Source organism: Candoia aspera, chromosome 8, assembly GCF_035149785.1.
Source record: "Candoia aspera isolate rCanAsp1 chromosome 8, rCanAsp1.hap2, whole genome shotgun sequence".
Taxonomy (NCBI): Eukaryota; Metazoa; Chordata; class Lepidosauria; order Squamata; family Boidae; genus Candoia; species Candoia aspera.
Genome location: NC_086160.1, coordinates 74,369,691 through 74,483,735, shown reverse-complemented (window position 1 = coordinate 74,483,735; position 114,045 = coordinate 74,369,691). Strand labels below are relative to the sequence as shown.

The following is a 114,045-nucleotide window of genomic DNA, read 5'->3' as shown; positions in this document are numbered from 1 at the left end:
TCCCATTCAAGGACTAAGTCTGTTGAGCTGGGAACCCCACTGGAGAGAACCATTATGCAAACTTCCCTCTTCATCCCAGAGCTGTTAAGCAGCCTGCCCACAATCTGTTCATTTGGAAGAGCGAGAGGAAGAAGTCTAGAGAATGACGATTGGAGTTTCTCACTGCAGTTGGCAACCCCCACTTGGGTCAAAGCCTTCCTTCCTTCCTGTCTGCAATTCATGTTGTAATCGAGTCAAGGACATCGGTTGGGGGGTCTTTGGCCATGTCTTGCCAAGGGCTGAGCTAAGGGTCAAGAGTCTAGACCAGTGTTTCTCAACCTTGGCGACTTCAAGCTGTGTGGACCTCAGCTCCCAGAATTCCCCGCAGCTTGAAGTCACCAAGGTTGAGAAACACTGGTCTAGACTGCCAAGCCTGGGGACGGCCTTCTAACGGTCCATGGTCCCAAATCCTGCCAGTAGAAACACGCAGCCATCAAGGAGGTTCAGGTCCCGTCCTGTGGCTGGTAAAACCCAACCTTCTGAGTCACCTTGGAGGGCAATCAAGCTTGCACTCGAACGGATGCGCAGATTGTATGAGGTCTATTTGGCACCTTCTGCAGATGTACAGAAAGATTAACTGGGCTCAAGGAAGGCAGGGCTTTCTGGCATGGAGATAGATCTCTCTTCTTACAAGGTTGATTTCTCTCTCTCTCTCTCTCTCTCTCTGATTAGTTCTAGAAGTCGACCTTGCTAAGATGACACTGTAAATTACCGGAAGCTGCCCAGATTTAGGGAAACTCATTTTAGGGGTTATCTGGTTTTGTACGTTTGCTTCTGTCCCTGCTTGGTCTTTGGAAGCATCTCTCCTATTACCCATCTGTGTGAGCAGAAAAAAAGAATCAGTTAAATGTTGGTGTGCCCGTGACAGTGATTAGTCCAACATTTCCCCAGACTGATGTCTTTTGTCCCTGTTGGACTATTGCTTCCATCGTCCTCAGCCTGCAGTCCTACCTCATTTATAGGAAGCAGACAGGATATGACCTGTGGCAGATCTGCTTTCCTTATGAAAACTGATTTATCAGTCCTTTCTTTTTCCCAGGAAAACCTGGATATGTCGCCTTTTTGAAATGAAGGTTGGGGAGCTTTCTAGTCCATTCCTGGCACTCTGGACCTGGCAGGATTCTTTGGCGCCTGCCGCCACCGTTGCACAGAGCCCGCCCCATAGCGTCCTCACATGGTCTGTGTTTGCAGGCACCCTTAATCAAATCAGATCAAGACCTGGTGTCTGCATTTGCATGCGACGCTAAGCCTAGGGCTCCCATCCATGCAGTTTACAGTTCGGGGTATTGTGCACTGTGCAGCCCGTGACAATGGGTGAATTGTCCAGTTAAGTGTGCGCACAGTGAATGGATATCTCAGAGGACGTACGTAGAGCGCTGCACATTTCAGGCACAAGAAGATCTCGATCTGGGCCAACAGATCAAGACGGCAATAGATGGGGCCTGTCCCCAGCTTGATGCCAATCCAGATGCTCTGCTACAAGAGGCTGCTTCTCTGAGCCTGACTGGAGTGCCCTGGGCAGAAGCCAGACTGGGGACTGGCACAGCCCACAAAGAGGCAGTCTTCCAAATGGTGCTTGGGACAGATAACTTGAACAGAAGGTTGTAACAGGTTCAGCTCGCTTTGCCATATGTCTTCTTTGAGAGCAGGCATCTCAAATGCTGAAGCAAGTTTGAGGTATTAGATGCCACTGGCAGCGTTTATGCATCACACTGCTTAATGTCGGCTTAGCATGTGGTGTGAACCCAGGCAATTATGCCTTGCTCAACAGACCATGGACAAGGAAGGCATGGCTTAGCACAAGGGGGCAACCCCCTTTTCTATGAAGTTTGGGCACCCCAGGACCTGCAGGGCATCTGGCATTAACAAAGGGGCATCCCTAGAAAGGGGAAGGGCCAAAAGTGTTGACCCTTTTTAGAATAAGTTGAGGGTTTAATGACAACTTCACAGGTAGTCCTCGACTTACAACCACAATTGGGAGCAGAATTTCCATTGCTAAGCTAGGCATTTGTTAAGTGAGTCACACATGATTTTACAACCATTCTGCTGTGGTCATTAAGCAAATCCAGCTTCCCCCATTGACTTTGCTTGTCAGAAGCCGGCTGGGAAGGTCACAAATGGCAATCACGTGATCCCGGGACACTGCAATTGTTGTAGGTACATACTGTTTGCCAAGTGCCTGAATTTTGATCACTTGACCACAGGGATGCTACGACGGTCATAAGCACGAGGACCAGTCGTAAGTCACTTTTTTCAGTGCCGTCATAACTTCAAACGGTCACTAAACAAATGGCTGTAAGTCAAGGACTACCTGTATTCCTTTTTTATATTTTAATTTCCTGTTTAGTCCTTATTTTTGGAGAGGAAAAAAAGGCAAAACATCACAAAGCTGAACATCAGTAATTTGCTATTCAAAATCAGGAGCAGCATCCTGGACAGCTGCCAGGACTACAAAACAGGACAGGGAGACCACGTGCTACACACAGCTGGCCCACATCTGGTGTAGGATCATATATGAAACCACCAATGGAAATGCTAGAACTGGAGGGGACATATTGCCATGTACCCTAACCCTAATTGGAGGCTGTAAGACCTCCAATTATGGCAGAGCTAACGGATGGCTGCTCCATAAGTCTGCAAGATCTGGTTCTACCCTTTGGGGTGTCAAGAACAGGGCTTCCAGCTGATGTCTCTTCTGGGATTTGCAGGGGTCAATCACTCTCCTTCCTTCTTCTCCTTCTCATACTCGATTCCTTCAGCTTTTCCCTCCCAAACCTTCTTTTCTATTGCTTTACTGAGGTCTCCACCTCAACAGCTTGAAACATTACGTCTTCAAACAAAGGTGGACGGGGGAACGCGGACCATGGTAAATGCTCGAGTGCGCTGCTTCCTTGGTACACTTTGCAAATAGTGTAATGGGGGTGGGGGGAATGTCCTTGGGTCTCTGCTTCAGGAGGAATGCAGGCTTGTGCACACATCTCCCAGCCTTACTTTTCCTCAGGAGGCTGCTTCACCACCAACTTCCCTGCTTCCTAGCTCATGAATCAGAAACTGCACAGATAAAATTGATATATCCGATTAACGGCAGTGGCTTGCAAGTCCAAAGGCTTGAGTGGTGGGATTCACTGTCTTCCTTGTCCTCTTCTGAGCCCTTCTGCTTCATTTAGGTCCTTCTGAAGTGGGCAGCCATTTTCTTGAAGTATTGGAAGTGACATTTTCCCACTCCTGACAAGGCGAACCTTTGAACACCCTGAGCATTTTGTCAGTTCCAATTGAAATCTGCTGCTGCTGAGCCCCCTCCTCCCCTTTTCCTCCCATTTATGAAAATCTTTTAGTACCTTCGAACTAGGAAGCTCAAAGAGAGCTTGCTCTGAAAGGAGGCATTTCACTGCAGGGGGAACAGGGAGACGACCCCCTCCTTAAATGTTGGGAAGGGCCAGTGCCGGAAGACATGGAGAGGGATCAAGCTGCCAACCCTCCCAGGTGGAAATCCTTTAGCCCTCCCTAGCCCCGGGGAACAGGCCCTTCTCCATCCCAGCTTAGACACCCCCCCCCAGCTGCCGCCTCAGTCCCACTCCAGCCTCCTTCAGACTGCGGAAGGCCACCGGGCTGGCAATGGGAGGGCAGCTTGGGGAGAGGCCCACCACCCTCTGGCCCCCGGGAATGCTGCAGGGTGGGGGGAGGGGGTCAGCTCTTCTCGGGGTGCTCCGGAGGCTCTGCAGCCCCCTGGCCCGGAGGCCAACTCAGGCGGGCTCTGCTGCAGGCCTTTGGGCTGGGGGGCAGGCTGCTTGTGGCCCCTGTGCAGAGGAGAGCCCAGGCATCCACCCATCAGGGCCGTCGTCGGGACAGGGGGGGGCGCTCACCCGGAAGGCCCTCTCAACCAAGGTTTTCCTTCTACCGTCCTTAAGCTGGGGGCTTATATGCAGACTGCAGAAAACCCCTGAAAGAAAAATAAGCAGACCTGATGATCTAACCTGGATATCTCAAACAAGGAAACTTAATTGGCAAATATTGCTTTTCCATCACTGAGAACATTCATATTTGCAAGTCACTTGCCCTGTTCAGCTCGTATGATTTTTGCATTAGATATTATTGCTGGGCTTGTAGGTCATACTTTCGTAGCAACCCAAGCTTTTTCAGATCAAGTAAAGGTCAAAAATGTGGGATGACTTCAAATCGCCATAAACGCAACTGGCAGAAAGAAGAATTTGAACAAAGCCATTATGCTGGCGGTTTGCAGAAAGGAAGCAAGCCGTAACTCACCAACAGCGCACCTGGTTTGCATGTAAATGGTGTCAGATCTATCCCTTAACCTTTTGGGATTAACAGGTATTGTTGGATTGGAAGATTAAAACTGACCTTTCTGCTAACTGGGAAGAAAATAGTCAGAGAACACACTAATATTGGCTTTGATGGAGCCACAAGCTTGGACTGTCAATGAAGCCTGAGGGGGATGTCACAACCGACCGGGCTAAAGTGGGTTTGGCTACTTTGTGGCTGGGTGTTAGGAGCAAAGATAAACAGAATAAAGGAGGCAGGCTTAGGCCATTTTACAATCATCCCAACTAACTATGCTGAAGTTTACCAAGTAGAACCGACTATATTTGCTCACATTTATCCCTGGTTCCCTTCACCACTGCTGGCTCTCTGTATCTCTGTCACCAATGATCATTGCCTTCCACTTTTCATCTCAACTACCTAATTATTTAGACTGTCATCACCGTGCAGGCAGATACTTATTGTTTAATCTCATGCTATCACCAATTGTTTACAATGTCAATATAGATTCAGGCTACATAACTAGGTTGCAAAAATCCAATTCACCAAGATGGCAGCAGAGCTAAAGGTTTCTTTGTCTCTCTGTTGCCACCTAGTGGTCGTACAGTTTATTGCAGGCCAGCTATAGCAGCCCTAATATAGATTGCACAATTGCAAGGTTCTTTATCCAGGTACTCCTTAAGACAGCAGAACTAGCAGGCTAGTGCTAAGCTGTAGGCATGAGGTCAAGGGTTACTGGCAAGGCTACCCACCCTGTCTGCCAGGAGCACCATCCTGGGAAGTGGAGGGGGGAAGCCATCCTGGCACTATTCATCAGTTGATGCAGTCGCTGTAGGGCAATGTTTCCCAACCTTGGCAACTTTCAGATGCGTGGACTTCAACTCCCAGAATTCCCTGGGGGATTCTGGAAGTTGAAGTCCACGCAGCTAAAACTTGCTAAGGTTGAGAAACGCTGCTCTGGGGTCTGTTTTTCCCTCTTCCCTCTTTGTTCCTTTTGCATCACGTTTACCAGGCAATGTGCCTTGCCTTTTAATACTTCCGTAGTGCTTGGAAACAAACCTTGCGCAAAGCTGTAACTTCAAACGATAAACATTTCTCTTGATAATTATCCGCAACGCTATTTAATTGCTACATTTAATAGTTCACCTGAATGAACTTACTCGCAAGCCATTCTTTCCCCAAGCTGGCGCCCTGGCCTGACATGTTGGAATGGCTCTCCCAGAATCCCTGCACCTGGTTGCAAATTCTGGGATTTGTAGCTTAATACCCTGGAGGGCACGAATTTGAGGAATATGGAGCTAAGCTTGGACCAAAATGAGAACTGTCCACTTTGGGGGTGCTACAGCTTCACCGTAATTCTATACCCCAGAATGTATGAAAAACAACCCCCAATATCAGATGCTGCGTTTATAAGGTCATGATTTGCTCAGCTATGTGGGCTGAATAAGCTATACGTACCTGGGCTCACCCAAGACCATAAACCAAGACACGGGTTCATATGAAATATTGTCAGCCCTGTGCGGCAGAGCAGACCAAGAACTGGATTCCGCAGAAGACTAATAACTACATTACTTACACGGAGTCCTTGCTTAACAACCATTCATTCAATGACCATTTGAAGTTACAACGGCATTGAACGAATGGTAGTTACGACCATTCCTCGAAGTTATGGCCGCTGCAGTGCCCCTGCGGTCGTATGATCAATTTTCCGGCACTTGGCAGCCTGCTCACATTTATGACCGCAGCATGTGCTTCGATTCCCACCGCCCACTTATCTCCCCCCATCTCTGCCCTTTTGGCTGCCCTGCGCTCTGCTGCCGCCTATCCCTGCTGCCCCCAGCTGAACACAACCAGGAGTCCAGGACTGCCATTGCTAAGCAATGCGGTCACATGATGTTTCGCCTAATGAACACTTCACTTAGCGACATAAATTCCAGTCCCAATTAGGGTCATTAAGTGAGGACTATCTGAGGTGGAGGAGTAAAACAAATAGCTGAGCTCAAACCTCCCAACTACCAAGGCCCCTGAACTCAAGTAAGCCTCAATAGCTTGCGTAGACATTTGCAGGTGCTGGCTCACCAGTTACCTTAAATCAGCACTTGTATTTCTAAATGGGAACCAGGAAGTAACTAACCACAAAAACTGACTAATGCCAACCTCCACTTTATGGTTTTGCTCATCTCTATAAGCAGAAAATCTAACCCATGTCACGATTGGCATTTCACATCATGACCGGTCAGCGTTTATTATACGACCATGGACAGGCTGCGTGTCCCCTCCTTCGGTGGGCAGAGCCACGTGGCCTGTCCCCAGCACCGTTCAGATAAACTGGGCCCAGGCAGATTGTGAGGTCGCCACTCAAGTGGGTCCTGGGGAATTTTTCTCCTTCATTAGCTTGGCTATAGTAATAAAATCTTGCAAGTCTGACGGTGCTTCCCCTTCCTTCCTCTTTCATATCCATGTGAATTAAGGGGGTTTCTTTCTGAGACTTTTTCATAATCCTCCCCCATCCTTTGGACTTAAGCAACGTTTCCCTTTTTGTTGCTTTTGGTCATGGATCTTCCCTATCTCTGTCAAAGTCATCCTCTTTATTCTCTACACATAGGAAGCCCAAATTAAACAAAATGAAGCACAGCTTCTTCAGCACCTCAGGATTCAAAAATTCTGCTTTAGCACGATGAATAAGCCCAGTTCCTGACTTTGGCTCAGGGCAGGGAAATTTGCAGATAATGCCTCCCTTGGGGAAACCAATGTTCGTGATTCTTTCAGTCAGGCAAATGGACTGGTGGTTTCTTCTGCCTTTAAACACATTTTCAGATCACCCATGCCCCAGATAGATCCTCCCACCACTGCAGAAAACAAGGGCGTCATGGAATATGTACACAGGTTCAAAGGATTTGACTGACAGGCAGCAGTATAGCATTTCCCCATCCTAGTTGGGATAAAGCTTTTTCTTGAGTTGGAGAGCAGAGTTCGAAGAAAGTTCTTTGAAGGGACTTTTGGAAGGGAAACTTCTAAACTTCCAAACTTTGGAAGGGAAACTTCCAAACTTCAACACGTAGTATTTCAGGTTTTTTCCCTTACTCTACTTAACTTAAAAGACAGTAAAAAACAGATTCATTTCCCAACCCTTCAGCTGTGAAGGTGATTTACAGACCCCGCTTGCTTTTCGTCTCCCCTTTTGGCCCCGCAAAAGCACAAAAAAGGTCGTGTTTGTCCTCTGCACTCTTCCTTTTAGCTCACAGCCATGCTAAGCAAGGACATCTTAGTGTGTTAGGATATGGATTTAAGATAGGTGTGTAACAGCATGTATATACCTTTCTAGGTTGCTAATTACTAAAACTATTCCTAACTAGAGTTAAGGAAGGGGCCCAGAGAACCAATTGGCAATTTTTCATCTCCCTCTGGTAGGTGAGATGGCAGCTGGCCAGGATCCAGTTGGTGATCCGCCAGCAGGTAAACCTTTGATCTTCTTGTCTTCCAGTTATCATCTGCTAACCCACCACGTCATCCACACTGGCCGCTAAATAGTCCACGGCACAGCGCTCTTCTTTTCCGTGGGTCTTCTTCAAGTGTCGTCCTCAGATATTTCATGGTCTTGGGACCACTCACCAGGTAAGGAGCTTTCAGCAAGACAACCACCAACCCATTGGCTGGGATCACTAGCCTTTCTCCAGGTTAAAGCCAACAGTCCATCTTCAAACTGTCCATGTTCCAGCCTCCAGCCTCCCTCTCTAACTTTCTACTTCCCACCAGCCTCCTGGGGGTTTTAAGACTCTCCCCATTGCCAGCTCCCTATCCGATGCGCCCGCTCCCCCTCTTCTCCTATGCGCATCATGCCCTATGGGAGTCTAACCAGGGGGTCTTAACTTTTGATTGTCATGGACCCCTCTGAGAGTCTGGTGAAACCTCCAACCCCTTTCTTGGAAAAATGTATTTAAATGCAGAAAATGAAATACATAGCTACTGTACAGAACGTATCACAAAGGAAACCATTTATGCTCAAATACAGTTGTCAAAATATTTAAAAATAACCAATATGTAATGTATTACTTATATGTACTTCTTTATTAATCCGTTAGATCAATAACAAGACAGTACCCATTTTTAGGATATAATAAATTTAGAAAGTGAGATTTATTGAAGTGAACAAACCTTTTTGGGGCCTGGAGGCCATAAATCACTCTATTTTCTCCCTTCCTTATTGAATGAAAAGCTGAACTGCAGCTAGAGGTACTGAAAATAAAGTTGTAGGTTTTCTTCCATTCAGGTTCATGGACCCTCTGAAATTGATCCATGGACCCCCAGAGGACCCCAGCTTAAGAGCCCCAGATCAAAATTATCTTGTATTCCCAGCTCCTTATCAGCAAAACCTAGCACGCCAGTAATACAGAGAGTGCATGGAGGATTGGACACTTGGTGAGCTGGCAAGACACGATGGTTGGCCTGTGGCTATGTTGAAATTTATTTCAGAAAGTTCAGATCTGACTGGAGGAAAGATCTTAACTTCTTGCCTTGCCAATTTTCTCCCACTTCAGTGCAGTGCCTCCCTGTCATTCATTCTCCTGTGCCCACCGGGTGACGGGTGGTGCCGTCGAAGGCATCTCAGCTTAAAAGGAAGTCCTGCTGAATTCAGTAAGCCTTGTGCCAAGGTGAACATGTTCCAGGGCTCCTGGGTGGTTCCCAAGCCCATTCCACATTATAACAGCGCAGATCTGTGCTGCCTCTGGGCCAGACATTAAGCCAAATAAGAAGGTGAAGGTGAAGCCTCTGGCGGGCCTTACCCAACACTCCAATATTTTTTGTAAAAACCACCCCAGAGGAAAACATGTGAGCAAAACATTCCGGCTCGCGCCACTCCAGAGATATTGCGATGTCATTATCCTCTACATGGCAACTGTTTGCCACCAGGTGGATAGATAAAAATGAAAATGTGTGCTCCCCTGAGGCTGCAAAAGCTAGCTCACTCCAGGATTGGGGAATGCCTTCAAAGTGGGCAGGATCATAAAACGGTCAGTGCAAAACATCCCTGTTCCTGATCTTCTTTCTCCCAGGGAATCATCGCTGCTCCTTGGGCTGAAGCCAGATGCAACTTAAAAAGAACAGGTCCTCCAATTGCCAGACTTTGCTGCTCCCATCCCCGGCATTTCACAGATTCCATGCAACAGTTTCTCAAGGCACAAAATCAGAAGGAATCGGGTCGCACCTTTTCTGAAGAACACATTTTATGAAAGGCATCAGCTTTCTCAAATAAAATGTGTTCGTCAGAAAAGGTGTGACCAGATTCCTTCTGATTTTGTGCTACCATAGATGGTCAGCCCTGTTACATAGACCACACCAAGAAATCAACTCCACAAGAAGGCTAAAATTACTTCTAATAATATGGGTTATAGTAATCTTGTAAGTCTGACTGTGCTTTAGTTCCCCTCCTCAACTCTTAATGCTCATGTGAATTAGGGAGGTGTCTGCCTGAGTCACTTCTTCTTGCTTTGGACTTAAATCATGTTTTTCCCCTTGTCACTTTGGTAACAGTCTGACTATCTCTGTCAAGGTCATCTTCCTTACTCTCTACACCAGTGTTTCTCAACCTTGGCAACTTTGAGATGTGTGGACTTCAACTCCCAGAATTCCCCAGCCAGCATGCTGGCTGGGGAATTCTGGGAGTTGAAGTCCACACATCTCAAAGTTGCTAAGGTTGAGAAACACTGCGCTACGCTAACATGGCTCTCCTACAGCATCAAGGCTCAAAGTATTTTAGTTTCTACAACTCTCCCCCCTACATGATTCATTTGCCATGTTTTTTCCTGTCTGAATGTTTTCTTTCCACTCCATGCCATTCTGGGCTTCATGCCTTCATGGATATTTATTTAATTAATTAATTTCTATAGCTGCCCAGCTCAACAAGTGACTCTGGGTGGCTTACAATCATAAAAACTATAAAACAGTTAAAATAATTAAAACAATTAAAGTACAAAATAAATATATATGGTTGCCAAGTAAACAATGCGTGGCTGTTAATATAGCCAAGAAACGGGGCCATTAACACATCTGCTTTGGATATCCAAAGCAGATCCACCCTAAACACACATACACGCTTGATACGATGTAAAATGCAACCCTGGATCTGACATTGGAAACACGTCCCCTTTCGGCTGTCCTTGAGGACTGGTTGTTGAAGACAAGGAAGAAAACAAATCATTTAACACATGTGCTGTCACTAAATTATTAAAGTTTTTAGGAATATAAGCTATGCCTGTATTTGCCCACCTGCCCTTGGGCAATTTCTGTTTCTCTCGGTTCCTCCAAAGAATTAACGGGTGTGATTTTTCTCCCTGCATCCTAAGCTGATTTTACTACTCCAGCTATAATCAGAAGAGGCAAAAAGGAAACATAAGCCACATTTTTGGGCAAATTGGCACGGGGGCTGAGGCAGGGTGGGGAGCACTCAGCTGGCATCTTCCATCTGCTTTGAGTTTCCCTTCCAAAAACGCCTCCAAAGAACTTTCTTCAAACTCTGCTCTCCAACTCAAGAAAAAGCTTTACCCCAACTAAGATGGGGAAACCAAGTCTACTGCTCCCTTTAATCGGCTTTCTTTAACTGATGGTCTCCAGCGGTGGGCTGGTCTTTAACTTCCGTAATTCCCAGCCAGGCTGAGGAGGACTCACTCTGGTTCAGGGTGTGAATGATGAACCATACTCTGCACTATATGAATGACCACTGAATGGCAACTTGAAATAGCTGCCAGCCTTTCAAGGTAGGCCCATTTAAGGAACAGATGCAGCAGGGATTCCAAGAATGTTCTTTGTTGTAGAGAGAGAGACTAAGAGCATCTTGAACGCCCATTCAGGTTTCTCTCTGCCCCATCTTATACTAAACAAAATCAAGGCAGGATTATTTTGAGTTTCTTTCTCACCCTTTCCTCCTCCTCAGGACAATGTAATGATCTCTTCTGCAATTCTCCCCTTAATGGTTCACTCCTTCCTTCCCCAAGGTCAGTTCTACATTCCTTTATACCATCTGCCACTGTAGATAACCATGTTTCCCCTCACTTATGACTGGCCCAACCCAAGTATTGGCTACTGGGCTGTTCTGGGAAGTCCAAACAGTATTCAAAGCCTCATGCTTTGGACTGGCTTGGATAAGCCCTTCCTGAGCTTTGCTCTGGTGCTCTCCTTTCTATTCTTCAGGCCTGCCACACATTTTTATTCAGAAAATTTCTGTCATGCAGCCAGTCTCAAGGTCACTTGCCACAACACAGCCCTACCATTAATTTGATTCAGAAGAAGAACATGAAAATACACATCAATAAACAAGGGATAAGGCTGAACTGCAGTATCCAGATTTAGACTGCATTCACTAGATGGCAACAAAGAGTTAGAATTTTCTGCATCTCTTTGCTGCCATCTAATGGCCACTCATATTTCTGCAGTCCAGTTCTGGTAGCCCTGGTAAAATGGGGAGACTGAAGGCCATTTATGTCGTCAAGAACCCGAGAGCACGCAATGGGCATGTTTCTTTGCTGCTCAATCAGGCAAATGTACCTGGAGAAAAGAGAGAACATAAAAAGTGCAGTTGGCCTTTTTTTGCTGTTGAAGGGGTTCTGTTGAAGTCTCTGCAGGACTTTTTTTCCCCATTAGAATCGGGCCACCCTTTTGACTGACCTCTCATTTCCCAAGCTGAGAGCCAGCCCCTGAACAATGGCTGTGCCAGATCACCCCTGATTTCTTAATAGCAAGGGTGACACAGGAAGCTAAGCCAAAATGGACTTACTGGTCCCGTTTTATAGCCATCGTAGCTATGAATGTCCCCTGGCAGAGAAGTGGCTGGTCTGGAGGCGAGCGGAGCCAAAAAAAGCAAGAAGCCGAGAGACAGGAAAGCAAAGCAGCCTGCCAGAAGCACTGCAGGTCTGCGGCTGGGTCCCGTCCGGATATGCAGGGCTGCGGTTAAGCCCGAGGGACAGGCAAGAAGGCGTTGGAAGGAGGTCCAAACGCTCGTGCCTCGTGGGTCAGGAAGCACAGTGTGGAGATTCAAGAGGCCACAGAGGAGGCAAGGGGTTCAATTGCAAACAACAGACAAAGCAAGTAGGAAACCTCTTGAATACATTGGGCAGTGCAAGGTTGGTCAGCCAGACCAATCCTGGGTCCAGCAGCTCTTAGCTGCAGGAGGAGACACAGGTTCTCACTCTTGGAAGTTCTGGCAAATCCAGCATACCTCATTTGCATGTGAATTAGCACGCAAATTGAGTTGTCCCACAATGCAACTCTGAGGAAGCTGTTTGTTGCCACTCCCACTTCCTCTCTCTCTCTTCCTCCTTCTCCACCAGAAGCAAGCACATGGATGTGTGCTGCTCTCCTCCATTCTGGGCACCGTGTGGTGGGCCTGGAATTCCCCTTTCTTCCACGCAGCTCCAGGCAGCTGTAGGGCCAAGAGTTTAGGACAAAACTAAGAATTTAGAAAGAAAAGAAGAACAAAGGAACTTCATCTTTTCCACCAACATGGATGTAACACAAGCAACAATAAAGTCAGTAAGAAATTCTTTTTCTTATCTCAATCTCATGTGTCTACGCGTGTGATTCTTTATGCTTGGGAGGGCTGAGTGTGTAAGATCCATAACCTGTGTTCCTCTGGCATGCTCACTGAAGCTTTCTAAGATAATTTTCTTTTTCTGTGCCAGCTTCTCAGCTGTGCTATAAGCTCTGCTCCATTTCAGTGGTTCTAGCAGGCCACTGAACTGGCTTCACTCACAGCTCCTGACCTCCAGATGTTCCTGCTTCTGGGGAAGCGTTTGCCGCCGCCTCCTCCTCTTCCTCCTCCAAAGGAGGACCTGACCTTGGAGAAGGTATGAGCGAGCTGCTAAGGAGAGACTTGGATAAGAGATTATACAGTCCTGAGGTAGAAGAAAGGGTGAGAAAGAAACTCAAAATAAACCTCTCGATTTTGTTTAGTACAAGGTATGTCGGAAAGATTCTACCCTACAAGAAGAAGGTTGCATTCTTGGAGTCCCTGCAGTGTCTGTTTCTTGACCTGGTGCATCTCAAAAGGCTGGCGGTAGGGGCATCAGCCCCTCCCTCTCATCAGAAGACGGTTTGGACGCAGTCCTGACACTCCCTTGGTTCTAGCTTAGCAAGTTCTGCAGAATGAAGCTGTCATGGTCGCCGTTGCAATGTTCAATGTCCATCGTAACGTTTCGCATGCCATGGTGCTGACGCGCGTTCCGGGTGGGAGGGAGCTGCTGGGAGACCTTGTGCCAGGCTGTCTGTCTGTTTTCATGGGGATGGAATGTGTTTGGGTTATCGTTTGTGTTCAAGGTCCTTTTTGCCCGTTGATTAGCAGAACTCGTTAGGGGCACCTGGGATGGGGAATTTGAAACGCTTGAACGAAGGGGGAGGGATCACATTCGCACCGAGGGTTTTTAGTTCGTATTTGGTGCGCTTTTGCTCATTCTCAGCTTTCTTTGTACCTGCATGCTATTCTTAAACAAACCAGATTTTATTCAAGCTCCTGCTTGTGAGTCTGAGAGTACTTTGGGATAGGCAACCGTTACAGAAGCCATGGCTTACGGGGGACTATTCCAAACCGTTGTACTCCATTTTGAGAATTCTAGGAGAGGCAATGCTAACCCCTTTGGAGGACACCAGCCTGGCGAGTATTGTATGGTTTAGGATACAGTCACAGCATGAACCCAGACGCTTAGGTCCATTCAGTAAACCCTAGTTAAGCAGACGGTGGCTTAGCAGGCAACGTGAACAGAGCTATTGAAATGCAGGGGTGCTGTGTGCATGTTTCTCCTCCCTCCCGCTCTCAGCATCTGCAACATCTCACACCCTGAGAAGACTCTTAGAAGAGGTGAGCTTCTCCAGAAAGTTTGCCAGGCTCATCCCGAAGGGAAGCAAAAGGAAACCCAGCAGTCTAGTAAATGGAAATTGGGATACTGGCTTGAATGGTGGAGTCAGACATGATCTAGTGGGAGATGTGGATCGAGTGGAAAATGTTGTCACAAACCAATGTTTCTCAGCCTTGGCAACTTTAAGATGTGTGGACTTCAACTGGGGAATTCTGGGAATTGAAGCCCACACTTGCTGGCTGGGGTATTCTGGGAGTTGAAGTCCACACATGCTGCATCTTATAGAACTGCCACCAGGCATCTGGAGGGCTCCTGGTGGGGGAAGCCTTTGCTAAGAGGTAAACGTTGGCTCACCCTGTTCAGCTGCATTCTGTACTGTACAATTCCTTCTCCTTCCTTTGTGCCAAACGCGAGCCGCCAGACTTTTCAAATTTTCAAATTACCTTTTGGCAAACCTTGAGTCCGGACACAAGATGGGCGAGCGTGATTTCATTCTGGAGAAGCCGGGGCACTCCTTCGCTGAGGTAGTTCAGCGTAAATGAGTCAGATCCTTGTATTTCTGCCAAAAATGGCACTCCGCAGGGCTAGCAGTATCAAAAACAGCGTAATTGTAATAAAACAAATAAATAAAGGCAAAAATGCAATTAGCTGCAGATTTCTGCGCAGAGAACCATCTGCCCGTAAGTGCCTTCAAAGCTCACTTTATCAGGTAATAACGTAATAAATCATATTCTATTATACACTCAATTCTGCAGCCCAAAGCTTCATTTTTATTATTCCATCTTGATCGAGCGTTGGTCCATTACTATTAAATCTACCATTACATGTATTTATTGTTCCTTCTTAATCTCAGTTATACGAGGGACATTGTCTCCCATGTGAATATGGATCTGACACTCATTATCTGGATTCTGAATCAAAGAATAAAGGAACCAATTTTTCACTGTCAAGAAAAGGGGAAAGGGTGTGTGGGGGCTCAAACCTGAACTTGAAAGCTCTGGTTCTTCATTTTTACTCCCAGGTTATGTTCGCATGACACATGAAGCGCAGAAGTTTGGTTTAACGAGCCGTTTTATCCCCCATCATGTACAGCCCCAGGAGTCAGCCTGCCCCATTACTGAACATGAAATGGCCAGGATTTAGGGTCAGCAGTTGGGAAACTGAGTTTTGTTCCCAAGGTTGACTGCAGATAGCAAGCCCAGAATCCCCAAAGAGCCCTACAGCTTGCTTAGTTTAGCTTCGTTTCACATACTGCATGTACATGACCGCTGTTAAGCAGAAGGAGCGGCCACGAAAAAGTCCCAAGGCTAGAAATACTTGCAACAAGCCGTTTGTTTCATAAAAGGTTACTCTGCAACTGCACAGGCCAAGATGGTCCTGATGAAGCAACTGCTCCTTTGCCTGTTGCTTCCCAGCGATCACATCTTCATCGGTATCGGTATCGGCAGACAGGAGCTGCAATCAACAATCCTTTGAAAGCTCACTTGGTCATCCCCGTGCCATCCCTGTGTGCTGCCAAGCGGGAGGTGGGGCAGCTGTGCCCTCCTGGGAAGAAAGGCAGAACCTTCGTTCCCCTTGCTGTTTCAGAGCTCTGGACCAGGATTCCACATCGAACTACCTGTGATTGGCACCTGGCCCTGTTTTATCCGGGGGTGTGAATACGTTGCGTTAGCTGCTCCGGCCTGTCCAGAAAGAATCGGAGAAAACAAGCTCGCAGACGAAAGCAATGCGTTCTGATTTGGTCTGTGTCCGACAGCAGTCTTAATCGGCTATCTTTCTGGCTTAATAAGCCTGGGGAGGAAAACCGGCAGTCTGGCTTCACCCACTCACCCCTCGACAGGAAAGCTCATAAGGAACCCAAAAACTTCTAATAAGTAATATTTATTGAAGGATGTTAGTGTCTGTCACTTCTGCTGCATTTCAGGAAAAGCCCTATACAGGTAGTCCTCACTTAACAACACAATTGGGACCGGAATTTTGGCTGCTAAGTGAAGTGGTCATTAAGCAAATCCAACCCAATTTTACGACCGTTTTGTGGTGGTTGTTAAGCAAATCGCCACTGGTGTTAAGCAAACCACATGGGTTGTTAAGTGACTTGCATGGTTCCCCATTGATTTTGCTTGCCGGAAGCTGGCCAGGAAGGTCGAAAATGGCAATCATGTGACCACGGGATGCTGCGATGGTCATAAATGCGAACCGGTTGCCAAGCGTCCAAATCATGATCACTTGACAGCGGGGATGTTGCAGCAGTCATAAGTGTGAGAACTGGTTGTAAGTCATTTTTTTCAACACCGTTGTAAGTCTGAACAGTCATTAAGTGGACGGTTGTTAAGTGAGGATTACCTGTACACAGAAATGGTATTCAAAACCTCTGACATACCTTTCTCCCCTGCCCCCTCCATCCAGGCTATTTGGTTTCCATCTGTTTCTGCAATAATTGGTTCCTGTGTTGTTTTTCACTGGCTGCATCAGAACAAGCTCTCACAAGCATGTTCAAGCCATAGAATGCAAACCTGGATCACTGGAAGAGAACAGTTCGTTTTACATCTCTTGTTTCGGACATTCACACAAGCTACTAAGCACGGAAATCTGGAAAACCAGGGTACAATATGCACATCAGAGTCTTAACCTCCTTCCACTGTACGCTGCCCTTTTCCAAATCAAATATCCTTACGGTATCATGGGAAGAACCTGCAGAAGCCAGCATTTTCCATATCCGGATTTTGTAACCAACGGTAAACCTTGTTTGCAGATTCCAATTCCGGGAAACCAGAATGTCAGCTTTTCTTTCCAATAAAAATGGGATGCCTGTTTGTTAACTAGGCCAGGGTTCCTCAACCTTGGCAATTCTAAGCTGTGTGAATTCTGGGAGTTCATGTCCGCACAGCTTAGAGTTGCCAAGGTTGAGGAACCCTGAACTAGAGATTTTGATTTATGGAGCTGTGCAAATGCAGCCAGGGCTGGACCGCAACCTTGCTAATCACGTTTAGGCCGCCCTTGTGATTGCTAAGCTGAGAGTGGGCATTTCCCAGGGCAACGAGAACGTTTTTGTCAACAAACAAGAACTCTCCGCTTCAAAGCCACAAAGCACAAGGCGGGAAGTCCATAGAAACCTGGGCAAAGCAAGAATTAAAGCAAACAGGTTTAAGCATCTGTGGGTGTAAGAGGGAATTACGCCCTGCCTCCGACACAGGGCAATTCTGCGGCTTCCCTCTAGTTTCCCAGACAGATACTTCTGCAGATGGCCCCGGCTGAGTGCCTGAGCAACTCCTGCCCGTTTAAGGCTGGCTGCCAAGATCAGCCATGCAAAGTTGGGGGGCTGTGATTGGCCGGGGAGTCCTGGCCAGGCAGCCTGACAGCCACGTTGTGTGAACTCACCCCGCTGTTGTGGTTCAGGGTGCAGAGCCAGGAAACTGGGTAGGCTTGTCAGACACAGGCAAACCAGGTCTGAGTCATGTACCTTCTCATCCACTAACTGGGGAAGGTGCTAAGGCAGAGGGCACAGATCCTCCTCCTGGCCCTGGACCCCTGCCCACTCGCTTTCTAAGCATTCTCAAGAGACGCTCATATGCTGTATGTTGAGCACCTTTGCTTCATTGCCGGAATCGCTGCAAGCTGTTATCACTGTCTCTTGCGTCTGGACCCAAGACATTCTCTCTGGATTGCTCAGACATCAGGCTTCATGCTGGCTGGGGAATTCTGGGAGTTGAAGTCCGCACCTCTTAAAGTGGCCAAGGTTGAGAAACGCTGGCTGAGACCTTTGGCATGTTTTGGCCAGGGACTATCCCAACTGTCTCTGCGGCTGAGAGTTTCTTGTGCTTCTACTGCCTCCTTGTGCTTAGAGAACAAGCTGCACCTTGTGTGGAGGCCCTGGCTGGGAACGATTCGGCCAAGCAAAGCACCAAAATGCAACCTTAAGGGAACTCCTGTGCTGAAAGGGTTTTTGCACAGACAAATCACTGTGCAGAGTCCAACCATACAGGCAACCATCCCTTTTCTGCTCTCCTTTGTTAAAAGCAGAGCCTAAGCCTTAGCTTAGCATTTATCAACAAAATGAAGCTTTCACCTCACACCTAACTCCCAGAGAACATTTTATCAGCTAAGCATCCATCTTGTTTGTTGGTCCTTGAGCCTAGATTTAGTTAGACTGTCTTTTCCTTTCCTCTGAATTCTGCCTCCAATTTCTTCCTGTTTCCTGCTTTTCCCCCCATCCTTTCTATACAGGTAGTCCGTGCTTAACCACCACAATTGGGACCGGAATTTTGGTTGCTAAGCAAAGTGGTCATTAAGCAAATCCGACCTGATTTTATGACCTTTTTTGCAGCAGGTGTTAAGGAAATCACATGGTTATTAAGCGAATCATGCGATTCCCCATTGATTTTGCTTGCTGGAAGCTGGCTGGGATGGTCAAAAATGGCGATCATGTGACCGGAGGATGCTGTCAACCAGTCGCCAAGCACCCAAATTGTGATCACGTGACCATGGGGATGCTGTGACAGTCGTAAGTGCGAGGACTGGTCACAAGTCAGTTTTTTCAGCTCTGTCGTAAGTCTGAACATCACTAAATGAATGGTCCTTAAGCGAGGACTACCTGTAAAGCTGCTTACACTGCAAGTGTAAGTGCGGGGTCTGGCTTGCTCTTCAGTAAGAGAGTTGACCCTCCTTGCAAACATCAGAGCTGAAGAAAAAGTTGGCCAGACTGCAAGCTGAGACACTTCCAGGGAACCTTCAGGAAAACGTAATCGTGTCTCACCTTGGGTCTGCAACAGGAGGACTGGACAGCAGGTTAGATGCCCAAACAAGGACACTGAGAGTTTTGCAACCATTTGATCCTTCATTTGTGACCTGTTTTAAAGGACAAATGGCAATGAATAAAGTTCAGTTTGGAGGTGGAGAAGCGAGGATGGTTGTAAAGATACCAAAGTAGGGACAGGTGCAAGGATAGACATCGGTGGAAATCAGAGTTAGCTATATTTCCTTCTTCTTATATCACGCTTTAATTTCTTTGGCTTTCTACCTCTTCCTTCTTTTCCGCCCTCTGCATAATGTTGCTTATATCAAAGAGGAATAAGGCAACGTCCGTATGCGTCTCTATTTTCCATAAAGGAATTCCAGGCAGCTTCCTGGGAGAATCAGAAAATCCTGGAATCTTTTCTGCCGATCTGATTGCACCAGTATTCACTTTCCATGAACGTAGCTGTCTGTATTTCCTCCCTAGCTTTTTCACCAAGACAGTTTTGTTTCCCCGAGATTCTATATAACATGTCCCACCTTTGCTGCCTTGTCCGGCTATCCCGAAAACGTTTGTTTACAATTATCCCCAGACCTTTCGCACAAATTATCTCAGACACCGAAGGCCCAGGTGACAAATGATGTATTAGTTCTCCCTCCAGGCACAATATTTCTTATTTCTGGGGGACAAGGCAGCTACGTTTCATCCATTATCTTAGCCCAGTTCCTGGCCAAGCCTTCTCTGGAAGGGAAGATAATAGTTTTGTTTGACCTTCTGCTTTGAGTGCTCTATTTTTTTGCACAGGAAAGCACATTTCTCTGCCTGCCTTCCTTTTTTTTTTTTTTTGGTTAAGCTTTGTCTCTTGGAGAACAATGCATTTTGAATAGGTTATTTAAACCAAAAGGATAATATTCTGCCTTGGAAAAACAGCATTCAACCCCCTTTAAAGAGGAGCTATTGTGCTGTTCTGAACAAGGCCTGGTTTTTATTTTTATTTTTTTAGAAGCACCATTGATGGCGCAGCTGAAGAAATGATCCTGCCTGAGCAAGGAAGACAAAAGTTGTGGCTTAAAAGAGATGAGGTGAAGTGATAGTATTTACATTGGGCTCTGGCATAAACTGCTTAAAGTAAAAAGCCCTTGGGGTGTTTAAAAAAATAGCCAAGTAAAAAATAGTAAAGTAAAAATGCTGTTGGGGAGGATTTTTTAAGACTCTCCCTCAAACGATCCACAGTCCATGCAAGCTGCTGTCTGTACTGAGGAGGCAAAATAATTTCCAATTCCATTTTAAATCTTCTTAATTCACAAGTTTACGTACAGACATTCTGCCACAACGCAGATCACCCTTGGATGCAGCATGGAGCGTGTACAATGGAAATATTTCTTACATTTCAGAATAGGACACCTGGATTCACATATTACATACTGCTGAACCAAAGTTTGAGGAACAAGCCACCGTTCTGGGTTCAAATACTGGACTAAGTCATAACTCATGGATATCGCTCTCCAGGCATCCTTGATGATGCCGTGATTATGTCACACCCATTATGACGTCATCTCACAAATAAGTTACATAATTTGCATGCCACCAACTGATGCAAATTACACCGTTCACATCATTTGCACAATGAAATCACAAAGTGCGATGTCATTGTGGCGCATACACTATTTTTTACCCCCAGCCCTACGTCTCTGTCCATCATGAGGACACCCATGAACCACTCTGAATGTGCAGACAGAAATATTTCATAGCATAGCACGGTCCTATGTGACGTCCACGCTCCACTTCCACCTCCATTTTCTGACCTTCTTGCATCTCTATCTCGTGGTCTTGGTGGGCTTGCTGAAGTTGATTACTGGGGTTGTCCATGGGTTATGGTTAAAGGAGTAAAGATGGTGGCCCCAACACCACAATCAAAGCTCCACCTGTTTTTTAAGTGGGTTGCATGTGCGACCCACGTAAAAAATGGGTGGAGCTTCAGTGGTACTGCTGTGGTGGCCATCTTGACTTTTTTGACCACATGTTGCAGACCCTCTCGTGGGTTACGGATGCCTGCGCCCGAAAAGGGCTGTTCTTGTTGGCACAGCTGCCTTTCTGGAACTGCAAAGAACTAGGAGAAGAGGTTTATTTGTTCTTTTATAATTAAGCTTCCACCCTGTCTCAACCAAACAACCCTCAGGCCAGGTAAAAGTCCATGGTGAGGTCCACACCAATCAACATGATAACAGCGATAAGGATAAGCATACCAGCCCCCCCCCCACCCCCAGAAAGACAAGGACACCAGGGCAGCACAAATGAAAGGGAAAGGGAAAGGGAAAGTTCAGTTGCATCGCGGGAAGGCCCTCGGAAACTGCTCCGTTTTAAGCGTTTCCAGAAGACCGACAAAGGGGGACCAGACTGGAAGGCATGGTCCTTCACCTCAGCTTCAGAAAGGGCTGCATTACCTGCCATCACCTCTCCCCCTCTCCCCTTTCAGATGGTAAGAGGGGATCTCAAGGCAGCCCCCTTCTTGACCCGGAGGGGACTCCCCACCCCCCGGGGCTGAGCCAACCACAGCAGAAACAGACTATTATGGACCCTTTGCACTGTGGGGGTCCCCTCCCTTCCCCTGCTTGTTTTTCTTCCTTTCTCTCCCCCTTCCTTCCTCCTTCCCTTCTCTTGTTGTCTGTCTTCCTTCCTTCGTTCCTTCATTCCTTCTCCCTTCCTCTCCATTTCCTCCCTCCCTCCCTTTCTTTCCTCTCCCTCCCTTTCCTCCTCCCTCCCTCCCTTCCTTTCTCCTCCCTCCCTTTCCTCCTTCCTCCCTTCCTCCCTCCCTTCTTTTCTCCTTCCTCCCTCCCTCCCTTCCTCCCTGACTTCAGCTTGGAGAAGATAGGGAACGGCAGTTCCTTCATTAACATTTTCATTACTTCAATATCACACCAACGTTTAAACAAAGAATCAGGGTTACCCACAGAAAGGCTCCAAAACGTCAAGATGGCGGCTGCTAATGGTATGACTGAAGCCTCACCCCTCCCATAAGTTAATTTGCTTCCTTGCAGGGAAACCATGAGGGGGGGGGGTCCAGAAAGTCAAGATGGTGACTTTGACCACACAATCAAAGGTTGTCCCTTTGACATGCTTTGCATGTGTGGTCATACCTGCCATCTTGACTATTTGGATCCCCTTCTCCATGGATCCCCTGCAAGGGAGTGAATGAACTTACTAACTTCAGATGGGTTGAAAAGAGGTCCCATTCAGCCCTTTAATCAGTCATCTGCACCCAAAAAGGTTACCATTCAGGGCTGAGTACCAGTTACAAGTTCTGGATTCCATAAACCCCAACTAAAGAGATTTTTTTTTAATTTAGTAGATTCTGCAAAAGCAGCTTCCAACAACCACATTTTCCACTATATGCAGTCATTGGTTCTGTTCCCACGGCACATAAGCCATGGCTAATGAGCGTAGATACATTCACATCCATCATGCCTTTTCTTTTATGGGAAAGCAACCCTGTGCAAAGTGTACTGAATAAACCCCATTTTTTGAGTTTGTGAGACTCACTGAACCATCTGGCTTGGATTTGCACAACATTTTGAGCCTCAAAAAGGGTGGTCCAGTTTATGCCTTAATATGTCATATGAATATGGCCATTCTGTGCTCCCTCTGATCTTTGCAATGTGATTTCCAGGGGTTTTTGCTGCAGGAGACAGTTGAGTTACGTGGCTGTTGCTGATTTCATCGAACAATTTCCATCTTGCAGAAAATAGGAGGTGGTTTGCTGCCCACACCTTCCCTGGCAGGAAATTACAGCCTGACCTCTGTGTCACCCTTGGAAATGGATCTTGGGTGAAGATGCCTGCTCATTTTTCAAGACTTAAATGGTTTATTAAGATTCAGCCCCAGAAAATTACAAGGTTTGTTTCTTCGTTTGAGGGGGGACTGGGAGCAAACCTTCATAGAATGTGGTTAATCCTGTCAGATTAAGATTTAGGGTGTATTTACATGTCTGTGAGAGCCTCCATGTGTTTAAAGAAAATAGGAAAAAGCATTAAATGCGCTTTGGTGTATCGCGGGCAAAATTTTAGAAGTTGTAACTAAAAGGGGAAAAAAAGGAGAAAGAGGGAAAGAAAATGGTTTAGGTAACCGCCCAACTTGCATACATGACTCTGGGTGGCTCGCAAGTTAGAACAATGAAAAACAAAACTCACATAAATAAAAATTAAAACAATTAAACAATTAAAAATAAATTAACCAGAAACGTGAAACACAGGAAAATAAAACCAGATTATGCTTTGAAGCAGTGTTTCTCAACCTTGGCCACTTTAAGTTGGGTGGACTTCAACTCCCAGAATTCCCCAGCCAGCAGCTGGCTGGGGGATTCTGGGAGTTGAAGTCCACCCAACTTAAAGTGGCCAAGGTTGAGAAACACTGGCCTAGCCTTATTGTGACAGCAAGCCCAGCCCTGGAAGGACCCCTGGGGGTCCCTGCGGCCAGAAGAGAGGCCCTGCATCGGGATGGGATGGGGATGCTGGAGGCTTCCATGGCTGGTCAGAGGATGGAAAGCAACCGACAGCAAAAAAGGAGCGCTGCCCTCCAAAGGGAAGAACTGAAATCCAAATGGAAATCCAGCAGAAGCCGATGCCCCCTTCAAACGCTGGCAGCAGAAAGGCTAATTGGCTGCTTAGAGCAATGCACGTGGCCCTGGCGGAGCACCAGGGACCTCCTTAGACGTCCTGGGCTTCCTGGGGCTCAAGGGTCGCCCTCCTGGCTGGGAATCCTGGAAGGTGTAGTCTGGGAAGGCTGGCCCGAGCTGGAAAGGGGGCTGGGGGGCTGGGCGTGGCAGTCCCCAAGGGCTGGAGGGCGCAGCTTGGGGAACAGAGGCGTTGCTAAGGTCCGCCTGCTTCCTCCGCGTCCGCGGGGCGGTTGCTAGGGGCGGGGCGCGGCCCGCTCCGCTGCGGTTGCCAGGGCAACTGTGGCCGTCTCTCTCTCTCTCTCTTTCTCTCTCTCATTCCCCCTGCGAACAGCTGGTCCTGGGGCCGTACTATCGCGGCGGCGGGTGGGGGTGACTAAGCAAGGGGAGAGGGTCGGGCCGGGCCGGAGGCGGGGCAGCTACTGGACTGCAGGCGGGCCCGCCTTTTGGGGGCGGCGCCGGCGGCGGCTTTCTGCGCGCCGTCCCTCCAGCTGCTGGGCGGTTGGTTCGGCCCGCCCCGCCCCTCCCCTCCCGTCAGAGGGCGGCGGCGCGGCGAGCGAGCGGGGCCGGCGGGCCTGGCGGAGCCGACGGGACAATGGCGCTACTCCCCTCGCGGAGCCCGCTGGTGCTGCTGCCGCCCCCGGCCCGGAGGGGGCGCCCGAAGGCCCGAGGGGGCGCCCACCCCGCCATCAGGTGAGGGAATGGGGCGGCCGCGTTCACACGACTCTCTCGACCCCAGTTAGACGCCTCCGGACGCTGCGCGCGCACTCGGGACGGCCCTCGCGGACAAGAGCGTCCCCGCGAAGCCGGATCCACACAGCCCCTGGCCGGGGAGCCTCCCAAATGCGGGCGCGGGTGGGGCAGGCGGAGGGGCATCGGGGGGGCGTGCCGGGGAAGAGTGGGCCACATGCGCAGGGAGGGTGGGCCTGGTTGGTGCTTGGATGGGAGACCACCAGGAGCTCCAGATCGGTGGGGCTGCGTTGGGAAACCAGAAATCCCAAAGAAGGCAGTGGTAACACTGCAGAGATGCATCCCTGGGGGTCCCTCCCGACAGAGAAGAGAGTTCCCCGTTGCCCAGCGAGGGCACAGCCTTTAGCGGACCTTGAAGAAACGGGGTCAGACGTGGATGGGGCACCACCAGGAAATCGTGTCTGTTGGCAAGACTGGAAAGTTGTTAAAACGTTACCAAACAAGAGAATCAAGATCTGTGCCAGTAATAGTTAACCAAACTGCTTGGTTAGCACCCCTTAGAGTTGTGTTCAGGTCTTCAATTTGACGTTTTGGGCAAAGATGTGGCTGGGTTCCCACAAAATGCCGTTCAAGATGGAGTTGGAGCACCTGCACAAAGTTCAAAACTTGGAAAGGGTTTTTGGGGGGGGGGGGGTTGCAGCACGTCCTGTCGTCCAAACTCATTATGTTGGTATATGATGCAAACCTGGAAAGTAGGCTAGCTCAGCAATCAGGCTAGGCATGTTGTGTGGATGCAGTTGAAATGCCAGGACTCAGGAGGACAGCTGTAGATCCCTTGCAGATCCCTTGAGGCCAGTTGCTTGCCTTGGCACCCTAAACTACTCTGCAAAAAGAAAAAATGAGGAAGGGGGGGGGAAGCAAATAAAGTAAAGATTATTGATCAGGGCTGCTTGTGAGAATCCGGCCTTTTTCCTGCATCTCTCTATAGAAGTAAGATCATGCCTAAGGATGGCTGAAATAGCTCCCTCTCCTAAGCCCTTGTAAGGAAAGGGCCTTTCCACTTTCAAGTAGTTTAGAAGTAGAAGAGAATCGTTATTTGCATTTCTGAAGCCTGTCTGCCTGCTCATGGCCCAGCTCCTTTCCAGAGGGGAGCATCATCCAGTGGCTGAAGGTCTGTCTGGAGCAGTGTCTCTCAACCTTGGCCACTTGAAGATGTGTGGACTTCAACTCCCAGAATTCCCCAGCCAGCCATGCTGGGAGTTGAAGTCCACACATCTTCAAGCTTCCAAGGTTGAGAAACACTGGTCTGGAGGACTATGCAAAGAGGCTCAAGCTATTGCAGGGAGCTAGACAAATAAGTGAGAAGTCAGTGTATTTTTCAGACAAAGGTGCTTTGTGGTGGTTGGGTGCTTTTCTGCTGATGGCCTAAGGAGAAACAGCAGTGGAAAATACAAGCTTGAGAATGGCTTGGCGCCTACGGCTTAATTGTGGGCTACTTCGGAAAAACAGTTTGGCGGCAAGAACACGGAAGGCGGGTCAGTCCAGCCGTTATGCCGGCTTCAGTTTCCATAACAGCTGGCTGAGATCACCCAACATGCTAAGCCAGCCCCAACGCATGTAACGTTTCTGTGCTTCCCCTGAGCCCAGTTTTCGTCTTTAGAAAGGGAGTGGGGCTGTCTCCCATCAGGGAGTGATTCCCCATTGTTCTGATGGGGGCTGAGATGAACAAGACAGGGAGAAAATTGCTTTTTCCTTGAAGGGGACATTGCGGGAAAGAGGAGTGGCTTCGGAGAAAGGCGTAGGTTTAGCCCCTTGAGGGGAATCTCCTTGCGGTACTGGTGACACCAGAGGAAAAAAATAAGGTGCGGAGAGACCTATGGCCTCAGCCGTCGGCTGCTGCTCCTCTTCCTATGCCAAGTTGCACGTAGAGCAGATTGTGGGGCGCCAAGGTTACAGGTAACTTAATATGCTTGCAGCTACCTGGTTAATGCATACCAGTCCTCAGAAGGGAAGAAAGGAATGCAGCATAAATCTGAGGAACAGGTGAAACTAAATCCAGCCATTTAAGGATCTGGGGTTTTCAGTGGACCTTCTTGTCACAAATGCACAAAGAAGGGCCAATAGGCTCATGTTTCACTGGGTGTGGGTGGTGCACGTGTGTCTGTGTGTGTGTGTGCGCTCGCACATCTCCCCAAGTCCTCCAAGACGGGGGGGGGCGAAGAACAGCGGCTTTTCAGATAGCAGGGGCTTTCCAAGGCTGCTTGCTTGAAGGCCAAATTCCTTTTCCTTGTGCAGTGGGAAAGTGAAGTAGTGAAGTGGGAGGGAGGACGAGAAGGAATTGCTACAGGACTCGGTTGCTGCTTTTGGGGTAGAAAAGCAGCTTTTCCCAGGAATGGAATTCGGTTGGGAGGGAACAGTCCCCCAGAGCATTTGGGCTGCGATATTTGCTAGTGTTCTTTTAAATTTTGAAAATAAAACCAGTGGCTTCTAGGAACTTACTTATACTCACTTCTAAGAATGAATAATTTTAGGAAACCAGTCGCCATTTCAGAGCTACCCTGAAGATTTTAGTCTTGGGAAACATCTCTTGTTACCAAGTCGCTTTCCTCCATATCTGTAGGTTTCTGTTGACATTTTCTGCCCCTGTTCTCTGTGTTTTTCTTCTTCTTTATTTAATTTGATGGCACTTTTCCACTTAAATGGAGCAGGGTGAAGGGAAGCAGACAACAGTTACCTTCCTGCAGAAAATGTAATTCCTGGCTTGCTAAGTGTTGTTTCTATGCTGCGTGGGAGGTATAATAAGTTTGCACTGATTTGGTGATGGCGGCGGGGTGGGTGGGGGGATCTGGGGAATGTGCTTCTGTTTAAAGAAGAGGGCCCCCCTAGACAATTTTCCCTGACTTTGCCTGGTGCCTGGAGGTTGGCATGCAAACTACAAAAAGCCTTGCTGTGTGTCAGAGAGAACAGAAATAACGGTTTCAGCGTTCACAGTAAACCTACTAAACGTGCTGGACCTGTGGAATTCTGAATTTTGCATATCTGGGACACTAAAGGGCTTCCCATCAAGGACCACCAGGCTGTTTGGAGCCTCAGGGAGTATTAAAGTGGTGTATCTGAGATGGGTCTGCTCTGGTGACCCCTTACCTTTCCTGTTTCTTGCTTGTAATTTCCCCCAGTTAGCCCAGCAGAGCCCACTCTGGAATACCCGCCTTCCAAGCTTCCTTTCTTCGCCTTGTAGCCTGAGGATGGAGATAGGAGATTCTCCCTCAGATACCCAATCTTGAAGTTTACAAGTGTGCTCCCTTTTCCTGGGCCACCCCTGTAGCGAGTAACCTCACAGAAACTAAAACCAGATAAGGACCTATCCTAAATCCGTGACTGACGCAAACTCACACACTCAGTCCAAATTGGGCACCTTTTAAAGGATGCTATCTGTGAAGTCTGAGAACATCCATCACTGTTTCTCTTTGTCACTTCTTTCTCTTCACAGCTCCTTGTGTTCTGCTTTCCACAATCCCTCCTATTGCTTAGATGACTCCTCCTCCTCCTCCTCCTCCTCCTCCTCCTCCTCCTCCTCCTCCTCCTCCTCCTCCTCCTTCTCCTTCTCCTTCTCCTTCTCCTTCATCATTATTTTTGGCCAGGTCAGACATGGCCTCCTTGCACTTCCTGCCATTGGCACATGATCTGGGAGCCTGTTGGCAGCCTGTTGACTATTCAGATCTCACGAAGGCTTGGCATGATTGTAAGAAATTGCTCATGATCTCCAGCAATGGCTTGTGTGAAGAGCTGCCTAGTCCAAACAGAAAAAAGGGGGCTGAGGAGTAGTCCAAATGGAATGGGTTTAGGCTGTGAAGAGGGCAGCTGGAAAGCCCATTTATGGCCGTGTTTGGAAATGGAGCTCCAAAGCCAGAGCTGTTTGATCATCCCAACTACTTTCAGGAAATGGAATGGCACAGTGGCATTGAGAAGCCACCAAATCGGCCCCACGCTGTGTTTGTCTGGAAGAGGGTGAACCTGCCCTTCTTCCCAATCATTTGTACCTGGGATTCTTCAGACATGCAGGAAAAGTCAAAGATCTGCTCTGCCTTGCTTTGCATCGCCTCGAAAGGCCTTCAGCTTTGCAATGTTTAGCCACGGTTGTCGTCCTGGGTCTGACGAGGTCATTGGCTCCCTTGGCTTTTGTTGTTAGGTGTTTTGGGCGCAGCTTGGTGTGTTTGTGGTTTCTCCTCTCTTCCATCCCCAAATAATGTGCCGTCCACCGACAAAACCTGCTGAAGGTTTCTTCATCCCAGTCCCTGCAGAATCCAGTTCCTCCTTGCCTCTGACCACCAGGGTTCACATACTGCTGAGTCAGCAGTCCCCACAAGCCATCCTTCCCTAATGGGATGTGTTTTTTTGTATAAACAGGAAGCAGCCCGCCATTGGCTTCCCACACCTTCCCACGGGTCCTAGTTCATCTCGTGGAACAACTGGACGTGGCAGTCAAGCAGGAACTAACAGTCAGCCCCGCTCTTCGGATCTGGGTTTAAAGCTTGTTGGAGCTTTTATCTTTTTGTGTGTTTTTATCTGTTTAAAGCTTTTTCTCTTTGCACTAGTGGTTAGGGCCGCAAAATGCTTCGGATTTATTTCCAGAAAGGGGCTTCTGCACGTGCAGGGATGCAAGCGTCGTGTTCGTTATGGCTCTTTAAAGCAGCCATTTAAAGCCTTTGTGCTTTTTCAGCAAAAGACTAGCTGTTTTAGGCAGGTGTTATGTTTGGGCCTCTGTAGACCCTTTTCCAAGTTATTTCCAAAGCACTGCACGGTTCAAATGGCCCAGGCAGTGAGATTTCTGAATCTCATGGGTATCCCATAGCAGCAGATGGAATAGTTAAATGAAAAGAAGCCGCACCCATTTTGTTCCTTAACTTCCCACTGGAAAGAAGTCAGCATGATGGTTCGAATCTTTTATTTACTCTTTGGGGCATTTTGCAGGTCTATAGGAGTGAACTGAGCCTGTGTTTCCTTTCCCCAGTTGAGTATTCTGGGTGAAGGCGACTAATTATGGTGGAGTCAGTTAATTACGATTCAACCACATTTTAACACAATGAACGGACTCAGCCATTGCCTGAGTAGTAAGTGGACAAGTGTTGCCTCTATTCTCTAATGTTCCCACTAAACTGAAAACAGGGATTTCTCCACAGAGGAGGGGGGCACTCTGGACAAGGTTTGATGGGTGCTGGTTCAGTAGAGCAGTGTTTCTCAATGCTGGCAGCTTGAAGATGTGTGGACTTCAACTCCCAGAACATGGCTGGCTGGGGAATTCTGGGAGTTGAAGTCCACATCTTAAAGTTGCTAAGGTTGAGAAACACTAGTAGAGCTTTGCTAGCACAATAAGTGCCCTAGCTGGGTAATGCCTTGCTGTGGACCAAGCTCAGGGGCCTCTTGACCTTAAAGCGGACATCCCACCTACTACTTGGAATTCTATGGGCAGAAGCGAATATTTCACACTGTAACCACTAGCAGGTGCAACAACTGTGGAAAGAGAGGCAAGGAATGTAGAATCCTGGCGTTGGAAGGGATCTTGGGGGTCTTCAGGTCCAACCCTCTGCCCAGGGAAGGGATCCTCATATCGTACCAGACAAGTGGCTGTCCAATCTTGGCTTGAAAGCTCCAGTGATGGAGCCCCCATCCGCTGTGATTCGCAGCAATTCCAGTCAAGAAATTCCTCCTTATGTTGAGTTTGGATCTCCCTCTAAAGCTTCCACTTGCTGGCACTTGTCTTACTCTCGGGAGCTTTGAAGAATAAATCCACACTGTTTGCCCTGTGACATCCCTTCGTGTCTTGGAAGACTGCAGTCAGGGCTCCCCACGGCCTCCTCTTTTTTAGGCTATACAGACCCAATTCTTTTAATTGTTCTTCATAGGATTTCCCCCCCCCAAGCCCCTCCCCATCTTTTGGCTCTTCTCTGCACCCTTGGAACCCCCCTGCCTTTCCAGATGAAGTCAGGCCTAAGGGAAAATTCATCTTTAAAAATGTAGTATCTGGCACGTCTGATTCGATAAGCACTCGGGCGGCCGATTCAAAAGCACCTCCCGGAGCATCCCGTTAAAAGGAATTTTCCAAGGCTGTGGCTGGCTTCCACGTTTGGGCATCTGGTCCCGTCTCCTGTGTGCCTGGCGCCTTGCCACTCTTCTTGCATCCAGCCTGGTTCACCTGCCTAACCTGCTACGGCTGTTTAGGCATGATGTGGGTCAAGAATCACTGCAAAGCCTCTGGCTGCAGCTCTCCCCGGATGCCTCTTGGGACTGCTCCACGTGCAAAACAGGGACTCTGTGGTGTTTGCTCCGAAGAGGCCACGCTCTGCTGCCCTGTGCATCAGACTCTATAACATAACAGCGGGATAGGTGCCTGCTGATTGAACCCTTAAGATTTTCTGAACATGCCTGGAGGATTTCCATCTAATTTTCCTTCCTGCAGCACATTGGAAAGGTGGGGCAGTAAGTGTGTCATTGTTCAAAGAATCTAGCATGGTGAGAATCCTGGAATAAGGTCCCTTGCCTGCCCCTTCCATGGAGGACACCCCAGGATCTGAGAAATGTGGTGCTAAGGAATGTAGTCAAGGAATGCAACTTGACTCGCTTCTATAATGCAAACTTGTTCTCTTATGTGCTTAAGCCAGTTATTTGCATATATAAGTCATATGTGTTTGAAAGTATTAGGAAAGGCAATTGAATTACAAAGATTTCCCCCCTGTTAAAACACAATGATACACAATAGGGCTGTGCCTCTCAACCTCAGCAACTTTAAGCTGTGTGGACTTCAGCTCCCAGAATTCCCCAGCCAGCCATGCTGGCTGGGGAATTCTGGGAGTTGAAGTTCACACAGCTTAAAGCTGCTGAGGTTGAGAAGCACTGCCATAGGGGGAAAACATTTTTTTAAAATAGAAAGATGCTCTGTGCAAGGCTTTCAGGTTCAGAACAAAGGCTTGCTCTCCCATATGCAGAGGTTCTTGCTTGTTTACTTGGCATGTTTTAAGTCCAGAACACATGCTGGGTTTCTCGGCCAGATTAGCCTGCTTTATATTCTGCCTGGAAGGAATGTGTGGCCGATCGGGCTTGAAATGAAGCTCCACTCGGTGGCTTCCGAGCCAGGAACAGTTCTCAGGACTCCAGCTGCCAGCCAAAGAGCTGCCTGGCTTGGGATGGGAGCCATTGCTGGAAAGGCCAAATGGTGCTTTCGGGGTAGTTGCACGGGGCTCGGTGTACGCGAAGTTCTCACAGCCACATCCAACGGAAAGGAAACGGGTTGCGTTTCTAGCACGAGCTGCAGGAAAAGATCGGTTTCCCCAGTTAGATGCGTGTGCCGAAAGAGTTGACAGAATGTAACTGTAGTGCCGAGGCGGCAAGAGAAATGTGGCTGGGGAGAGCGCAGAGTTCAGAAAGAGGTAGCCTTTTGCAAAAGCTGCAGAAAGCCAAGCCCCACTTCGGCTAAAGCAGCATCGAAACAATTCCTCCCGCATTGGACCCCGAAGATGTGGCTCCACCTGTCATGAGTAAGGATGGCGAGCAGGGGGCTCCCATCCAGGCTGTAAAGCGCATGCGTAGCACTGAGGAATTAGGTAGCCATTCCAAGAGACACAGATCGGGACCGCCTTAACCTTTGGGGTTTATATGGCTGGGTTTTTCCCACGCTGCTTCAGTTTGTTAGGATTTCTGTTATGTAGCAGTAATAAAACACTAGAGACCTGTTCCTTGTCTCAGCGTGGTTCCTGGCTGTTAGGACACCACCGGTCCTTTTCCAGCAACGGCCCCTAACTCGTTGCCTATTTCTCTTCCCAGTTGCAGCCGACTTCGACAAATTCAGAACATTCTGACCGAGAGCAACAAATCCCAGCCCGATGGTATCCTGTGCATCTTGGGTAAATTTATTTATTCATTTATCTATCAAATTTTATTACCGCCCATCTCCCTCCCAGTGGGGGACGCTTTTCCTTGATAACGTGCGTTGACGGGTTTCACAAAAGGGGCGAACCGGGCCCAGCGGCCTGCGTGAGAAATACGCAGCCAGTGCCAGGCTTCTTCTGAGGAAACCAGAATGCTTCTCAGTACCAGGCTCCGCTTTTTATAGGATTTCCTCTCCTGAGAAGAGGCAAACCGATGAAAAGAGGCTCTTAAGAAATCTTTCTGTGCCCTTGGAGATTTCAGGCTCCACCTCCAGCTTTTCCTGCTGTAAGAACAAGATAGTCAGCGCAGGGTGAGAAGGTCTGCCTATGCCTGAAGCTCTGAAGCAGTGTTTCTCAACCTTGGCCGCTTGAAGCTGTGTGGACTTCGACTCCCAGAAATCCCCAGCCAGCAGAGTCTGGGAGTCGAAGTCCACACAGCTTCAAGCGGCCAAGGTTGAGAAACACTGGTCTGGAGGGTGTCAGAGACTTGGTGAGATGGACAAGATAGGATGGCTGGAAAAGGCTGCTGCTAATCTTCCTTGATGCAAGGTGGGATTTTCGCTAAGAAGAGGCAGCAGAGTTGCTGCTCATTTTTCAGCATCGATTTACCTTTTTTTACCTCTGCTTTTATTGTTGCTGGGCTGGAAAGAGGTTTTTCCTCCCTAGGATAATCCCAAGGGCCAAGTACAAACAAGGAGCTTGCTCTTCCACTGTGCTGCAGTGTTTATTTAGACCTAAAACACTCCCTCCCGGCTGGTCCCTCGCACTTTCAAGGGGTCTGCAGCCGAACCACTTCACAACGCCCCTTTCATAGCCTTGAGACGGTAGCCATGCCTACCGCTCAGCCCTACCCCACATACAGATGTTTTGTGGAGGGGGGGGGACACAATCCTTGGCGCTGGCAGCTAGGCCACGCGCTTTCGCCCGGCTCCAAATCCCGTCCTCTCGGTTGCTAAGAGACTGTTTTTTGCACCAGAGGAAAGAGGATTTTTTTCTAACATTGGAGGTGGAATTGTGCAGCTGTTCTATCTCCTTCACTGTCCCTGGGAGCTTTCTCTCTAAATATGGAGGCTGCTCAGAGGAACCTTTAAACAAACCAGCCGTTCTTCCCAACGGCTATGAGTAAGGCTGGTGGTGAAGTGCAATGTGATATGAGCCAGACTCACATTTCCATCTCCCTCTCTGCTTTCCCCGCTGCACCGTCTTAATGGAAGGCTTGCTTGCTGCTGGTTCCCTTTTTGCTGCCCCGTTGTGACGCACCTCAGCGTTTTTATGTTTCATTTTATCACAAATAGTTGGTGAGGATGGGTCACGTTAAAAGACAAGAAAGCTAAAGATGAAGTGAATTGCCCCTCGGGAAGAAATACCTGTTTTTCAGAATAGCTTGCAGTTAACATGTTGGGGGAAGGATATTATCCCTTCCTGCTGGAAACCTCTATGGCAGAAAGGCTGAATAGATCACAGGTATTGAAGACAAGATTTAGAAAAAGCAATGAGGAAAAACCGATCATCAGATTTATAGCAGCCTACCCCACTGACTTAAGGTTGTTGAGATCTGGAGCATGCCAAGTTGTCCCACCCAGGTGTTCTCCAGATGTTCTGGGAAACAGTTCACGCAATTCCAGGTAGCATGCCCAGGGGACCACATGTTCAAGGTTGATAGCTCAGAACTATACCCCAAGATCCCCCCAAGGTTTTTTTGCTGGGGTCGAGGGGGAGTGCAGCAGAACCTGGGCGTCTTCTTGGGACTTCACACATGCTAAGCTGAAATCTCCCCAGGTCTTAAGATGATGTGTTTCCTTGGTTATATTTCTGGAAACGAGGCCTTGAATGTTTGAGGAACTGCAGGATCATCACGTTGGGAATAGTTGATCCCTCTTTGGAGTCAGTGGAAATAAAACGAAGGCAGAGCTGGGCTGGCCACATTGGAGAAGAATGGTTGGCAGATGGATGTGGGAGGGTTTTACTGATAGCATTTAATGCTGTTATGACTTAGGAATTTTGTATCCCAAATAAAAAGTGGCTGGGGGGTGAGTGCAAAATAAAACCATTCTGCGCACTATTTAACTTCGAAAGTGAGCGGCATGGCCTAATTTTCTTGCCCCAGTTTCCACAGACTTTCCTCTGGCCCTGGCTTGGATTTCTTGGCAGCCCCGGGACGCTATCCCTGCATAACCTCATGTAAAAGCTTGCCAAGAGCCGTTACACCGGATGCCTGCAGTTTTATTCTCAGCCAGCCCCAGTCGGAAAAGAACCATCCCAGATGTTAATGGAGACTGAACCCCTTCTTAAGAGGCTTTGCCTTGCCATGGCCCAGCGAAACGGCTGTAGTAGACAGCATCCTGGTTCTCAGGTTTCAGAACGGCTGGCCCCATCTGAAACTAATTTGGGAGCCTTTAAAACCTCCCTTCCTGTTGGTAAAGGACCCTCAGCACTGGACCCGTACAGCTTTGCTTAGCTTTTTAAGAAAGAGTGACTGTGTTAAACCAAGGTAGAAAGGTTCTGCCTTGTTCCTCATGGCCGTTCTAGCATTCTTTCTCCCTTCGTTAATTCCCCCAAAGCTTGGTTTCTGTTTATCCCCTTTTTCCTCCCATGGGGAGAATTCAGTACTGGCTAACTGTATGTATTGCACTCAGCACTTTTGTAAATATATGTAAAACATGGTTGACACTGCATGAAGCAAAGTATACTGTGGTTTGGCACAAGATGTAACCCAGTTATTACTTTATGTGGGTTCAGTTTTGAGTCTAGGCTTTGCTGTGATTGGGATTGGAAATTATTGGCAATCCCCTTCAGAGCGCTTGGATATTTTTCAGGCAACCAAATGCCTGGGACTTTCCCATCTGCCATCATGAAAATTATAGGTACGTTCCAAACTTCTTGTTAGCTACTTGCTCTAGTTAAAATCTCTTCCAGATGAACGAACAAGAACTTTTTCAGATGGAGAGCGATTCTTCAGTTCCTCTGGACAACAGATTTATGCACTTCAGTAATATAGAGACCAAACAGGACCATTTTCCAAGGTGCCATAACTGATGGTGAAGCAGGGAACCTGGCCTTTATTGTGACATCTGTCAAAGTTAGCACAGCATCTCTGGTTCAGCTGGTTTGTTGAATCATGTTGGGCCGAAGTATTTCTTGTCACAGTGATGCAACTTCTGGGTGGGAGTTACTCTGAATTCATGGAAGCAAATTAATGCTCTGGGATCACGGGTGGGGTTGAAACACTTCAAGCTGACGTAGGCTACCTTTCTAAGGTGTAAATTCCATGCAAAACTGCACCTTCAATTAATTCACACCCTTAATGGAAAAACTGCCCGGCTGCCCCAATCAGCGTAACCTACAAGTTTTCCTAAGGGACAGGTGTCCTGAAACCACCTTTTTAATTGCTAAGCTTTGTGACTTAGCCAGTCCAGAGTTGTTAATCCATGACATAGACTATCCAGAGTTGTTAACACCCTATACTGCTAAGAATTTTGGACATAACATATTGTTGGAACAGTGGGAAAACATGTGGTTGGAAGGATTAAGATTCACATGTTAAAATTTAAAAGAGAATTTCTACAGAATGATGTACTGTTGGTATGTGATTCCAGAAAAATTATCTAGAATGTGTAAGGGTACTTCAAGTTTATGTTGGAAATGTGGGCAACACTAGGGTCATTTTATCATCCCTGGTGGGCTTGTAAAAAAGCCAGAATTTTTTTTAGTTCAAATACATACCCTGATGCAAAGGATTTTAAAGACAAAGATTCAACTGAAACCAGAACTTTTCTGGTTGGGGTTAATGGACAGACAGCAAATAAAGAGCCATGGAAGACTGTTTTTATATATGCTCACTGCTGCAGGACTGCTATATGCGCAAGATGGAAAGACTCTGAAATACCCACAATGGAGGGAGGGTTGGCGAAGATGAGGGAACTAGCAGAGAAGGCTACGTTTGCTTGTTTGCTTAGAGAAAGATCAACTGTTATATTTATTAGTGACTGGAAATCTCTTTTGGACTTTTTGCTGAGGAAAGAAAAAAATGAATTTGTGATTTATGGGTTTGATGATTAGAAAGGGTAGTTTATGGAAGAAGGAAAGTATCATGTAACATTGGAGAGACTGGGTAAAGTATAAGTGCATTTATAGCTGCTGCCAAAAAGATCGGAGGCCGCTCCTTTACAATCTTTTCTTTCTTTTCCTTTTCCTTTTCTATTTCTTTTTCTGTTTTCTCTCTTACTTACTCACTGTTCTTCTTTACTTGCTTTGTTTCTTTTCTAATATTTGTATTGCTTTTATCTTGTTAAATTTTTAAAATAAAAATTATATATAGATATATAGATATATATAAGAGAGATGTGAAAGAGAGATTCATCTGTTTAATCAGGTCCAGTTCTCGGCAGCTGCGTAGACAAGTCCCTGCAGTTTTCTTGGCAAGGTTTTTCGGAAGTGCTTTGCCATTGCCTCCTTCCTAGGGCTGAGAGGGAGTGACTGGCCCCAGGTCCCCCAGCTGGCTTTGTGCCTCAGGTGGGACTAGAACTCACGACCTCCCAGTTCCTAGCCTGGTGCCTGAACCACCACACCAAACTGGCTCTCACACTCTGTATTAAACTGCTGTAATACTATTATATTTCTGGATTTATTTTAATTTATGTTCTACTGGTCTTGGACTGTAATAAAGAAAGATGAAAGAGGTGAAACAAGGGTGGTAACTCTTTGGCCTGATTTTTTTTTTTTTAATTAAATTGGGGGAGAGACCTCTGAGCACCACGGGAGGGGTTGGATGATGTTCTGATGTTATCGGAGGGATCAGGGCTGAAATATTTGGCCCTTTTTTAAAGTGGGAGGAGGGAGAGACGATTGAAGGAAATCGGTGCATCCGAACCTTGCAGAGCCGAAACAACAGTCTCCCCCCCCATTTTGAATTTTAAAAATGCAGAATTGCCCTGCCAACTTTTCTTACTGTAGTGAACTTAATGACTGAAGCCCACACCTCTGAAAGTGGCCAAGGTTATGAAATATGAAATGCAGCTCCTTTGCGTTCCCTCCCTGGTATGCATCTGTGCTCTCAGTTCATAAACCGGATGTGAAGGTTGATGGTCAATGTCGGGGAGAACGGCAAGGCTGAGACTTTTGGGTCTCCCTCCTGCGTTTGTGCTTTTTCACTTTGCCTTGCCCCTCAGCTCCCCCTCAATAGGGTCCTTCCCCTCTGATAAGAGTTGTGTTTGCCTAGCCGGAGGTGATTTGGCGGAGGCCTGAAACTCTCTTCTGTCACGACTTAGGGATTTGCTCCATCTTCCATATCAGCCCATGGTTTAATCACAAAGCTTGCAGAGCACAGATTGGGTCACCCCATTAGCTCCCCAGGAAGCTGCAGTCAGGACGCTAGCAGCAGGAAATGGATTTGTGGAGGCAGATGGGTGCAACGTAGTTACCAAGAATGTCTCCCCGAATTTGGGGTTTTCCTGTGGTCTGGGCAACCTGTATTATCTTAGGTTTCTCTCTCTCCCCCCCCCACCCCAAATAATCTGAGGAAGTAGATCAGCAATTCTTCAATTACACATTGAAGTCGCAATTAATCTTTGAAGTTATTTAGTTGAGGCAGTGGTAAGATTATCTAAGCCCAGTAGGGAAGGAAGGGGATGTGGGAAGAGAAAGAGAAGGACACTGGAGTGTCCCCTTTAATTCCCTGCAGCTGGGGCCATGGAGGAACTTCCCCTTTGGCCACAGCCAGCGTAGATACCTAGGAGCCAAGTCCTTCACATCTTCCTTGGCCTGCCTACCAAGACATGGCAGTAAATCCCAGCTCTCTTGAGTTAAGCAGGTGGCTTAACTTGACAAAAGGCTCTGAGATCCAACTGAACTAGGTTAGTCTTTATGACAGAATGAATGTTACCAGATTGCTCTGGACTTGAAAAAAAAAAAGTCAGCTCCTTTTGCCCAGGCAATGATTCCTGCATGTCTCCATCAAGGTCATCATCCTTACTCTCTGCCCTTAAATAGCCGTCTACTGCACATCCCATCTCTTGTGCGTTAGATGGGCTGAGCAAATAGCTTAGTCCAAGGAAGGCTGAAAGCCAATAATTCTCCTAGGTCTAAGATATAAAAACTAGCTACTTTGGCAGTCTGTAACAAGCAAAACTAACCCATTTTTGTCACCTTGCCTGGACACAGTTTCTAATTCACTGGTTTTTTAGCTCACGTGCTGGGGAAGGGAATGCCCTAGGTACGTGTTCGCTGGGTTTGGAAGATGGCTCGGATGGATGGACCAGCAAGCTAGCTAACCCAGCCAGGCCGGATAGGATGGCTGTTTCAATCCCTTTAACAACAACAACAACAGAGATACTCTCCTTTTTCCTCAGCCATGCAGCAAACGTGCTTTCTGGCTTTAATCTCTGCTTGCTATGGTTGTGGGTAATCAGGGGCACAAGTGTTTCCCCACCCATCGTTCTAGCAAATGCTGCCTTGAAACGTCCGGTGCGTTTTCTTCAAGTCAAGTTTCCTTTGCGTTGAGTTTGATCCGGGCTGCTTCCTTGGGCCCCTTTGCGCAGTCATCTTGGCAACAAGAGGGGCATGGTTTGCTTCGGGGTTAGGCAGCCTCCTTACTGGGAGGCTGAGGCTTTTTCCTTGCTTTTTGGAGTATGGTCAAGTTGAACCCAGTCCTAGGACTGCCGCTGCAATGTTTCTGGGGTCAAAAAGGTGAGAGATGATGTCACCAGTTTCCAGCAGGGCTGATCAGATAAGACTCCAGGGGCCCCAAATTGCTCATCGTGGATTTAGGATGTGGGAAATCACTGTGTGCTGATACTCTATAAAAGATTTGGGAAGGGGCAGCAAACTCTGATACCTCAATCACTTCCTGAGTCATCAGCCATCCTGAATCAAAGCAGCAAGTAACATTCCCTAGGAACTTACTCCCTGAATGTCCTGTTTTTTTGCAGGAATTGATAGCCGATACAATGAAGGATGCAGGGAGCTAGCCAACTATCTTCTCTTTGGCTTGTACAGCCAGAACAACAATGAGTTCGAAAGATCAGGATTTCCTGAAGAAGTCCTTGATGGTAAGAGAGGGCTGTTGCCACGGGCTGTTATGAACACCCATTCAAGGGAGCAGGTGATGCCGGTGCCTCTCCGTTTTTAATAAGTCCTCTTCTTATGACTTCTTGTTTCCATAGATGTGATCCTGCTAATTAAACCAGACAGCGTCCATCTGTACTGCAACCCTGTCAACTACAACTACCTTTTGCCATACGTAGCATTTTGGAGGAATCTGCATTTCCACTGCCTGACTGAAAATGAGGTGAGCAAACGAGCCACAAATTGGGGAAGAACAAGGCGTGTCTGAGACAATCTCTCGTGGGCACTGGAGTGTGGAAGTTTGGACTTCCTATACAGGATTTCAGATTAACAGCATTTTTCTGTTCCCTGGGAGCCTGCCCCCCATCTCTTTTAGAAAAAAATGAGAGCAGGGGTTGGGAGAAATTAAACACAACTAAAAATGAAGCTCTGCTTAACATCAGCTTGATCCTCTCCAGATTTACATGGAATGTCATTGTGCTCCACGTAAGTAGGCTTACGTTGCATTTTTAATCCCTCATTCCAATCCTTATATCAAGGGGCTGCCTAAAACCAAGGCACGTAGAGTCCTTATGTAGCCACTGTGCTTGCCATTTAGGTCACTCTGAGATGAAGACAAAAATGAAAAGAGCAAGGTCAAATATAAGTATTTAACTCTTGAGCTTACGTTGCAATTCTGAAGACAGGAGGGCAAGCATTGTTGGAGTACCTGTGGTCTCCAAGACAGACATCTCCTAAATTACTGAGTGGAGCATTCTGTGACCTTGGGGTCAGCACTAACATTTGCCATCCAGTATATTGAAATGACCTTGATTCAGAATCTCCTGGTCTGCCCAAAACGGATTCGCTGTCAGTTAAGCAAAGGCTTTTGGCTTGTCTCCCGGGCCATACTAAAAACATTCAGCCCCTGCGGACCCCAGTAACCTGAAGAACAACTTCCAATCTGTCGTTAGAGCTTGGTGAAAGAAGCATTCGGGATGAAGGCTGTCTGCACAGGGCCTGTGCACATGTCAGTGTCTCTGTTGCACATGAATTGCAAATTTTTATTCATCTGTAGACACTTCTTAATTGAAACATTAGTCCTCCTCCTCCTTATTTTGAAGGGAGGTGTTAGAGGTTGGCTGCCATGATTTAAAAAAACTGGAAACACTTCTGCCTTCAAGGCCTGGTGGTTCTGGCCAATCCTGATTTATTGGAAATAAAGCTCGTTAAACTTGGACTGTTCAATTAAGTCAGGAGCGTCAGTGACTAAACCATCCAGAGATAACCTGGAGAGCTGGAATGCTGTCCTGCTGATTCTGCCTCTCTCTGGGAGTTGAAGTCCACGCATCTTGAAGTTGCCAGCGTTGAGAAACACTGGGTTAGGCTGTGCAGTGCTTTGGGCAAAAAGGCACTTCAGAGCAGGCAAAAGACAGGATGCACCTCTTCTCAGCTGCTGGGAAATATTTTAGTATTTTTAAAATCCAAAGAAAATGACTTTTTTGGGAAGAGCTGTAAGTCCCCACAGTCACCTGCTTGGAATAGCTTGTAGTTATTCACTTGTTTCCTTTTCCCGTTTCTAGTGGAACTTTTACAGACATGAAAATCCGGTGGCTGTGGTCTTCCATCACAGTGCTATAACTCCATGGTGTCCTATCAATCCAGCATCAGCTCTTGGTTTCCAGGGCCCCCGAGCTGGTGCTTTCCAAATTCTCCCCAGCTGGCCTCCTGTCTGCCGTTTGGGTCTTTGTTTTACAGACATTTTAGAAATTCATAGGGGGGTTGGAGTTCAAACTGGGCTTTTAAAATTTTGATTTTGTCCAAAGAATGTTTCTGCTGTCCCTTTGTTCTCTCTTTTCCCACCCTCACCCCACCAGCACGATGTTTCAAGTGGGATAATGAAAAGCACGAATGCAATAAAATGAGTTCGTTCGAGGGGTCTTTGGCATCCATGAAAAAGATACCCAGAGCACAATAGGCATGGATTTTAAATGGAGAGCGCTTATAGAAAGCCTTCCAGCATGACTCGGAAAATCACGAATAGGCTCTTCATCACGATACTGTTCAAGAGTGCCAAGGCTCTTTTCTGTTCATGCCACCCTATTAACAGGTTCCGTAAAATGCCTTTTTTATCGAGCTTGGCAGTGTTCACAATACAGCGTTTGGGCTTTGGAGATGCACAGGGCTGTGAGGCCGGATTTTAGATTTTGTTTTGTTTTTGTTTTGTTTTTTTAAAGATGGCTTGGTCTGAGCAGTGAATTTGAGATGTCAAGGGGGCACAAGCTGCATCTCTTGCAGCCACTTGCTGATTTCAAAGCAGAGGCATGGAGCAATCAGAGAGCTGCGTGTACACAGACATCCTTTCTGTAACTCAGAATGGACCGGCTTTTGCACACTTGCAAAACCACCCTTTCTTTGATGCAGAAAATGCCTTGCTTACCATGCTCCATGCAGTATAAAGGCATACACCTGATCGTATCCCACTGAGAGCCAGCATGGGATAGTGGTGAAGGTGTTGGACTAGGGGTAGGGAAAGCCAATTTTGAACCTCTTTTTAGCCATGGAAAGGCACAGCAGGATATAAATCCAAGAAACAATATGAAGGCAAGGTCCCAATTTTACTTGCAAGCCTGATTCATACATTAAACAAACCAAAATATTTCTTTTAAACTCAGCATGTTCTACAAATTTAGCCCATGCTCCAATTGAGCAGTTGCACTTACAGCTTACAAACTGTGTTCCCTGACACAGTTCTGGTTTATTTGGTCTATATGGTTAACCATGGCTTGGCCCGGCTTGACATGAACCCATCCCCTCGGAGCGCAGTATTCCAGTGCAGATGAGCAAATGGCAGCCAGTGGGAGAAGTTGGGCCTAGTGCCTTGCAAAGTTTTTGAAACACGATTCTTTGGCTTTTTTGCTTGAAAGTTTGATGGGCACAGATTTGACTTGTCAAATGAAAAAGCGAGTCTTGCTAAGCAATAATATTTAGTGTAGAAATTGATGTTATAGGCGTTTCCCTGGATTACTGGGGAAACATATAATCTACACAATCTATTTCAACCAAGCTTGGTTGAAATAGATTATGTAGATTATGAGGATCCTAAAATGCAGGCTTTTTATATCAGCAGGAAGTGGTGATTAAGTAGACTTTGCTTTTCTTAGAAGTGATGATTGAGTAGACTCTGCTTTTCTTAGAGTCAAAAGTCATAGTAATCATGCAGGAGGAAACTCCCCCAAATACTGGTGTTACATTCTTCATTTTCAGAAGGTCCCCCCCCCATTGTTTGTTTCATTAGTATGAAGATGAAGAGGCTGCTGAAGAATTTAAAATTTCCAGCTTTGTAGATATGGTTCGAGACTGTAGTCGGATCGGCATTCCCTTCAGTTCACAAGGTAGGTTTAAGAGAAACCCAGCGCAGCAGCAGTTTTTTCAAACCAGGCTCTGACAACATGGTGCTCTGAGGGTGTTGGGATCCCCAAAACTCCAAGCAAAGATACTTGTCTCTAGGATCACCTCCACTGTCTAGATCTCGGTGGATACAGACCAGTTCATGTCAGTGGTGGACTCAGGTTCAGCCATGAAGTTCGCTGGATAACTGAATCCAGTTACACCATGCACCCTTCCTCTAAGATTTGTTAAAATAAAATGGTGACGGTGCGTATTTCCCTCAACATCTTGGCAGAATAGGCCCAAAGTGTGGTTGAAGAAGGGGCCAAGGTTTGCTAAACTAACGCTGGAGAAGTCCGGGAATTGTATTTTGCAAAAAGATGCATTCTTTGGGCCAGAAACATGGCAGGCAGAAAGAGGTAGTTAGGCAGGTTGGGTGGTGACTGCTTGGTGAGAAGAACCCCTGGAAATTTGGGGGACATCCCTTTGAAATCTATGGAAAAAACGTTGTGGAGGCCTGTGCAGTAGAGAAGACTAACCCAAGACCAGAGACAATTCAGGCCATGGGGGCGTTGGGGTGGAGAGTCCACATCATCATGATACAACTGCCAAAATGGACTTTGGCCAAAAACAGGACTTCTTCCTTCCTCCTTCCCTCCCTCCCTCCCTCATCCCCTTTCAATAGCAGCTACTTAATAGCTGCAGTTCAAAGAAGTGGCACCAGTCAGACATTTCTCTGGACATCAGAACCCTGTTTTATAGGTGCAGCAGAGAGGATGGTGCAAAAGGGTGACTGAGAAATACCACTGGCTTGTCCGCTTTTCTCCCCATACGGATAATGCCCATTGGGAACCAGAGCCTTGATGCCAACCATCCAGCATTCAGACACCCCTGTTTGTTGGGATTACGTGGCAGGCTCCCATTATGCAACTTTTTCCAATCCATCTTAAATATATACAAGAAAACAGAGCCTGTTTGGCGTCCAGTGCACTGCAGGCAACCTGAACACAAATGATTTAGAGTGGTAACGTTTTAGTATATAGCTTTTTTCCCATCTCAGTTTTGGTGTTCATTTCAGTGGTATTTCAAGGAAAACCACGTCTGCCTTCTCTCCAAAGTGAGTAATTGGAGGTCCAGCATAATTTGTGTTAATCGCACTCCGTAAAATTAAAACACAAAAGCTCCTCTGTGCTCTACATGAGAGCATTCTTCATATAAATCCTCTTTTATGCGAGGAAATAACTGATTCTTTTTTTATTATGTAGCTTTCCTTTTTTAGAAGAGAAAAGACTGAGCTCTTGATTTCCTGTTAACGATGTGATGCCAGGATATTAAGCAGAACAGCCTTCCCAGGGATTGTGAAAGGGGAGGGGGCGGTTACTGAGAATAGCCGAGGTGAGCTGATGCAAGGAAGTGGCAAGCCGCTTCGCTGTAATTTACTTTTTTTTAAATGAACATTAAACAAGAAAGCAGAAATCTGTAGGTTTCTGAGCAGCCCATCTAGGAAACATCCTAGAGAGGTTGGGAAGAGATGTCTTTTAATAACAATCTCTTATTTTTGGTTTGTCCAAAAAAAAAAAAAAACCAACCCTCACCAGTGTTTTTGCTGATCTCAAAAGCCTTTATGTCTTCCGGAGTGCAAGAACGGCTCTAACAGAGTCTTTGCACTGCTGTAATTTCACTGTTTTCAACTCACATTGCTGAGTTGTCTGCAGTAGCACTAACTAAATGCTAACTGTATCACTTCTGCCAAGGCCTGGCTTGGCCTCCAAGACAGATTGCAAAACATCAACTTCAGATTAGATCATCTTTTCATTCAACTGCTATTAGGCCCCGGATCTTGGTGTTCAAGGATTCAGTGAATGATGAAACGGAGAGGAAGATGCGCCGTGCCTTTCCAGGTCAAAGAGATTGGGTTTTTCATATTGTGTTCCCTGGAACCCCAGGGATCCACAGGACTCCCTGGGGTTCCATCAGAGATTAAGGGAGGGAAAAATACAACGTTAACTTGAACATAGCCAATTTTGTATCACTATATATTTGCCTCTTGATCAGGGATTCTGGCAAGGGTCTATCTGCAGAGAGAGGGTCAAAAAAGTCAAGATGGTGTCACTTTGATGGTTTGTGCCCCCATCTTGATTATTTTTTACCCACCCCTCCCCCTTGTGGACACCCTTGAGTTTTAGGGGGAAAAAATTGTCACAAAAAGGTTCCACGGCCTGAAAAAGTTTGAAAACCTCTGAAAAAGGTTAATGTATAAAAATGTACTTTTTAAATTGTACTTGTGACTCCAATGGAATAAATCTTGTTCTATTTATATGGCCCATCTGTCTTGCCAAAGCAATTCTGGGTGGCTCACCCCTTGGAAAAGAATAAATAACAATGTCCAGAAGTAACTATACATCAGGAAGAAGAAGAAAAAAGATAAAATCAGGAAAAAAGAATGCCAAAAGAAAAATAATAACCACTGATACAGCAAGTCACAAAACCTCAAGCTCAACTGATCTCATGATTGCCTTGCCTTGGAGTTGCATGTGGATGCCTGACAAGGATCTGTGGGCACAAACGTCCCACCGTGTTGTAACGTTGCTCTTTCCCTGGACTTCCCCGCCTTCAGGACACCTGCATCAGAAAGTAGACCAAACTGTGATCTTTCAGGGGACTGCAGCATGGCAACCACACAGTAAAGACTCAGAGTTGCTCACAGAGCAACAAACCAGGATGATGTCCCAAAATGGTTTCCAACATAATTTTTCTTTGCTCAAAGAAGCATTGGCTGGGTTCAGGCATTGTGCCAAGCCCTAGTTTATTTTAATCATTGTTAGGCCATAGTGGCTTGGTTCACTCATAATGCTAGGCCTCGGCTGTGCTTTGCAAGCCACAAGGAGTGCAGGTATGTAACCAGGTTTTCTGGCAAATGGATGAAACCAGATTTTCCAGGTGTAGAAATCGCCCTTTTAATCCAGTGCCCTAAAACCAGAGTTTGTTTGCAAGCAAAATTACATTTGTGCAAAACAGGATTTTCTTCCCCACCCTTTTCCAGTTTGTTTATTTCCCCCAAACAGATTTCAAGGCAGAAGGCAGTATTCAAGGCTACCGGTAGCAGCCAGTCCCAGCTGCACTCGCCCTCCCCCCCATGCCAAAAGACCATTTAGTTTGAAGGAGGGATGAGGAACTCCATTGCTTGCACTTTTATTACTCTCAAAATACTGCAGGGACCAACCTGTCTAGGCAGAAGAAGGTTTTCTGCCCTCCTCGGAGCAATCCATCATGGCGCCACTGCTTTATTTAAAACTGAAAATGGAGAAGGTGCAAATCAGCATTTGGCTTCTTTCAGGTCACCTGCAGATATTCGACATGTTTGTGGTGGAAAAGTGGCCAATTGTGCAAGCCTTTGCTCTAGAGGGAATTGGCGGGGACGGTTTCTTCACCATGAAATACGAGGTAAGAAGGGAAGGGCCGGCTCAGTTACCACAGCCTTTCCTCCCCTGGGCTTTTCCAGGGAGCTGATCAGAGGGATGGATCAGGAGTTGGGGGCCCCACTTTTCCAGAGCCCCAGGGAACGCCCCTTGCATTTCCAGAGCATTGATCGCACGGGCCTCTGGGGTTAGGGCGTTGGGGAGAAAAGTCAAGATGGCAACTGCGTGTAGAAATAGAAGCGGGGCTTCACTCAGATGGCTGTAACTGCCATCTTGACTTTTTTTTACCTCTCCCGGCTGCAGACGCCCCAACTGAACCGGTGGCCCTTTCTGTGAAACCTCATTTGTTCTTAAAAGGGTCCCTGAGATCTTGGGCCACTTTCCTTGGTTTCTAAAAACAACCTTTCTTGTCTGTCCTTCCTCCCTCCCCTTTCCCCTCCCTCCCTCCCTCCTTCCTTCCTTCCTTCCTTCCTTCCTTCCTTCCTTCCTTCCTTCCTTCCTTCTAAATTAGAAAGAAGCAAAGACAAGGAATTCTTCCGTAGGATTGTTTCAGTTGCGTGGGGCCCCTTTGTTTTAACCGGGATCAGCCACGGGGTCTTCGGTTGCCCCCCAAGCTGGGAAAATGGCTGGGTTCCAGACTGGCTCCCGGGTGCTGGGAAGCAACAGTGCCCCGTGCCCGTGATGCTGTCCTCCAGCCATAACGGGTGCCTGTGAGCAGGTGTGGCTGAAAAGGGCTAGGCTGAAGGGCACTGGACCCAGCCAGAGCCACCCCTCCTTTCAGCCAGCCAGAGCTGCAGGCGGCTCCTCGGGGGCTGTCGGGTTGCGCTCTTGCATGCCCCAGTGCGCATTTCTGCTGCTTACAGTGTCCTCTTGTTCAGACCACGGCACTCCCTGGCCTGACAGGGCCCATTCATGAGACTTCCTAGCCCTGCCTGGGCGCCCCCCTGCCTCCTGCCCGCTTCTGACTCAGTCTCCCTCTTTGCAGCTGATGGATGTCAGTCTGGACCTCTGGAAAGCCTACAGTAAAGTGGACCCGGTTTCTCTGGAGAGTTTATTTGATGAGGTAACGTGGCCAGAGCCTTTTTCTTGCAAGTTCTTTCAAGAAAGCAGATTTTTTCAGCAGTGGTTTGCCCTTGCTGCCTTCCTAGTGCTGACAGAGGGACTGGCCCAAGGTCACCCAGCTGGCTTTGTGCCTAAGGCAGGACCAGGACTCACCATCTCCTGGTTTTTAGTCTGATGCCTTAACCTCTACACCAGTGTTTCTCAACCTTGGCCACTTTAGGACGTGTGGGCTTCAACTCCCAGAATTCCCCAGCCAGCGATGCTGGCTGGGGAATTCTGGGAGTTGAAGTCCACACATCTTAAAGTGGCCAAGGTTGAGAAACGCTGCTGTACATCAAACTGGCTCTCTATGGCTGAACCTAAACTGTGCTTAATATTAATCAAACATGCTACACACCTTTTTAAGTTCAATATGTGGGGAATGCTGAGCTCAGATCTCCGTTACCTGCCGTGCTGCAGTTTCTTTCATTTTTTAGTTTTGTGTTTGCTCATGTGCTTTCGTTGTGGTTCCAGGAAGCTGTTAAACCTTTAGTCCTATCTTTTAATACTCTGGAAAGTTTTGTTTGAGAAAATGGGAAAACTGGGCCTCTGCTGACACACAGTGGCCATTGCTTGAGCTGTTCGGACAACTGCTTCTCTTTGGGTTTTGAAAACAATAGAGCAGGTTGTCTTCCGAGAGGGCAGGAAGCCTGCGCGGACCTCATCTCATTCCTCAGCCCACCAGCAGCACTAAATGGCACAACAAATGTGGTGATCGGTTTTAGATTTCAGCCGCACATTTTCATATCCGTTAACTCAATAAGTAGGAACTTAAATTGCCTGATTTTACTCCTGCGGTGGGCACCTTAGCTGAAAAAATCCAGAGGTGTCCTGCAAAATGTTATTAAGTAAAATCCCAGGTAAGTTTTGAAGGTAGCTCCAGAACTGATAACTGTTTGCATAATTCCCATTGTACCTAAACTGGTTAAAAAAAACCAAAAGAATAATTTTTGAAGGCGCTGTGACTTGCCATGTTCTAAATCAGTATTTCTCAAACTTGGCAACTTTAAGACCTCTGGACTTTAGTTCCCAGAATTCCCCAGCCAGCATGTTCTAAATCTTTGCTTTTTAGAGAGAAGGGGGGGCGGGGGTTCCACTTTCACAAAAAACAGTACAGGCTCCCAGCTCTTCATGGTTTCTGGAAAGGGGCTGTCTGAATGATTACAGGTAGTCCTTGCTTAACAACCATTTGTTTAGCGATGGACTTAGGACAATGCTGAAAAAATGTTTTGTGACCGTCACAGCATCCTTCAACTTCTGGAGTCTATGGAAACCCTATCGTAAGGACGAAAAGGATGGAAATTTTGCTCAATCGAGAGAAATGGTGCTTTCTTCTTCAACCATTTTTGAACCATTGCGTTTAAATGACTTACATCTGTGGCACTTGTGATGCCTGTTATAGTCTGCTGCAAAATATGTGTTTTGTTGTAATCCTGTATTGATTTGATTTATGTGGATTTTATATTCTATCTGCAGGTTCATTCTGTTTTGCCCTGAAAGCTATTAACCATCAGCCAGCTGTGTAATGTTAAAAATAGATCTCATGTAGATATTTCTGCTCTGAAGCATCCTTCAGTGTGTTCAGGCCTGTTAGCAGAATCTCTCCAACAGGAGGGAGGGGAAACGGCATATGAAATTGTCAGTTGTGTAGGCAAGATTGTGGAGCCGTTCTAGGGGCACACGTAAAGCAGACAAGGGGTTTTTTTTCCAAACCCAAAACAAACCATCGCATTCTGGAAGTCCCACTAAACCATTTTGGATTGGCTGTGGTTCAGTAGGAGAAGCACAGCCCAAAACATTTCAGTTGACCCTCAACCAAAATCAAATCTGGAGGGATGCAGAGTGATTTTTCCAGCTGGGCAGGGCATGGCTGGTGAACACTGCCCAATCTTTCCTCATACCTCTACATGACCCAGGTAGAGTCTTCCAGCCCAGCCCCTGATCTTCTCAAGACCATCCTCTCCTCCCTGCCTTAACTGCTGCGGCTGATGTTCACCCTCCTTGTCAAGGGAGCTTAACCCTCAGCCAGCCATTGCTGCCCAGAACATGGAGTGTTTTGCACATTCTTCATCCATGCATTGCTATGTATCAGTCCAAGTCTGAGGGAAACAAGCAATGCTCTACCAGGGTTTGCAGAGCAAGGAGTGTCCCAGGGAGCCCCATCGCCCTGGATTTGGGCCTTCCTGCGCTCCATTTAAGGGACTGAGGACAGGGCCCTTGTGCTTCGAATGACTGAAGCTGGGGGCATCCGTTAACAGGGCAGCCTCTTTAAATTTGGCACCAAGTTGACGGAAAGCCTTTTATTGGGACTCTCACCAGGCCCCAGTGGTCCGAGCCTTTGGGAGCCAAGGAGGAGACCCTTCGGGACTCATTGCCGTTGTTCTTTTTTTCTTCGGATGTGTTATTCCTCCTAGCTCTGTGTAGTTGAATCTGTTTTCAGCAGCTGTGAGTGCCAGAACAATGGCTTGATATAATTGATTTAATTTTTTTTACTAGCTGTTGTGTGTGTGTTCTACCCTGAGTTGCTTGGCTTCAGGGTTTGAAAAGAAGCAGGGTTTTCTTTTCTTTTCTTTTCTTTTCTTTTAAAGGAAAATTTCTTTTTGGTGCAAATGATTTTTGAGTAGGTTGTCCTCAGTCTTTCCAGCTTCATAAACACTTGACTTCTCCTTAGATCCTCTCTTGGGGTTTTGTTTGTTTGTTTGTTTATTTAGAACTTTATTAATTTTTCAAGGTATAATTAAAATGCAAAGTACGGAATACAGAACTAAAGAAAAAAGAAAAACTATAAAAGGGCAGAAACAGATATAAAACATAAGAAAACGGTGACTTCTGACCTTCTCCAACACAGATATGCAGATATAGATGCATATCATACAGAATTAAGTCTCTTACCATTACTTAAACTTTTAGTAACATTCTTGCTTTAAAATCAAACCATCTAATCATCAAAATCCAAGATCAAAGCTTCATTTTTTCCAGATACAAGCAAATAGTCCAAAAGCGGTTTCCAAGTAGAAACAAATCCAATCACGGTATGTTCTCTTATCAGTGCTGTCGGCTTAGCCATTTGTGCCATTAATTTGACCATCCATTCTTCCATTGTGGGAATTTGTGCTTCTTTCCATCTTTGAGCACGTAGACGTCTTGCTGCAGTCATCATATATAAAAGCAAAATCCCTCGCTGCTTCTCGGGCTGTTTCATCTCTAGGGGTTTTGTATGGTGTTAGCTTGCAGGTGCAGCGTTAAAGCAAATGGGCTGATGAGAAATGTTCCTTTTTCTTCCAGGATTTGATGACTTTTGAACATCAGTGGACCAACTTCTTTGCCAATTTTGACACCGAAATTCCTTTCATTCTCGAACTCTCAGAGTCTCAGGCAGGGGAGGTATGTACAAGGTTATTGAGGGATAGAAATACTTAGTTTTACATAACTGGTTTCTTTCTCTCTACATGGCTCATCTGCTTGCAGCGTGAAGCTTGCTGTGTGTTTGATCGCCTGAAATGACCCCATTTCAGGCTTGTCCTGTGCCAAATGGTAAACATCCTTTCCCATCAAGAACAAAAAGGTCATATATCTATCTGGGGGAAGGCTGATTGGATGCAGCCCAGTGGAAACATACGTGGACATGGCCGGAGGCGCACAGGGCCCCTGAGTTCTGACAACCAGCATGGAGATGCCAGAATGTTTTGCAAGGGACCAAGCAGCCTTCAGAACAAAATGTTGGGCTTGGTTATAGACCAGCTGGCATGTCTATAATGGATGGTGTCTACGCAGTTTTCTGAGACAACTGCAAAGTTCAGGGTTGACTTTGATCAGCATTTAGATCAGGGTTTCTCAAACGTGGCAACTTTTAAGATATGTGGACTTCAACTCCCTGAATTCCCCAGCCAGCCATGCTGGCTGGGGAATTCTGGGAGTTGAAGTCCACACGTTGGACTTCAGGTTGAGAAACCCTGATCTAGAATCTTCCCTGCTTTTTCAGCTTCCCAGCCTAGCATCTAACCTGGGATTGTCTAAACAGGTCTGACTCTGCTTTGCCTTGACAAATAACCAAAGTTGGCTAGGTTCTGATATTTGCAGACTTGTAAGCATCAAGATGTGTCAAAGAGCACAGACAGCTGTAACATGATCACTTATGACCGCTCATTAACTTAGCTGAAAGTTATCCCATTACTTAGCACACTTAATACTTTTCCCCATTAAGTCTGCAGATACCCATTGCCATAATATCTTTGGTAATGTAATTTTAGTTAGGCATTGTTCGATAATAAAGAAGGGGATGGACATTTCTCAGAGAAATTGTGCAATATGTGTAACCTGTAATAGTTGATAGGGTAGCACTATACTCATCAATTTTTTGCAAGATGTTTTGAACGGCAGCAGAGAGCATACACTTTAACCTCACTATTTTTTTTAATTACATCAATGTTTTTCCTTTATAGCCATTCCGAAGTTACTTTAGTCATGGAATGATTTCAAGCCATATAACAGACAACAGGTATTCTTTCTTTTTATAGCTTCTTGAGAGTTGCAGTGCAGTGTAATGCAGGTAGTCCTCACTTAACAACCGTTTGTTTAGCGACCATTCAGAGTTATGACGGCACTGAAAAAAATGACTTATGACCATTCCTCGCATTTACGGCCATCGCCGTGTCCCTGCAGTTATGTGATTGGCATTCGGGCGCTTGGCAATTGTCGCCCATTTACGACAGTTGCAGGGTCCCGCAGTCATGTGATCATGATTTTTGACTTTCCCAGCTGGCTTCCAATAAATGAAATCAATAGGGAACCGTGTGATTTGCTTAATGACCATGTGGCTTGCTTAACAACACCATGTGGCTCGCTTAATGACTGCCGCAAAAATGGTTGTAAAATCAGGTCCAGATTCGCTTAACTTCTGCATCACTTAGCGACTTAAATTCTGATCCCAATTGTGGTCGTTAAACGAGGACTACCTGTATCAATATACAAAAATAATTTCTAGAGCTTGCGACTATGTGGAAGTTTTGTCCTCTAATAAAAAAGGGCTATAATTTCAGATGAAGTGTCCATACCTTGAGCCTTGGAAAAACGGGGTTCTTGTTCCCTCAATAGCCAAAGAAAGAATAAGGTGTAAGATTTATTGTGATAATTCCAAAGTCTGATCATGTATCCCGAAGGATAGCTTTACCTTCCCAACTGGCAATATTTCAGAATACAATCCAGATATAACCTTGGAAATTATTGTATGGCAAGGCAGTGAAATCTGTTATTATTTTGTATGACTGCAGCTTTTAAGTGTCTCTGGCAAAGGAGGGGGTGTTTGTGTCAGTTATTACCCAATCATTTTATTGGAAGACTCTGGGAATTAAACCTGGTTGGGGGGCGTTCTGTGCTTAAACCAGAATCTCTGTTCGCTGAGAAAAAACAACTTAATGTATTGTTGCACTAGGCTAGAAATCCTTGTATTTGCTTTCTGCCATTCTGAATTATTACCACATAATTATGCACATGGGTTGCCATAGTGTTTCAAGGAAGTAATTTTCCTTCACTATTCTTGGATAATAAAGAAGAAGATATAAATTTCTCAGAAATTATGCTTTTTCTTCATTTCTATAAAATCCCCGGGCAGAGCAAAACACAACATGTGTTACGGCAGACAAAGCTCGGTCTCGCCGATCATTAAAGCAGCCACATCTCTTGAGATCATTAAAGTAGCCACGTCTTTTGTGAGGCTTGCAGATGCTGTCCCTGGATGTCTGCACATGTATGTACGGACAACACTTCCCCCAGGATCACCTGTGAAGCAGTTAGATTCTCTACCTTTGCCCACTCTATCCATCTGATGAACTAAATGACAGCCCACGAAAACTTGGGCCTTTTAATAAAACTTGCTGGTCAGAAAAGGTGTTATCTGACTCCTTCCGATTCTCCTGGTAGAGTGTTGTTATTTTGAAACTTTTTTTCTTTACCCATTTTGAATGTAGCTGTTTTGTAGTGCTTTAAAAGCAACGGCCACCACCGAACTTCCAATAGAATGGCAGGGTGTAATTTGCACTTTGTGTGTGATCAGCCCCAGCAGGCAACCGTTTGCGCTCTTTGGCACGCACTCGTCACGAGAAAATCTGAATTCGGGCAATTTCAGTTTCCCCTCGGAAGGGCATCTGCTTCGCAACACTGGCCTGGGCGGGAGCATCGCCAAGCACATGGTAAGCCTAACCCAGTGAGATTTTAAGAAGCAGCTGTTAGAGGACTGTTGTCATGGCCCTGCCTCTTGGGACTTCTCAAATAAGAACAAAGAGGGTAAGGGTTCTGTTGCATCTGGTTCATCCAAGCTGACCTTGGAAAAGAACTAAGCCTGATCAGACTTGGCCCTTGGATGGGAGACCACCAGGAGATCCCCGGGCTGGGGGCTAAATGGAGAGAGCATCCCACAAGAAGGCAGTGGCAAGCACTATCGTATCGTTACCGAGAAAACTATACAGGTGTACAGTATGCGTGGGGCCCCTGGGAGATGTGCCTGAGATATGAAGAGAGGACATCCCAACAATCCCTCGGCATGAAGCCGGGCTCGTATAATCCTCAAGACAAGAGCCAATATTTCTGCTGCAGGTCCCAGTAGGGCAGAAACAGTTTTTCTGCTGGGGAGAGGCTTAGTGGCTATGTCGGTGTTTCTCAACCTTGGCAGCTTGAAGACGTGTGGACTTCAACTCCCAGAATTCCCCAGCCAGCATGTCCAGACATCTTAAAGTTGCCCTGGTGGAGAAACACTGCTCTAGGACAGCCAGATCTGAGCCTGGGTCCAGGCAGGCCGGGTTCTCATGGCCCTTCCTCTGCTGACACTTCTCTGGCTTTTTGAGGAGTGACTTGGCTCACTGGGCAACCCGCTCTGGGGTTTATGAGCAGCCAAAACCACAAAGGGGAGGCCATTCTCCCCACCCTACTGGAGGCTGGGGAGTTGAGCCATAGTGAAAGGCAGGGACCCAAAGCAAATCTTTTGAGAGAAGCTGGGCTAGATTGGTTGGAAAGTTTCCGGGAGTTTCAAGACCCCGGAGCAGAGAGGTTCAGGATAAATAGAGGACGGGGTCACCTAGGAGGAACTGGAGCCATTCTGTGTAATGCAGGTGGTCCTCGCATAACAACCACAATTGGGACCGGAACTTCAGTTGCTAAGCGAAGTGGTCATTAAGCGAATCCCACCTGATTTTATGACCTTTTTTGTGGCAGTTGTTAAGCGAATCACTGTGGGCATTAAGTGAACCACGTGGCTGGTAAGCAGATCACATGGTTCCCCATTGATTTTGCTTGCCAGAAGCTGGCCGGGAAGGTCGAAAATGGGACGCTGTGACCATGGGACGCTGTGACAGTCATAAATGCCAACCGTTTGCCAAGTGCCCAAATCGTGATCACGTGACCGCAGGGACACTGTGATGGTCGTAAGTGTGAGGACTACTTGTAAATCGGTTTCTTCAGAACCGTTGTAAGTCTGAACCATCACTGAGCAAATGGTTGTTAAGCAAGGACTACCTGTAAACCTGAGCTGTGACCCGGCAGCTTCAGCGCTGCCAACGCCAGCACCTCCTGCTGTGGCATGTAAGGTCAGAGGTAGCAGAGGAGGCTGTTTGCTTTGTGGGCACCCATCTTTCTTATTGAATGCATTGACCCCCTTGAGCTATACAGTCAGTTCCCAGGTGACTGATGTGGGGCTCTTGAGCCTGCCCCAGCCAGGTGTCCTGCCTTGTATTTGAACTGGGTGTGCTGGTCGCAAAACATGGGGTCCCCTGAATGTGAAATGTGAGCTTTGCAACAAGTTTAGATTTGTCCATGGCAGGAAGCCACTGTGCTGAATTCTGATGCATGGCGGTTCTTAGGGTACAAGGTACGTGTCAATGTTGGTGCTGCGGCCCTTACTCACCAGTACATTTTGTGTTTACCAACAATAGGTAGTGCAGTGTGTCTCCCCCAAGGGACCTCTGGCTTGCTCGAGAACATATTTCTTCGGAGCGACTCACACGCCTTACCTCGGTGAGTGCAGCAGGTGAACAAGGCTGCCTGATTCCAGGGCTTGCCATAGAGGGCAGTACATGAAAATGCCCACACGTCACTATGTTTACGTCACTATCGGGCAAAATGTGAACCAAGAGAGGTGGTGGTGGTATGGCACTTTGCTCCCTCCCACCTCCAAGCTGTGACCTTGTCAGCAAAAGTGATGTCATTGCCAGACAGTTCTGCTTGGGTTGATTTCAGCAGAGAGCATCAGTGTGAAAACAAGCTTTGATTTGGGCCGGTGTCGAGTCTTATTCAAGGGGGTGGTTAAAGTGTGGCTGACTCAGCTGAGCCGGATCTCTCCATTCCTTGGTTGAGTTGTCACTAAGCCATGGTTTGTTTGGCCATCATTTACCAAGTGAACCACAATGGTTTGGGTTCATATATTATACTAAGCCATAAGCCATGGTTTGTGAACTCCCAGTGAGTGGGTTCACAGAACATGCTAAATAGGAATAACCAGCAACCTACATCATGGTGTAGTTGTTTGAATAGGCAAACATATGTAGATCTTTGGTTAAGACTTCGCTTGGCTTCCTTTTCTGTTTTACTTTCAGATAAATAAATAAAAGATTCCTGATTAATCTGGCCATGTGCACAGCATCAAAAGAGCGGACACGTGTTTGCATAAAAATTGCACGTGCTGATTTATACAGTATGTGTACCTGCAAACAGGAATAAAGACTAAAATCGGGTTGTTAAGAGGGTGACTGTGATTGTACTGTGCGATCAAAGCGTGTGTGAAGCGTGTAAAAAGGGGGCAAGGCTTCAGCTGTACAGTTGCAGCTGGCCTCTTGACTTTTTTGATCGCCCCCCCCCGATACCTCTAAAAGCAGCTAAAGCTCTACCTGAAGCTCAGCTTTATATAATAAGTTCAAAATGCTAAACGTGCATAGGAAAACCCCCAAGACATGATAGATGCATAAGAGGGGGAAAAAAGTCTTGCATCTAATCCCCCAAGTATTGAAAGTTCTTACAAAGTACATAAAAGGCAACCCTGAATTTCCCAGTTAAGTCAACGTAGTTGAGACGCAGCAAAAGGGATGGTCCCTAGATCAGTGAGAGCATGGCCCTGATTTCTTCCAAAGACAAGCCACCTGCATGAGTGTTTCTCGCTTCCCTGTCAGTTAACAGGTGATACAGACTCCGGGAGAGGCTTGTTTTAAGCCATTATTAGAGGCGTGGAGAAAATGATGAGTAGTTGGGCACAGAATTCCATGTACCAGTTTTTCTCCCGGAATGGTGTGGTATTAGATGTTGCAGGAGGGCATCCTGGAATTACTGGAGCTCTCCTTTTTGCAGCGAGAGGTCTGTGCCAGTCACAGCTGCTTCTTGACAAGCTGTCATTGTCCCTTGCCTGCATTTCTCCCATCCATCCATCCGTCCTTATCTGTTCTGCTTCCTGCCTGGATTGCTCCTGCCAAACCCACAGCTGTGTGTGTGTGTGGGGCAGGGGGGTTGATCCCTCCACACACATTCCTTGCTGGGGCTGCCTGGCCATTGCTCTCATTGATTGGATTCACACAGCCAGCGGGTAGCTGACCTGAAGAACGACTTTGGAGCCTTTTCAGTTTTGATGATAATAGTGGTCCTTCTCCCCAGCTCTCTGCTCGGTGTAAGGCTGCACGTGGAATGATAGCTGCAGGGTTGGAGATAATCCAAAATAACAATTGAGGGGTGGATGACAGGTATGATCTGTTTCGCCATGGCAGAGCAGAGAAATAACAGTGTTTCTCTATTTGTGTGACAGGGAACAATGAAGAGTTGGAAAAGAAAACTGAAGAAGTGTAAGTGTTTTAAAAATACCTTTTTATGCTTCTGTGGTCCATTCCACGCAGCTCTCGGCTGACAGGACAACCCAGGGTACATGCCAATTTTGGTTGGACACTGTACATAATTGCAGTTTGAAGCTTTTTGGTTTCCCACTCCAGTGACTTGAATTTACTTCTAAAATCAGAGTAAAACCCTAACCCTAAAGTCATAAGCTTGCTGACGTGTGTCAGCTTCTTTACTTTCTTTTTTTTACTAATAGTAACTAGATACCAAGATTTACCTTGTTTCAAGGTCTTTTTCTAAATAAAATTTTTGTTGAAGAAATTTTTAACACAATAAAAACAATACCAAATATTAGAAAAGAAAGAAAAGAAAATAAGAAAGAATAGTGAGTGAGCAAGAAATAAAATAGAAATGAGAGAGAGAGAGCGGACTTCCAATCTTTTTGACAGCAGTTATAAATGCATTTATATTTTCCCACTCTCTCTAAGGTTACATCATAATTTCCTTCTTTCCATAAGCTACCCTTTCTAATCCTCAAACCCATAAATCACAAGTTCATTTTTTTTTTTTCCTTCTGGGTCCTTTTAAAAAAATGGGGATTGTGTGACTCTGTTGTCCTAACAACCAGGAAACACACTGAGACAAGGAACTGGTCTCTAATATTTATTGCTAGTACTTAACAGGAATCCTAACAAACTGAAGAAGCGTGGGAAAACCCAGATATATAAACCCCAAGGGTTAAGGCGGTCCCGATCTGTGTCTCTTTGAATGGCTGACCAATTCCTCAGTGCTACGCATGCGCTTGACAGTCTGGGTGGGAGCCCCCTGCTCGCCATCCTTACTCATGACATCTGTTCTGTAAAGGAATTTTGGATTGTGTAAAGTTAAAGATCCTAATTAATCTTCATAATTAACATTGCATTTCTTTTTTTTTCTTTAGTAAACTGTTATCTCAGATCTATTCTGCTGTGGTAGAGGCTGTCTTGGCTGGCATAGACACGTTCTCAAAAACGTCCAACATCACAAAGGTACACATTTTCTTTTTCACAATGGAAAGTTTGCTCTTAGCATTCAGTACTGTCAGGTCGGCCTAGCATGACAACCAGCAAAATGTTATAATGCTTGCAGTTCAGCTATATATTGGTTACACCCATATATACTGTATAGGTGGTGTGTGTGTGTTTGTTGTTGTTTATTCGTTTAGTCGCTTCCGACTCTTCGTGACTTCATGGACCAGCCCACGCCAGAGCTTCCTGTCGGTCGTCAACACCCCCAGCTCCCCCAGGGACGAGTCCGTCCCCTCTAGAATATCATCCATCCATCTTGCCCTTGGTCGGCCCCTCTTCCTTTTGCCCTCCACTCCCCCCAGCATCAGCGTCTTCTCCAGGCTGTCCTGTCTTCTCATTATGTGGCCAAAGTATTTCAGTTTGGCCTTTAATATCATTCCCTCAAGTGAGCAGTCTGGCTTTATTTCCTGGAGGATGGACTGGTTTGATCTTCTTGCAGTCCAAGGCACTCTCAGAATTTTCCTCCACCACCACAGTTCCAGAGCATCTATCTTCCTTCTCTCAGCCTTCCTTATGGTCCAGCTCTCACAGCCATATGTTACTACGGGGAACACCATTGCTTTAACTATGCGGACCTTTGTTGTCAGTGTGATGTCTCTGCTCTTAACTATTTTATCGAGATTTGTCATTGCTCTTCTCCCAAGGATGAAGCGTCTTCTGATTTCCTGACTGCAGTCAGCATCTGCAGTAATCTTTGCACCTAGAAATACAAAGTCTTTCACTGCCTCTACGTTTTCTCCCTCTATTTGCCAGTTATCAATCAAGCTGGTTGCCATAATCTTGGTTTTTTTGAGGTTTAGCTGCAAACCAGCTTTTGCACTTTCTTCTTTCACCTTCATCATAAGGCTCCTCAGTTCCTCTTCGCTTTCAGCCATCAAAGTGGTATCATCTGCATATCTGAGATTGTTAATGTTTCTTCCAGCGATTTTAACTCCAGCCTTGGATTCCTCAAGCCCAGCATGTCACATGATGTGTTCTGCATGCAAGTTGAATAGGTAGGGTGAGAGTATACAGCCCTGCCGTACTCCTTTCCCAATCTTAAACCAGTCCGTTGTTCCGTGGTCTGTCCTTACTGTTGCTGCTTGGTCGTTATACAGATTCTTCAGGAGGCAGACAAGATGACTTGGTATCCCCGTACCACTAAGAACTTGCCACAATTTGTTATGGTCCACACAGTCAAAGGCTTTAGAATAGTCAATAAAACAGAAATAGATGTTTTTCTGAAACTCCCTGGCTTTTTCCATTATCCATCGGATATTGGCAATTTGGTCCCTAGTTCCTCTGCCTTTTCTAAACCCAGCTTGTACATCTGGCAATTCTCACTCCATGAATTGCTGAAGTCTACCTTGCAGGATCTTGAGCATTACCTTACTGGCATTGAAATGAGTGCCACTGTTCGATAGTTTGAACATTCTTTAGTGTTTCCCTTTTTTGGTATGGGGATATAAGTTGATTTTTTCCAGTCTGATGGCCATTCTTGTGTTTTCCAAATTTGCTGGCATATAGCATGCATTACCTTGACAGCATCATCTTGCAAGATTTTGAACATTCAGCTGGGATGCCGTCGTCTCCTGCTGCCTTGTTATTAGCAATGCTTCTTAAGGCCCATTCAACCTCACTCTTCAGGATGTCTGGCTCTAGCTCGCTGACCACACCGTCAAAGCTATCCCCGATATTGTTATCCTTCCTATACAGGTCTTCCATATATTCTTGCCACCTTTTCTTGATCTCTTCTTCTTCTGTTAGGTCCTTGCCATCTTTGTTTTTGATCATACCCATTTTTGCCTGGAATTTACCTCCGATGTTTCTAATTTTCTGGAAGAGGTCTCTTGTCCTTCCTATTCTATTGTCTTCTTCCACTTCCGCGCATTGCTTGTTTAAAAATAATTCCTTATCTCTTCTGGCTAACCTCTGGAATTTTGCATTTAATTGGGCATATCTCCCCCTATCACTGTTGCCTTTTGCTTTCCTTCTTTCTTGGGCTACTTCTAGTGTCTCAGCAGACAGCCATTTTGCCTTCTTGGTTTTCTTTCTTTGGGATGTATTTTGTTGCCGCCTCCTGAACAATGTTGCGACCTTCTGTCCATAGTTCTTCCGGGACCCTATCTACTAAGTCCAGTCCCTTAAATCGATTCTTCACCTCCACTGCATATTCCTTAGGAATATTAGTGAGCTCATATCTAGCTGATCTGTGGGTCTTCCCTAATCTCTTTAGTCTGATCCTAAATTTTGCAAGAAGAAGTTCGTGATCTGAACTACAGTCAGCTCCAGGCCTTGTTTTTACCGACTGTACAGATGTCCGCCACCTTTGGCTGCAAAGGATGTAGTCAATCTGATTTCAGTGTTGTCCATCTGGTGAAGTCCATGTATAAAGCCGTCTCTTAGGTTGTTGGAAGAGAGTGTTTGTTATGCAGAGTGAGTTGTCTTGGCAAAATTCTATCAGCCTATGTCCTGCTTTGTTTTGTTCTCCCAGGCCATGCTTACCTGTAATTCCAGATGTCATTTGACTGCCCACCTTAGCATTCCAGTCTCCTGTGATGAAAATAACATCTCTTTTAGGCGTGTTGTCCAGTAGGTGCTGCAGATCCTCATAGACCTGCTCTACTTCAGCTTCTTCAGCATCTGTGGTTGGGGTGTATATTTGGATCACTGTGATGTTAGATGGCTTGCCCTGAATTCGAATTGAGATCATTCTGTCGTTTTTTGGATTGTATCCAGGCACTGCTTTAGCCACTTGACTATTAATTATGAAGGCTACTCCATTTCCTCTGTGGTCCTCTTGTCCACAGTAGTAGATCTGGTGGTCATTTGATGTGAAGTGGCCCATTCCAGTCCATTTCAGTTCACTGACGCCCAAAATGTCTATCTTTAATCTTGACGTCTCACCAATAACCACATCCACTTTGCCCTGGCTCATAGATCTTACATTCCAGGTTCCAATGGTGTGTTGATCCTTAGAACATTGGATTCGCTGTTCACTACCAGCACCGTCGGCCACTAGCCGTCCTTTCGGCTTTGAGCTAGCGGCGTCATCACGTCTGGGGCTAGTTGAACTCATCCCCTGTTCCTCCCCAGTAGCATTTTGACCATCTTCCGACCTGGGGATCTCATCTTCCGATGGTATCCCGACATATCTCTGGTTGTACTGATCCATTTAGTTTTCACGGCAAGAATACTGGGGTGGGTTGCCATTACCTTCCCCAGGGATCGCATTTAGTCTGACCTCTCTGTCATGACCTTCCTGTCTTGGGTGGCCCTTCACGGTTTAGCTCATGGCATCATTGAGGTGCTCAAGCTCCAGCACCATGACTAGGTAACAATCCTTTGCTGAAGGTGTTTGTGTGTAAATACACACACACATACACACACACATACATACACGGTGCATTTCCTTTTTAATAAATTTACAGACATTTCTAAAATTCTGTTTTCACTTTGTCATTATGGGGTACTGTGTGTAGATTAATGAGAAAAAAAATGAATTTGAACAACTGTAGTATCAGGCTGCAACATAACAAAATTGAACAAAATGAAGGGGTCTGAATACTTTCCGAATGCATTGTATATACCTTGGAATTGGGGGGATCCAGACAGGCACCATGATGCATCCTCACTCCATTTGTATGTATGCCAGCATCTCACGTACAAAACAAAGTACAGGGCTTCAGTCACAGCTACATGCAGACCCATGCATGCAGACACCCTCAGGTCAAGCTGCTTGTTGTATCTCCACACGGGCGGTTTCTTGGCAGGGTCACACTTGGTGAATTCTCAGATCCCAACGGCATGGGTGTGAGCATCAGATTAACCGGAGCTAAGCTTGTCTTGCGCCCCACTCCATCCACCGGTCTGCTGTGCTTGTGTGTCAGTAATTATAATTTACTTCTGGAGCAAACTGAAGCCCAGAGTTCTGGATCCTCCTCTATCAGCCTTATGCTTCTTTGCTAACCATTGTCTCTGTGTGGTCTATTTTCTCTTGGGCAGGGAGTGTATAATTCTTTGAGAACCCCCTGGAGCCATTCTTGGAAATTGCAAAGGATGGCAGTGATGCAAAATGATGAGGAAGGAAATGTTGAATTGCTTGATGAACTTGGGTTGGCTGCTGCTCTCGAGGGATGCCATTTTAACAACAGCAAATCTTTGCTGCTCCTCACAGCTCTTTTGGTGTTGTCATTTGCCCTTGCAGCTGCTTCAGTTTTAGCCCTCGTTCCAGATGTTCTTGGGGCTGAAGCAGCTTCATGGCCCAAGAACTTGGAGCTTAACCAAGCTTGGGTTTACCAAGGTCTGTTTCAGATAAATAATGATGCTTCAGATTCACTTGTGAGCTTGTTAACATTTTTGAATTGCTTTGTTCATAAAGAAAAGTCACTGCTTGGTTTTTCCATTATTAAGGTTATTAAGCTGCCAGGTGAACACATAAGCATGCACCTTTTTTTAATTTTTAATTCTTTGAATAGCATTGATTGGATTTGGTTCTTCTTCCATCATTTGTCTTGGCAGGCAAAAGAAGTAGCAGAGAAAGTGTTTTTCAATATGCTTGACACCTTTGAACTTTCATGCTTTAAAACTCCACTACGGTATGTGTCTCTGTTTTGTTTTTCTTACTATCAATTTTTCTGTCAGCTGGGATCTTGTAGCAAATAGTTTTACGCAGGGCTGGTTTTTGGAAATGTGGAATGGTTGTTCCTTGTTCCTCTGCACTAGATTCGTGCAATGTTTACAGATTCTTCTTAGAGCACTAGACCAGCCTTTCTCAACCTTTTGACCCTGGAGGAACCCTTGAAATATTTTTCAGGCCTCAGGGAACCCCTGCACATGCAGGCTCAAATATAGGCGAGAAGTTTCAAAATTATGATACTCGTTTCATGGGTAGGCCTGTATATATACATTAACAGTGTTCTTAAACTGAAAATAAAGAATGAAACTTACCTCTTTAATGGGAAGTTGCCCAAATTTGAAATAAATTTTTAAATAAATCATGATCTCCCAGGGAACCACTAGGGACCTCTCGTGGAACCCTGGGGTGCCACGGAACCCTGGCTGAGAAACCCTGGAATAGAGAGATGTCCTTGTATGTATTTGCATGCACGCATAAATGGCAATGCAGTTTGGGCCAATTTTCACTTTTCTGAGAAATGCCTCCTTGTCAAAAGGATTTGGGAAGCAGCCTGAGACAAGCGTACCAGTTTGTTGCAGCACAGAGTTGCCCCTGTAATATTAAAACAAAAAACAAAAAGAAATTCCTTTACAAAACTCTTGCATCTTGATTGCTGAGAATTCAGAGGATTGATCTGGCAGCTTCTCTTTCATGCTGGGATCTTTTTTGTCCTTTTCTCACAGCCTGTTTCTTACCTGCGTTTGAGCAAGCACTGTGTGTGTTTGTGTGTGTGTGTGTGTGTTTCAAACATAAATGTACAGCTAGAAACCTGTGTGGAAGAAATGCCCTTGGGTGTGAATTGAAGTAGAAGTACTGTAGAGAAATAGCTGTAAGGAAAAGGAGAAATACCTCAAATCACAAACCATCAAAGCTGATTTTCTGACAGACAACAAAAAATGGTTCACAGAGCAGCATTGTGTACTTTTCTCACAGTTACATAAAGCAGTTTGTTCCTCAAATTGGCCTTTGAGACTTGACATTTATTTTAACATGAGCCTCAGCTTAACTTCAGCATTTCATTTATCTTCCTTTTTTTTAATTTCTCCCCATTCTGTACAGCGCTAGGATAGACTTCTGGATTCAAGCTGTGAACAACCACGGAAGGTTAGTACTTTCATTCCCTTGAGAAGGCGATGCCTTTTGTTTTGCAGTTTGAAGTGATGGTGTCAGCGGGTTTCATTCTTAGTCTCTTGTTGTCTGTTGCTATTATTATTAGATTTCTTATCCCACCTTTTTTATATACCTAAACCTACCTGAGACTCCTCCTCTTTTCCCCACAACAACAACCCTGTGAGGTAGGCTGGGCTAAGAGAGAGCAACTTGCCCAAAGTCCCCCAGCCGGCTTTCATGACTAAGGTGGGAGTAGAACTCACCGCCTCCTGGTTTCTAGGCCAGCACCTTCACCACGGCACCAAACTGGCTCTGTTACCTTTGGCTTTAAAAAAAAATACATGAAGAGAGGCAGAATGAATGAAGTACATGGGTCATGTTAGCTATAAGAGAACTTACTCAGGCTGGAAAAGAAAAGGGGGTATTTCAGAACATCGCTGATGAAGAGCAGAGGGGTGTTGTCATGCCAGCCTCACTTGGCCAAAGGCAGTCAGCTCTTCAATTGCACATTCTGGGAAAAAGAGACTCAAGCAGCTTATAATTTTACTTCTCCCAGGATTCTGTATCCTAATCCCTCATTTCCTGATGTTAAACATGATTAATGAAACCCTGGGTGAATCTTGCTTCATTGCTAAGGGCTTGACCTCGCCCATCATTGAGAGATGAGTTATTGTTTTAAGGCGGTGTCACTGGAGCCAACTAAGATCACCATCTCCCAGTGATGGTAAACTGGTGGGTGGCAAAGAAATTTGGCTGCTAAACAATTATTCAGTTGTTCACAAGTTCACCAAAAGAATAGATTTCCCAACCACATATGCCAGTAATGACAGTCAGGGAGAATTCTGCGTTGCATAAAAAAGTCAAGGTTACGCCAGCCAGCATAATACTGCAACCCCCGTGATTTGCACTAATTATTTAATTAATATTTCTCAGTTTATTTAATTCATTTCAATCTGGATGCTGCCCAGCTCCCAACTGACTCTGGGCAGCTCACGACAAGGAAAAAAAAGAATGCAGAAAATTAACCCAAACTGTGCAACAACAGCTGCAAAATAATCACAAGATGGTGATCCAACTACAAAGGAGACCTAAAACATCACAAAACAGGGGACTCCCATCCACCTGCCCCAAATGGGTCTTTCTGGAAGCTTTTTACCCTACTAGCTGAAGCCTTATTTAATGCATTTTAAAATAATGGCTGATTCATATAAAACAGCTTTTTTTCATTTCAAGAGGACATAGGTTGTATCCCAGAGTTACAGGGGTAGGTCAATTAATGTTGACTTACTCATCAAAGTTTTGAGTGAGGCTTCTGCCTATGGCCCTCCCCTTTTCCCACCCCTCTTCATTATGAGCCATGACGCACCAGGGAGCTTTTAAGTAACGTTGTCTCCCACAACTTTTCATTTATGGGATTCCCTGGATTCAGACAAAATAGGGAGCTACGGTTAATTAGAAGCTTCCTGGCTGAATTGCTGCTTTCTCGAAGAGGAGACTCAAGAAAGAAGCACCCACCAAGGGCTTCACTGACGCTCATACGTAAAGATATACGCCATTTAAATTCCAACATAATATTAAACCATTGGAGAAATCTTGCGATCAAATAGCCCAATCAAAAAGGAAGACAACACAAACAGCAACATTTTTCTGCATAATCTGAATGTTTGCCAGCCCCCATCATCGAGGGGCAAAAAGCAAACAGCAACCAAGGCAGGCAGAGACTTTTCGCAGCGGCAGTCCAGCATAAGATAACATTCGGTATTCTCTACGTGAAGATCCAGGTCGTGTTTCGGCTGCTGATGCTGCTTGGGTACTTCTGGGGAAGGCATTTTTGGCACTGGGGTCTCTCATTTGAAAGGAGCACCCTGCAAATATACAAGTTGTGCTTAATAATGTGTGGGAGAAGATAGCGAGACCAGGAACGGAATGGGTGGGAGGGAGACATACCAATCAGGAGATAGAAGTTGAGTCAGTCAGGAGCTTATCTTCTAACTGCCAGCCCTTTGGGGTAGAGCAGAGCAGGAAAGCAACTGTCAGGGTCTGTGGAAATGACCTTGGGAGACAGAAGGAAGAGCTGCAGACTAGACAACCGTCTGCAAAAGGGATCTCAGCGAGCAGAAGGAGGCAGGGCGTGGGAAGCGTCTCAGAAGGGACCCTCCCTAGTTTTCTGGAGAGTTAAAGGAAAGGAAGGAAGAAGAAATGCTTTCAGACTTGCAAGATTCTGTTGCTGTAACCTCACAATAAAGGTAGGTGTTAGTACTCGTAATTTGTGCTTCTTGCCTGGACTAATTCAAAGGGCTGACAGCAAATCACAGGCAGACCAGAACCTGACTTTATCGAGATGGGCTCCAGGCACAGAATCTTGCAAGCCTGCTTGTGCCGTACCTCTCCCCTCTTATTCCCCAGGGAATTAGGGAGGGGCCACCCTGAGACCCTTCTTTCTGGACGGCTGACAATAGGTTAAAACAAACAAACAAAATTAGCAAAGGATTCAGGACTAACAATGGTCACCAAGGATGAATTAAAAAAAAAAGAGAGACCTCCCAACAGGCTGTCGAGTCTCCCGACTCCCTGGCCCTGGAGCACATCCAGGGCTTCAGTGCTCTATGAAAGGCTGACAGGCTCAGCGCTTGGGGCATGGCGTTCCAGAGGGCAGGAGCTGCAACAGAAAAGGCCCGCTTCCGAGGTCCCATGAGATGACATTCTTTAATGGAAGGCACCCGGCGTGGGCCCCTCTAGTCAGGCCTAGTGGGACAGGTAGAAACAACGGGGAGGTGGTTATAACCCATCCCCATGCCATGGCAAGCGTCAGTCCTCCTTGTGTACATCACAGTTTCTGAATATTTGCTTCAAGGCTGTCTCCCTGGCTCTGCCTGGACAGCCCCTCAGCCCAGGTGGTGAGAAACATTCCGGATCATCCAAAGAGTCTCTCTTGGATTAACTCACTCTAAGTGAGGCTGGGAAATGCCTCTTACGGTTTCTGCGTTTAGCCTAGAGAAACATCAAAGATCCCTCACTGAAATCTGGGTAGATCGCACTTCCCTGATCTTGTCCAGCTTCTTGGGGCTCAGCACAACTCTGATGGCCCCAGAGGTGACCTTGCCTGTCTTGGAAGCTGAGCAGGGTCAGGCATGGTTCAAATTTAGAACAGGAAGCCCTCAGGAGATCCCTGGGCTGTAGGCTAGACTAGGAAGTCAAATAATGTTCGGGAAGGAGGCTGCGACCAGGAACCTGCTGTCTTCTACGGGCGTCCATGAAGTCACCAGGAGTAAAGCTTGAATTGAAGGAGAACTTTACTTAAGTAGCTACTGCTATGATAAAATTGCTCCCTCTGAGTGTCATGTAGATAAGGAGAGCCTTTTTGGGTGAAGAGAATCCATTCTCTGTGAGGAGATTCTGAAATAATTCTACTTTCCAGTGCTGAAGTCTTTTATTTATTTATTCCCCCCCCCCACTTACCCTACTGGATATGAATGTTCGATAACATGCTGCTTGGTCTGCATCACACTGTGATGAAAGCATCCTAAAAGCCTGTTTTCCCCTACAGAGTTATTCCAGTGGATAACAAGGACAGCCTGTACTTAGTCAAAACTGTGAGTAGTGTTTCTGCATGCTGCAGAGTTGCGTCCATTTGAAGGAGCCAAGGACACGCTCATGGCTTTTCACTAGAATCTTACGCACTTACCGACCCGAGTCCCAGATTCTTTGCAGGTCCACGTGAGCTGTTGAAGGGGCTGACTGGGTCAAAACACCCCTTCGGGAGGGACAGAGGAAGAGCCTTTTGCAACCAGCAAAACTATTGAGTGTTGCTGTATTATTCTCTGCTGCTGGCTCTGCTCACCGAAATGTTAAGAGGCTCTTTTGAAAGAAGAGTCTGTAACTCAGCAACCGCATGTAAGTTTTGCACACGGAGGGCTCCACATGTGCTTTGCCTGTGGCTGGCACGTGGTTAATCCTTGCCATTTCTAGTTTCAGGCCATTAGGAACATTCTGGCCCAGAGGGATTCCATAAAAGCAGCCTCCTCAGGCTTGAAACCCTGCAGATCAGTTGTACTTCAGCTTCCATAATCCCCAGAGCATATGACGAGGGTCTGTGCTGCTTAGGGATAATAGGAATTGCTCTAACACGTGTGGAAGGCACAGGTCCAGAATGGCACCAAAATATCCTCCCTGGTTGACAGCCGCTTTTCCTTTTAACCAGTAAATCCCTGGCTAGAATGGGGGATCTGTTAAATCTTTAGACTGGGAGCTGTAGTCTTCCACTTAAATTTAGGTTCAAGTAACTTCTCCCCACCACTTCGGGGCCATATCCCCAGGTGACCTGATTTCCTTTTAAAAATCAGGTTGGGCAAGTTCATGGACTTGCCCAGAGCCAGGGAATGATTCGGGGCGGGGGGGGCAGATGTTCGGGGGGTTTCCTGAACTCTCTGGCTTTGCACTGCTGCCTTTGACCTTCTCTGACCAAGCTGTTTTCTTGCTTGCTCCGTTGTTGGGGCCTTAGATGGGGCATTCCAACCAGTAAAGCACTCAAGGTGGTGTTGGTTGGATGAAGGATAAATGTTGAATTGGTTGGAGGTGTTTTAATAGAGAAGTGTCCCTCAACCTTGGCCACTTTAAAACGTGTGGACTTCAACTCCCAGCATTCTCCAGCTGGCGATGCTGGCTGGGGAATGCTGGGAGTTGAAGTCCACTCGTCTTAAAGTGGCCAAGCTTGAGAAACACTGACATAGAGCCTCGATGGCTATCTGGGGCAGTGGATTCCTGCGCTGGGCAGATGCTTGGATTAGGAGTCTCCAAGTTCCCTTCCAAGCCTTCCTTATTCTATGCTGCCGCATTTTCTCTCCAGCAGAATTCTGTTCAATCTGTTCTATTAAACTAGGGGGAGCTGGGGATAAAAATTGGGAGAGGGAGACTATGCTGTAGACAGAGCTGCTCTTGAAGATGGCCTGGAAAGATCAGTTTAATGCAGTGTTTCTCAAACTTGGCAACTTTAAGATGCGGCTGGGGAGTTCTGGGAGTTGAGGTCCACCCATCTTAAAGTTGCCAAGTTTGAGAAACCCTGGTTTAATACAAGGTACTGCAGCAAGAACCTTGACTGGAAGTGGGAGCCACCAACCTGTTCCACCACACTTCCAGTTTCCATGGGTTCCCAGTTTGTTTCCAGTCACAGTTTAGGTGCTGGTAGCAGTTCACGGTTTGGGAACATGACCCCTGAAGGAACGCCTCTTCCTTGATGTCCTGCAGTTATCTTGGGAGACCGGTGCCTTCCTGTCCTGGAGTACAGTGAGGGGCCTGGAAAGGTTTATCAGTGGTGGCCCCCATGCCAGGAATGCCCTCCCTAGGCAGTGCCCCGAGGGCTGACTGGATTACCTTTAACAGAGATACTTCCATTCTGCCAGGCATTTTAATGGGTTGATTTTAAATAATATTTTAATAATTCCTGGGTCATAGCGTACCTGTTGATGGCCTTGAATTTATCGTGGGATTTAATCTCTCGTAAGGCTCTGTGAGAACGTTTGAATCGGGGCACTCTGCTTTTAAAAAGAAGCTGAATAAAATGCGTTCCTTCCGCTTTGCGGCAGGTAACCATGGCTGTGTATGATATTCCTGATCTGCTTGCCGGAAGGGGCTGCCTGGGATCGGTCGTCTTCTCGGAATCCTTCCTGACATCGCAGATTCTTGTGAAGGAAAAAGGTTCTGGGCTCATTTAAATGCACGGGGAAACAGACCTCTCGGGGAAGACACCTGTGTGATTTAACCCGCCTGTTAGGTCGCACGTTATACCAAAAATGTGATCAAGCCTCAGGTGTGGAGGCCATATCCAGCTCATTTTTGCCTCCCATCTATAGTTTTCCTGTTAACACCCAAAGGATAGTGGGACACAACGAACAAAGAAAGGAAAATGTGTGAGAGTCCGCAATTCATTTGTTAAATAATTAATCATGATTCAGCATTGCCCAAGAACCAGTCAGATGCATAAGAAAAGTACGGTACATTCTTATTTTGGCTTATAAGAGCAAACAATTCACTTGGGTGCCTTGTCTCAGACCTCTCTTGCCAAAATTCAGTTTCTAGGGTTTCCCAAAGCTAGCGGATTTATTTGTTTAATTTTTTTTAAAAAGTATATGGCCGCCGATCTTATACAGGATGATCCTAGGCAGCTCACAATAATGTTTAAATAAAAGCAGAATAAATAAAACAAGCCAATCCCCCAACAACAACAACAACAACACGTATCCCAAACAGCACCGTAACATCGCAAAGCCTCCACAGGCTCTGACATTCGCTGGGCTCTCATAACTCAAAGCCTGGGTGAGGAGCGAGGCCTTCCTGGCCTTCCAAAAGGCTGTAAGGATGGGGGCCTTCTGAATCTTAGAGGAGGGGCTGTTCCAAAGGGTCAGGGCAGTCCCAGAAAAAGGATGTGAAACATTCTTTTAGTTTTGGAAATTTCCAGTTGAGCATTGCATCACACTACATCCAGGGATCCGAGATCTAAGTTTTGACCACCTCTTTTGGATCACCTCCAAAAGTTGCAACAGGTAGTCCTCGACTTAGAACCATTCATTTAACAAAGGTCCAAAGTTACAATAGCCTTGGAATGGGTTCTTCATGGTCTGTAAAGCTCTTCTGAGCGTCACACAACGTCACACACACCCCTGCGGTCACATGATTGCATTTTAGGTGCTTGGCATTTACGACCAGTTGCAGTGTCCCACGGTCACGTGATCATGTTTTGCCCATTGGGAAAGCTGAATTTGCTTAACAACCATGGTGATTCCCTTAACGACCTGTGACTCGCTTAATGACCACCATAAAAATGGTGATAAAAGTGGGTTCGGTCACGTGGTGAGTCAACTTACAACCACAATGACTTACGATGGGAATTCCAGTCCCAATTGTGGTTGTAAGTCAAGGACTGCCTGTACTGTAGAACATGCCCCACGTGAAATTGATGGACTGCCAACTCAGCTTGGGTAGAAACGTAAACGGCCCACTATGAGCTGCTCACGCTTACTTTATTGTTGCTAAGCTACCTGCCCAAAGAGCACGTCAATTATCTCCTGTGTGCGTCTCCCTCCCACTCATTCGCCTCTTCCCTTGGTGGAAACCTCTCTGCATTTTAGCAGCTGGCTTTGTTTCTGTCTGTGATTAATGCAGGAGTGCTTCCAGATGCTTTGGAAGTAAAGAACCCATCAGAAAGTCCTCTGCAAGAAAAGCTTGCGAGGTGCAGTTCTAAAGGCAGAATGTAGCCGCGGATTTATATCAACCTCTTTAGGATCCCTCTCATCCGCCCCTCATCTTTGGGGTGGGCAAAGATGTGCCCTGCTCCCCCAGCATGGCCAAGTGAGAGGGATTCCTGGAGGAGAACTGCATCAACATCTGGGGGAACCCAGGTTGCCTTATCACTTCCGCGCTGTGAAAGGCGCTCTTGGAAAGTAGATTTTTTTCCACCACTGAGAGATCAAGAAGTTCAGAAGGAATTCTGTAAACCCAGACTTCCTGTGGAGTGACCTAAAGGCAGCTTTGTTTTGTCTCTGTGCTGAGGAAGGCCAAGTGACATAATTAGAGCAACAACATCAAAAATAATAGAGGGTCCAATTTTACAGATAAATTTAAGCACAGCAACTTTGCCCCAGGAATTGCTTTCAGAGAGGATCCGGGAACTCAGTCCCTCTCTTTTACTTTACGGCAGATGGCAGTATTAACACAGAAACCAGTTACATCATTCTCACTGCAGCTATCCGAAGATCAGTGTCTTGGCTGGTAAGTGGAACTTGATTCCTGCAAAGCTTTGGGTTGTTGTTTTTTTCCCCCTTTTCCTTTGAAAAACGAATGTGGAAAACAGATTACAAAGCTGTTTTTCTAAGCTGGTCGAAAGCATGGAGGAAAAATAGTTCTTTTGTGACAGCTTGTAGGTCGCTGAAAACAAAAAGGGTGACTTCTCCCTTGGGAATGTGTTCCTTTGATATTTTGCCAGGGAATGTGGGTCAAATAAGTGCCAAGGGCCACGGGAACTGCTGATGTGGCCACGGGCAGCCGAGGGGGGAGCGTGTGGGCTCTACAAAGCACGACACTGTAATCCCAAATGGGGGCCATGTGGGTTCGGAAGTGTGCTTTACACAAAGAAAACACACACACTGTCTCACACCATCTTTCATGTTTGTTTGTTTATTTTGGTGCCTTTGAGTCAGTCCTGACTCCTGGCAACTGCCTGGACTAGCCCCTGAAGTTTTCTTGGCAACGTTTTCAGAAGTGTTTGGTCCTTGCCGCCTCCTTCCCAGGGCTGAGAGAGAGGGACTGGCCCAAGGTCACCCAGCTGGCTTCGTGCCCAAGGCAGGACTGGAACTCAGTCTCCTGGTTTCTAGCAGTGCCTTAACCACCACGTTAAATGGGCTCGCTTCATGTTTATACCTGTTGGCAAAAGTACTACATCCATCTTACAGCATCAAACCAGAGTAGCCATCTTTGTAGGTTGCTCGCTTACCTGCAGACTTTACCCATGGAATGTTTTGTGAGGTGTGGAAAACCTTTTACAGTTTTGAAGGAGGAGGAAATCAGTCCCAACCTTGTTGAAATATTAGTATTCCAAGTAGACAAGTTGTTTTCTTAATTTAAAAAAATCAAACCCTTGACAGTCCAGGAAATTAGGCCAGTCCGTGCATTAATATCTGGGGATATTATTTACTTATTTAGTAGATTTATATGGCTGTCTATCTCAGATTCATAACTCTGAGCAGCTAACAATATTAAAAATGATTGAACAAAGCATACAAAAAACCCATAAAACCCATAGCAGCCAGGAAAAAAAATCATAAAAGCCACCATCAGACATTCAACACAACCAAGAAACAGGCTCCGTCCCACCCCTGGGGCCCCAGGCTCAAGCACCGAGTCGTTATTATAAAATGTTATTAAGACTTTGTACTTCTACTTTACTGCTTAAATGTTTCAGGCAGTTCCACTTTCTTCTTAACAGCATTGCAGGGGTGGTCAGCATCCACAGATGGCAGAGGGGAGCTTGAAGCATGGAGGCTCCACCCTGGGTTTATCCATGGCAGAGGTGGGGCCCTGCTAGGAAAGGTGTGGTTCATAACTCGGTTCTCTTGCAGTGACTTCACTGGACTGCCGAGGGAGTTTGGCCTAGAGCTGTGTTCGCTTGTCTGAGCCATCTCTCTGTGATTGCTAAATCAGCGTGCAGGGGTCGAAAGGAAGATTTGCGCTCCTGAATAGAGTGCCAGAATTGGATGCAGGAGTTCTGTCCCTCAGCCAGAATTGAAGCCCTTGTTGGTTTTGGTTATAGGTTGAAGACAACGAAGTGAAACTGTCGGAACAGGCCCAGCAAATCCTGAAGGTTCGTACCATGACTTAGCCTGCTAGCTTGTGTTTTCCTTCTAGCCTGGCACAGCATGACTGGAGACTGCTAACTGCACCACCACCCAGCATTAGATGTTGTGAGATGGTTAGTTTTGCCCATATCTTAGTCTCTCCTTCTTAATAAAGTAGACAGAGCTGAGTACCATGGACAGCGGCACTACTGGCCACCGTCCAGCAATGACACATGGGGCAGTTTTAAGCTCCACGGCTCTTTCTGCTGCAGTTAAAAACCCTTGTGATAAAAGTGTGGAAGCTGCAGAGTTTCGCAGTTTCCAAAGACCTGTGGGCATCAACTGCCGATTTGGTTTTCACCAGAACAACGTGTCTTTAGGTGGAAGGTGCATCATCGGCAGCCTTTTCTCCCCCCCCCTGCCTGGTAAGGAAGAAGACACGTGGAGCTTCAGGAGGCTAATTCCAAGATGTTATACTCTGATCTGGAGACTCCAACTGCCACCTTATTTTGATCATCAGTTCTGCAGGGTTTAAGAGGCATCAGTTTCATTAGCATTTCGTTATAAAGCACATGACTTCCATACAGACGAATGGTTCAGAGACAGTTGCTTGTTCCCCTTGTTTAGAAAGAAGAATCCTCCCTGGGTACTCTCCTGACGGGAGGTGATGGAGCCTATATTGTTGCTAGCAATTCGCTGTGTAGGCCGGAGGAAGGTAAGTAATCTATCCAGCACGTAGGCCTTTGTCTGCAAAAATGATGCGGAAGATTGCCGGCCTCTGGTTCAAAAATATGATTCCATTTTGATTCTTCCTCACCACACACAGGATTTGTTGGGAAATCTTACAGCTGTATTACATAAAAGGAATGGCTTTTTGATAGAGCAGTCAGGATTTTAAGAATCCCACAACTAGCTTCAGGGGAGTGTTTTTTGATGATGGCAGGGGAGAAGGTCCCGGCTCACACTCAAGAAGTCGTAAAACCTGTTCACCATTGTTGACCGTGAAGAATGTATTGATTCCGGTTAGCTCGTAACCCCTCAATACTTCTTGCTCTGGTAGTGCTGATGGAGATGGATCTTGTTATCCCCCACATCTTTTTCATGATGGAAATTCTCTTGGATAGAACCTCTTCAAAAACCATTAGCTTTTTTTTTCTTCCAAGATTTGAGTTGCTTTGAAGCTCAACTCAACCTCTCTGGGAATCTTTTCCTTGGGGTGCAGATCAGTCCAGCAGAACAGAGTTGATGTAAAGCTGAAAAATGAAGACTCCTGGAGACTCTCCAGCTGGATTTTTCCATAGATCTAGCTCTCCAGTGAGTTCTCACAACTGTCTCCATTCCCTGATTCTCCTGATTGATTCTGACATCTTTTAAGTTCACATCATTTCAGAGATTTCAGAGGTTCTGGGCCCCTAAATTGTCCCAGATTCATTTGGGAGTTGGACAACGGGCAATATGCAGTCTCTTAACTTTCCAAGGTTGGATCAGATGATTGAGAGGGTGGTGTCCCCTCATCTGTGGGCGTGCTGGAGGAAGTTGATTACCCTGACCAGTTTCCATTTGGTTTCAGAGCAGTTTACATGTGTCAGACAAGAAATCATTAGACCAGACCAGGAAATCAACTCCACAGGAAGGCTAGAACTACTTTTATTGAGATTGGCCGCAATAAGAGAATCTTGCAAGTCTGATTGTGCTGGACCTCCTCCTCCTCCTCCTCCTTATACTTCAGTGAAATTAGGGAGGCATCTGTTTGAGCCACTTCCAAATGCCATCTGGATGTCCTGAACTTAATGGTTCAGGACAGCAGCAATGGTTCCTGCATAACTCCATCAAGGTCATCTTCCTAACTCTCTACAACAGGATTGAGACCGCTTTGCTCAGCCTTATGGATGATCTTTGTCCAGGGAGTGTGGCTTGCTTGTTTCTTCTTGATCTCTCAGTCGGTTTTTTTTTTCCCGTCAGCCGTGGCCTCCTGGGACCACTTGAGAACATAGGAATGAAAGACCCTCCTTTATAGTGGCTGTGTCTTATACGTCAGGGAGATTTCAAAGAGTGACTCTCAGAGGCAATGCTGTGATACAGTGTGTCCCAAGGGTCTATTCTGTCTCTGGAGCTTTATTTATGGCAGGGTTTCTCAACCTCAGCAACTTTTAAGAAGTGTGGACTTCGACACCCAGAATTCCCCAGCTAGCCATGAGCTGAAGTCCACACTTCTTAAAGCTGCTGCTGGGGTTGAGAAACACTGATATACAGGGAGAGAACTTCCAGGGATTGGGAGCTAGATGCTGTCAGTATGCTGGGGACACCGAAATCTTCCTTTGCACCATTTCCAACTAATGGTGTGGCCCCCCAGCTAGTTGCTTGCAAGTAATAATGAGTTAGATGAGGGATAATAAACTAAAACTGAATCAAGGCAAGGTATAAATGCTCATTGTGTAGGATCACCTTTCCAGAGGTGTGATAGATGTCCTTACCCTGAGTGCTCAGAGAGTAGCTATGCACTTTAGGGTGCTTCTAGATCTGAATCTCTTGGTATTCAGATTGATCCACCAGTCAAGAGTGACTTCTGCCAGCTTCAGCTGATAACACCAGCTGTGTCCCTTGCAAGGACGAAAAATTAAAACCGGTGCATGCCTTGGTAACTTCCAAGGTTGACTGCTCTGATAAACTTAGCCTTAATGACTAGTCTGGAACCTTCGGTGATACAGAACTCAGCAGCTACTGTAGATTGGTATCTGGGAATTCAAAGAGACCGTATTACCCATGAGTTAAAACTATCTCACAGCTGCCAGTTTATTTTCAGTGAAATACAAAGTGCTGTTTGTTATTTTAAACTCCTGTGTGACTTGGATCCAGGCAGAGACTACAGGTAGTCCTCACTTAACAACCACAATTGGGACCAGAACGTCAGTTGCTAAGCGAAGTGGTCATTAAGCGAATCCAACCTGATTTTACGACCTTTTTTGCAGCAGTTGTTAAGTGAATCACTGTGGGCGCTAAGTGAACCACATAGTTGTTAAGCAAATCACGCAGTTCCCCATCGATTTTGCCTGCCAGAAGCTGGCCGGGAAGGTCGAAAATGGTGATCACGTCACCATGGGACACTGTGACAGTCATAAATTCCAACCGTTTGCCAAGTGCCCAAATCATGATCATGTGACTGCGGGGACACTGATGGTCATAAGTGTGAGGACTGGTTGCAAGTCGTTTTTTTCAGCACCATCGTAAGTCTGAACCATCACTAAGCAATATGGTGGTTAAGCAAGGACTACCTGTAGCTCTTCAGAGGGTTTCCCAAAGGAGATCGTCAGCAGAGCTTCACCTGAGGAGCTTTGCCTACTTTTACTCACAGTATTTCATCTCATGACAACTTCATTGTTCCTTTGCTTATGACTCTTCACGACTTGAGAGATATTTCACCAGTACTGTCTGCCAGTACCTGCCTGCCTGAATCCTTATAAGCTCAGGCTTGTGTATCGGTAGCACGATCTAGCCACCTTGTCTTCTGTTGCCCTTTTTTGACCGCATTTGATTTTTTCCAAGCATCAGGGTTCTCCAGTGCATCTACCACCCAGGGTCCCTCTTTTGGGGGAGGTGGGCAGTAACAAAATTTGAACAATAAATAAATAATAAATCTTACCTGTTGCATGGTGAGTCCAGAACACCTAAGCTTTAGGTTCCTTATGAGTTTTTCCAGAAGCCGTCTGCTTTACTTCATCCCGTGTTGAATGCCCCATCCCTCTTGTAGTCCGAAGGCCTCTGAAAAAAAGAAAATTCTTCGGCACCATAGCTGAAAGGAAACCATCTTTCTTTGGGCAACCTTTCTGAGGTCCAAGTTTCTAAGCCAGATGTTACAACTGGAAGATAGTAGTCTTGACAGTACACACCACTGCTGTCAGTTTGAAGTCTCTACACCAGTGTTTCTCAAGCTTGGCCGCTTTCAGATGTGTGGACTTTGACTCCCAGAATTCCCCAGCCAGGAATTCTGGGAGTTGAAGTCCACACATCTGAAAGCGGCCAAGCTTGAGAAACACCGCTCTACACTATCAATATTTTGCCCAGGCTTGTCGTAACCTTTCTCCCAAGCAACACAGGCTTCTGTATTTCATAGCCACAGCACGCGTTGGAATCTACGAACGTAAAACCTTCTACTATTACAACTATGCCTGAAACATCCTTCTTTACACAGACTTTTTAATTGCCGATTGTAATTACAGACCTTACTTGTTTGAAGTATCTTTAATGGCTTTAATATCTGTGGTTTTAATATTGGTTTAACGTCAGTGGCACTCTGCCAAGAGGCCTTGGTAATTGGTATAATCAGCCTGAATCAAAGATCTCACGGCTGGGTTTCCTTTCCTTGGCAGGGAAGCTCTATTTCTTTTCGGAGGGCCTTTTGTTCTGCCACCCCCACTATGGCAGCATCACCATCTCCAAGGCACAGATGGTGTCCATCCAGTTCTTTGATGGGGTAAGTGCGCGACAGCCAGCTTGTTTGAAACACTCCATAAAAGCCGAAGAGCTTTCTCATCCCCTTCGCAGCCCGTTTTGAAATTCTTCAGGGCCGTGTTAAGTCCCTGGAGCCGCAGATCCCCAAACCTTACATCTGTTTTCTTCTGTGCATGTGCCCGTCAGCATCTCCAGAGATGCGTATGAGCACTTGAAGTAAGTACCTAATATATCAACTGAAGCCTCAGCCGGGTGGCTTCTTCCTGAAAACTAGCAACAAGATCCACAAAGATTCCACCCCAATCCCATCTGATCTTCTAGAGTGGGAACTTAAGCAGAGTCCTTATTCTGCATCTCAGCCTAGAACTTTGGGTCAAAGCTTTGGCTGTGATGGAAGCGGCTGCGAGAGAGGGACTTGACCATGGTTAAGGCCTGCAGGCCAGGCTTCAGGTGTAAAAGAAAGGAACTGGAGCAATTTATTTAGTAAGGCTTATGTGGCGTTCTAGTTAGAATTGACCTTGATCAGTGTTTTTCAAACTTGGCCACTTGAAGATGGGTGGACTTCAACTCCCAGAGTTCCCCAGCCAGCATAGGGAATTCTGGGAGTTGAAGTCCACCCATCTTCAAGTGGCCAAGTTTGAAAAACACTGAACTGGATGATCCTCACGGACCTTTCCTGTTCTCCAATTCTATTCTCTGAAATGACTCTGAGCAGCTTACATTCCTCCTTATAGTATTATGGTTAAAATACAATTAATTCCACAACACAATAAAATAATGCAGCGCTACGTGCGTGATCCCACACGGCCGGCGGATCAGCTTAAGCGTTTGGGAGTGCCATGTTGGCAGAGATCAGCTGTGCTCGAAATAGTTTGGGGAGAGATTGCATTCTTCGACGACCTTTTTGGATTTTCCACAGCTGCGCTTCGTTCCCTGCGAAGGGCCAGGGTGCTCTGATTCAACCTGAAAGGCCCTCCAGCCAAAAGCTCGCGCCCTTCCCTTTTTGTTCCTCTTCTGCTCGACTCCCTTCGTTGCAGTCCTGCAAACTGGCTGGGTCCTGACCTCCTTTCTATTGTTTGGTTTCAAGACATTCAGCTTCTGTCAACCTCTGGCTATTTATGGGACCCCGCTGTCACTCCTGAACCGTAGCCAGGTCTTTTTGCACAAAGCAAAACCCTTGAAGGAGAATCCATATTGTTTTGCGGAGCTGGCGAGGGGTGAGGCTGGAGCGCTAAAAATAACCCAGAGCAGGCGGGGGGGGCAGTGGTGGGGGCATCTATAGTAAAACAAAGGAAAAGGTAAGGACTTTAATTTCCATGGACATGAGTACACAAGGCTGTGTTTTTCTCTCAACTGCCTGCCTGCCCGCCCGCCCTTTGGTTTTGTTTTTTTTAAGCCTCAGCACTTTGCATTGAGGGCCATCTAGAAAAAGATTTGTAGCTTCAGCCAACCTTGTTTGCCACAAGAGTTCTTGAATACTTCAGATTTCAGCTGAATTGTTGCACGGACTCAAGGCCCTTCTGCGTATCACCTGGGATTAGATAGATGTAGAGCAGTGTTTTTCAACCTTGGCCACTTGAAGATGTGTGGACTTCAACTCCCAGAATTCCCCAGCCAGCATAGGGAATTCTGGGAGTTGAAGTCCACGCATCTGCAAGTGGCCAAGATTGAAAAAAACTGATGTAGAGCAATGTTGGTATTGCTTTGCTCCGGAGATTCTCTGTACCGGTCCAGATAACACAACCTTGGTTGAGCGAGCCACAATTTTAGGCTGACTTTCTCTTGCTGCTGCTTTCCAACTGTGCTGATGCTACAACTCCCATGTTGGCTGGGAACTCTAGGATTCATAGTCCTGGTCCACCTGGAGGGTTAAGGCATGATGCTTTTTAACCCGGACTGTTCTCTCTCCCTTTCTTGGGTGTTTTTGATCTTGCCTTATATTCTGGGCTTTGTAGTCAGCGATTCAAATGCTGCTTTTCTGGTTTCAGGGTAATGGAACATTTTTTTAGAATTAAACTTTATTAAATTTTTAAGATAAAAAGATGAAAGCTAACAAGAAAAAAAATAAGTAAAATAAGAAAGCCAAATTTAAAAAAAAAACGAAGTCAAAAGTGCAGGAAAAGAAAGAAAATACAGAAAAAGAATGACTTCCGACTTTCTTTGCTACAGATATAAGTATACATTTACATTAACCTCTTGCTCTAAGCTTACAACATAGCTTTCATTAATTCTGTTGTCCGTTGTTATTTCTAACGATCAAATCCAGATATCATGATTTCATTTTTTTTCTGTTTCATGCAAAAATTCCAAAAGGGGTTTCCAGGTAACGTTAAAATTAGTCCATGTCTTTTCTCTAATCAAAGATGTCAATTTTGCCATCTCAGCCGGATAATGGAAACACCGACTTAAAAAATCTTGGTAGCCTCTCTAGCTGTGACGCTAGAGAGAAAGGGGCAGACAGAGGAGAGGGGTTACAAACACATCCTTGCTTAAATCAGTGTCATCTGTCACATCAAAACCTCTATACCTAACTTTTTCCTTAAAGATCTTTCATTATTCCTTGTGTTTTAGGATTCCACCAGTGTGGTTGCTGCTCTCTTTATAGAATACAAGCCTTGCCTGCTTCCTCATTTGCCGGTCCAGCTCCGTACCCCAAACAACTTCCTGATGATTGCACTTTTCCCAAAGTCAACACTTTATAAATCTTTCTACTCCCAGGTAACATCAGCTGTGCTCTGCGTTCAGTTTATGTGCAAACGCCTTTCGTTTGCTTTAGCCGAGAGCAGACCATCTGGGGGGCTCACACGATCTCCTTGCAGTTCTCCTGATAGACTGCGCATGCCTCGTGGAGGAGCGTCCTAATCTCAGATGTGAGGCCTGTCCGCAAATGCACGTTAATTGCTCAGGCAATGCATTTCCGTGCCTGAATCGGCTGCTGCAAACTGACATGCAGTGGACGTCAGTCTGCATCCACTGATAATTGTAACGGCATCCAAATGATAATTGTAAACTTTGTGAAACAGCGGCTTTTTGTTAGAGGCTCTTCGTACACCCAGCTTTCAGTCACGGAGACAATTGTGCTGACAGAGGGAATTAGGGCGGAGGGACACCTTTAAGATCGACTGTCTAATCAAACAGGAAGATAGTTAAAACCTAGAAATGGGTAGGGGTCAAATGTGATACAGTCAGATTAGACGGTCCAGGGATTATCCACCTCAGTGAAAAGAAGCAAGTAACTGTAGGGCCCAAGGAAGGAGTTATTAAATGTCTACCCACACTTAATAATGCACCACGGTAGCTCCTTTTCGGCATATTTAAGTGACTTAAAGTGCCCCTCCTACATAATGATTGAAGAGATCATAGCCATCTGGATTTTATGAACTGGGGTAGTTAAGAAATTGTTTTAGTTTTAATAGGATTTTATTAGAAGTTTATCAATTTATTTGAACATTTATTGTATATTTATTGTATATTGTAAACCACCCAGAGTCCCTCCAGTCAGAGGAGATGGGCGGCGATAAATTTGATAAATAAATAAATAAATATTCTTTTCTCACTCAACTGATTCCAAATCTGGCAGATTTCTATGTGACAATTAATAATAAAAATGTGACCTTAGGGGGAAAAGGATACAGTATTTATAATAAGTGTCAACACTGACAAGAAGAGTGATTTCGTTACCAGTCTTAGCAGCTGGTATACAGTATATAGGCTCCGGGAATGGAAGCACTAAGCTTATGAATTTGAGGTTGGAGGATGTGATCATCCTGTTGGCTTCCTGTGGGCATCCGGTTGAACTGCAGATTGCTGACAAGACCTGAGCTACCTTCCCTCGTGTGACAGAGTAGTGCAGTCTACTGTAGTCTGTTGCAGTGTTTTGCCAAAGTTGGCAACTTTAAGATGTGTGGACTTCAACTCCCAGAATTCCCTAGCCAGGATGCTGGTTTCTTCTACTGGTTTCTTCCTGTTTCACTCAGAGTTTACAGTAAATTCACCCTTCCCTGAGTTATGTCTATGAACCAAGACCACCAGCCCCCACAGTCTGTAGCTCAGTTTCCCATCTTGCATCCTCCAAGGGTGTTGGGACTGCAACTCCCATTATTCTCAGCAAGCATAGCCTTCTGGAACTGGACCCAGTGCTTCTGGAAAGCACCAGGGCATGGTCAGCAATGATTTAACTGCTGTTGAATGTGAAAACACTAGTAGTCTATACCAAATTGTTGACACCGGAAGGAAAAATGCCCCTAACTGGGCAGTTTAAAGGAATCACTGGTTCATCTCTCGTAGCATTTGTTAGCAGAGAAATTACCAGCCCTGGCAATGTTGGGAAGCACAGTTCACAATTATTCAATGATACTGGTAGAGAGATTTTTAAACTACTTTTTAGTACCCAGCATTTTAACAGTCCTCTTCGTAACTGTCTGGGGCATTCACCTTCCTGAACAAGTACTATCGTCAAGCTTCATTAAAGTTATGCCATGCCTTATTAAACTGTGTAAGTCAGACCTTATTTGTCATTGTAGGTCTTTTCTGCCTGGCAACAGCAGGGGAACTCGGGAATAACATTAAAGATGGTCCAGCATGACTGCCTGCCTGCAGAACAGGAGAGACTGTGAGCTGATGGCTGTTTATTCCCATTACAGAATTGCACGAAACCAAATGGGATCCGCTGAAAGAGAAAGTACCGCCAGGTGTTCCTGTTGAGAATGCCAGCCAGCCATGCCCTTTTTCAAACTATGCCATTTCATGCTCCCCCTGCCCAATTTTCTGTTGCTTTTCCCCAGCGGCCACTCAGTTAATCTCGCTGGATTTGCTCAGTCCTCATTGAGCCTTTGAGTTTTTTCCCCTAAAATTGCTCAGGCAGTTTTACTCCTACTAATAGTATCTCCACCTTACGTGGAATTAATCCTTGGAGAATGAACGCTTTCTTAAAAACAACCTTCCCCCAGCTTGGTGCACTCAGTTTCTGCCATGCCCAGCTTCAGATCTTAGATTGTGTTCCCAAGCAGGGGCGAACACGTGTCCAGGTTTGTCGGTTGGGAGATGACGGGAGGCATGGTCCAACACCTCTGGAGAGCTCCAGGCTGCGGAAAGTTGCTGGGATGCTGTGCGTACCTTGTGCTTGTACCCTCAGAGAGTGCATTTCTTATCTACCCCTCCCCAGCATCAAGTTGGCTTAATTTCCTGTGGAATAGAGTAAGCAGCAGTTGACAGATGAGGTTTTGGGCTTCCTTGGAGGCTTCTGGGCCCCAGCTACTAAATTGGGGACTGTGATGCTTGGGAAATGCACCCTGTTGTTCAGCTGGCTTCCGAGGGAGCGGGGATGAGACAGAGAAGGCAGAAGTTCCAAGGGGTGTCCAACCATTGAAGAGTTGAGTGGGAACCTGGAGGCTGGAAGGAGGCATCTTTGGGCATCTTTGCCCAAGTATCTCTTCCAGCAATCAAAGGGACTGGTTTCAGTAACTGTTCATTAAGCAAATTTGCTCTTACCCATCCTCACAAAGCAAAGCCTGACCACCTTCTAAAGATTACCTGGCCAAGGATCAACAAAGACCTGTATCCAAGCTGAAGGATTATTTTAGCAACAGCAAGCTTGTTATTGCATTCAGTGCGGAGAAATGCAAAGCTTTGGCTGACCTTTTTAGGCTGAACAATAAATATTATTTTTATTCTTCTTTCTAAACATTGCTCCATATCCTCGGCCCGTCGGCATTCTCCCCCGTGAAGTCTTATTTCTAAAACAAAGAGTTGCAAATCCGGGAAAGGTTTAGTGGTGCTACCAGTTGTGCCAGGCAGGATCTTGCGTACTTTCCTGGAGGAACACCTTCCACACGATTTCTTAAAGAGTCACCGGACTGAAACAGTGTGATCAAAGCCATGCCACTTTGTTAAATACGGCACACATGCTTGGATCCTGCAGCTGCTAAATTGACTTTTTTGACACACACAGAAACCCCAGTTCCCAATGAGCCCAAATGCATCTCATGTACATTTTTACATCAAAAAGCATCCAACAGCGATGAGCTTTCGGGCCAAATGGCCACTGTCTAGCTTTCCTTTGCCCTGACCTTTGCATTTACTTTGGGGCCCCTTTAACTACTTCTTGGCCCCCATTTTCCCTTTCCCTCCAAGGAAAAGGCTCAGCACAACCTACCCCGTGTCACATAGTGAAATGCCACTGTTATTTTCCCCCTTGTCTTTGCCTTCTTTCCAGAGACGAACAGAGATAATTTAGAGGAGGGGTGGGAGCAAAGCATGACAGTGTATTTTTTAATCATTGTGTGGGAGACATTTGGGGGGCAGAGGGTACCCACCAGCCAAAACATGGTCTCTGCCGAACACTTCAGAACTCTGCCATCCTTTGCAACCAGCCATCCTAAAAAGAAGAGGGGGAAGCATTGTATAAGAAATTTATAGAGGGAATTGTCTTTGGGGTTTCGATTAAAATTTACCTCCTGACCCTGGAATGGTGGAAGATCAGCTCTCCTGAACCAGCAATCGCCTGCTGGGAATTGGGCTGCAGTCACACCTGAGATGGCTCATTCTGGTGGGGCTGTCGTCATGATTTTGGATGGGCTGAGAGTAAAAAGCAGCATTGAGGAGAAAATGGGGAGGGATAAACAGTTGGGATAAAGAATTGATGTTCCATGGAGCAGGGTGCAGTGGGAAAGCCTCAAACCCTTGCCCCTTGTGTTAGGTTGGTGTTTAAGGCATACTGGGGGCTACTTGTGGCTTTATAGTTTTGTGTCAATGTGCGCTGTAAGGGCCAAGCGATTCATTAGTTTCCTCCTCCTCCGTAGGCATTCCAGCATGCAAAAGCTCTTTGATGTCCTATCCTGTCCCACTGGGGAAAGATGGAGCCAACTAAGACTGCTTCCCAGCCTCCCAGATCTGGGCAGGTGAGGGCTTTCCACGATTGCTTTTGTGCCAAGCAAAATCCAGATTGTCCCACGGAGGTCCAGCCATGTCGCCTTTAATTGTATGACGAGTAGGTCATTTGTGGCCCTCCAGTTATTGCTTAGCTACAATTCCCAGCATCCTTGCCCTTGGTCCTGCTACCTGGGGATGCTTGGAAGCTGTAGTTAGGAACCAGCTGCCTACCTGTGCTGTGTGAATGTCTCTTTCATTGACTGGGTGGGCATTTTCTGGCTTTGTACAAAGCAAAGTCTTCTTTAGTTGAGTGGACTCCTGGTGACTTCACGCACGTGCCCAAGTAGGTTTTTTCCAAACAACACGGAGGTGGTTTGCCATTATCTGCTTTCAAGATGCTTTCTCGTTTCCCCATTTGTTCTGCGACTTTGGGATTCCCAGGTCATCTCCCATTCAAATACTAATATTGCTCAGACCAGCTTCCTGTGATCAGCCAAGATTGGCTAGGTGCCTCCACCTTTGGGTGGGACGGAGGAACACCAAGTGTCCTCATCTTGGCTGGCCTCCATGGCCATAAAGCAGGTCTTCAGAGATTTCCCTCCAACACATCTTCAAAAATGCAAGTATACTGAATGTGGGGACAATGAAGTCTGACTCCACTTATTCCTTCAAAGTTTTCTACAGCACTTTACCATCAGTAGCGTCAGCCAAGAACCAGTGATGAGATTGCACCTGCCCGTGCTCCTGCAGCAGACCGACATCATTCCTGAGAATGAGGCAGAGAACGATAAGGTAAGGTGGTCACTGTAAATTGTGCGTTGCTTTTCATATCCAAGTTCCCCGTTTGCTCCATCCAACTTGCTTATATTGTGTTTCCAAAGCAAAGCCACTTGCTTGCAAGGATTTTCCTGTGTTTAGTGCTTTCACCCATTTTTTACAATGCCTTATCTTTTGAAAAGGCCAAACTCTTGAATACACAATACTTTAAACAAAACAAAAAAAACCCCTGGAGAATGTTGCCCTTGTCAGCAAATCACAAGAACTGGATTCATCTGTTGTAATGCAATTATGCAAATTTTTAAAATGGAAGTAGCAAAACATGCTGGTTTTGCATGTTCTGGGACTTAAAGTTCTGGATCGGGAGTGGTAGAAACATAGCTGGGGGGAAGAAAAGAGTAATGTTGGGATGGGAAAGCTATTTTAAACATTTGAACTAAATGCATTCTAATGATCTGCAAAGTCCACTCGCTTCCTCCCTGCCCCGCACACAATTACTTCCGTTGTTCTAGAATCTGGGTCCATTTTTAATATTTTGAAAGTGAGTTGCCTCCAGCACAATGTTTTTAAACGAGTTCGGTTGTATTTTTTAAAATATTTTTTAGCCCTCTCCTCTATTAACTGCTCAGTCTCTCAGGGCAAGTGGGTGGCTGTTCAAACTGAAAAAAATACATAAATAAATCCCCACGCATCCTGGTGGCTTCCGGACCAGGACACCCATCTGGTTGCGCTGAAGCTATTGTTATTTCTGAAAAAATTTTAAGGGGCGCGCAAAAATAAGAGCAGCCCTCTTCAATAAGATAGTCCTTTAAGATAATAGGTGATACAACCACTATCAGTGAACTAAAACAATAAAAGTGTGCCTAGTTCAGCATTTAGTTTAATCATGAATTTAGAGTATTGATTCTTAGATTTGCATGATGGAAAGCAAGAGAGCCTTGGCTTGGGTGAGCGAGGTTGGCTCCCCCCCCCCAAGAATTTGTCTTTCTCAGGCTCCCAAGAACACACTCCTGACATAGAACATTCTTTCAGAAGTCACTATAGTTTTTAATTGCAGGAGGAACAGATATCTTTCATAATCACACATTTTACAAATACGAGGCCTCAAGATTACAAGATATATTTTTTATTGATTTGAAAGAGACTTGTATGTGGACAGCAGAAGCTGCATCCTCCTCTTCCTCCTCCTCCTCCTCCTCCTCCTCTTCTTCTTTGCAATAATATTATTCATTGTTACAGTTAAAAAGATAAAAACTAATACAAACTAAGAAAGTAAGAATAAAAAGAAAATATAGTGCAGAAAAGAAAAAAAAATAGAAAGAAAAATAGAAAAAAATAAGAATATAGTAAAGAAAAAGAAAAGAAGTATATAAAGTAACTTTCCCCTTTGCCACAACAAGTATAAAACAATTTTAGTAACTTAACGCCTTCTCTTAAAATACAGCAAATGATCTCTTCTTCCCCCATCTCATCTCTTTATCTATAAACAAAACTTTAAATTCATTCAGTCCTGGTCAGCAAAAGTCCATTAAGGGTTACCAGAGATAGCAACCTATCTAGTTCAACCTTGATCAAATAAACCAATTTTATATTCCTTCCCTTTACTTTTAACAATCTTGGTCTTTAATCCCTTCAAATAATGTCCTAGAACTTGATTTCTTTTCCTTTTTTCTTTGTCTCTTACAAAATCCTTCAAAACTTTAACGGGTCTCTTTTGTAAATCCAGTAGAGGAAAGTTATCCAAGTCGTTCTTCTGGTTTATTATTTGTATGTCCCTTTTAATTATTAAGAGAGAGAGCCAGTTTGGTCTGGTGGTTAAGGCAATGGGCTAGAAACCAGGAGTCTGAGAGTTCTAGGCCCGCCTTAGGCGCGAAAGCTGGCTGGGTGACGTTGGGCCAGTCCCTCTCTCTCAGCCCAAGAGCCAATCAGGCATGGTAGGAGAGTTCTAGTCCCGCCTTAGGCACGAAAGCCGGCTGGGTGACCTTGGGCCAGTCCCTCTCTCTCAGCCCAAGAGCCAATCAGGCATGGTAGGAGAGTTCTAGTCCCGCCTTAGGCATGAAAGCTGGCTGGGTGACCTCGGGCCAGTCCTTCTCTCTCAGCCCAAGAGCCAATCAGGCGTGGTAGGAGAGTTCTAGTCCCGCCTTAGGCATGAAAGCTGGCTGGGTGACCCTGGGCCAGTCACTCTCTCTCAGCCCAACCCACCTCACAGGATTGTTGTTGTGGGGAAAATAGGAGGAGGAAGGAGTATTAGGTCTGTTTGCCGCCTTGAGTTATTTATAAAAATAATAAAGGCGGGAGAAAAATTAATTAATTAATTAAGACATCAACTGGTGTCGTTTGAATATCCAGCATATCGTCTTTTTCCAGATCATTCTTGTGGCTTGTCGTTTTTGAATCCACATTCAAATCAATTTTAGTCTTGTCCAGTAGAACTTATTCCTCTTCTATAGCATCATGTACACAGTCCGTCTATAACGGCAGACATTCTTAAAATTAACCTCTGGAACCTCTTGTTCACAAATATCCTTCAATACAACCAATGTTAAAGTATTTTGCCCCATTCTGTGTTAGCAAGTCAAATTTAAATTGTAATCTTTCGTTCCTCCTTGTTCCCTTTAGTGTTCAACCTTCAGAGTACCCACCCTATCATGGTTTTTTTTCAGAGTTGAAAACAACAGCTGTTTCCTATGGGAAGCATTCTTATAATTAATTTCAAAATCTTATTTCAAATCCGTCTGGACCCTTAGTCTGTTTATAACTTTCTAAAAACAACACTCTAATCACCCTTTTGCCATTTATTCCCCCCAAAAAAGAATTTTTCGAAGTCCTTAAACTCGTACTTAAAATTTCTTTCACTCACCCAAGGAAACTCACCCAACGAATGCCATAAAACTGGCTGTTAAAAATTCTTAATATTAAGAACTTTTGGTTCTAAATATTTTAAAAGCAGTAAAAAAGTAATTCCAAAAGTGATTAAGAAATGAGGCTTGGCCGAGCTTTATGTCCATAGAGGCTACATTACGACTGTGAGCTTAATTGGAATCTCTTGATTCCCGGCCGCTTGGCTCACCGGTCAACTGCAAAAACCACGGTTCCTGCAGTCTGCTTGTGAGGAGCAGCTGTCCGGAGTACATGCGGACGATCTCACGATCTCTCCTTTCTCCGGAGAGATTTCGCCGGCCAGGATCCACTGTCTGGTCGCCGATCTCCACCATCCATCCTTCAGGGACATCTAGCTTGACATGTCTTCACCGGAAGTCTCCAGCTTCTTTCACTTCTAGAAACATTGGTAGCATCTGAACTGAGCTGAAGAAGCTGTAGCTGGCTGAAGGTTACAAAGTCCATGAGGAATGGTACTTGATAGCTTCCTTTCAAGCATTATTTCTCAGTTGTGGCATCTTTAAAAAAAAAGAATAAATGGACTGTTGGGAAGATCACAAGCAGTTTCCTCCACAGTGCTGTGAAAACTCTGAGAAAACCCAAGATGGTTGAGAGTGAACCTTTGGCAGAAAAATGAAGGGTTTGTAGGACATAAGATTCTGGAGAAGTTCTTTCAGCTGAACTTCTGACCATAACTACTTTTTTTATCCCTGCTGAAAGGAGTGACAATTTAATAATCTTAATTTTCCCTTCTTTTTTGAGGTGGTGATCACCATCTTGACAGGTCTTCCTGGATGCCAGTCAAGTGAGCTGTGTTCATTCTTGGTCACTTTTAACAAAGAATATGGAAGGTTGGTGGAACCTGATTTTTTTCCTTCCTGGATGATTGATTAAAAATATGTTCAGCAGAAATCCTGGGCAGTCTAACACTGTATGATCTGACAGCTCTCCAAGGAAGGAGAATTGCCTCAGGGCTACTCATTGCAAATGTGGGCATGTTTACTTCAGTCTTCTCTAGCAGGGCATGTTCTAGAGATGTTGGGATTATATCCCTCAACTCCCAGCCAGCTTGCCAATGGGAATTCGAACCATCGCAGGCCCACCACATGTAGAGGTCCCATCCAGAGAGAGTTTGTTCAAGGGGCTGAAATTTTTCAGACAAGCCAAGTTTTATTTGTCACGCTCCTGGTTTAAACAGATTGGGTTGAGGTATGGAGCAGGCTGGGAATAGTGCAGCAAACAAACTGTCTTTCTTTCCTTCATTGCAGGTGGCTTGTTTATCGCCAAACCATGGACAGTCCTGAATGCTTCAGTGCTGCCCACTTCCAGAAGTATCTGTCAAGCGTCCTTGAATCTCAGCACAGCCGAAGCACCCGCCCCTCCGCTTATCATAGGAAGAAAATGAGGCTGCTGGTGGTCCTCCAAGGGTAAGACACTTCACGCACCGCCAAGGGTTGCGCTTTTCTAGAAATGTGACCCCTTCATTTCGCTGTTGAAGGATGATTTGGGTTCCTCTTGGGCCGTATACACAGTGCAGAACGCTGTAATCAAAGTGGCAAAAAAGTCAAAATCTGTTACAGGAGAGAAATAAAAACCAAGCCACTTGATGTGTTTAAAAATTCATATGACTTAGAAGACACTTCATTGTTGCTTTAACCCTTTGCCACACATTTGCATTACCAAAAAAAACACCCTCTATTTCAAATTAACAATGTATTTTATGAAATGCAAGATGCTTAATAAGCCATTGGCTTTTAATGTGCATAGCAAGTTTATTGTGCTTTTTGTGAGTGGTCCCAAGGTACCAACAGCAGGGGAGTGGGAGGAACCCACTGGTCGCCTTGTTCTTGATTAAAGCGATGTTCCCTGAATGGGTAGTAGAAAAGGATGTGGTAAACATTGTTTGTGTCTTGGGTGGAGCAGCTTAAATCTCTTTCCCCAAGGGAAGCGTTGTTTAAGTCCAGGGAGTTATGTATTAAGTATGGAAATCTTAAGAGTATTGTTTAAGTCGTTTCTATTTAAAATGTTGAGGTAAAGTCAAAAGTATATTTTATTTTATGTTTTGGTAAGCATGGAAGAGGCATGGAAATATCTTTGGAAAAGCTGTTTGCTTCAGCTAAAAGCCTTTCTAATTTTAGAAATGAGGCAGAACTTAATGGAAACCAAAACCAGTATTCTTTTCTGCGAAATTCAAGTGTGAAATTAAGAATCAGTCAGACTGGGGCATTAGATAGATGTGGTAAAATAACTACAAATAAACGTATTAACATGGTTGATAAACGGGCAAAAAGCATGCGTGTGTGGTTAAAGCCAGTCGCCTCTCCATTCCTGTTTTGTTTGCTTCAGATGTTACCTACAGACTTTTTGGAGATGTTCCCACAAACCAGCAGCTGTACCTCGTCTGCCAAAAGAGATGGATTTGATATGGGGAACCAAAAAACCAACATCCTTCTCATCTTGTTGGCCGGCCCAGACCCATTTCAGCTTCGCTGGCATTTGTGGGAAGAACATCCCAAAAAGATCCCAACAGTCTCCCTGGCTGGGCTTGGGGGTGTCTCTGTCTGTAGTCCAGAATCCTGAGGCAAGTTCACAGGGAGTCTCTCAAGGCAACGGTTTTCCTGGGTGGGGTGGGGGGGATCTGGAATCTGGATGCACGTGGCCGCCAAACATGGAAGGTCCCTTTATTTCACCATCCCCAACTCAATGCCTTCCAGATGTGTTGGACTACAATGCCATCACCCCCCATCAGCATCTGGGTTGTAATTGAGCACATCTGGAGAGTATCAGATCAAACCCATCTGGCTGGGCTTGCGAAATGGACTGAGAGTAATAGGATGAAACGTAACGGATAAATGAAGAGGGCTTCACGTAAGGGACAAGCGTCAAATGCACAGGTGCTGTGTAGGATGAGGACTACCTGGCTTAGCCACAGTTCTTATTTAAAAAATTAGAATTAGTAGTTGGTTATAATCAGTCCCTCTTATTCTTGGGAAGGCCCCATCTTGAATCCTCTGTCCAATTCCAGGCCCCACAGTGTAAGAAGGATCCAGAGAAGCTGGAAGAACGGAAGAGAACTACAAACTAACTCTTTAAAAAAAATTTTTGAAGGGGATGGTAAATGTAGCCTTGGGAAATGAGGGCCGAGGGAGCAGACAATGGTGCTCTCCAGGTGTTCAAAGGATGTCACCCAAAAGGAGGTTAGGATCCTGTTCTCTGTCGTTCTGCAGCCCGTGGCATAGAATCATGGATGGAGGCTAGAAAAAGACGGCTCCTGACTGAATGAATGAATGAATGAATATATATATATATATATATATATAAATAAATTAAAAAAAAAAAAAAAGACGGCTCCTGACTGAATATATATATATATATATATATATTTGACTTCCTACCGTGAGAGAAGTTTGACAGCGTGGTGGGCTCCCCTTCCCTGGATGGGTTCAGGTGGAGGTTGGCAGCCATCTGTCCGGGATGCTGGAATTTGGATCCCTGCCCTGAGCGAAGGTTGGACTCTGTGGCTTCGCTCCAATGCTGTGATCCAACGAGGAGCGGCTGCTTTTGCCGTGAAGGCAAATCACAGCTAGGTGGCCCTTTCTAGACACCACCGAGATGCTTTTGTTCAAGTGAATTTCCATCGCTGCATCTTGGGGAAAGTTCTGTGTTCTTTGTCCCGGTGCCAGCCCTTGCCCTGAAAAGCTCAGTGGGTGGGCCAGGTTAGTATTTAGATGGAGAGCCACGAGGACGTCCGAGGGCCGTAGGCTAAACTGGGACGGAGACAGGCATCCCCGAAGAAGGCCGTGGCAAATCTCTTCTCTACGGCTGCCTGTAGAAGTGCCAGGGTGTTTTCATGGAGTCACTCGGAGTCAAGTTCAGCTCGAGGCCTAACTTGCATCCTTTGTTACGGGAGCTCGGATCGTATTGCTAACCAAACCTCTTCTTTGTCTTCCTTGCTCTTGGGGAATATTCTGCCCTCCTCCTATCAGCTGCCTCCCCAGGCTGTAAGTAGCTTCTCTTAGCAGCGCTGCTGCTACAGTGAAACCCCTATCGTGGTCTGATCGTGCCCTGACACCATCCATGTTTCAACTACAAAGTGCTTAAAACCCAGCTGTTTGCCCAGGCACAGGGGTCAGGTGGTGAGTGCAGCCGATGGGGTTTGTGATTGTTCTTGAGGCATTATCCTTGTCTGTCGTTTCGTTGGTTTGATTAAATACAGGTAGTCCTCCTTTAGCGACTGCCTCGTTTAGTGACCGCTCGGTCACAACGGTGATGAAAAAGTGACTTTCCAACCAGCCCTTGCATTTAAGACCTTCGCAGGGCTGTAAAGCAAAGGAAAGCCGAAGTCAGATTGTACGCAGAGTCGCAGTTTCCCTTAGCAACCTCTTCGCTTAATGACCGAGTTGCCGATCCCAATTGTGGTCGCTAAACGAGGATGACCTGTGTTGTTTGCTTTGCCGTGATTTTCGTCTCTTTGGCAAGAGGGGCAGCCGTATAAGTTGAGTCAAACAAGCAGAGATTGTCAGTGGCCTGTGGCTGGATCACACCCGTTCTGGGGGAAATTTCTTGAAGGCGGCACCCAGCAGGCTTCTAGTAGAGTAAAAAAATCCGGCCTCCAGGTTCTCCCCTTGGGAAGGGACCTAAATCCAGGCCAGAGTCTGCTTCTGTTTAGCAGAACAGTTTCTTTCTGGGCTGGCTCTGCCGTCGCCAGGGATCCTCAAGGACCCGACGCTCCTTTTTTTACAAGAGTGTTCCTCTTCGCGCAGGAGCTGGACCTCATGGCGGAATCCCCTTGCGTAAATGGCTACAGCGGTGCCAAATGTCTCCCTGAGGAATCGGATAATGAGCCTTTTCCCAGGACGAGAACCTGCTCGGGCGCCCGCCCTCTCCAACTGTGGTGTGGAGCGACACACCCCTTGCTTTGCCCGCTGGCTTCACAGCTCTTCGCTTGATGTCCTCCGCAGGTACACCGACGTGATTGACGTCGTGCAGGCCCTTCAGACTCACCCAGACGCCGACGTGAAGGCCTCCTTCGTCATCGGCGCCGTCACAACCTGCGTTGAGCCGCTCAGCTCCTACATGGAGCACAGGTACGTTTCCATCTCCATGCTGGGAAGCCTCTTCTCCTGCTAGATGGATGGCGGGTTAGAAGGCCAGAATTCTGCAACCAGAAAAGCCAAATCTCGCCATTGTCTCTGGGTTAAAGCTATACATATTTCTCTGGGGCACCGCCAAAAAAAGAAAGAAAAGTCAGCTTGGAAGATGAATTCCTGGCCATCTGGCAAACAAAAGCTGATCCGAGTGAAGTTGGACTGCTTGGCAGCAGCTTTAAGAGTAGTAAAATGCAGCTCTGAAGGGGAGGCGGAAACTGGGCATCCTGTTAGCAAGCAAACCCATCAAGCCCAGATGCCTTCAGCTGTGCAGTTTGTGCGTTCTGTGAAGGTGTCTAGGCTCGATTCCCTTGCTCCTCCGGGTGCTGACCCTGGCAGAAAGAATCCACAGGAATTATTAATAAATAGAGCTGCTTACTGGCAGAGGGTAGATCAAATTGCCAGTTTTGAGAGCTTCCAATCAAAATTAAGGGTTCTCTCACTTGGAGAGCCCCTGGTTGTCCTGCTCGAGTTTCACAGTGCAGTTTTGTGCCCTGCCGGTGGACCCTGGGATGCACTGACCCTTACACGGAAAGACAACTCTATTAGGCATGGAGTTGGCGGGACAAGAACTAGAGATTCCTAGGCTCAGAACCCCATAAAGTTAATGTATCTCAGCTGCCTTCCTTTTTTTTTAAACATTAATTTAGTAAAGATTACAATTAGAAAAAATAAAAATACAAATGGCAAAAAATATAAGAATAAAGAGAAAAAAATAGTGTGGAAAATGAAAAAGAGAAAAAGAAAGAAAGAAAGAAAAAGTATATAAAGAAGTAACTTCCCCTTTCATCACAAGTATAAACAATTTTAGTAAGTTATCACCATCTCTTAAAATATAACAAATGCTCTCTTCTTCCCATATCTGATCTCTTAACCATAAACAAAATCCCAAAGCCTCGTCACTCATTCCTTATCAACAAAAGTTCATTAAGGAATAACAGAGATATATCTATTTTAACCTTGATCAAACAAGTCAACTCTGTATTCCTTCCCTGTACTTTTAAAAATCTTGGTTTTTAATCCCTTCAAATAATATCCTAGAACTTGATTTCTTTTCATTTTTTCTTTGCCCCTTCTCAGAGAATCCTTCAAAACTTTAACAGATCTCTTTTGTACATCCAGTAAAAAAAAAGTTATCCAAATCACTCTTCTGGTTTGGTATTGGTATGTCCCCTTTAATAAAGGGGACATACCAATATCAAACCAGAAGACATCATTTGATTTTATTTGCATGTCCAGTATATCATCTTTTTCCATATCATTCTTCTAATTTGTCAGATTTAAATCCACGTTCACATCAATTTCAGTCTTAGCCGGTATAGGTTGTTCTCCTATCTCAGCTGCCTTCTGTGGTCTTCAAGAGCGCAGCAAACTATCTGTTGAAACAGGAGGAGGAAAATGCTTAAGCCAGTGTTTCTCAATCTTGACAACTGAAGATGTGTGCACTTCAAGTTCCAGAATTCCCCAGCCAGCATGCTGGCTGGGGAATTCTGGGAGTTGAAGTCCACACATCTTCAAGTTGCCAAGGTTGAGAAACACTGGCTTAAAGGCTTAAACCCAACAGCTTACACAAACGCAGACTCCTCGTTCAGGTACTGACTTCTCGTGCCCCAGCTGAATTGTGTCCCTGAGCCTTCTGTCAAGAAGTGAGTTTATGAACAAAGTGTCAGGATCTGGGCAGCCTAGAATTTGAATCCTGAGGAGAAGCTTGACAGTGATTCTCTGTTTCTCTAAAGTTCTTAGTACAAAGATTCCCACACGTACACTTGTATTTTGCAGGTTTCTTTTCCCCAAGTTTCTGGACCAGTGTTCGCAAGGTCAGTATTTCTCCAAAACCGGCTGGTCGAGATGAGCTGGCACACCCTTCTGGCGGCCTTCCCAAAGAGGCTGTGCCGTGGCACCAGTAATCCCCAGCTAACAAAAGCCGTCCTAGCCGGAGATTATGGAAGTTGAAGTCTCACTCTTTTAGAAGGCCCATTGGGAGGAGTGAAGCATAATGCAACAAGCGTTGGACAGAGGAACAAACCAACAGCCCAGGTTGCTGGGAGTCAGGCAGCATATACATTTAATAATAAATTAATACTTTTTTAATAATAAATTAACCTTATTTTCACGGCTCTTTGATATCTTTGCTGCAGCAAGTTAACAGGGTTCCCTATAGGAAGCGTATAGGTCCAGTAAAATTGGTGAATCCTGTGCTTACGTGGATGGCCTCCATTCCTTGGCAGGTTTAGTGAGTAACGTGGTATTCACAAGCCATACCTCCAAACAAAGAAGCCCGCTCCTTGTTCAGCTTCAGAACCTCATCCGAGCCGCAAACTCTTCGGTTTCTTTCATCCTGGCAGAAAACGGAGTCGTAACTAGGTAACCTATAAAGCATTTTAAAAATCCAAAGAGGATAAAGCTTGAGAAATCACATACAGCTTAGTCTTGACTGTACTTTTACTGAAGAAGTGTCAGCTGTTGATGATATATTAATCTTTGCACCCCGCGAGTTATTGGTTACCATCTAGGGGCTCTGAGATTGTGATTCATCTGCATGTGTAATGGACCAAAATAGCTGGAAGTCTTTATTTTTACGGCTCTTTGATATCTTTGCTGCAACAGGTTAACAGGGGTCCCTACAGGACGTGTGCAGGTCCAGTAAAATTGGTGAATCCTGTTGAAAATTGGTGAATCCTTTTCCTTAGGCCTGCTAAGAAAGATTGACTGCTGTCAATCTTTCTTCGCAGGCCTAAGGAAACTTAGTTTTAAATGGTTCCTGGGCTAGAATGTGGAGGTGAATTGCTGTTCTAAGTCAGGAAAAATAAAACAGGTCTTGAAGCTTGGACTAAAAGAAAGAGAGAATGGAAGTTTCCATAAATCTTTAGAGTTTGGTATCAGCTGCTTTAAGGCTCTGCGAAAACAAAATTTCGGTGAATATTAGTAAGTAAATGAAGTCTTGATTCTCTCCCACTAGGAATGAAGACATTGAACTTATTCTCTCTGAAAACAGCTTCTCAAACCCACAGACGCTGGCAGCTCGCTGCTTGATGTACCCTGGCTGGCAAGTATCTCCGTTTGGCAAAACGTTTGGGCCGGTGTCTTTTAATAAGCATGTAGATGACCAAGCTTGCTTAGATGAATTTGTTTAGTTTCTCTAGCTCAGGCATCGTGTCAGTGAAAATGCTGTGAGTAGATTCTAAGCAAAAATGTGTTCAGGTGTTTGCTCTTCGCTTGCTCCCTCTTCAGATGAAAAGATTCCAGCTGAAACGGATGGCTCTGGAGATCTTTAGTAAAGGGCAATAAAGGACATCCAGCCACCCATCCTCTTACAGTCTTGCTTTAAAGACCTTAACACCTTGGGGCCATACAAAGAACCTCCTTCTCTCGTAAGCCCTCCCCATATGCTGAAACAGGGCTGTAAAAAATCAGGAGTCGTCTGCTAGCACCTTTTCCAATCCACGCATTTTATTAAAATGTGTTAGGAAATGTGCTACCAGACTCCTGACTTTTTTTACCACTGTAGACTAATAGAGTTCCCCTCTTATAACGCCCATGAACTGCGGACTTCCAATCGTCATGAGATAGCACCGAGAAGGTGCAGAAGCTCCAGAATCTTACAGCCCAGATATGGTAGCCCTGTGCTAAAATCCAATTTCAGGGGCCTTTCTCTAGTTCAGGCCTGCTCGGTTGGTACCGTTGACATGCAGATCAAGAATCGAGGCCATCTAGGCGGTTTTCACAAATCTCTAGAGCCGCTTTCCAACCGATCTGTCCCTTTCTGTCAGGCCCTGCTGCTTTTAGTCAGTGGGCAGAAGTTTGGGAAGTGATTTCTGTTTTGTTCACCTGTTATCTCTATGTTGCTTCTCACTTCCATTTGTTGCCTTCGGAGGACGTAGTCTGAAAAATAAGTTTAAACTGGGACAAGGAGCTCTGAAATTCCAAAAGTGGTTTTTCCATTTCCCAAAGTGCAGAGAAGACTGTTTCAGCAAAGCTCCATGTCCTCAGTCTTCGGAAGACTTTCCCTGGAGGGGGTAAGAGGATAGAAAAGTATGTATGGCTAGCGGAGATAAGGGTTGGACCTGTCATCCTTTCTTATTTTTAATTGTAAGCCATCCAGAGTCATTTGGAGTTGGGCAGACTCTAAATTTAATAAAATAGAAACAAAATACGTTGTTTGGTGGCAACAGTGGAGTATTTGGAAACCAACTCAAAAGTAAGAGATACGGGCCAGAGAGAAAAGGAGGAAATAAGGGAAGGTACAGGCTTTCTAAGATTTGAGCTGGGAGAGATATCTTAGAAGAACCAGGGTATTTCAGAGGATTCCTATCCCACTTAATGGCCATTAATTCTCCTCTCCTTTAATCGGTGCTAATCTCTTGCTGTATGTAAGGTTTCTCAGAAAGGTTTCTGTTAAAGTAAACGGCGTCTCATCCCTTTTGGGTAAGGAATTTTAGGAATGTTTCTCTTCCACTATTTCCAAAGCTAAATCTCCCTCCCACAGCCCAGTCCCTCCAGCTGCAGTCCAGCACATCTGGAAAGCTTCTAGCACTGTTTATACGATCACATGAAGTTGCAGTTTTTCCTGTGTTGCTGAGGTGCACGTGCCTTCTTCCATCTGCTCTAACGGTTTCCCCGAAATATTAGCCAGTGCTGCTTCCTAAGATCACTCAGGGATCACTCAATCCATGTTCTCCTCTTTGTGATAAGAAGACCAAGACCAAGCCATGGATGGTTCTCTCCTCCTTTTATTTATGCACTTCTGAACCATCCTCTCGTCAAAGAAAATAATGCCTTGCCGTGGCAGCCTAAATTAAGGGCTGTTCTCAGGTTGAGGCCAAACCAGGTGCAGCTAAGCAGGATAGGACTTTTGTGGAAGATTATTTAATGTTTTTTACCATGTTTGCCATGCACGTGAGGCAGACAAATCCAGACAAAAGATGTTTTCTCTTTTCTGCGGCTGCAGAGTCCTTCCTGCTTCCTTCCTCAGATCCTTGTTCTCTCCTCTTCAGCTGTTTCCGTCCCAGAAAAGCAGAACTAGCCTGCTTTATTTAAATGGTCAAAAATGTAAATTCATCATTTACGCAATTCACCCAATTTTCAAAAAAGTAACTGGTAATTAAGAGTGAATATTCTCCTTTAAAAAGTTAATTTTTTCCCCCTTCAGGTTTGATGGGAAATTTAGAGCCGGGTCTGTCTTTCCCCCCATGGTCCAAATCTGTGTGTGGTTTAACCGCCCTTTGGAGAAAATGCGGTTCGCAGCCAAATGTAAAGGTGAATTAGCATTTCTTAAGCAACGTGGAGTCTAACGTTATGAGGGCATTTTCTCTCTGAAATGGCTAACAAGAATATGTTGTGGCTGAAACTGTTATCAGCAGATGCTGCAGCCGTGGTAGACCTCAGATACCGGATATATCCTTGCTATAACTTTTCTGTTAAAAAAAAACCAATAATGTGTTTCTTTTCATATTTCTGTATCTGATCCTAGAATACTCCTTTAAAAAAGAAAATGGGTTTCTTGCCACAAATCCGACTGGGGAGGGCAGTGGCAAACCACCCCGCTCTATAGTCTGCCAAGAAAACGTCGCGAAAGCGGCATCCCCCCAAAGGGTCAGACAGGACTCGGTGCTTGCACAGGGGACCTTCCACCACCTCACAGCGCAAATTCTTCCCTCTTAACCTTAAAGATCATCCTTGTTACTGCCTTCATCAGTGCTGTCTTTTTTAGCTTATACAGAAATAAGTATAAGGGCAAAACATGCATGGAAATCGGCTTTGGGGTTTCTCTAACCGTTACGTTGCCTTTTCAAACAGCTCTGAAGTCCGCTAACAAGTCAAGTCCATTCTCAGGAAACATATACCACGTTTTTGGCAAAGTCAAGTTTTCAGGTAAATGTTTAGCCCTCACCTCACCCCCTGTCTTGGATTCTTTTCTCCTTGATCTTTTCCATTGTCATCTGATGATACATATTTTAATGCTTGTATTTATGCTCAGTGAATTACAGAGTCTCTGAATGTGTCTCTCCGTTGTGTTGCTGAAGGAAGTAATTGGAGCCAGTGAATCCTGTCTTTACGGAGGCTGTGATGCTGCCAGGGCAGCCTTTGGTTACAGCCCCCAGGCCCCCTTAGTGGAATGAGTGGGGACCCCCAGCTCAGCACAACTGCCAGATCTGCCCTAGAAGCGAATGAAACGACACTATCCATTTTTCTGTGTTCTGGGCAGGAGCCTATCCCTACAGCAAGAGGCATACTGAAGACCCAAAGTTCTTTTTTTGTTTTAGGATTTAAGAGGAGTAGTTAGCCATTCTACTTTGCCCCAGATATGAGGTTGAACATGGCCCTGGCAACATTTTTGACTGATGGATGCATTCAGTCAATGGTCTGTGTCTTGAAACTAACATGGAACTGCAAGCTTCAGCAGGGAAGCAGCCAGCCTGGATCTGGTCTTCTTGGGTTGCATGTCATTTACTCGTTCGCTTGGATCGTATGCCATTCCATACGTCATTCAGTAATCAGGTGAAAAAGGTTGAGGTTCATACTAGCAACCATCACCACAATGGTAACTAGCCCAACAAAAAGAAAAGCATAACGACAGAACATCTAATCCGCAAACATTCCACTACAGGAGATCATCCAAATCTGATCACATCTTACCCGTTGAAGAGTTCTGGAGGATGTTTTGGTGCCATTTTTGTTGGTCATCATTAATCAGCTCTGGACTTTGCAATAATACCCCCATACCAGGCAGGAGAAGCATAACATTGTTAAGCAGAGAGTATAACTCAGTGTTTCTCAACCATGGCAACTTTAAGATGTATGGACTTCAACTCCCAGAATTCCCCAGCCAGCATGCCTCTGCCGCCCCCCCCCCCAGCATGGCTGGTTGGGGAATTCTGGGAGTTGAAGTCCATACATCCTAAAGTTGCCATGGTTGAGAAACACTGGTTTAACATCCCATGGAGGCAGATGGCTCATCCTGCCTGATGCCAGCTATTCCAGGTGGTAGAACAGCTTCCAGGGTTCCAAGTGGAAAAAATCCTTTGACCTTAGTGATTACTTGTTAATGTAAAGCTGAAGTGAACTTACGACCTTCCTGCATGGAAATCAGACCTGCTTAGATTCAGGAAGCAGCAATTTTGTGGGCCAAAGTCCTTCATGGTTGCAGTAAGTCTTGTTTGCGTTGTCTTCATCTGTGGTGACTTCATGGCTACTTCCATAAAATTTTCTTGGTCACAGCATGGAGGTTTTTGCCCATTATCTTCTTCCACAATGTTTTTTTGACTTTTTTCAACTAGCCTACCATTTTGGGATGTCCCGTTGATCTCCTAGCCACATACCAACCAGGGCCAACCTTGCTTTTCTATACAAATTACCTTGTTTTGGATCTAGTCAGTTAAATTATATTAGCTGCCCATTTGTGTGGACTAGTATTTATTTTTGCTAGTATTAAGAAGAGCTCACCTCTGTGTGTTTTATGTGGGAGCCTCACTCAGCCATGACCAATGGGGACTTTTACAGCTATTGAGACCTGGATTTTGTCTAAGAGCACCTCAGTAACCCCCTGCCCGCTTAACAAGAGATGCCAGCCATTAATACCACCACCACCCCTTTCCATTTTTTTGACGCAGATTCTGATCGGATGATTGAAGTTTGCCACCACACATCTTCCAACACCTTAACCCTGGTACCTCTCCAGGAGGGGCCCACCCCCTCCCCTCCTGATTCCAGAACTGACAGCCGGGACCCCCCTGGACCTCAGGGATGTTTCCTGGTGTTCGTCGGCTGCTCCCTCAGAGAAGATGACATCAAGGACTGGCTGAGGCAGACAGCCAAACAGGTGAGGGTCTCCACCAGGTTCCTTGGGTAGGGGGGTGTTCACCGCTCACTTATCAGGAGACTAGCATTGCTAAGGGAGTGTTTTAGCTTCAGCCAGGGCAACGGTTGCCTTCCCAAGCTGTATTTCCAGTCCCAGATTTTTCTGAGTTGGAAGCAAACCTGGAGAGATAGTTGGGCTATTTTATGCTCCCTGGCCGAACTTTTTGATCCCGTCACTGTTTATGCAATGGGTGCTTATTCAACCCCTCACAATCAATCAATCTTTATTATTATTGTCACAGACCAGAATTACCAACAACAACAACAAAAGTACATTGAAATGTGTTGAAATACATTAAAAATACACTAAATGAAATGAACAAAACATGATAATACATTTACAAATTGATAGAATCGTCAATGGGCAGTCTAGGTCTGCCTAATTTGCAGACAATACAGCAAAATTTAGCGACATTCAAGTCATTCTGATCAGATAGCAACAACTGAACATAAAAGAGGTCAGAATTCCCTGGATATTTTATCAAATGAGTTATTAAATGGGTTCGTGGTATGACCCCCTCACAATCCCTGTATCACAGTGTTGAATAGTTGCGAAATATACCATAAACTAACACAATAATTGAAATGCACAAACAAGGGACCAGAGAGCAGTAGCCAGAATAGTTAAAATCTGTCTATACAACAAATCTGTTTACAGCAACTGTACAATAGTAGAAGGCTTTGCCCGGGCCCCCAAAAAGCACATGGAAACTATGGTGAGGGGCATGTTGAGGAGGGGCCACAACTGAGAAATCCTCTTCCTGGGCAGCAGGAGAGGATACCTGGATCATTAGGGCATGGGTGGGAACATGTGGAAAGACATATTCCTTGGATATTGTAGTCCCAAGTCACAGAAGGCTCTATGCGTTAATATATCAACATCACGAACTGGCACCAGAAGTGAACCGGGGCCAATGAAATCCGTGTAAAATTCATGGTCTGTTTATAATTCCTAGTTCAGGTCAGTACTCTTGCTACGCTATTTTCCACCAACTGAAGTTTCTTAGCAGTCTTCAGGGGCAGATCCAGGTATATACCTTGAAGGCATCGAAATGAGATATTTTGGCCCTGAATGCTAGATAGAACCTGTCACCAGTGACGCCTCCTGCCAACAAACACATTAGGCTACGGCATTTCGCCCCAGACTGGTTTTCAGCTGCAGAGCCCCTGGCTGGAGCATCTTGTTTGACGAAGACGTTTGGAGATTTTCAGCTGGCTTGGATACAGATTTTATTTATTTGTCATAATTGGTTTACCACCCATCTCATGTACGACTCTGGGTGGTTTACAAACAATAAAACAGCATCACTGAAATAATACAGAATAAATATGAGTATAAATCTATATGAATATGAATACAACTGTAAATATAACAGTACAATATATAAAACTTAAAATTCAAGATGGCAAGTAAAGATCTTCTCATTGGCCCCATTAAGGAGCCAGCCACCCCCATGAATGGCTGTCCCCCCTCCTACCCCAAGCAAGGCGGCCCAACCAGATCTTCAACAGCTTCCTCTTACCCAGCTAGGGAGTATGGGTTTTATTTGCAAATGTGGCACAAGAGAAATCTGCTGTATAAGGGTAATTTGCATGCAGCCCTTGTGCCAGGGAATAGCAACAATGGGGCCAAAGTGACTTCAAGTCTTCCTGCTGCAACCAAGCCCCGGTGCCCTTCTGCTCTTGTCGTGGGCTTCAGGACATCTGTTAGTGTGAACTAACCTCAGTTGCCCAGATGACTGAGTGCAGGCAAGAGTCGCGGAGAGGGCGTTCTCACACAGTCACAGAAAAACAGCTTGATAGCAGATCTGACCTTTGCCAATACAAGGGACAGATGGGAGCCAGGCCAGGCAGCGGGTTACGTAGGGGGTGCCAGAGAAGAAAGCAGAAAAGGGTCTGAATGCTGATTCTATAAATAGGAACACGGCAGTTGCTGAAATTCTTTCGCTGTGGCCTCCCAACTTTTCTTTGATAGGAAATTGTCATGAGCACTGATGGCGAGCAGGAGGGGGCCTCTATCCAGGGGGGAAAACGCAGGCGTAGTACTGAGGAGTTAAGCAGCCATTCAAAGAGACACAGATCAGACCCCCCTTAACCTTTGAGGTTTATCTGTCTGGGTTTTTCCCACGCTTCTTCAGTTTGTTAGGGTTTTCTGTCTAATGTGGCAGTAATAAAGTACTAGAGACCTATTCCTCATCTCAGTGTGGTTCCTGGCTGTTAGGACAGAAATATTAGAAGTCCTTGGGTTGTTGAAAGTTAGTCTGGTTCCAGTCCTACCTGCCCAGCCTGACACATCATAACCAAGAAGTGTGTGTGTGTGTGTGTGTGTGTACACACGCATATAAGTAATAAGTAGATAAATATGTGTAAAGTAATAAATATGTATCTGTGTGTGTGCATACATATATACATATACATGAGAAGTATATAGCATGTGCTTCTTGGCTCCTAGGGCTGAAGAGTGGAAGTGTTTTCCTTCTTAGATGTGGTACAATTGTGATTGAAAATGGGCATAGATCTATGGGTAAAGAAGTAACGTAGAAAGTCCAGTTTCTGCTTGTGTGCCTGCACACCCATATATCTCCATGGAGGCCTGCACAGTCCTGCTCCGTAGCAATCCAGACCGCACATTAAAAAGATTCCTCGGAAGCTTGACATTTAAAGCATCTTAAAATTCATAAACCTCCACAATCTGCAACTGTGGTTCGCATAATTATTGTGTATCAGTTCTGAATGTCACGTGAAAATAGATATCTGGAACCTTCATCAAATGTAAAGCTTGATTTCTGGGTCTTTGATATATGCTAGGTCCTTTCAAAATGTGTTATGCTGTCAAGCGTAAGCATTGGTCTAGTGCAGGGTTTCTCAACCGGGGGTCTGTGGCACCCTCGGGTTCCGCCAGAGGTCCCTGGGGGTTCCCTGGGAGATCACGATTTATTTAAAAAATTATTTCAAATGTGGGCAACTTCACATTAATTCTTTATTTTTAGTTTGAGAACGCTGTTAATGCAGCTATGCAAGCCTACCCATGAAACGATAATTTTGTAAGTATTCTGGCCTCTATTTGAGCCTGAATGTGCAGGGGTTCCCCGAGGCCTGAAAAATATTCCGGGGGTTCCTCCAGGGTCAAAGGAAAGGCTGGTTGACGGTATAATTTATAAAATACTTTTTTTCTCCTCTCATTATATTAATTCTTTGACAGAGGAAGATTAGTTGGTTTAAGCCAGCAGCAATGCTGGGTTATATGCAATTGGCATTAATCCCCTCCCCTACTAAAAAGGGGATAGGAATGTTGCCAGGACATCCCCAGGCAGCCATCAACGCCCTCTAGGTGGCTTCGAGCGAGTCACAAGCCCGGGTCAGCCGACACACAAAACTGTAACGCGGTTTGCTTGGTCTCGGCACAGTGGGAACTCGGCCACTGTGGCTTGTAGGCCAAAGCTTATTCAGTACTGTGAGTTCAAGAATGTTTGGGTTCCAGCCTCGACCTCCAGCATTCCTAGTCATGATAAAGAACCATGGCAGTACTCTGGAAAGAGGACTTTGTCAGAAGTGGCTCAAGAAAGTTGGGATAAAGATCCCTAGAGAAAAAGACCAACGCTCAGGCCAGCAAGTGAGCCATATGTCCACGGCCTGGTACGATGGTTGCTCTTGTTATTATTCAGCGTAAATGCAGTTTGAAACATACAAAACCATATTATTCTTAAGCTGAATTTCATGTTTATGCGTTCTAAGTATTTTATACTTTTCAGACAACGTTCCTTTCCCTCACCAGCCCAAATTCTTCTTCTTTCCATCCACAAGTAATGGATCAATATTCTAAGAGCACAAACTACTGGACAATCATGTATCAGGTCAGCAGATGGTGGTTTAACTTGACCAAACAAAATGATCACGGGGTCACTTCCTAAATTATATCCTGCATTTGTCTGACCCCATTTCTCATTCTTTCCTTTTGGTTTTAAATAAGTGTAAGCCCCTGAACTGGATTTTTCTTATTCCCCATCTCCCACTCAAACACAGAAACCACAAAGAAAAGCTTTGAAGACTCGGGGCATGCTGACTTCACAGGAGATCAAGAACATTCATGTAAGTGGGGGACCTTTCAGTGAGAAAAATGACTTCTTGGCAGGAACAGCTGAGTGATAGGTAAGCAGAGCTGAGCAATAAGTAGATAAGAAGGGACATAAGGAAGACAGTCAGCCAGTTCTTCCCAGCTGGAGTCATGACTCCACTGATTGGCTGTGTTTTGTCCACTCTTGTTCCTTCCATCCTTCTCCCTCGTTTCATTTAGTCCTCCCTCTGCTAAATTAAAATCCAGAATGCTCTGGGAGTGCAGACAGCATCCTGAGGCATGTAGGCAGTGAGCAAAACCTTTCCCAAACATCTCCCTCCCCACTGTTGAACATTTGCAGTTTGTACATGCTCTTCCTCCATACTGTGTACTTGGCCTCTTGTGTATTCCCCACTTCTTTGTGATGGTTTGTGCTGGCCCCTCCCAGGGGCAGAACTCAGGGATTGTTTTTATGTGTGCTTCTGGTTCACAAGACTCATTTTCTAGATAGGGGTCTTGCTTCATCTGTGACCCTGACATAGGGACTCGGAATAGGAGTGTGTTTTACGGATACCACCCTCGGCAGCATCTCCGTCTCTGAATTCCAGGTAAAACGGCACTTAGATCCACTTCCAGCTGGCTACTTCTACAACGGGACCCAATTTGTGAATTTCTTTGGAGACAAGATGGATTATCATCCATGTATCTTTCTTTATGTATAGTGTGTTTTGCAGCCTAACCTGGCATTCATTCCTTTGTTCTCTTTGAAGATCAGGCAGTATCAGAGGTCATGAGTAAAAAAGACTTGGGCATCTCTGTGCAGCTGGGTATAGTGGCACTGTGTGGCATGACTAGTAAGTCCTTCAGTTTCCAGGAACGGAGCTGCTCCTCAGTCAGCAGCTGAGACCTGCCATGGGAAAGCCCCTACCTGCGTCATAGTCTCTTCTTCTGACTTGCTTGGGCCGGAGCAGACATCTTTGTGACCTGCCCTCCTTGTCTCATTGAAAAACCCTGGTCTAATTTGTGATGCAGCCCAAAGATCCGCCAGCCTTCCAGGATGTAGGAAGCTTCAAGCGGCTTCAAATGAGGATTATGATAGGTTACGAGGGATGGCTCAGGCCTTTGAGATCAGTCGTTATCTGAGTGGGGCCCAAAATAGGGAACTTTGAGGTCACAGAAAGCAGCCAACGTCTTGAGTGGGAATTCTAGGAGACCCACAACATACAGGTAGTCCTTACCTAACAACCACGGTTGGGACCAGAATTTCGGTGCTAAGGGTCGTTAAGGGTAATTAAGCGAATCCTACCCAATTTTACAACCTTTTTTGTGACAGCCATTAAGCAAATCACCATGGGTGTTAAGCAAACCATGTGGTTGTTAAGCGAATCACAGTTCCGCATTGTTTTTGCTTACCAGAAGCAGGCTGGGGAGGTAGAAAATGGTGATCATGTGACCATGGGATGCTGCAACGGTCATAAATGCGAACCAGTTGCCAAGCGCCCAAATCGTGATCATGTGACTGCGGGGACGCTGCTATGGTCCTAAGTGTGAGGACCAGTTGTAAGTCGGTTTTTCCAGCATCATCATCTGAACCGTCGCTAAACTAATGGTTGTTAAGCGAGGTCTACCTGTAGCTGACATCATCAAGAGGGTGAAGCCCAGCCGACTCTCTCCCAGGGGGAGTTTAAGGGGGAACTATTTTGGGGGGGTTCCTACATCAGGCAACATCCTTTGGGTCAAACAGAGAAGGAAATTAGTTGACTTTGAAGTCCTCTCTAGGCTTCTCTCAGGTTCCTACCAGAAGCCTTTTTTCTCCTTATCAGTTCCACCCCAGTAATGGACCAGTTCATGAATGACTACTTGGAAGAAGCAAACCGTGAGATTGAAAAGTACAACAGGGAACTGGAAGAGCAGGAGTATCACGACCTCTTCGAACAGAAGATCTAACTCAGAAGCCACGTGCAGTATTGAAAAGTCACAGGGACCTCCTTTAAATTCTGAATTATTTGTCCCCAAGAAACATGTTTCACCTTTGCTGGCTTTAGCTGGTCTTTTAATGTTTAAGTTGCATTCACATTAGGTTGGCATCTGAAAATGTGATACAGTCCAGTAAATATACCACTGGTCTGGTGTATTTCCAAATCTACGTTGAGTTCAGTAATCTAGAGCACATTGGCATATTATGGAAAAGTGATGTAGGAGCCTTTGATTTCAACCATTTACAGAGCTGTATTTCTCATCAGGCTGGTCCTTAGTGTTGCTTTTCTGATGTCCCCCAAATGCCTTGGCTTATGTTTAGTGATGAACATAATCAGGGTCTGTGATTGTATGGCAGCCCTGTGTATTCTTGAAGAAAAAAATGAGGGAAACACATCTGTTTTTAAAGGCTACATGGTGGTTTGGAGTGGTGTTCCTAAAGCGAGAAATGGGGGAACTCAAATGATCTTGACTCTGCCCCGAACCAACATGTGAGCGTTTGAAGATGTTCCTAAAATGAGAAATGGGGGAACATACCTGTTCTTAAACAGATATGCTACTAACCAACATGGTGGCTTGGCTGGTGTTCCTAAAGCGAGAAATGGGGGAACACGTCTGTTTGTAAAGGCTGCTATTAACCTACATGGTGATTTGGGGTGAAGTTCCTAAAGCGAGAAATGGGGGAACTCAAATGATCTTGACTCTGCCCCAAACCAACATGTGAGCGTTTGAAGATGTTCCTAAAACGAGAAATGGGGGAACATACCTGTTCTTAAACAGATATGCTACTAACCAACATGGTGGCTTGGCTGGTGTTCCTAAAGCGAGAAATGGGGGAACACGTCTGTTTGTAAAGGCTGCTATTAACCTACATGGTGATTTGGGGTGAAGTTCCTAAAGCGAGAAATGGGGGAACTCAAATGATCTTGACTCTGCCCCAAACCAACATGTGAGCGTTTGAAGATGTTCCTAAAACGAGAAATGGGGGAACATACCTGTTCTTAAACAGATATGCTACTAACCAACATGGTGGCTTGGGTGGTGTTCCTAAAGCGAGAAATGGGGGAACTCAAATGATCTTGACTCTGCCCCAAACCAACATGTGAGCGTTTGAAGATGTTCCTAAAACGAGAAATGGGGGAACATACCTGTTCTTAAACAGATATGCTACTAACCAACATGGTGGCTTGGCTGGTGTTCCTAAAGCGAGAAATGGGGGAACACGTCTGTTTGTAAAGGCTGCTATTAACCTACATGGTGATTTGGGGTGAAGTTCCTAAAGCGAGAAATGGGGGAACTCAAATGATCTTGACTCTGCCCCAAACCAACATGTGAGCGTTTGAAGATGTTCCTAAAGTGAGAAATGGGGGAACTCAAATGATCTTAGGAGCTGCCCCAAACCAACATGTGAGCGTTTGAAGATGTTCCTAAAATGAGAAATGGAGGCACGCATCTGTTCTTAAGGAATGCTACTAACCAACATGGTGGCTTAGCTGGTGTTCCTAAAGTGAGAAATGGGGGAACGCAAATGATCTTGACAGTTGCCCCAAACCAACATGTAACAGTTTGAAGATAAGAAATAAAGTACATTTCTAAAGTAAGAAATGGAGAGGACTTGCATTCTTAAAGAATGCTCAGAATTAACGTGTTATGGTTTCTGAAGTGTTCCTAAAGCAGAAAATGGGGGAACATACATATTCTTGAGAGCTTCCTCAAATCGGCATATGATGGCTTTTGAATCTTTTTTCTTAAAAGTATTCTGTGGAGCTGCTCCTAAGCAACCTTGGGCTTTCCAGCTACATTTATAGTGAGATTGGAAGTAAATGTCCTAATTCTGATAACTCCATTCTAAAGAAATTCCAGCTAAATATTAAAATGCTGGGTATATCAAAGCAGACTATAACATGCCAGTCCATTTCAGGCTGAAAAATAATCCCTAAAATGTTCCAGTTCTTTTGAAAAGAAAAGTCCTTGATGCCATTTGATATTTACCTCTTTGATTGATTGTGTGTGTGTTTGTGTGTGTGCACGCACACACACACCCTTATGGCAAGTTGTGAAATACATTGTGTTATGTCACATTTAAAAAGAGAACTACTTCCCAGCATTAAAAGCCATGCCCTCCTTCTTACACGCAGTGTAAAATCAATCTTCGGTGTTCCTCAAGGTTCTAAAAATGGAGTTTCATCCTTTTTGCTTGAATGTTCTGTGGTGCAAATATCTGCCCCTTGCATTTCCTTCCTGTTTTAGAGCACCCGATCAACAGTAACATTGGTAACCACAGAGTGAGTTTCCCACATGCCTTACAAGCTATTTATTGAAGAAAATCTTGCTTGTAGCCAGCCATCTCATGTCAGTTGGATCCCGTGCTGGAGCGTCAGGAATTTGTGTAAGAGAATGGGCCAGAGATGCACGCAGGACTGTAGAAAACGTGGAGTCGTAGGGAGCCAACTTGCATCGGTGGCTTGAATATATGTCTTTTAATGCTTGCCAGAAGCATTCGCCGTCAAGCCTCCATGTGGCTCTCCATGTCCATGGCCTAATTCCTCCAAGGGGTATCCCTCTGGATACAGACTCTCTGGAGGCATTTATACAGAGCACGCAACCGTCAGATTGGCTTCAACGTGGGATGTCCCTCAGTTCCCCAGGTCTGTGCAGGCTTGGTCGAACCTTCCCTAGATCAGCCTTCTTCAACCTGGGCCTTTCCCAGTGTGTTGGGAATTAACCTTCAGCCAGGATGCTAAACTGGGATACTGTTTGTAGAAGCTGGGTGTTGTAGTCCAATCCAGTGTTTTTCAAACTTGGCAACTTTAAGTTGTGTGGGCTTCAACTCCCAGAATGCCCCAGCCAGCCATGCTGGCTGGGGGATTCTGGGAGTCGAAGTCCACACATCTTAAAGTTGCCAAGTTTGAAAAACGCTGGTCAAATCCAACACGCAAGGCCCAGGATGAAGAAGGTGGCTTTGGGCAAGAAGATCAAGCCTCGAGTCTAACCCCCTATTTCCAGCGCAGCGTAAAAAGTAGGTCTCACAAAACAGACGGTCAGAAACTGTTTTTCCCAACCCAAAGGAACAGGACTAAAGCTGGACTCGACCTTGAAGCACAACGAAAAACCAATTTGTTTCTTTTTTCTTTTTTTAACCTTCTTGCATAAGCGTTTCAAGGAGGTCACAAAAGAACCCTCATTGGAAAAGTAACTAATGGAGGAGCAGAATTCCAAGTTGGTTTGGTTGCGTGGGTTCCAGATAATTTTTGCTTGAAAAAAGAGCCCAGGTTGATCTGGAGCAGCTTAGCTTTTGAATACTTTACGGTGGCTTCCTAACACCTGCACAGGTGGTGGCTTGTTGGTTGGTTGGTTGGTTTTTAAACAAGTTTCTGTTGCACTCCATAGGACATCTGAAAGGAATACAGTGATTTCCTTAACGTTGAAAACTAGTGGTTCCTGATTACATGTATACTAAGCTTTCTGTGGGGTGTATTAACGCCCATCTTGCAGATAATAGAGTGTCCTTATCAGAATCGTGAATTTATCTATGCATGGCTGTAACCTAGTTATTCTTCAGATATACTGATAGTGCCTGGTAGGAGTAACGTAGCTAGGAGCTATTTTGGGAGGAGCAGAGTGAGTGTAAAGCCTAGGTCAACGTGGCCGTAACGGGTGAAAATGCCGGGTGCTTTTTGAGATGGGAAGGTTTTAATGTGGTTCTTGCCGTTTTCACCAGGAATCTGAGTACAGTTCTGCGGGGCCCTTAGCACAGAACGCACTGGAATTCCAAAGAGTTCCCACAGTTGCGCTACATCCCCCAGACTGGGGTATCCAAAAGGGTGAAATATCCAACATACGCAATGTGATCCACAAAGACCTTCTCCTTCTCCTGAGCCTCCTTGAGAACCGGTGGAGAATTTTTGCCCAGCTGGCCACGTTCAGCGGAAGCCCTGCTTGCCCCTCCTTCGTTTAGCATAGTTTGTCTAATGATCCGCAAAGCCATATATCTAGAAATAATCCTGTTGCTACCCAGCATCTGGAAGCTGAGGCAAAGGCAAGCTAGCCTCGCTTGTCTCTGCTTCTTCATCGATAAGGATATAGGTTTTAAGTGCAATTGTTACGGATGAAATAGGTGGAGAGATTAGAGAGTCTGCTGAATGCTGAAACGCTGGGGACAGAAACGCCCACAGACCCTGGCCAGGCGAGCCTCCAAGGGCTGTGCCAAGCACAGTCTTTCACCTGTGCACGCCGCGTGGGTGGGAAACTGGCACGGCAGGGTCGCCATGGTCCAGCTGCTCCCGAACCCGCTCCCATTGGCAACCCCTGCACGGTGTCTCTGTGCTGCCATTCTGTGGGGCACCGTTTCACATTGCATAGGAGCGTTCTCCTGGCTCCTCTGCTGGAAACCAGATGCTCCATTTCTGCCCCTGATAAGCTGACCATTCACCGCTCCACCCCGAGAGGTAGGGTGGGTTTTTCAGGATGCCGAGCAGGCTCCCTAGGCGGGCACACAAGCATGAGGGTCTGCTGGAGTCCGATCGGGGAGCTTTTCGAGGGCTGTTTCAGTTGCGTGTTGCAATTTGGTTCCTTATGTTGTGCCAGCCGAGCTGGGGGGCCCTCCTCCCCTCCTCGGGTTGCACAGCTGAGCTGGCAGTTCAGCAGAAGCGCAGAGCGAAGGCATGGTAGAGAAGGATGTATTCTGTACTGCATGCAAAGTGGAAACAATGACCATGTTCTAGCTTCAAGACCTTTCACCATCTTGGTACTACTTTGATATTCTCTATTTTGGTATGGACCTTTTCGTTTCGTTACCTCAACTTCGTTGATCTTCTAACTGTGATTTTTTTTTTACCCTAAACAGGGTGGTGGGGGAGGAATTAAATAGCCAAAATACTAAAACTGTGATTAAGAGGATCCTGTTCAAGACATACCAGTGCCTTGTTTACGGCGCCATTGATAACGCCGCCCGAATCGGACACATGGGTGATGTCATGGTCCTTAATTCTTGCACCCTCTTTTTGCAGGGAGGAAACCATTTGGTGAAAGGACTCTGAACGTAGGGAAGAATATTAGCGCACCTGGTTAGGTTCTGTCTTGTGTCTTTTAAAAATAAAATGTTAAACTCTTTGAGGACTGAAGGAAAAAAAATGGAGAAATACTTGATCTGGTCGGTCATTTGAAGACAATTGCTGTTTTCCTTTAGGAATTGCTTCAACAGACCGACAGCGTTTTTATCAAGGGGGGAACTAATTTTGTTTATTTTATAGATAGATATATATTTTTAAGGGGGGAATGGCATGGCTGATGAACATTTAATTGAGGGGGGGGAGAGAAATTTAGCCTGCTGTTAAAAAAATGAAATGAAACACTGAAAAGCAGCACCTCCGAGCTGCAAACGCTCCCCGTCCGAAGTGCTGTTACCCAGTTCCTGGGTCTGTGGCCACCGGGTGAAAGCAGCCGCGGGTCCAGGAATCCGGGCCCTTCCTTTGGCGGAAAAAGGGCAGAAGCCGAGTCCTCAAGGGGTTCCCATGCTTGCTGACTTCCCATTAGCCGTTTGTGTGATTGCCTATCAACCTGAGGATGAGTGTGATCAGAAGTCGCTGAAGTTATACAGGGCGGGTGGGTGGGCAGATTGCAAACTTGAGGGTGGCACGCTTACAGCCCCACCTTTGCTGCTGAAATAAAAGTGGGGAAGCCTCTGGTAAGGGTGTATTCGAGCCAGCCTCCTCTCCCTAGAACAGTGTTTCTCAACCTTGGCCACTGGAAGATGTGTGGACTTCAACTCCCAGAATTCCCCAGCCAGCCATGCTGGCTGGTGAATTCTGGGAGTTGAAGTCCACACATCTGAAAGTTGCTGTGGTTGAGACACACTGGCCTAGAAAGTCCTATTCATTCTGAGACAGAGGCAGAGTTGAGTTGGACGAGGAGGCACCAATGCAGGAATACAGCTTCGTATTCAGCATCAGCCTCTCTCATTTTGGGTGACCGGGGGCCTCGTCAGACCCGGCTGTCCCTGCCCTCCAGGCCCCGCTTCCCGTTTTCTGCCCAAGCAGCGTTTATTTGCAGCAGCGTTGGCTGGGAGCCTTAAGCGTCCCCCAATTTCTGAAATTTTATTTTTCCTGAATTTTGCACAGCTGATAAGCTCCAGAATCCCCTGGGGCGGTCTCGAAAGGGGGAGGCAAATACGTAAACTGTGAGTTGTTAGAACCGTGTTGCTAAATCTACTTTTAGATGATTAAAAATGGACCTCAGAAAACTAGTAAGAAATGGTCTTTGTGCCCTGTGGTGATAGACTCACCCAGCCGTTGTTTTTAACCTGGTGCCAAAATGGGAAATTTCATACTAGTTTTCGCCGTGTTTGCAACATTCAGTAAAATGTGTTATTTTTACAAACTCTACTGTAACTTCAGTTAAACTGAAACGTGTGATTGAAGCTTTTTGCTTATTTGTATTTATTACACTACTTGATTCAGTAAATATATGAAAGTACCTTTACCTTTATTTTTGTATTATTTTACACGTTTATACTTGCTGTTTGTGATTGTTATTTTTTACACTTGTAACTTGGATGCGATTCTAAAACCCAATAAATTATATTCATCCGTCCACCTTGGTGTTTCTGTGCACATCTCTGTTGAGCGTAAAGTGGCTTGCTGGCTTGACTCAGTTTGCGCAGATTTTCCCTGCAAGCACATCTTCTCGCGCTTTGCCTGCTTTCAGTCAGCATGATGTGGATTTTGTAAGATGAAGCGCAGAGCTGTTTTGAAGTCTTGCCGCTGAACGCTTATGTGCTATATCTGCATTTATGTACCATCCAAGACTCAGCTTTGCAGGCAATTTTTGCAGTGAATACCAGCCCTTTGAATCTGGCTGAGATTGGTGATGAAGTACCCAGCTAGGTAGCAGCACTGAACTGACCTGGGCTTATCAGGAACATAAGGTCAGACTTTGTTAGGACTTGG

At 45.8% G+C, this 114,045-nt stretch overlaps 1 protein-coding gene across 1 annotated transcript; it reads left to right on the top strand.

Moving 5' to 3' along the window:
* The first annotated feature begins 24,112 nt into the window (after positions 1–24,112).
* DNAAF9 (dynein axonemal assembly factor 9) lies at positions 24,113–113,691 on the top strand. Its single transcript, XM_063310694.1, has 37 exons — positions 24,113–24,256; positions 32,072–32,151; positions 39,102–39,221; positions 39,336–39,460; positions 42,515–42,611; positions 45,944–46,050; positions 47,011–47,088; positions 50,412–50,510; positions 51,569–51,624; positions 53,179–53,314; positions 55,049–55,130; positions 56,902–56,938; positions 57,868–57,955; positions 62,495–62,571; positions 63,711–63,755; positions 67,309–67,354; positions 69,344–69,455; positions 71,455–71,525; positions 73,063–73,113; positions 73,715–73,802; positions 77,455–77,558; positions 80,108–80,254; positions 82,060–82,148; positions 84,337–84,435; positions 85,081–85,198; positions 88,826–88,914; positions 89,332–89,490; positions 93,025–93,150; positions 94,990–95,027; positions 95,439–95,574; positions 96,170–96,256; positions 98,360–98,466; positions 99,007–99,081; positions 100,821–101,029; positions 105,091–105,156; positions 105,730–105,823; positions 106,956–113,691. Exons 1-37 carry the CDS (start codon positions 24,159–24,161, stop codon positions 107,066–107,068), a joined length of 3,549 nt encoding a protein of 1,182 aa, XP_063166764.1. The 5' UTR covers positions 24,113–24,158; the 3' UTR covers positions 107,069–113,691.
* Positions 113,692–114,045: the final 354 nt, after the last annotated feature.

Coding starts and splice junctions, on each gene's coding strand:
- DNAAF9 (XM_063310694.1), top strand. CDS start 24,159: ATGGCGCTACTCCCCTCGCGGAGCCCGCTGGTGCTGCTGCCGCCCCCG. Junction 32,152..39,101: donor TGGTATCCTGTGCATCTTGG/GTAAATTTATTT, acceptor GTTTTTTTGCAG/GAATTGATAGCCGATACAAT. Junction 98,467..99,006: donor GTTCGCAGCCAAATGTAAAG/GTGAATTAGCAT, acceptor CTTTTCAAACAG/CTCTGAAGTCCGCTAACAAG.